The sequence below is a fragment of the Neopsephotus bourkii genome, unplaced genomic scaffold, assembly GCF_033783945.1.
Source record: "Neopsephotus bourkii isolate Nb327-2 ecotype Australia unplaced genomic scaffold, CSIRO-AGI_Nbou_v1 NB_53, whole genome shotgun sequence".
NCBI lineage: Eukaryota > Metazoa > Chordata > Aves > Psittaciformes > Psittacidae > Neopsephotus > Neopsephotus bourkii.
Window position 1 is genome coordinate 9839795 of NW_026900570.1, and position 141918 is coordinate 9981712.

Sequence of the window (141918 nt, forward strand, 5' to 3'; positions counted from 1 at the left end):
TGCCCTGCAGTGCCACATTTCCAACGAGCCCTTCCCTGTTGGTAAGCACAAGGTCAAGCATGGCACCTCTCCTTGTTGGTTCCTCTATTACTTGCAGAAGAAAGTTGTCTTCCACACACTCGAGGAACCTCCTGGATTGCTTGTGCTGGGCCGTAACGTCATTCCAACAGATGTCAGGGTGGTTGAAGTCACCCATGAGAATGAGGGCCTGTGAGCGTGAGGCTTTTCCTATCTGCCTATAGAGTGCTTCATCCACGGATTCCTCTTGATCAGGGGGTCTGTAACAGATCCCCACAGTAATGTCCCCCATCGCTGTTTTCCCTTTAACCCTGACCCATAAACTCTCTGTTAACTGCTCACCTGTCCCCAGACAGAGTTCCATACTCTCCAGCCTATCCCTAACGTAAATAGCAACTCCCCGTCTCTGCCTGCCAGGCCTGTCTTTTCTAAAGAGTCTGTAACCTTCCATTCCAACACTCCAGGTATAGGAGCCATCCCACCATGTTTCTGTGATGCCTGTTATATCATACCCCAGTAGATGAGCACACATCTCTAATTCCTCTTATTTGTTCACCATGCTACAGGCATTTGCATAGAGGCATCTGAGCTGAGCTCCAAATGAAGCCAACTCATTGCCTGGAGCAGTGGGAATATCTCTGCATTGCTCCGAGCATTTATTATAGGTGCTGGCAACTGACTGGGAGTGTTGGGATGGAATGATGCCCCCCTCCCCCAACACATCTAGTTTAAAGCCTCCTTGACCAGTCTGGCAAGCCTCCAACAGAACTGCATCAGTTCCACCAGCCCCCGCTAGACCTGGCCTACAAACTTGGGTCCCATGTTCAAGACACCCAAACCCCTGACTGTCACACCACCCTTTTAACCATTTATTAACCTGGCCAATCCTCCTAGGCTTTTCTTAGGTCCTCCCCTGTATCCTGAAGAATAGACGAAAAGACTGTCTGAGCTCCAGAGCCTTTAACCACCTCTCCCAGGGCTCTGTAGTCCTTCTTTATGTTCCCCAGGCTACTACTATCTATATCACTAGCAGCCACATGTATCACCATAGTAATAGTCCGTGGGGCTTACCAGAGCAGGCAGCCTCTCTGCCACATCCCTGATGCATGCCCCTGGTAGGCAACACACCTCCCTTGAGACCGGGTCAGGCCGACAGACGAGTGCTCCTGTCCCTTTCAAAGGAGAATCCCCTACCACTACGACCCGCCGCTTTTTCCTGGCAGCACCAGTAGAAATTTTCTTTACTAGCACATCAGCCGGCTGTTTCTGGCGTGAGTGCGTTTCCTCATGAGCCCCCTGCAGGACAGCAAAGCGGTTCTGCGTGGGGGCAACAGGTTCAGGAGGAAGTCCCTTACTTGTAATTGTCATTTTCCTCCTTTTTTTTTTTTTTTTTTTTTTTTGTCACCAGTTCCCAGCTTCGAGAGTTAACAACCTCCTTCTTTCTTCCATGAGCTACAGGGGAAGCTTGAGGACTCTGCACAGTTTGGGCCGGGAGCAAGCAGTCCTGCTTCCTCTCAGCTTCCCTGACATCTTGTAGCCTATTAATAGCTTCCCGCAGCTCAGCCACCAGCTGCAGGAGGACCTCCACCAGGGAACACCCAGTGCAGCACTGCCCATTGTGTACCTTTCCCTCACCAGACCAGTGCAGGCACTCTCTACACCCCGGTCTGCACTGCAGCCTCCCCTCTCATCGGCTCTGTCTGAGTGCCTACTGTGGCCACCGCCGGTGCAGCCAGAGCAGAGCTCCCAGACCGGGCCCTTGTCATATGGCGAGTGCTCACCATCCCGCTCGCCTGCCCGCACAAACTGCCTCAGCCCACTCTGCTTGCCCTCGCTCCTGACCGCTCGGGCTCCCTGGGGCAGGTTTTTAACCACTCAGGGCTGGTGCCGCTCCTCCTGGCTCCGCCCCCTGTGAGTCAGCTGATCACGTCAGCTGAGCTGCCGGATCCTGGGCAGGTCCTGTCGAGGACTCGAGGTTCCCTCGGCGGCTCTTGTCGCTCTGAGTTGAGGCTCCTGGACACTGATGTCCCCCCACTCTGGTGTTCAAGGCGTCCTCTCTCGAGCTACTCACCTCAGCAGTTTTCCCATTCTACACTTTACAATAGCAAGAGCAAGTTATGGTCAGACACAGGACTTTCCTGATCTTAATTAAACCAAACAGAAAATTCTCATTAACTGCAGTGGAGTCAACCAGAAGTCATTAAATATAATGAATCACCTGAGGCAACCCATTCCCCCCTCCTAGGGGCTCAGCCACCTGTGGTCAAGGACAACTCTGGTATGATGCAGCTTGGTAATCCAGGGAGAAGACTGCTGTGGAAAGAGCTATGTGAGAGTAAGTTGTGAGAAGAGGGTTTCTTCTCTCTGGCTGGGGAGCTGTGTGAACTTGCAGGCCCTTGACTGAGCTGTGTTGTAAGCATGCCCTTTCCTGGCCATGTCCTCACTGATCTGAACCTGCTGACTTGGATATCCTGGCTTGACTTTCGACTTGCCTTCTCATTATAGATTTGCCTTACAATCACTGAAAGGCTGGCTGAACCTGCTTGCTGTCACCAGCCCTGATTCTGACCCTAACATGCTGACTTGACTTCAGATTATCTCTCATTTTGTACTTACCTTGTCATCTGAACTGTTAGGTGATCCTAGCTACCATAACCAGACCAACTCTGCTTGCCTTGCCCAGCTGCTGCATGATGGTGCCCTTGGAAGATACTATCTTGCTGTCATCATCATCTCTCAGATAGTCTTCCCTTGTGGAGCAGCCTTCTCTTGCTGCTCCCTGTCATACATAATCTCACTGTCCTTCATTTCCCATCTCTCTTTTCTTTCTCTTCTGCCTTCTTCCTATTTTTGATGCCATCTATCATTTATGCCTTCTTGGCATTTTACACCCTTTAGGCTTGAAGATAATTTATTTTTCCTCCATTTCTTTTCAAGAATGTTCTTTCAGTTCATCTTTTCATGAACCTTTTTACGAGCCTTTTTTACTCTTTTCTCACTCTCTCATTATTCCCCAGGGCTGTGCCTATAGCCTTTTGCTCATCTCACATTATGTTCTCTCTCCAAGCAATTTCATCAGCTGACACATCTTCAGTTATCATCTCCATGCTGATGACTAACAAATCAAGATCAGAATCAATTGTTCTTCTAGTAATATTTTCCATCTGTCCTCTCAAATTATGTCATTTCAAGTTTTTATCAGTTTTAACTAAACTTGTAAAAAATGGCTACTATCTTTCTGTTCAAAAACTTGCCATATCTTTACTTTCCAAAACTTTCTGGATGCTCAGGTGTGTAATCTCAGGATACTTTCAAAGTTTACCCTCCCATTGGTCTTAATAAAAAAAAAAAAAAAAACACAACAAAACCCACATGCCATTTTGGGGTCCTGCTCTACTCAATACCCTCTTTCTCCATTTTTCCAAACAGAAGTGGCCTGTTTTTATTCCTTATAAAATTTTATGAAAACCCTTATAAAAAAACATCTCAATTTGTTCATGTAACACCCTTACCTCAGCACTGTCACATCTGAATTCTTCCACTATCTCCCTGGTTCTCTTTGACATCAAATTTCCATTTTTCAGTCTTGCTTTTAAATCTCCATGTCACGTATAAATCTACATCTTAATTGATTAATTAATCCCTGTATTAGGTAAACCCTACCTAATTAACAAGTTGAAATATCCGAGCTAGTTTTAAATCAGCTGGGTATTGATAGAAGTCAGTTAGCACTAGTGAAATACCAGCAACGGCGGTACTGATCCTCTTGGCAGGATATATTAGCTCATGCATAACTTTATGCATTTGTGGATAAATATTCTTCCTGTTCTTCTGTATAGCTCTGAGGTTCCCTCACAACATTTCAGTAAGCTTTATGCTTATTTATACTTCTTACATTCTGCCAGTATTCCCAGTCTTGCTTAATATGTTTGACAGTCCGTCATCTATATATCAAATAATGTAAAGTCTTTTAGCCTATTTGCATTTAAATTCCTCTTAAAATAATTGTACTTTCCATGATGTCTCCAGTACCTTTCACTAATGTCTGCTTCCTTACCTTGAGAATGGAAGTTGCTAGAGCAGTAGCACTTCTTTAATAAGCGCATATGAGGTGTTAAGAGTAAATTAAACAGGGACCTCAATAACAGAATACAGTTCTCTCCATTTAGTCTGCATTTACCAGTACTTCTATTTTACTAGATTCAAAAGCTTCATCTTTCACATCTTCTGTATCTGACGACAGTTTAGCACACATACTTTGCAAAAGCTCAACTGTTTTCTTCATAAAGATAAAAGCTATTCAGAAAGATGTTCAATAGAGAAAACATCTAAACAGTGTCTAATGTTTTTCCTCCAGAAACTGACACACAGTGTTTTCTAATTAGAATGAGGTAAACTTTTTGTAACTCTTAAGAATTAGTCTTTATTGCATTTTCGGCTGCAGGCATGTGCATTCCATGCAGTTTCACTCAATGAAGATAACATGGTATGTACCAGTCCAGACACAGGCATCTTGGCCTACCTTGGAAAGCACATACATAGCACAGATGTAGGTCGCTTCGTCCCCACATGAAGATTTTAGGTTTTGCTGCAAAATATCTTTACCCCATCCTTTATTATGTCAACTTTATTAGCCATTTTATAGAGATAGATGAGGAACTGGCACAAACTTAAGATTTTATGGAGTTGCTTAACTTTTGGAGACAGTTGGGGGAAAAAAACAACAAACAAGATAGATAAAAGAGGAAAAAAAGCACTTCACTGAGGGCAAACTATCAACATTTTTGGAAATGTTTAATGTTATCTTACCAGCTCCCTACACAATTAGATTTCCCACTTACCAGTTTTCAGACCAGTTTCTGCTGATGAAGGTCTTGATGCTCATTGCATTTTACTCACTTGACTTATTAATGAAAGTTTTTTGCCATTTAATAGAAGTTTTACCTCATTGGGAATATGACAAAAGCAAAACATTATTTTAGGAAAATACATAGGCCTTAATCTAGGATGCTGAAACAAAGTAACATATTTTACTTTATAACTATGGTCTATTATGCTCTATATTTAATACTATGATCTTTTTGGAGTATAATATCTTATATATAAGTAGATAATATATTACAGCCTTGTGTCATTTATATTAAAGCCACTGCACACTCTCCTGCTAATGTAATGAAGCTTTAAAATAGCTTGTATAAAACACATTCAGCTTTTCGTTTATTGTTAATCTAAAGATCAAAAAAGGATTAATACTTATCATATAACTGTTGTTATGCATTTATCTAAACCCAAGCTTTTAAGTTTTATTATCACTTGGTAGCAAATTTACTTGCAAGATGAGAATATATATCCAACCACGCAAAGGTATCATGAAGACATGAGAATCATTATCTCTTTCTACAGAAGCAAAACCAGAAGGCTCAGGGGACAGGGATGAAAAAGTTTACCAAAGGTTAAGAAGTAAATTAATTACCAATATGGAAATACCAGCACAGCATCTGAACAAGGTTTTTTTCTGTCTAGAAGACTGCAAACACCCATGGACAAGCTCCAGTTCTCCTGGCTAAATATCAAACAAGATTATTTCATTAATTTGTAGAGTTCAAAAATATGCTTATGTTGACATGCTTGGGAGCACATAAGCAACAAGCATGTTAAGACTGACAGTTGTTTCAGGAATTGTATTAGAAACCTTAGCAGGGCCAGGTATGTCTTACTTCTCATGACAGTCCAGCAAATTCCAGTATTTAGCAGTTAAGGAGACATGAACTAGTCATTCAAGAAACACTGCCACAGAAAATGTGGTTCTGGCAGCTGACAGTTTAAAAAAAAAATATTCTTCAACATTTGTAAAACTACAAGATACTTATTATCTTTGTGGGGGGTCTTAGAAGGCATGTATTTTGAATTGCTGAACTATGGGAAGAGTGCTGCACAAAGAAGAAATCTCTCACACAATAGTGCTAGTGCTGGAGAGACTGCATCATATTCCAATGTACAAAGAAAACCAGGTGCTACGGGTTTGCTGCAGGTTGATGGTGCTTCCATAAAACCATTTAGAATCATTCATCATTTCTACATGGCTAGCAACAATTAAAGTATTTTATTTCAAAATATGTTATTGACCATATTTTAACACTTTTATGGTATATTTTATATATTCCAATGTCTGTGTTAGGTTTTTACCTCCTTACTTCATTAAATTGTTGTAGACTGCTCCCAAATTAAATACTGTAATGTAAACATAACACTCAAAAATATATTCCACTACAATCTGTGCTACTGTCATGTAGAAGAAATGATGAAGTCCAAGATAGAAAATCTTTCTATACAAAAGTCCCCAAAAGTCAAACATGCTGTGTCCACCTGATGTACATTAATTTATGAAAGGCTTATCTGCTTTGCTACAGTTTAAGGAAGAAAAACTCATTAATATACCCAAACACAGGAACTAAGAGTAGCCAAGAGCCAGCAAATTATTTTGGCAATAGAGGAAGCATTCTGTTTCACCTTTTTATCTTGGCTCAGTTCCTTTATGTTTATATTTTCATCCTCAAAACAATGAGAAATATTAAAGTGAAACACTTTACAATGCTGGTGATCTCACAAAACTGAAAAAAGAATAGGGCAGGTAAGAAAAGTAAAGAATCCCTTCTTCCACAATCAACTTCTCCAGGTTTAAACAGCTGCAGTTCGGGTTACCATACAGTTTTCTCACTGAATGAAGCCATGCTGTCAATTGCTAACAGATACAGAACACTGACAAAGCAATACTGTAGTAATAAATAGTTATTAAATTCACCTATCCAGTGTATAAAAGAATTGAGTAACTCTGTCCCTCATTTGCATCTGCTTGTTCTGAAATATTTTACTGCTATATTAGGTTCACAAAAGATTGGAATGGACAAAACGAGATATAAATTTGCAGTTACTATGGTGATCAACAAATAAGTACTTCAAAAATTAAACATTTCTTCTAAACATCATCTATTTTTATTTGGACTGTGGTTCACTGGTGTATTTTATTGGGTATCAAAATTTATTTTCAGAGTTTCTAGCATACCACATTCCTGGGCAGTATTCCCTCCAGCAAACCACAGCCCACTGCCTTCTCAGCTGCACTACTGCAACAATTTATGTGGCTGCAGTCTGAAATTACCTATATTTTTTTAAAAGTGCTGGTTCTTCTTTTTAGTACTGCACTGAACTCTGACTAGTCTCCAAGGCATGCTGAAAACCCCTGGCTTCTAGCGCCTTCAGTTTAATAAACAACAGCAATATACATCTATCTTGAAGTAGCTGGACTCAGCTAAGTAATTTGATCAGGTTTTTCTCTACTGAGTTTCTATTTGCTGAAAACCAAAGGCACTTATTATGGTTGACTCTTAAGAGTCTTAGAAATGCATGACTTTTCTTTGGAAAATGGCAAGCACAAAGCATCCCATCCCATTCCATCCCATCCTCCTTCAAAAGCACTTTTTCAAGAATATGATGGAAACCTCTTTGAAGGCTGGGCAGATTTAGAGTCTACATGACTGAAATACAAGGCTTTCTATTCAGACTGAGAAGACAGAAATAAAACACTGAATGCTGACATATCTCAGAACAACCATTAGAGGTGCTGTAAATTATACTGACATAACGTACTTTTGTAGCAGAACCTAAAGTACCACCTACGAGTTCCTGGCAAAATCACTACCTCTTTGTAACCACAGATTCTATCTGCAGCAAGTGGATAATAATGTTATCCATCTTTATAACTAATTTTGATAACTTGATATTAAAATTATTGTATGAATCAGTCCTGTGAAAGCCAAAGAACTGGAGTGCAGATGCAGCAATTTTCTCTTGTTTTTCTGAATTTAGTTGGGATGAACCTTTTTGTTATTTAACAACTTGGGTAATAATTGTTCTTGATGTTTTAAGGAGAAATGTGATAAAGAGAAACAATCAGATCTACTCTCAGTACAATTTTTTTCTAGCATTATGGAACAGTTTGGAAAGAAATAGTATTTTTAAACTATTGTCCAAAATGAAGCTTTGCTGCTAATTAAAAAGCCAATAAGATCATGGCCATAATAATTTATAGTATCTTGGTACTTACTTTATCATTCACATGAAGGAACAAACTGTGGTCCCTGGTCCAACTGAGACAAATCCACTTAAGCCTAGAATCCTTCAGAGCACACTGGCTGTCTTCATGCTTCCTATGAAAGGTCCTCACACACATGCACCACATTCATCGTTCATTTGCCTCATGTGCAATACATGAATGTGCCAGTAACCTTAATGCAAACAGTTTGTGATTGACTGTTGCTCACTTTTGAGTACATGCTAGTTCATCACGAGATTAGTGGGCCAGATAAGTCCTCCAGAAAGGGCTGTCTAAGCCATTACTACACGGACAATTAAAGACAACCTGGAAGAAGGGCATCCCTGGAAAAACTAGTACTACTAAACCTGCAGGAATAGGAAGAGATACTTATTTATCAGTGGCATGTTCCAGCACTTTGAGTTTCTGGCATCAGGCTGACTCAGGAATGCTATGCTAAGCTTCCTTCTCTTCAGAAAAGGTTTTGAGTCTCCAAAGAATAGTACCTCCTTGCCAGCATTATAGTATGCTATATCTAAAATGACTCAGCAGCAAGTGTAATCTGGATAGAGAGAATACTTGCACACAGAGACGGAAAACCCCATGGAGCCTTCAGAGTCCTTAACTTAAATCAGCAGGCAGCTTTCTGGGGCTAGCTGATGATTCTCAGTCCAGCACAACGTCCAAATCTGTTTTCACTAGCAACACCAGTTAGGTTGCATGGGCCACTTCTCAGTGTGTCAAATGCAGAGACAGCCAGACTCAGACCTCCCTAGTCTGATTCACGCTTCCCACTGAGAAGCATGCTCACAGTTCACTTGGACCCTGAATTTCCTCAGGGTCAGGATTAAGGTGGAATTTAATTAACTGACAGGCAAGTAGAAAGATCGTCAAGGATAAACAGGTAAACAGGATGCAAGTGTGGAACACTTCAGTCTGCCTCACCTCATGCAGGAGAACGTGAGCTAACTTTCAGAGTTGGTCTCCTGTGCTCCTCCTCCAGTTCAGGATTAGTTCTGCCCAACAAACAACAGACAGGTCTCCAAGGATAATGAATATGCTTAAAACTAATATTGCAATTTTTAATTATCATTCTTAAAAAATAAGTCTTAACTGTAAATGGAATTGGATTTTCCATCAATTTATCCTGCTTTAATAAACAAACCAACCAACCAATGAACAAAAAGATGAACAAAAAACCCACAAACAAACACGTAAACAAAAAGGAACACACAAAACCTCCAATTCTCTGTTTGCTCACTGCTGTTGGCCTTTGCTGGGTTTTACCAGATAACAATGGTGCTGGCTCCTCATCAATACGTGTAGAAGAATACTGTTTGTTTGCATGCTCAGGATAAATGTCAAGTTTCGGAGTCTTTTCAATGATAAGAACCGATTCCTTAGGTTTATCCAACTTCCCTTACTCCTGAATGCGATCTTTTTCTTTTAACTTCCTAGCTGAAGCCCCATGATTGTTGTACTTCCTTCTCTCTGTAATCCTTTTTTTTTTCATAGTTTAGCATCCTTTTTTTGAGATGCTGCTGCAACTTCTTCGGTTTCTTCCATTTCTGCAGGACTTTTCCTTTTGCGTATTGCTTGAGCCCTTTGATTCACTACTGTCAATTTCTGTATTCAGTAATGGACCTGGACTGTACAGTCTTCTTGCACTGCACAGTCTTCTCTGGTGCCTTCACTTTGAGGTTATTTTTTGGCTTTTCTTAGCTATCTTATCTTCAGCAGTGTCAGACACACCAGTATGACCCTCTCCTGCATTTTTGTAACTGATGTGTGTATCCTGAACAACTTGTTTCTTGAATATGAATAGATTTTGCAAGTTTCTAAGTTGCTTATTAACATTTGCAGCTTCTTATTACAACATCTATTGTTAACATATTTGCATTAAAACGATGGTGCTATTTGGGTTCACTTCAATATATTTAAATACTTCCTTAAGCTGCTTTCAACTGAGGCATGTTCTCAAATAATTTGAATTTTAAAACCCCTTTAAGTTTCAAGTCAAATATACATTTAAATATATGTAGCACAGATATTTAGCAAAGCACATTTAAATATGAAAGTAACATATAACAAGTGGCTAACCCATTATTTAAATATTTTCAAATATGAACTGAAGATACAAGAGTTTAATTAAGCTTTCATAAGAAATTACTGGGAAATTTCCCCAAGAGTTTCAAGTTCTCCATATTTTAATTCAAAACTTGTTTAATACATTGAAATGTAACACTTTCCCTAAAAGAATTACACAGGTTACAAAATGGGAGTTTAAAAGAAAAGCAAGGAAATAAAATATTGCAGTAGATATATAATTTTGCCATTGTTTTTAAATGTGTATGTTGTTAAATTTGTAAATTTGTTAAATTTAAACTTGGTACAGAGGACACAACCTGGTCAAACTTTCATTTCCTGATTTTTTTAAGCTGCTATATTTTAGCATACCATCAATATTTTCAAAATACAGAACGTATGTTTCAATGTTCTAGTCAGCCTCCCCTAGAAAACATGCCCATATTCACAAATATGAGTTAACTTTCAAGTCTTCCTATAAAATCCATGGAAAGATATGTCTAATACATATCCTTACAGTTAGCTGGCACATTTTTAGTCCAAATTTTAAGGGATTTGTGCTGGAAACAGTGTTGATAATTATGGGATGTTTTCATTACTGCTGAGCAAGGCTTACACAGCGTCAAGACCTTTTCCACTCCTCACCCCACCAGCAAAGAGGCTGAGGGTGCATAAGAAGCTGGAAGGGGACACAGCCAGGACAGCTGACCCCAACTGACTAAAGAGATATCCCATCCATATGGCATCATGCTCAGCATGTGAAGATGGATGAAGAAAAAGGAAGGGGGGGCGGAGGGGGGGATGTTCAGAGTGATGGCATTTGTATTCCCAAGTAACCATTATGTGTGATGGAGCCCTGCTCTCCTGGAGATGGCCGAGCATGTGCCTGCCCATGGAAAGTGGTGAATGAATTCCTTGTTTCTCTTTGCTTGTGCATGCAGCTTCTGCTTTCCCTATTAAACTGTCTTTATCTCAGTCCATGAATGTTCCTACTTCTAAGCTTCTGACTCCCTGCCCATCCCACTAGTGGGGAGTGAGCAAGCAGAGCAGTATGGTGCTTAGTTGCCAGCTGGGGTTAAATCATGGTAACTCCAATTCTTTTAATATGTGATAATAATACAACCAGAAGTCAGTAAAAACAATACTGATGCCCCCTTCACTTGGAAAGGGCTGGGAAAGATAAAAAGCAGCTATTTTCTGTTTTTTCACAAAGCACATTCCTCATCCAAGACCCAACTTAGAATCATAGAATAGTTAGGGTTGGAAAGGACCTGAAGATCATCCAGTTCCAGCATCCTGCCATGGGCAGGGACACCTCACACTCAACAGTCTCATCCAGAGCTCTGCCCAGCCTGGCCTTAAACACTGCCAGAAAGGGAGCATTCACAACTTCCCTTGGCACCCCATTCCAGTGCCTCACCACCTTACAGTAAAGAACTTCTTCCTTATATCCAAGCTAAACTTCCCCTGTTTAAGCGTGAACACATTACCCCTTGTCCTGTTGCTACAATCCCTGATGAAGAGTCCCTTTCCAGCATCCTTACAGGCTCCTTAAGATACTGGAAAGCTGCTATGAGGTCTCCATGCAGCCTTCTCTTCTCCAGGCTGAACAGCCCCAAATTTCTCAGCCTATCTTCATACGGGAGGTGCTCCAGTCCCCTGATCATCCTCGTGGCCCTCCTCTGGACTTGTTCCAACAGTTCCATGTCCTTCTTATGTTGAGGACACCAGAACTGTACATAATACTCCAAGTGAGGTCTCACGAGAGCAGAGGGGCAGGATCACCTCCTTCAATCTGGTGGTCACGCTTTTGATGCAGTCCAAGATACGGTTGGCTTTCTGAGCTGTGAGAGCACACTGAAGCCGGCTCACGTTCATTTTCTCATCAACCACCACCCCCAAGTCCTTCTCCGCAGGGCTGTTCTGAATCTCTTCTCTGCCCAACCTGTAGCTGTGCCTGGGATTGCTCTGACCCAGGTGTAGGACCTTGCACTTGTCATGGTTAAACTTCATAAGGTTGGCATCAACCCCCCTTACAAGCGTGTCAAGGTCCCTCTGGATGGCATTCCTTCCCTCCAGCGTATCAACTGAACCATGCAGCTTGGTGTCATCAGCAAACTTGCTGAGGGAGCACTCAATCCCACTGTCCATGTCACCGACAAAGATCATGGACAAGATTGGCCCCAAGACCCATCCCTGAGGAAACCACTTGTTACTGGTCTCCAATTTGGCACTGAGGTGTTGACCACAAAACTTTGGTTGCAGCCACACAGCCAATTCTTTATCCACTGAGTGGTCAGTCCATCAAATTGATGTCACTTCAGTTTAGAGAGAAAGATGTCCTGTGGGAGGTCAACTTTTGGAACAAAACCCTTGCATTTAATTGTCCTCCTAATCCTATTTTCTACTTTGTAAATTTTTATTTTTTTTCTTACTACATCTCAGCTTCCTGGATTACTGCTCTCCTCAATTTCGGTATGTGCTAAGGGGAACGATAGTGGACACTAAACAGCTTGGGCCTTGAGAAAGCAGTCCAGCTCCTCTCATCTTCCCTGACACCTTTCATCTACTGACAGTGTCCCACAGCTCACCCCCTATTGCAGGAGGACCTCTACCAGGGCACACCTAAGGCAGCTCTGCCTATTGTGCAATCTCGCCTCAAGAGGTCAGAGCAGGCACTTTCTACACCAGGAGCTCTGCGCTGCAGGCTGTCCTCTCGTCGGCTGTCTATTACAGACACTGTACGCTCAGATGATACCCAGCTGAGGTTTTTAAAACTCTTCTACACAACGGAGTCAGGGACTTGTTCTTCCTGAGTGTTGCAGGGATAAACTGCTCAGTCCACGTGGTTTCAATAGAATTGGAGTCAAAACACTTTATTGAGCTATGCAGAGCATGGAATGAGGCAGCGGTCAGTGAAGTGTTGTGTTCAAGTAGATAATACAAAAGATAAACCCCCAAACCAGAAGTGAATGATAATGAACACAAGCAAATATCTAAACGTCCCTTTGTAACAAACGCAGAAGAGATTTCTTAAATTCTCCTTCCTTCCAAGAAGAGGATCTCACCATAAAGAGCGCGGCAGCAAATGCCACTTGATGTATTGATAAGGAATGGTGAGGAAATCCTGTATGCCCTCTACGTTTCTGCAAAGTTCATGCAGAGGGAACCAAAACCCCTTTCTTTCACATCTGGGATCGCCACAGTCAAACGACTGTACATGCTACGAAAGCCTTTATTGATACAGTCTGGACATAGGGATTAATTTACAGGGACACCCCACAGCGGTGCGCAGCGTGCAGCACTCATGGGCAGGGACATCCCCTCGGCCTGCTGGGCGCAGGCACTGCCTGAAGGCCAGCAGCCCGAAGAACTTACTCCAAGGCATGCTGGGCAGAGGCACAACAGCAGCAGCATGGCTGCGGTGGGCAGGGCTGCAAAGGCCCTGTCACCGCCGTCCCACCACCTGGCAACGGACCATCGCAATGCTCTGGGGCAGTATAAAGCCCCGTGCCCTCTGCCAGTGTTTTGGAGCTCCAGTTCCAGGCACAGGAAGGCTGCTTGCTCCCAGGGTAGATTAGGCCAGCGGCATTTTGCTGTTCCTGGGAGCCACTGAGATGGCTCCAGGTGGAGGCAGAAAAGGCAGATCCAGTGTCCCCTTAGAGGCATAACCAGCCGGTGGACCAGGAGGAGGTCTTGCTGCCGTGCTCAGGAAGTAGCCGATCCTCAGGGCAGATTGGCACCAGTCCCCGGGGGTTTTTTCCCTTCCTCTGAGCACAGAGCACGACCACTTGTCAGGGCTCCTGTGGTCCTGGTGCAGGGACGTCCCCCTGGGTGTCCTGGGCACAGTCACTTTCTCAAGGCCAGACCCCAAAGATGTTTCTCCAAGGCACGCTGGGCAAAGGGGCAGCAGCAGCAGCAGGGCTGCGGTGGGCAGGGCTGGGGGGGCCCCGCCACCCGCGCGTCATAGTGCCAGCACGCGCCAACACAGCATCACAATGCCCTGGGACAGTAGAAGGCCAGTGCCCTCCACCAGTGCTTTGGAGCTGCAGTGCCAGGCACTGGAAGGGTTCTTGCTCCCAAGGTACATGAGCCCAGCGGCATTTTGCTCTTGTGGGAAGCCTCTGAGACGGCTGCAGGTGGAGGCAGAAAAGGCAGGTCCAGTGTCCCCTTGGAGGCATAACCGGCCCGTGGAGCAGGAGCAGGTCTTGCTGCCGTGCTCAGGGAGTAGCCGATCGCCAGCGCTGGGGTCAGGAAGGAATTTTCCCCCGGGGCAGATTGGCACCGGTCCCCGGGGGTTTTTTGCCTTCCTCTGAGCACTGAGCACGACCACTTGTCAGGGCTCCTCAGTCCATTCCGGCTGCGTTATCGCCTGGTGCTCATGCACCACGAAGGTGGCCCCTCGTGTCCTGCAGCTGGGGGAGGAAGGGCTTTTTTGCCCCCAGGCTGCACTAGCAAGTGTCCCCGGGGTTTTTTGCCTCCTCCGCAGCCGAGCACGGGGCTCCTTTGGGTCATTCTGGTCCAAAGGCAGCGGCTCGTGCTCCACGCAGCTGGCCCCCGTGCCCCGCATCCGGGGGGAGGCAGCCTTCAGCACTCCCAGGCTGGCCCCAGCGTGGCCCCGGGACTTGCTGCTGTCCTCTGTGGCACTGAGCACCACCCCGAGTCAGGTCTTCCCTGGCCCTTTCTGGCTGGGTTCTTTCTTGCACTGCTCTCGCCCCACCACGGCGCCACTTCTGCCCCGGCTTTCCTTTGACAGGGTGCAAGGCATGTTTTTTCAAGCTAGAGTTCAGGATGCGTCAGTGCGCTGCTGTCTACGCAGGTGCGTCGGGTTAAGGCAGCTCTGCAAGATCTAAAAAACGGAACCTGAACTAAACTAGACTAAAATTAACTAAGATAAATAACGTATAAATAAATAAATACTCTTTCCACCCGTAACCTGATTTGTCTGATTTGTGTCTTTGAAAGCGGTTTTGGTGCTGAAAACCCCTTGGCATTTCAGGTAAATAATGTCACATTATCATGCAACTCATCGTGACTGGAAAACAACAGCTATGTTATGCACGTAGTTCTGCATGACAAGCTCTGACCTATGTCGGAGGGGCCATGTAGAGGGCAAGTGCCAAGGGCGGCCGGTCCCCGACACTGAGGCTTATTGAACACCCTCTGGCCGCTGAGGCGGGACGTCCCTCTTGCTGTGGGCGGGACGAGAGGCGGATGAGCTAGGCTTTCCCGTCGCAGCGGCCGCTAGCCTTTTGAATCGGTGCTCGCCGCTGCCATTCCTCAACGGCCGCAGCCTGAGGCGGGAGCCTTGGCCCGCCCTTTAGCCCAGTCTTGTCAGTGGCATGCAACGGCGAGAGGGACAGTGTCACTGCAGAAACCAGAATGCTGAAGTTTTAGTTAAATTAGGGCCTGCAAGTGAACCTGAAAAAGGAGTTTCCTTTCCAGAGGATGTGCCATTTTTTTTAGTACAACGCAACAGCCTTTAATAAAGCAGAGCTGAAATAATGACATCTGATGTGTGTTTTGCTCTGTGTTCGGTTTGTGTGGTGTCACAAAATACAGGACACCCCGGCGTTATGGTGTAGTATTCATCAGGCATTTAGCAGCATGTGTGTATTAACACTGCAGCAGGACTCTGTGTGCATTAGATAGTCGCAGCCGGGGCCACACAATTAAGAAATTGTAGGGTAATGTGGGATGTCAAAATGTTACTAAGCAATTGAAAGTTTTTACTGGAGCTTCAGGATTAAATTAGATTTATCAGTGATCAAAGTGCAACTGCATGTTGCTTCTAACGTAAATACTATCAGTTTTCATACAGGCAACAGGTGGTGTCTTAATATTTCATATGAATAAGAAGTGGCCCTCTCAGGCAGGGCACTGGTGTGTATCTTTCTCACCCTGTGAGAAAAACAAGTGTTTTTTTTAGTACATGGAACTTAATAAATACATAAAACTGAAGAGGAAGCCCCATCCCTGTCATAAGGTCCTTAACAAAATAAAGTAACATTTACATAATCCATTGGATAAAACAAGAGCAAACAAGAATAGCTAATGATCTTAAAATACAAAAATATGTAACCTATGTAACTGCATGTTTGTTTTAACCATTCTCTTTTCATTATTCTGTATCTTTACTAAGACACAAACCATGCAACTGGGCAAATACATGAATGTGATGACTCACTTTAAAAAATGTAGTTGATGAATAGCTTGTAAATACACATGGACTAGATACTTGTATTTCGTAATTAATACAATGAGGAACATAATAATGAGCAGATTACTAGACTAGAATATGATGCAAGTATTGAACCTGCATATAAACTGTACTTCAGTAATTACTGTTGCATGATCAAGTACTTGCAGGTTAGGAAATGCCCTAGCTAGTTTGTACATACAACTTTAATTCCTGTTTCTTTCTGCTTTACATATCTTCAGGTGTAATGGAAGAAATGATACTTTATCATGTACCTGAAACATCTTCGCTTTACATGATGGGAAATCCTAAACTAGTAGCTATTGATAATTTCATTCAGATTGTTGATATACATTACACAGTTTACAAATCATGCTTTGGAAATGTATTATTTCCTTATGGCTTTTTCCTCTTTCTTTACAACACAAGTCACTGCTGTGAGTACTTTACATACATTATTAATTCATGCATTTTCAGAGACACTTTGTATGATGGATGAGGCGAGGGTGGAATTTTATACATGAATCTAATGAGAGCAAAGCCTGTAGTGTCAACCTATGTTGAAAGTCCAAGGTGAGCCAGTTTTAGCGCTTTATGTGTTCTGATCAGGGTTCAAACTGGCTTCACCTACACATATGAGTCACAAGTTCCACTGCGCATGATGACATTTCCAAATTGTATCTTTCACTACTTTTCCAGATTTTATTGGAGTAACTAGGCCAAGATCATACAGGAAGACAGAAATTCAAATACCAGGGGGTTATGCAGCTGCCTGAATCCTTTCTTCACCTCATTCACTTCACATATTCTGAAAACAAAGGAACTGAAATGTCAGAGACAACTTCATTCCCGGAGGATCATGTTTCATGCACTGAAGGCACTGGAGGAAGCAGGGATCTTGCAGAAGTACTAAGTGACCATCTAATTAAGGCCCTTCCTCCATCATACTTGCAAAAGTGACAAATGTGGCACACACAACACTTTTTTGCAACATTGGCATGCCTTTAAAATTGGGCCTTGTGTGTTTTTTCTTCTGCTTTAATATAACTTTTAAAACTTGAAATAAAAAAAAAAAAAAAAAGAAAGAAAGGCAAACATACATGTGCTCTCTATCCCCTGTCTCTCCTGAAATTCCATTGTGTGGAAATACATTTACCCCACACAGGGTCTGAGCAATACTGAATCATTCAGATTGACAGCAAAGACTTCCTGGTAACTTGTTGCTTCTTTCTATACAGAGAGATCAGAAGAAAGGTTACATACCTTTGCATTGTTTCCAAAGCTGTTTGATGATGGCAGATGCACACATTGACTTATGGATTAATTCCAGGCTCTAAGAGGAGTTTCTCCTTTTTTCCCTTAGCCATTCTATTCTTTTGAGTTCTCCTGGTAATCAAGTTTGCTTTGTCTTCTTTAACATGAAGCTGCCTAGGAGACTGGTACTCCAGTCAGACTGCATGTGCAAATTCTCCATGTTAGTGGTTGAACAAGGAAAACTTCAGACATTACCCACAGTTTTAGTTTTAGCACCACAGTAGCTTTGAGTACCATAACCGAAATGTTAGATGTTTTGCTGAGCTCCAGTTCTCAAGCTAAGCTACTTCTTTGTTAGCCAGCAGGGGGACAGAACTGCAGCTGTAAGGATCTGATGATTGCACTACCTACCAGATGCAGCATAGGTGTCGAATTAATACATAACAGCTGTGTGACAGTGGAGATCTCTACATACAGATACAATATTTCTAAAAAATCATAAACCATACACTATTTTCATGTAGAAGTGAAAACAATAAAAATGGATAGTTTATAGGTAAGAGAACTCTATTAGTATTTACTGAACAGATGGGAATTGTTTTGCTGGGGCTTATTTGGCCAAAGTTTGATGGCAGTCATAAAAATAGCAAATTCACATCACTAGTATCAGAGAGGTTCTGCTGCCAAATTCAAAGTCCCTGCTCCAAAATGTGGCAATATTAGACCTGACTGTTCTAATATCTTAGTACTAGGGAAATTAAATGGGATAAACATGATCCTTTCATAAGGGCTCCCAAGATGAGACTGGGAACTTCTAAGCCACTAAGACTGTCCTCCATACTGGAGAAACTACTGGTAGAAGCTATTGGTGGAAACTAGTACAAATATAAAACTGAAAGACATATATAAATCTGGTATACCTGGGAGGAGTCACCATCACTTCTGTAAGTGTGAAATAATGCACACTAGGAAAATAAAATGCAATAGCGTATATTAAAAAAAGGATTCTAAGTTGCTATTAATTCCTCCTCCCTCTCCTGAAAAAAATGAGGTTATTGTTGTTAGTTCTCCAAGGAGAACTAACATTTAGTGCTAAGTAAATAATGTTAAAAACTGTTGGAATACGAATGTAAAAACAAGCAGAAGGTTGTAAGCAAAGAAAAGTTAAAAATCAGAAGAAAACATCATTGGCCTGTTGTATGCATGGATGGTATGCCCACATCTTGATTACTACATCTACCTAGGACAATCCTACCTCAGAAAGAATAAAAATTAGAGAAGGTGCAGAGAAAAGTGACAAAGATAACAAGAGGCATTGAACTGTGTAATTTAGGTCAAGAACCTGGTTTTAGTTTTCAGCAGAACAGCAGAATCCTTGTTATCCAACAGATACAGTAAAGGTATAGAATTAGGAGTGACTGGAGAATGAGTTGGAAATTATTATTTGTCATTTATAAAATGAAAGAAAGAGGGCGGTACATTAGAAAATCAATCCGCCAATTACAAATTAAGTCAAACTAGAAATCATTTCTATTACAGGAACTAGAAACATAAATGACTTTTAAAAATACTGCATAAATTCATGGAGTGTATGTCCACTGGTAGCTAATGAGCACTGTGAACCAGATGCAGAAACAAGCTTCAGAAACCCCTTCATCACCTCTCAGAAGCTAAGTGTGTCTACCAATGCAAGGATTACTCTGTACTTGACCTGTTTCCTATATTCCTCCCTAGGTATCTGCTGTTGTTAGCAGCAGCAGCCTGACATTTCATTCCACTCACTGGCTGTTCTCACTTTCTTACATTACTAAGTGATATTAGCACAGCAAGCCTATGCCAAATAAACAAGCAAAAGCATTCACTGATCTGCATGTGCCCTAGATTCCTGTGCTTTTTTCAGTTTTCACTAATTGTGTATTTGCCGTGTTGCACCCTGAAGAAAATATTTCACTAATGCCATGAGAAGTTTTCTTTACCCAAACACCCAGACTACTGATTTATGGATGTGTTTTATTCTCCAACATGTGTTTAAATTCTAATTTATTGTTCTATGTTATGTAACATTAGATTTAGCTGCATTTAAAGGAGTGCAGCTGGGCTTCTCACATATTTTTCCAATTCCATGAATGGGGTGAAGTGCATATGGGAAAGCATCCATTTTATTCAAACCCTTTGGTAGGTCAGGAAATGGTCCTAAGTTGGTGTGATGATGGAGCTAGAAAAAACATATTGCTCCAAAATGGATGGCACTTTCTTAAAATTAAAAAAAAAAAAAAGAAAAAGTAATAAACCCTTAAAATTCTGATTGTATTGAATGACAAAAGCCGAGTCTCCACCATAGAACTTATCTGTGCATTTACTTCTTTTTTAACATTTTCTTCAGTGGGGTTAATATGATGCCTCTCTGTTTTACTGGATTAGCAAGAGCTAGATATATTTACAAGCACGCATATCACTCTAGGAGCTTACAAAACTCTGACTCTGGTTAGATATTCAGATTATGTGTGCAAAAGCAGAATGACATAAACACAATTTCTTCCTCTGTTAAATATAAATGAAACACGTTTAAAAATTATTAGAGACACACTGCATACATAAGTGTAAAAAAATAATTTCCTCATGAAACCTGCTACAAAGCCCAGTGAGAACTTTAAAGGGAGAGCTGTAGGGAGGGAAAGGAATTATGGACCTGACTATAATGGAGATGAGCTGAAGTGAAGGTAATAAAGAGGCTATAATGAGTAAATGTTCCTAAGTTTTCCAGTCCTTTGACTAGAAATACTTCATTTAAGAAAGCAAACTCTGTACTCACAGGCTTTTAAAATCACGTGATTCTTCTTCTGGCTTTTATTTAACTCCAGGAGCATTCTTGCTACAAAACATGCATATGTTCCTTCATTTCTTCCTTTCTTTCCTAGATGCTAAGCTATTAATACTGTAGTAATAAAGTCCATTTGATTTTACATTGGCTCAGTAGCTTCCAGAGTCTATTTGGTGTGTTGTTTGATAAATGAGGAAATTCAGTGAAGTGTGAGTAGGTTAACTAGTGATTGATTGGATGATATCCACTAAGTAATGAGAAAAATGTGTTAACAGTGGGGAAAATTTTTGGTTCAGAAAAGTAAATGAGACTTAAGCAAGTAAACCCAGGTAAGCTGCTTTTTTTTAATTGTGACAGAAACATCTATAACTATCCTTTCTGACAAATGTTTTAAGCCTACCTGAAATAAAGGTCTGTGGTAAAGCTTTATAAAAAGCAGACGAGAAGAGCGTGTGGGAACTCGGCTCTGTCTTGTGTAAAATAATTGAGCTCAACTCAGTTGCGAGTCCATAGTGCTTGCAAGTACTTTGCATAAAGGTATTACCAGTCTTTATAAAGTACTTCCAAGCAATATAAACTACCTTAGTTCATAGTTCACTTTAATACCTTACAGCAAGTATGAAGAGATATAAATAACAGTGAAGCAACCTAATATTTTTGTGCACAGCTTCATAGTCATTATTTCTTCACATCTAAACAAAAACTGTTGCATCTCGACTTGCATCAATTTAAGTAACTTGGTTGGGTAACAGCAGACACTAAAGCCATACTGCTATTCTCACAGTTCTTGTAACCAGAGAGAAGTTATCACTCTGTCCGTAAGTGTTCTGCCATTAGTTCTAGATACCCCATGTGGAAAATACACAGAAGGTACTTCACTGGTTTTTAACATTTTGTTTTCAAATCAAGTAACCATAGTATACACCTGGGTACCATCATCCACTTCCACACAGCTACAAGGCTCTATATGGAAGTTTTCTTTATCATTCCCATTTGAAATAGTGCTAGTATGTGCTGCTAAGTACCAGAGAGTGGCCATCAGAGCTCACATTAGAGTCTGAGAGAATGGGAAAGCTCCGGTCCAGTTACAACTCAGTGCAGTGATTAAAGCAACCACAGTGGAAACAGGGATGGGAAACAGAAGCTTCAAAGCTGTTACCCATAATCAGTATGTGTGGTTCACACAGCATCATAGAGTCATAGAATGGTTAAGACTGGAAAGGACCTTAAGATCATCCAGTTCCAACCCCCCTGCCATGGACAGGGAAGCCTCACACTAGACCATGTCACCCAAGGCTCTGTCCAACCTCGCCTTAAACACTGCCAGGGATGGAGCATTTACCGCGTCTTTGGGCAATCTGTTCCAGTGCCTCACCACCCTCACAGTAAAGAACTTCTTCTGTATCTAACTGGAACTTCCCCAGTTTTAGTTTAAACCCATTCCCTCTTGTCCTGTTGCAATAATCCTTGAAGAAGAGTCCCTCTGCAGCATCTTTGTAGGCCCCCTTCAAATACTGGAAGGCTGCTATGAGGTCTCCATGCAGCCTTCCCTTCTCCAGGCTGAACAGCCCTAGTTTTCTCAGCCTGACTTCATATGGGAGGTGCTCAAGACTCCTAATCATCCTTGTGACCCTCCTCTGGACTTGTTCCTCCTTCTTATATTGAGGACACCAGAACAGGTATAAAAAAGACTTCATACCAGATACTACTCCACTATCTAGAACCACTGCTTGACAATTTGAAATCACATGTAAAACTGGATAATGTCTAATAAAGCTATTAGGCAACAAAATAGTCTAAAACCCATGTAATGCCTTACTTATCATTTAAAAAGAATCATTGGGTTAAATGCAAAGGTTACTGAGATATGATTCCGCAAAAATCTAATTAGGTCTTAGATTAAATCTTTTTAGATTCTTGAGATTGTTTTGTACATTTGTAAATGCCTATGCACATGGAAGAATTTTTAGCTGATTTTTCCCAGGGCTATTGATTTAAAGAATATGTAGCAGAATGAACAGAAATATAGTGTGGTATCAATCTCCAGGGCTATGTTTCAATCTGACCAAGACTTACTCAAAGACTTCTTAAAACAAAATAGAACACAAAAACCGGTGTTGCAAAATGCCTTTTATTTTGATTTTTGTCTTAATGTTTTGGAAGCTGCTGTTCCTGGACCCTTCCTTAGATTGCCAGCACTGTTCCTCAGCTCTTTGATTTGAGTTGAACAAAAGTTTTATAAGGCTTATTTTGGTGTTTGTTTTTTCTTTCCATTAAAGCTAGTAGTTACAAAGAAAATTTTGTCCCTTAGAAAAAAAATAATTTTTGTTTGAGTTTTGGTGCAGCTCTGAAAATAACAGCACTTAAAGGAGTTATAAGACTTGGCCTTTTAAAAAATGAACTTAGAGGAAATCTACAGCATGTAAAATAATAGAAGTTCCAAACTAAATTAAAATTAAGTTCTTTCTGAACTGCTCTCATAGCAAGACTCAAGTTGAAGGGGGATGTAACTGCTAAGGCCCAATTCAGACAAAAAACTAAGTTAAAGTAGCTTCAGGGCTGCTCTAGCTGTCTGATGAAGGTTGCTATTATGTTGTTGTGCCATTTATGGATCATGGGAATGCAATACCCAGGGGCATGCTCCAACAAATTCAGGACCTGGAAAACCATGGTTCTGTTTTGTATGAGCCCCAGCTACTTTTACTTCAAGGATTACTCTAGACAGCAGTCATATCTGCTTTTCTTCCTCCTACTCTTGCTTTACACAAAGAAGGAGATGGGCCCAAGACTGGCCTAAAAATGTGTTGACAATTTAGGCCATTATTCATTAGTTACTGTTTGGAAGCTTCAATCCCTGTACTGAAGAACAAATGGGAATCATTCAGAGTTAGACTGAAATAGGACACTATTTATTTCTCCCTTCATAATTTAAGTTCTGAACAAAACATTATCCTGTGCTTTAGGTCTGTTGATCTGCCAAATACAGGTTTAAAATTCTAGTAGGCTGTGAGTCTTTTCAACAGAAGAAAAAGACAAAAAGGTAGAGGCATAGTATTGCAAATGGTAAGAAACAGGAGGCTCTTGTGAGCAAAGAATAGAAGACACAGAGTGCCTGCGGAATGTGGACAAAAAGAGCAATGAAGGTCATGACAAGAAAAGTAGAGTCATGCAGAAGACTAAAATAATGTCAAAACTTCATACAAGAGCATGCAGGACACACAGAAGCCCTGAGAAGGACTAAGAACACAAAAGAGAACCTGGCTCGACAGAAGGATGTTAGGCACTGTTGGAGAGATAGGAGACATCTGCATCATCTGATGGATAAAAAATGGAGGAATAAGTACCAAAGAGCATGAGTACATTTGGCACAGGAAAACATCTGGAAGATTCCTGACATAAATAAATATGGAATAAATAAATATGGAACTCAGCTGAGTGAGGACTGGAGAGATAAAATCAGTTCTCTAAATGCGGACTGAGCACACTGAGGGAGGCCATCTTAAAGTAACTTTGCCAGGCTAGGGTCAAGAATTGAGAGAATCACAGTGAAGGTAATCCAAGATTAAAAACCAGTGGATGAACTGGTCTAAGGAGCAAGATAAGAATGTAGTCTGTGGCAAGACCAAGAGTCAGGAAGGAAAGGAGTCCCTAGTGTAAAGAGCAGCAGTGAGGCATGTCATAAAATCATGGAATAGTCCAAGTTGGATGGGACATCAGAAAGTCATCTGGTCCAGCCTCTCATGGAAAAGGGAACCTAGATGAGATTATCTAGCACCCTGTCCAGTCACATCTTGACAGCCTCCGGAGATGGGGATTCTACGCTGGAATTGTTCCATATTGTTCTCACTGAAAAAAAAAATTCCTTCTTATATCAGGATGAAGCCTCTCGTGGTGCAGCTTGTACCCATTTCCCCTTATCTTCTCCACTTCTGAAGTGAGAGCTTCTGTCTCCTTTGTAGCTGTCCTTTAAATACTGGAATACAGTGATGAGGTTCCCCTTCTCCAGGTAGAAAATACTGAACTCCTCTTTCCTCACAGGACAGGTTTTCCAACCCTTTGACCATCTTCATGGCTGTCCTTTGGAATCTCTGCAGTCGTATATGTGTTTCTTGACTCGTGGCCACCAGTCTGTATATGTGTTTCTTGAATGGTGGCCACCAGAGGTGAATACAGTACTCCTAGTGCAGCCTGACAAGCACTGAGTAGAGTGGGATGGTGACACCTCTGCCAGTAATGTCCCTGGAGATGCAGCCCAGGATCCAATTTGCCTTTCTTGCTGCAGTGGTGTACTGCTGACTTAGGTCAGGGTAGCCAGACCTGTCATGGAGCAGAAAAAATTAATTAGAAGTGTATCATAGCCTAGAAGTACACTGAACAGTGAAGGACCGCTATTGCCTAATGCTAACTTGGGGAAAATGTTAAGTCACTTGCCAGTTCCTTGTTGATGGGACACACTGAGCCCTCAATCACTGAAGAGACAGACTGCAGGTAGGCTCTTGCAGGTTTGCCTGGCCAAAATAGAAGAAGTCAACTGCATGACCTTCTCACGGTATATATTTCAATGTATGCTCACGTCTCATGTATAAAAGAGTGAGGACCTACTTACGTTTTATGTTTCAATATTTTTAGTTCAAGAGTTGAATGACAAAAGTAGGAATGTTTTCAATACAAGGACCTTCAGTTCTTAATTAACATGTACTAGAATAGAAATCTTGGCTGACAGGCAATATCTTGTCATTTGCTCCCCTTAGAAAATCTAAACATAAAGCAGCAAATACAGCTGCAAATCACTTTTAAACTATAAATTATTGAGACCAATACAAGATTTTTCAAACTGAACTACTAGCTCTTCCAGGTTTCAGTGGTATTCAATCACAACTAATTAGCCTCTGTTTTCAGAAAGTATGTATTCTTAAAAAAAATACACATTTTTGTTCTCAAAAATTTATTGATTGTAAACTGATTGTAAATAGATTGCAAATAATTTTAGGGAAAGTTGCATCAAGAGAAATGCTAGTGGCAATTTGTAAGGTAAAACTAAAATTCTATCATCACGAAAGAAATTCCATGCTAGTTTTAAAAATTAAGAGGAATCTGAGATTAAATAAGACAGTATGAAAATAAACAATATATTCATAAACTGTTAAGCTCCCTTTTCTTGTATCTGTGGAGTGATAAGATGCATATGTTAACCTGGCCTATACAGGTAAGGCAAAACTAAAGCCTTTTTTCTGCCTTATACCAGACTGTGAAGCACATGATAAGGTTTAATAATCAGTGTTAGAAGTGTAGCTCATCACTTGCAGATGTACGGTTCACAAATCACTGTGGAACATTTGCACTAAGATTTTTGTGTAACAGCCTTATCCTTGGATGCTGTGCATATTGTCCATCATGGCTCAGACCAAAGTGGCTCTGGCAAAGCTGCTTGAAAATTTACTGCATAAGTAAAGGTGCTGTTATCCAGCTGGCAATATATGTACTGATTCTAGCCTGTAAGATGTTTCCTTTTGATCTGATATTTTTTATTTGTGGAAACAACAGATCATTTTCTTTTCACAGAAGAGAAAGACTCTTCTTGCTCCCCGCTAAGAGATGCTGCAACCATTAGGTCCTTATGAGTGTAAACAGCAGGGCTAAGACCGCATTTCTTACTGTACATGAGCAGTGTGGGAATGAATGTTACTATCAATTCTGCACCACAGGGAGGGCAAAACTGGGACCAATGTAATATAAGATGCACAAAATGTTACATGAAAAGGCTCCACCCCTGTCACATGGTATCTCTACTAATTGTTTGTATTTATAATGAGCAAGCTAATTAAGTTTGGTCAGCTTAGTCTTCAGAGCTTTTTCTAAATTAAGAAAAAGATTAATAGCGATAACATTGTTTCAACTTAAAAATAGGGAAACTGCCAATTAATATATACTATAAGTCAGAATCCCTAGAAAATTGACAAGGATGTAAAAAAAGCAAAGAAGATTTCATCAGCAAAATTAGGGAAACAAGAAGGAATTTAAGCAAAATTAGGTAAAAAGAAGGTCATAAGTATTGTATTTCTCCTTGAATGGGTTGAAATATTACAGCTGATAATATTAATGCAGAAGAGCAGATATATCAAATATGCAATTTCATATCTGAGAATATGATGGATGATGTAATAATACCAGATGATGTATATGAGCTACTTTGTTTTCCAACAGCAATCAATAATGGTATGAAAAAGCAGCCACTGTATTATGATATCTTACGATAATTAATGCCTTATCATGTGCATCCTGGAATTTCAGATGAGCTGACCAATTAACACATTGAGCTTGCTGACCAGAGTTTCTGCTGCCTGACTCTAGTTACTCAGTGAAAGGCACCCAAACTGAAATAGTGTTATCTATAAAAAAGCTAAACTTAATAAGAAACAAGAAGAAACAAAAGCTTTTATCCCTGCAGTTTATAGTCTTGCTGAATCTGGAATTGTAAAGGACTTCGGTTCAATCACCTCAGACCTGCATATCCTCAAAGCTGTATGCAACTGTAGGCTTTTCTTAAATTCCCCTTGCTATACTCTTCCTATGCTCATCAAGCTTTTAATGACTAAACTGGCTTCCATTCAGTATGTCACCAGCATCAGATTGTTTCAAAAAAGAAAAGTCAATTGTGACAGCATTGCTTTGCCGTACAGATGGCGCATTTGTTTGCAGCAACAGTAAATAAACGTGAACACCATGAGTGACTCTGAAGAGTTCTGAGATGTTTTCAACAGTGGCCCTTTATTCAGAATGACAAACGTGAGTTCAGAAAAGAACAGATGAAATCAGATGAACACATAAACCAGTCAACAGGCAAGTCAGTGGAACACAGATGGGCTACAGCCATTATTCACCTTATCTGAATCCATGGCATTTCTGCTGAAATTTCCTACATATAATAAATCCTATGGGAAAATGGTCTCCAATAGTAGCTTGTCTAATAAAATCTGTAAGGGAGCCCCTTAATTGTCAGAAGTTTGTAGGCCAGGTCTAGTGGGGGCTGGTGGAGCTGGTCAAGCAGTTTTGGTAGAAGGCTTGCCAGGCTGGTCAAGGAGGCTTTAAACTAGATGTGTTGGGGGAGGAGGGCATTATTACATCCCAACACTCCCAGTCAGCTGCCAGCACCTATAATAAATGCTCGGAGCAATGCAGAGATATTCCAATCAACGAGCCAGCTTCATCTGGGGCTCAGCTCAGATGCCTCTATACAAATGCCTGTAGCATGGGGAACAAACAAGAGGAATTAGAGATGTGTGCTCATCTACAGCGGTATTATATAATAGGCATCACAGAAACATGGTGGGATGGCTCCTATGACTGGAGTGTTGGAATGGAAGGTTACAGAATCTTTAGAAAAGACAGGCCCGGCAGGCGGGGAGGGGGTGTTGCCCTTTATGTTAGGGATAGGCTGGAGAGTATGGAACTCTGTCTGGGGACAGGTGAGCAGTTGACAGAGAGTTTGTGGGTCAGGATTAAAGGGAAAACAGCTATAGGAGACATTACTGTGGGGATCTGTTACAGACCACCTGATCAAGGAGAACCTGCAGATGAAGCACTCTATAGACAGATAGGAAAAGCCTCATGCTTGCAGGCCCTCGTTCTCATGGGTGACTTCAACCACCCTGACATCTGTTGGAATGACGGTACGGCCTGGCACAAGCAATCCAGGAGGTTCCTCGATTGTGTGGAAGACAATTTCCTTTTGCAATTAATAGAGGAACCAACAAGGAGAGGTGCCATGCTTGACCTCATGCTCACCAACAGGGAAGGGCTAGTTGGAAATGTGATACTCCAGGGCAGCCTTCGATGCAGCAAACACTTGATGGTCAAATTTGAGATCCTCAGGACAGTGAGAAGAGTGTGCAGCAAGCTCACTGCCCTAGACTTCAAGAGAACATAATGTCCTCTTCAGGAACCTACTTAGTAAGATTCCATGGGATATAGCCCTAGAGGGCAGGGGGGCCCAAGACTCTTGGTTGATATTCAAGAATCACCTGCTACTAGCTCAGCAGTGTTGCATCACAACCAGAAGGAAGTGCAGCAGGAGGGGCAGGAGACCTCCTTGGATGGATAAGGAGCTGCTGAGGAAAATTCAAATGAAAAAAGAGGCTTATAAAAGGTGGAAGCAAGGACAGGCTGCCTGGGAAGAATACAGGGATGTTGTCTGGGAAGCTAGGGACCAGGTTAGGAAAGCTAAGGTCCAGTTAGAATTAAACTTGGCTAGGGATATTAAGGAAAACAGGAAGGGATTCTATAGGTACATAGCAAATAAAAAGCAGACTAGGGATAATATAGGCCCCCTCAGGAAGCTCTAGGGTGAATTAGCTACACAGGATTTGGAGAAGGCTGAGGTTCTGAATGACTTCTTTACCTTGGTCTTCACTGGCAAAGGCTCTGACCGCACAACTCAAGTCTTGGAAGGCAAATGCAGGGACTGTGAGAATGAAGACCTTGAGCCCGCTGTAGGAAAGGAACTGGTTTGAGACCATCTTAAAAATCTGAACGTGCACAAGTCCATGGGACTTGATGAAATCCATCCGCGGGTCCTGAAGGAGCTGGCAAATGAAATTCCTAAGCCGCTGGCCATCATATTTGAAAAATCATGGCAGTCAGGTGAAGTTCCCGACAACCGAAAAAAGGGAAATATAACCCCCATTTTCAAGAAGGGGAAAATGGATGACCCGGGGAATTACAGACCAGTCAGTCTCACCTCTGTGCCTGGCAAAATCTTGGAGCAGATTCTCCTGGAAGGCATGCTAAGGCACATGAAAAACAACAAGGTGCTTGGTGACAGCCAGCATGGCTTCACTAAGGGGAAATCCTGCCTGAACAATTTAGTGGCCTTCTATGATGGGGCTACTGAAATGAGGGACAGGGGTACAGCAGTTGACGTCATCTACCTGGACTTGTGTAAAGTGTTCGACACTGTCCCACCTGACACCCTTGTCTCTAAATTGGAGAGACATCAGTTTGATAGGTGGACCACATGGTGATAAAGAACTGGCTGGATGGCTGCACACAAGGGTTGTGGTCAATGGCTCAATGTCCAGCTGGAGACCAGTAACGAGTGGTGTCCCTCAGGGATTGGTTTTGAGAACGGACTTGTTTAACATCTTTGTTGGTGACATGGACAGTGGGATTGAGTGCTCCCTCAGCAAGTTTGCCGATGACACCAAGCTGTGTGGTTCAGTTGATATGCTGGAAGGAAGGAAGGAATGCCATCAAGAGGGACCTTGACACGCTTGTGAGGTAGACTGATGCCAACCTTATGAAGTTTAACTATGTCAAGTGCAAGGTCCTACACCTGAGTTGGAGCAATCCCAGGCACAGCTACAGGCTAGGCGAAGAATAGGTTCAGAACAGCCCTGTGGAGAAGGACTTTGAGGTGCTGGTTGATGAGAAAATGAACATGAGCCAGCAATGTGCGCTTGCAGCCCAGAAAGCCAACCGTACCCTGGGCTGCATCAAAAGCAGCATGACCACCAGGTCGAAGGAGGTGATCCTGCCCCTCTACTCTGCTCTCGTGAGACCTCACTTGGAGTATTGTGTGCAGTTCTGGTGTCCTCAACATAAAAAGGACATGGAACTGTTGCAACAAGTCCAGAGAAGGGCCACAAGGATGATCAAGGGACTGGAGCACCTCCCATATGAAGACAGGCTGAGAAAGTTGGGGTTGTTCAGCCTGGGGAAGAGAAGGCTGTGTGGAGACCTCATAGCAGCCTAACAGTATCTGAAGGGGGCCTATAGGGATGCTGGGGAGGGACTCTTCATTAGGGACTGTAGTGACAGGACAAGGGGTAATGGGTTAAATCTTAAACAGGGGAAGTTCAGATTGGATATAAGGAGGAAATTCTTTCCTGTTAGGGTGGTGAGGCACTGGAATAGGTTGCCCAGGGAGGTTGTGAATGCTCCATTCCTGGCAGTGTTCAAGACCAGTTTGGATGAAGCCTTGGGCGATATGGTTTAGTGTGAGGTGTCCCTGCCCATGGCGGGGGGGTTTGGAATTTGATGATCTTAAGGTCCTTTCCAAACCTAACTTCTATAATTCTGTGATTCTATGAAGATGAAAATCAGAGAAAACAGCAGAATGTATTTAATGAAGCAGAATCATCAATTGCATGTTCCCTTGTTTTGGCACATGAAACTGCAAATAATTCCACAGCAGTGGCAACAGGTGTATCTTACAGTCTGGGAACAAAGCTCTCACAGTAACAGCTGTAGACATAGGAGAGGAATGCAAGCAAGTGAAAAAGGTGCTTTAACAGTTACTTCTGCTCACAAACATCCCAGTGAATATTTCTTCAGCATCAATTTTAATACAAGGATGAGGATCCAGGGCTTGAATTCAAAAGCACCTAATAGCATCCCACCTGAAATTCCAAGACCTGGACCAAAGCTGATGTAATTCTGTTTCAAGTATCAGCAGGTAATAGGAAAGTATGCAGAACGATTCCAATCAAACAATTGCCAAAGTTAAAAGAAAGGTTTCACAGTGAGCTTGCTTTTTTTTTTTTCTTCAGATTTTTTTTCCTGCCTTTGCTCTGGAATCACAGCCAGTATTTCAGAACCAGTTTCAACCAATTAAATATAGACAACTGAAAGACCAGATTTGTTAAAAGACATCTGTTTCAACATGGCATGGCTACAGTGTACACCACCATGTAAGATTTTTCATAGAATCATAGAACAGTTAGAGTTGGAAAGGACCTTAAGATCATCTAGTTCCAACCCCCCTGCCATGGGAAGGGACACGTCACACTAAACCAGGTCACCCAAGGCTCTGTCCAACCTGGCCTTGAACACTGCCAGAAAGAGAGCATTCACAACTTCCCTGGGCACCCCATTCCAGTGCCTCACCACCCTTACAGTAAAGAACTTTTTCCTTATATCCAATCTAAACTTCCCCTGTTTAAGCTTGAATACATTACCCCTTGTCCTGTTGCTGCAATCCTCGATGTAGAGTCTCTTTCCAGCATGTTTATAGGCTTCTTAAGATACTGGAAAGCTGCTATGAGGTCTCCACGCAGCCTTCTTTTCTCAGGCCTTTTCAGGCTGAAGAGTCACAACTTTCTCAGCCTATCTTCATATGGGAGCTGCTCCAGTTCCCTGATCATCCTTGTGGCCCTCCTCTGGACTTGTTCCAACAGTTCCATGTCCTTTTTTTCATATGGACATAGATTTAATTTGAAAAGGCAGGCACATTTTGATTCCTACCACAGCTCAACAGAAGATACTTTCCAAAACTCTTGAAGATTATTAATGCACAAAAAGGTGTAGGTTGTGACCTGACCAATCTCTACAGTAGATCCGAGAAGATACTTCCAGATCATCATAGGATACAACAGAAAGAATGGGGGAAAAGTTATACTCAGAGATGTGTGGTGTACCATGGTGACAAACAGCAACAGATGTTTTGGAGGTTTATTTGTGTTTCCCATTTTCAAAAGACTCCTATGCATTTTTGTAATTAATTGGTTCTCCACCTATATCAACTTGGCTCTTTTTCCACACTTTCTGCCACTGAACATCATCCTAAACCATTTGAACTGTCACTGGCAGGACTTCTGATGTGAAAAGGATGAATGACGTATCAGCTTGTGACAACACTGTAATTTAAACCTACTTGGTCTAATCATAGAGTATTTGAATATGAAGTCCCAGCACAAGGAAGGAAAAGCAGCAGTGCAACTTCAGTGTCTGCAACAAAAAAAAAAAACAATGCTTGAAGATTAATGAGAAAAGAAATCCTTGCTGAAGCTCACAGTACTGCAGAGTTTAAATAAGAGGAAAATAGTAGTGAATGGGTTACTGGTAAAAGGCAACTTAGATCAGCTTATTAAGGTGGGCACAAGTACAGCAGTGTGTTTGTCTGTGTGTAGGTGAAAGCAAATTTCCGAGAGCAATGTTAAGTCCTATTTACAGAAGAAGCGAGAAGGTATGAACCGAAAAGGAGTAACTGCAAAGGATATAAATTAATGAAAAAGGGAACCTGCAATGCTAATGGAGCAAGAAAGCAGATGAAATCTTGGGATATGGAGAAAAAATATCAGGAATTACCTTACTTCAATATGTGGCAAGTAGTGTGTTGTTGGCATATTGCACCTCTTTCTGATGTCCATGGTATGTGAAGCATGGAGATTGGTGATAAATTGGAGAAACACTACAGTCACATAACACCCATAACAAAGAGTAACATTCTGTGAGTCTTACATGCTCAAACAAAACCAGAACCTAGAAAGAGAGAGAGAAAGAGAAGGCTTAATAAGTTACAAAGCCTGTGATTTAAAATTAAATTTCAAGTGAGTCAAGTAATTAATGTAACAATTCAATGAAGATTATGGTGAATTTTTTTCATCATTATACATTTTCAGTCAAGACTAGATGCTTTTTATAAATATCTGACCTGGGTCAAACAAGAATTAAGCTAGGGAAGACTATGTCCTCCTTTATAATGCAGTCAGACATCAATGATCCATTCTTATGCTGCAATTTATGATCTTTCGAAATTACAGTAAATCAGGTTTTTAGATTCTTCCAGAGCAATTATGCAGGTATGTGAACATTATCTATTGAATAAAAATGTAAAATATTTACACATTTGTTGATCTTTCAACTGAAAAACATTCAGTGCCATTTGTATGAAAAGAAAACAAATGATCAGTTACATACCACTTACTTGCAAAAGCACTTTAATATCCTTCAGATATTGCTATGTACCTAATGATTTACTGACTAAACAAGACTGGTAATCCACTTCCCAGAGACATCAAGAAAAGATTGTCAAAAGAGGATCAATGTGGTATGTTTATTACAAGTATAGAGATGGAGACCTACTTCGAAAAATATGGCATTAGAGTTAAACCTTTATGGGCAAGATAAAAATTAATGAAAATGAAAGATAAGAATAATAAAAGCAGTTATACTGCAAGCAGAATGTAAAAAGTGTTTTCAGTAAGTTGAGTGAGAAGACATCATTTCAATTCTGTCAGGTTTTAGCCACTTCTTTGTGCTACACTAAATCCTAAAATATAGTTTGTTTCTTTGCTCCCATACAGATATTCTATTTCCCTATTTTTGAGTAAAATCTCAAGATGAACATTCACACCAAGCACTGGATGAAGCTTTGAAAATGGATGGTGGTACTCTTTAGAGTTATTCTGCACAATAAGAAATTTGGTGAAGTTTGACATCAAGACAAGTGAGGGTTGTTCCCAAAGCACGAGAACATACTGTTCAGCCTTTCTTGGAACATTTACTCAAAAAAACCCACACTCTTCATGTCTATCGCTATCTCAGTTCTCAACTTTTAGCACTCGATACACACTATTTTCAGTTAAAACTGATGATGAGATCAAACATGATAGAGAATGACCCTGGCTTAAACAGTCACCACATATCAGCTCATCTACAGAACTAGTTAGCTTTCAATCAGAAGGAAATTTATAATAGTTCAGTTTCATTTAGCCTGCAACAAAAGAATCCAGACAAATTCTTTCACATGTGTCACATGTAATATTTCTGCAAACATTCACCAAGGCCTAGCTCATTTAAAGTTATTTACTTTGGTGTATTTAGCCCCAAGTTATATCATGACCTGCCAACATACTTCAGAGCTTGTCACATTGTTGCTGTATTAAAAACAATCTTATCTAAGGTATTTCATGCAAAATAATTATAAAGAATTTATAAATATTCTCCTGTTACTACTGTAATGCCAGTACTAAATGTGGGAAAGAAAGACAAAAAGTTTAAACACCCGCAGCAACGTAACATAACAGGGAATGTACTAAGAGAGGCATGAGCCTACAGACCATATCTCTCCTCCAGAGTATGGTTTGCACTCCCGGACAAAGCTATTCCCTAAACAAGAGTGCATGGCCCTTTCTGCTCCTTTAACCATTCAGATGAGGCCCTTGTCAGACCTGTGCTAGCTTAAGGCAGTTAGTGATGAGCATTTAGTCTATGGAGCACTGAAAGGAGATGAAGGCTTCTCAAAAAATGGGTGTCAGGAGGAGAAACCTTCCCAGTGTGCATGGTCATTTTGGTCCCAACCCTCCTGTGTGTTTATCTGCTTGTATTAAGTTTCAGGCGACCCTTTCATAAGCAGATGTTTAGATAATAAACACTACCACTCAGAGCAGTGCTTATGAATTCACTACATACAAGTTAGGGGAGGGAGATTCAGATAATCAACACATAGTCCTCATATTAATGGTTAAGAACACCTTCATTGCTACAAATAGCATGTTACATCTCTTCAGGTCCATATAATTTGAACCACTGTGTATCTTTTTTTTCTAGGGCTTGTTAATTGCTAGCAGGCCTGGTTTGTGATTTTTGCATGTCACCATGCCTTTTGGATCCTTTCATTGCTTCTCCTGTATCAAACATAAGCTTTGCACATGTATTTTCAATGCTCATGTAGCCTACCTCACCCCTTGTCTATTTTCATAGAATTATGGAATCATTTAGGTTGGAAAAGACCCTTAAGATCATTGAGTCCAACTATTAACTGAGCACTGCCAAGTCCACCATGAAGCCATGTCCCTATTTTCTGTCATTATAAAAAAACAATGCCAATTTGGTTAGACTTTTGTAATTCATCTGCTGCTTTTCCAAACAAACATCCTTGTGGCTGTTGAAAGAAAACTTCTCTAGAAAGAAGGACAGCATGAAAGAAAGCACAAAGATAATTAATTTTCTTCACCAGATCTCACTTGTGTCTTCTTCTACGCCATGATGTGTACACAGAAACAAGAGCTAGGCTGATGCTGCGTTGCAAACTGTGCCTTCCCAGCTGATCAATACAGTCTCATTGTTTCCCTCATCTGTCTGTAGCCATCTGCTGTCTTTTGTCTTATACTTTTGAGCTCTTCAGGGCAGGAATTATCTTTTTGCCCTATATTCCTGTACAGTACATCATCATATTCATAGTCCAGGATTAAGGCTGCTAGATAGTGTGATGATACAAACAAATGACAGTAATGACAAAATTTGCTCCAAGTTCTTTGCAGATATTTTTTGAAATCTAAGATGGAGAGAGATGAGGTGATTCAGAAAAAAACATCACTAATTTCACTGCTTTTTCAGTGCCTCTGAAAAAGGGTTTAGAATAGCAGTGGATGGGAATATTAATGCAAGTCTTTTAATACAGTGCTGGATCAGGCTCAGCGGGTCTGACAGCCTGTCTCCATTGTAACTCCTCCTACAGGCAGTAAAAGGACTCTCACGGGGAATGAATCAGGCCCTAAGGAGCCCATGAGGCTGTGTGCAAGTGGAGCTGTACTATTGCTGGGTGAGACTGGGGGCCCAGACAGAGGGCCATATATTGGCGTTTTTATGATCATCTCTAATTTAAATACGCCATCTTTTCCTACTTATTTTCATTTTAATATGAATGGCGAGAAAGTTAAAGGGCTGCAACACTATACAGGATCATAATAACAGAAAATCTAAGGTTATTTCTGCAGAAATCATATGAGGCAGACCCCTGTGAACCACAAATGCGAAAATACAAGTATTATAAAAGGTATATTTATGTGCAGGAGGCCTAAATTCCAGTTACCACTGAGGTTCCTCATTACAGTGTCCTCTCTGCGCCTACACACTCCCTTACGAGCCTGTAGGATGGGGGTGTGTGGGAAGGGGGGGGAGTGTGTGTGTGTGTGTGTGTGTGTGTGTGTGTGTGTGTGTGTGTGTGTGTGTGTGTGTGTGTTTAACTCGCACTGAGCACGGGCAGCGTTAGAATTTGCCCGTCTTTTCCCAGCACAGCTCCAGCAGGGACTACCTGACTCAGCTCACAAACTACAGCCACAGCATCGAATTTCCCAACCCACTTAATTTGAAAGCCTGCCAAGATAGGTGAAAGACCTTATAAATATGTAAAGCAGGAAGTTCAAATTACAGAGTGATGTAAATTCCCAGTGATTGATGCCCTTTTAAAAACAATAAAAATCCTCGAGAAAAGACAAGGTTGGTGAACGTGCCCCTCTCCCCGTGCTGTCTGGTGGAGTTTGGACGATGCGTTGTACTTTTCGTGCGGATTTTATTTTGGATTTCTACCACTTCCTGGAGGCCAGGGGGAGGCACAGTGGGAGGAACCAAAAAACTCGGTGCCACAGCCATTTTGTTTGTGGGCAGCATGGTAGAATTCTGTCAGTCAGTATAAGGAGGGGTTTTTAAAACGGTATTTATAGAAAAACTATTCCTGCCGTAGCGGATGTATCTGTTGAATTTAGTGTTAATTTAGTTCTTTCATAAGGTAGGTATTTATATTTGTAAGTAAATAGGGTATTTGTTGGGATTCAAGCCTCTCCACTTTCCAGGAATCGTGGATTTTGTTTCAGGCATGACTGGCTTTTTCAGATTCTGCGAGGTTGCCGAACTACGGCAGGGCCGGGGCGCTCCAACGCCACGGGAAAGGCCGAGGGATGCGCTGACCGGCAGAAACTTGCTTCGGGGTTGGGAGGTGGACTGGGGCGGGGGAAGGGACGGAGGAAGAGAAGGGACAGAGGGAAAACGGCAAAGTCTCGGAATTGTGTTTTCCGGCTGGCTTTCTGTATGAATTCGGTATTAATTCAGGCGGCTGCTCGCACCGGAGGGAGGGATGAGGCAGGGGGACTGCGTGGAGTGAGCCGTAGTTTTGCAGTGTCACCGAAAACCAGAGCTAGACTTTGGTCCTGTGCGTTTCAAAGGCGGTGTAAAATGGCACACTGCATTTTTCCAGGCGGCGGCAGCGGCGGGGGGGGGGCAGCGCAGGAGGTGGGGAAGGGGGGAGTGGGGCGGGGGCAACGGGGCCGCTGCCCGCCGAGCCCATCGAGCGGCTGCCGGCCCCCGCAAAGTTGTGACCCCGGCGGCCTCGGTCTCCAGCCCCGGCATCGCTCGCAGAGCCGCGGGGAAGGCGCCTCCTTCCCCACCCGGCGATTCGGGCGGGCGGGGGGCGGGGAGAGAAATAGAAAAGGGGAGGTGGGGGGGTGTGAAGAAAAGTCTCACTTTTCGCATTTGCGAAATATTTTAAGGATGTTCGGGGAGCCCTTTGCAGCATGGAGGTGGCTGGTGGCAGGAGAGCGCGTACGTGGTCCATATTGTTACAGCCGTTTTGCCAGGACTGCCCTCTCCGAAGGTAAGTTTGTGGTTTTAAGCGAAAATATTCGGTTTTGAGTGTTTTTTTTTTCTGTTTTGGTTTTGGTGGTGGTTTTTTTTTTTGTTGTTTGCTTATTTTTCTGGGTTTTGTTGGGGTTTTTTTTTGCGTGTTGTGGTGCCGTGGAGGGGGTTTGGTTGTGGGGATGAACAAAACGCAGCCCGGTATTTTTCTTAGCTTTGAGCCCGTGTTTCCCACCCAACGGTGTCTCCTTAATACCCACAATTACCGAAGTCAGTTTTGTTTCCTCTTTAAAATTTTATACACGCGAAGCTTAAGAGCAATTTAAGTGCCATTTCAGAGTGTAAGAACTCGGATATTTTCCAGATGGACTTGGGTTTGGGGTTTGTTTTTTTTAGGTTCTAGCTTTTTGTTTTTGGGGGGTTTCTCTACCGACTAATAAGGACTCTTCAGGACCAAATATGTGACTGTCTTAATAAATATAATGCGCCTCTAATATGTAAAGAATCGGTTTATGTTGATGTTTTATGGTCTGGTCGTGGCTAAAAGAGTTTACAATGCCATTTGTGATGGCTCTTGATGGATTACTTTAGTCTAAAGTACGGGGGGGGGAAACTGCCTGCCCTTGGTATGGTGAAGGTGGAGATTGACAGAACGGGGTTTATATTAAGTTATGGTTCTTGTTAAACAGTGACCTTCGTATTTACAAATTAGCGCTCTTGTGGCAATTAGCTTAAAGCATTAGTTATATAAAGGTTTTTATTTCGCCTCACTTCATTTAGATGTCTTGGGAGGGGAGTGTTGGGGGGGAGGGAATGAATGGTTCGTTTGTTTGTTCTCTTTCCTGCAGGAAGGCACATTTGGGAGACATTTTGCAATTTTTGGCATTTTTCTTGGCTTTTTTTTTTTTTTTCCATTTTTTTCAGACGGTGGGAGATCTTTTTTTTTGTTTTGCATCGGGCTGCGCTGGTGGCGCTGTGGCGCCCGCGCCAGCCTCTGGCCCTGGCTCGGGAAAGGGGGAGCTGGGGAGGGGGGAAGGTGGGGCACGGTTTGATCTATTGTATCTTTTCCTTTTATCTGGATCAAAAGTAAGCGCAGATTAGTTGGAAAGACGATAAAATTGTAGTGAGTGCTGCGTGAACTAGGGGCTGGAACAGGCATGACCTCACCCTCTCGCTGGTTTGTGTAATGAAGCAGATTGCTAATTTATCCTCCCCCCCCCCCCCCCCAGTCCTGTACCTAGAGACCAGTTTTCTTCAGTAATGAGATTTTTCGGCCCCACCCCCAAACTGATTTTTTTACAGTGGCTGCAAAATGAAAGGTTTTAAAATGATTTTTGCATACAATATGGAAGGCTTTGGTACTCATTTCTTGTGCAACTAGTCCATTGTTTGCTATTTGGGAACTTAGGGGTTATATTCACCCCTGGCTGTTAAACCTTCAGGTCCCTCTTGCTTGTGTGGTTGCATATGCAGATTTCTTGTTGAGGTCTGTAAGAGTTTGGATTGTGTGTGAAGGTGGGGTTGTAAAGAAGAGAAAACCTAATGTAATCCTTTGGATTCTAACAGGATTCACCTGAGGTGGGTGGGCTTTTTCTTTCCTGTTGCTAAGTGGAGCATGCATTTTGCATATATTTATAAATAGATACGTATTAATGTGTGCCTTTTTCTTTTGTTACAACCTACAGATCACCTCGGTTCTGAGTGCAATGTTTTAGAAGGCTTTCTGCTAACAACCATATTGGGCGTTTAAGAAAACAGGAGTGATTAATGTTCTAAGAAGATGGGTGGGAAGACATGCTCTGATCATAGGCTTGCCTATATTAGAAAACTCAACAGGTTGAGGAATACATTTAACATTAGGTTTCATATATTTTTAAGGAATCAATGTTCCTATTATCATGAGTTATATGAAGCTGACAATTTTGAGACCTTTGTATCTATTTTATGTTTCAATGTCATCATTTTCAAAGAACAAATTTGACAAACACTTGATGGTTTGAGACAGTCTCTAAACTTCTCATGAGCATTTACATCTTCAAAAATGCATTTAGATTTTGTTTTTGAAAGAAGCTTGCTCATCAGATTATTTAGTTTTATGGAAACCAGTTCGCAACTTCAAGTAGATCTCTGCAATGGTAGCTTTTGGGTTTTTTTCTTAGGAAGGTAAAATTTACTTCTATATATATCATGTAACCTTCATCCAGTAAGAAACATTTATATCCAGGAGAGCAGTCAGTCTTTATCATCTCTCCTCTCTGCATCTATGAAGTCTTGGATGGAGCAGAGTCCTGTTGGCCTAGGACAGTGCAGTATGACCATCACATCTTCAGTGTCCTGGTACAGCTCCTAGGTCTTGAGGACAAGTATCAAGATATGGACCCTCTTAGAAAGTGTGGATTTTGGACATCTTCCATTTCCAAGATCTGATCGCTAGGTCACAAGCATTTTGGGTTATGGCAATGGAAGTAGGGTCAATTGCTGCTGAATTTATTACAATGATAATAAGTCTTAGAGAATCGCTGGATTATTTAAATCAAAGTAATTCTGATGCAACTTCCATTTTCTCCTTTACATTGTATAGCCCACTGTTAGGTTTGCTCATCCACAGGCAGAAGTACTGAGCAAATGATAAATACTGAAAGTAATTCCATGCTTCTGCTCCTCTTGTCATCCTGGCCTATGAAAGTGATGATTTCTAGTGATGCAGCCTGTGCACACAGGCCATGGATGAACTGATTGCTGGTGATCTTGCTGCTCAGAGTCAGCTTCTACCTCAGTGAAGTCAGCAAGAACATGAATGCTGAATAGAAGCTTGCATCACACTTGCTCTTCTTTTTCCCATTCAGTTGGGGCTACTTTTTAACATTAGTTAAGGTTTTGCAGCTTTGATGCTGCATTTGATGAAAGTATGCGTTCTCACTCCTACCCAGAAGTCATAAGGTGAGAGAAGTGCTGAGGATTAGCAATTCAGTAGTTTCCTCATTTCTTTCCTCCTTCCTTTCTGACTTACTGTTGAACAAGAAATAGTTCCCATCAGATGTGTTGCTAATAAGGAACAACAATTTATTAGAGTTAGCACCCTCTCAGAGCTAAATAGCAACTAATTTACCTCCTGCACCTTCTGCAGAAATGCCTGGAAGAGTCATTACTAGGGGTAGCTCTGCCTTGATGGTGTTTTCTCCACCCTGCTCCTTCTGAAATACCTGTCCTGTGGAATAACAGGACCTAAAACAGAAGAGGTTTTGTTTTGCTTTTTTTTCTTTTCTTTTTCCTTTATTGGTTTCTTAATTTTGTCTCCTGTATATCCCTCTCTTTCTAAGATGGCAAAGCTAATAATAATTTTCTCCCAGTACAGTTTCCCTTTTACCTAGAAACTATATAGGCTCCATACTCCTTTCAAAGATATTTGTCTCTACTGGTTTAAAACTATTTGAAGTATAGCATCCTACTGTAAACCAAATAATCTCTCCCAAGATTTTAACTTATCCTGAGTGACAAAATGTTCTGTGTGCCTTCATGAGATTCCTCTTACCAATATTACTAGTATTATATATTCAAGTAAGAGGCACAGGACAAAGATGTTTTTCTGTCTAAAATTCTCATGGAAGTGCAGATGTGTAGATCCCAGGCAGATTTAATTGGTTTCCGAAGTGAGACAATACTAAGGTGAAGACAGTTGCCCAGATGTGTGCTAGTGGTATAAAAGAACATCACTGGGGACTCAGTTGAAATAAAAGCTGTAACTCCTACTTCATTCATGCATGTTTTCTTATTGTGATAACATCCTTTGGTGTCTGGGACTCCTAGCTGTTCTCTTTTGAGGATTCTGAACTATTCATTGTTTTCTTGATTGAATACTCGGCAAGATTTCAGAGGGGGGAAGGTATCATTATGTTCTAAACCTTGTGACATATAGTCTTACTTCTCACCTTTCTTATTCCATGACTTTGCTGCCTGTAGTACTCCACATCATACATGTCAGTATCAAGTTACAGCAAGGAATAATTTTTCAAAAATCTGCTTCAAGGGTCACTCATTTCCCAGCTGTGAACAAAGGATGATCTATTTCTTGCTTGCTTCAGACTCGCATCTTCTAGAAAGCTTCGTCCCTCCACACTGCTTCCAGACAGGCACTTGCATGGCTTTCCAGTGTTATGAAATAATCTGCTCCACTTTTATATGCCAGAGGAAACTAGCCATAGCCTAGGGGTCTTCCACCTTTTAGCATTCTTCATGTATTTCCTCTTTCATCAAACAGCACAAGAAGTTAATTTATGTTTTACTAAAGAGGTCCAAATCCTTGAGACAATTCTAGGTTTTTAAAGGCCTTTAGTAAATGATGTGGAGAGAATAGCAGTGCTTTGAAACATAATTTTTCTGGCTTGCTGTTGTGAGAAACAGCATATGCCTTGGACATTGCTCCCACGGACTTCATGAGACTCTTAATGAAGTAATGTTTCTATTATATCATGTTACCTACCACTGGACTGTCCTTTGGCCTCAGCAGCAAGGCAATACCAATACTACAAATTTCCTTAATAAGTAGCTTTGTTCATAAATTCCATACTGATAGTACTAGAGCCTAAAATTGGTGATCAGCATCTGACCCTTAAAGTAGGTGTTGCAGTGCTTAAAAAGTAAGTACATTGGCTAAGAATTATTCTTTCTGCTTATCTCCCTGTGTAAACAACAGAAAGATGGGATTTGTCAACCTGTGACTACTAGTCTTCACTAGTTGTGCAAGGAGTTGAAATGCTGTTATGGAGTTCTCGTATGGTAACTGTATTGTATGCTTAAAGGGATACAATACCATACAATAGAAAACAGTTGTTGTGGATAACAATGTCTATTGGTTTGAACACCAGTAAAAACAGCAGGAGCTCTAAATGCTAGGCTTTCTGCAGTCTGTGGGCATTCAAACCTGGAGCAAATGGGTTCAGATGCTGACTCCCCACCTTCTATTGTTGAAGACAATCTGGATCACTTGCTAGAGAAAGGGGAAAAGGAGGAGTTAGATTTTACAATGGGAACACTGGGATCCTCAGAGGAAGAGGAGAAAAAGGTGGGATGGATCTTGTTCCTGGTCCCAGCATTGCTTCATGGATTTTACTCAGTAATGTTTAAACATCAAATGTAGGAAGTGTCAGAAATGGTGAGCAAAACCAAGGACTTGTTCCTCCCAGAAAAGTCATCTTTCTGACAGGTTCCATTTTGTTTTTCCTCTGGGACCTGTGCTTACAAATACATAGTTAGATACCTAGGTAACAAGTCTGTAAGGTGATGTTAACTCATGCTTCAATGGATTGTCAACTGTATTTCCAGGTAAATTGGAATCACTGTACCCTAAGCACTTAATGCAGAACTTACTTCACCTGACTTTAGATGGGTATGTTAAATATGTAATCCTAGTCATTAAAAAGAAACAGGTCAAATAGATATAAACCTCAAAATTTTGGATTTCTGCTGCAATATAAACCGTATTTGGAACTTTATAGTACCCTGATCAGATCTCCTTCTGCCTAGTATGACCAGCTCAGATGTGAATGTCCTCACCCAGATAAATCCTACACCCCAATGTTTGCTTATATTGACTTGTGCATGGTTTAGGTAATGAAAAGTTAGCTATTAACCCTCTCTCCTGTCCAGAGCTTTAAGGAACTTGCTAAATGGAAGGAAGACCTCCCTGACCTCACAAGTGTGTACATCTTTAATATTCATTAACACAAATAAGAGAGAGTTTTCCATGTTTGCTTAAACAGGCTAAAAAACCAAGCTACTTGGATCTGGCCTTTCAGCATTACAGGCATCCCTTAGGTCCTTTATCTGTTTACTAGGAAGCTTGCTGCTGTCATAATCTGATGCCTAAAAAGATAATTTCTTTAAAGGGTCCTTTTACCTAACAGTTTTTCAACTGTAATGCCAGGCATAGACAGCTCATGTTACCTGGTTGAACAGTTTCAGAGAATTTTTTCTTAAGAAAACCTTATATTAAAATTTAATTTCATGTTGTAATGCAGAGCAGCTATATTATTTCTGATAGTCTTAAAGGTAACCACACAAGACAGGATACCTTGATGCCTTTAGGCAATGTGATTGTTTATTCACAGCTCAAAAAAGTGCCACAATCAGCATAATTTAAGGAAAAGTCATGCTGTGTAACAAAGGGGGGAAAACCCTAACATGTGATGACTCCACATACACACATTCTGTTTGGCCCATATCCACTTATAATCATGGAACAAGTTAAGATTCTGTAAGGAAGTATTTTGGTTTATTTATTTTCACCTCTGAGTCAATTTCCAAATTAAAATTGGGTATTATAGGAATCTGTGGGACTTGGAAGCTTCAGTCAGGCAGACTTTCAGATGAGCTGCTTTAATGCGAGAAACTATATTCCTTCTCATCTTCTAGGTTCTCCCCAATTTATTTATTATTTTTTTAATTAGGTCATGTCCTTTTGAGCTAACACATTTCTTGAGGTCCTTATAAATCTGATCAACTTCAGCAGACTTTGCACTGTGACCAGCACCTCGCTTGTGCATAGGCCCTTATGTTGATGACAGTGGTCTGTTGGCTTCCCTTTGACAGGTCAACAGAATGCCAAACAACTGTAAAACTAACACATTATTTGATAAGAGAATGAGACTAAAGTATCTGTATTGGAGAGGGGTGATGGCATGAAATCCTTAATTGTTTGTACTCTATTGCCTCTATACAAACGCCCGTAGCATGGGTAACAAACAAGAGGAATTAGAGATGAGTGCACGTCTACGGGGGTATGATATAATAGGCATCGCAGAAACATGGTGGGATGGCTCTGGAATGTTGGAATGGAAGGTTACAGACTCTTTAGAAAAGACAGGCCTGGCAGGCTCAGAGGGGGAGTTGCCCTTTATGTTAGGGATAGGCTGGAGAGTATGGAACTCTGTCTGGGGACAGGTGAGCAGTTAACAGAGTTTGTGGGTCAGGGTTAAAGGGAAAACAGCGATGGGAGACATTACTGTGGGGATATGTTACAGACTGCCTGATCAAGAGGAATCTGCAGATGAAGCACTCTATAGGTAGATAGGAAAAGCCTCACACTCACAAGTCCTCATTCTCATGGGTGATTTTAACCACCCTGACATCTGTTGGAATGACGTTACGGCCCAGCAAAAGCAATCCAGGAGGTTCCACGATTGTGTGGAAGACAATTCTCTTCTGCAAGTAATAGAGGAGCTGACAAGGAGAGGTGCCATGCTTGACCTTGTGCTCACCAACAGGGAAGGGCTTGTTGGAAATGTGGCGTTCCAGGGCAGCCTTGGATGCAGCAACCACTTGATGGTCAAATTTGAGATCCTCAGGACAGTGAGAAGAGCGTGCAGCAAGCTCACTGCCCTGGACTTCAAGAGAACATAATGTCCTCTTCAGGAACCTGCTTAGTAAGGTTCCATGGGATATAGCCCTAGAGGGCAGGGGGGCCCAAGACTCTTGGTTGATATTCAAGGATCACCTGCTACTAGCTCAGGAGTGTTGCTTCCCAACTAGAAGGAAGTGCAGCAGGAGGGCCAGGAGACCTCCTTGGATGGATAAGGAGCTGCTGAGGAAAATTCAAATGAAAAAAGAGGCTTGTAAAAGATGGAAGCAAGGACAGGCAGCCTGGGAAGAGTACAGGGATGTTTGGGAAGCTAGGGACCAGGTTAGGAAAGCTGAGGCCCAGTTAGAATTAAACTTGGCTAGGGATATTAAGGAAAACAGGAAGGGATTCTACAGGTACATAGCAAATAAAAAGCAGACTAGGGATAACATAGGCCCCCTCAGGAAGCTTTCGGGTGAATTAGATACACAGGATTTGGAGAAGGCTGAGGTTCTGAATGACTTCTTTACCTCGGTCTTCACTGGCAACAGGCTCTGACCGCACCACCCAAGTCTTGGAAGGCAGATGCAGGGACTGTGAGAATGAAGACCTTGGGTCCACTGTAGGAGAGGAACTGGTTCGAGACCATCTTAAAACTCTGAACGTGCACAAGTCCATGGGTCCTGATAAAATCCATCCGCGGGTCCTGAAGGAGCTGGCAAATGAAGTTGCTAAGTCACTGGCCATCATATTTGAAAAATCATGGCAGTTATGTGAAGTTCCCGACAACCAAAAAAAAGGAAATATAACCCCCATTTTCAAGAAGGGGAAAATGGATGACCCGGGGAATTACAGACCAGTCAGTCTCATCTCTGTGCCTGGCAAAATCTTGGAGGAGATTTTCCTGGAAGGCATGAAAAACAACAAGGTGCTTGGTGACAGCCAGCATGGCTTCACTAAGGGGAAATCCTGCCTGACCAATTTGGTGGCCTTTTATGATGGGGCTACGGAACTGATGGACAGAGGTAGAGCAGTTGATGTCATCTACCTGGATTTGTGCAAAGCGTTCAACACTGTCCCACATTACATCCTTGTCTCTAAATTGGAGAGACATCAATTTGATGAATGGACCACTCGGTGGATAAAGAACTGGCTGGATGGCCGCATACAAAGAGTTGTGGTCAATGGCTCAATGTCCAGCTGGAGATCAGTAATGAGTGGTGTCCCTCAGGGATCAGTGTTGGGACCGGTCTTGTTTGACATCTTCATTGCTGACATGGACAGTGGGATTGAGTGCGCCTTCAGCAAGTTTGCTGATGACACCAAGCTGTGTGGTTCAGTTGATACGCTGGAGGGAAGGAGTGCCATCCAGAGGGACCTTGACATTCTTGTGAGGTGGGCTGTTGCCAACCTTATGAAGTTTAACCATGCCAAGTGCAAGGTCCTACACCTGGGTTGGAGCAATCCCAGGCACAGCTACAGGCTGGGCAGAGAAGAGATTCAGAGCAGCCCTGAGGACTTGGGGGTGCTGGTCGATGAGAAAATGAACATGAGCCGTCAGTGTGCGCTTGCAGCCCAGAAAGCCAACCGTATCCTGGGCTGCATCAAAAGGAGTGTGAACAGCAGGTAGAAGGAGGTGAACCTGCCCCTTTGTTCTGCTCTGTGAGACCTCCCCTGGAGTATTGTGTGCAGTTCTGGTGTCCTCAACATAAAAAGGACATGGAACTGTTGGAATAAGTCCAGAGAAGGGCCACGAGGACGATCAAGGGACTGGAGCACCTCCCATATGAAGATCAGCTGAGAAAGTTGGGACTTTTCAGCCTGGAGAAGAGAAAGCTGCGTGGAGACCTCATAGCAGCCTTCCAGTATCTGAAGGGGGCCTATAGGGATGCTGGGGAGGGACTCTTCATTAGGAACTGTAGTCATAGGACAAGGGATAATGGGTTCAAACTTAAACAGGGGAAGTTTAGATTGGATATAAGGAGGAAATTCTTTCCTGTTAGGGTGGTGAGGCACTGGAATAGGTTGCCCAGGGAGGTTGTGAATGCTCCATTACTGGCAGTGTTCAAGGCCAGGTTGGATGAGGCCTTGGGCGATATGGTTTAGAGCAAGGTGTCCCTGCTCATGGCAGGGGGTTTGGAACTTGATGATCTTAAGGTCCTTTCCAACCCTAACTGTTCTATGATTCTATGATTCTGAATGATTTGAGAAAACTACTTCTCACTTGGTTGTGTTTCTCAGTTCGCCCTCACAGCAGACTTGGGAAGAAAATGCCAGTGATATAGTACTAGCTTGGGTTTTCTGAGCCAACCTGCAGTAGCAACATGGAGGAAAAAACCCTAATATGATTTTTCTGTCTTTCTTCTCAAGGCAACTTCATATTTCCATCTAAACCAAAACATTTCCCCTCTCAACATCTGCCCAGCTCCCACAAGTTTTTTGTATTCTCTGAATGTTGAAAAGCTTCTGAAAATGTGTTTTCCTTGGGGTAAGCCTATCAGAGTTTTCCATTTGTATGCCTTTCCTATAATTTAAAATATATATATATACATATATCAAACCACTCTTATCAGATCAGTTTTGTATTCAGATCTGGCTTCCTATGCTGGATACACATATTCAACATTAATTCATTAGCTTTTTTTCACTACTACAGCACTACTGAGTTCCCTGAAGTGTCTAGATAACTATTAAGTTATAAATATGAGTATGATTAATTTGTGTCCCAGAAGACAAACAATATAATATTCACTCATGTTTAATTTAGAAGTATAAATTAAACTAGAATGTGTAAAGAAATACACATCAAGGGTTGAAAGAATTTTTGTGTTCTTGCAGATTAATAACATCAGACTTTTGAAATCCAAAAGCTGAGCTGTATTTGTTTTTTACCTTTCTGTGAAGAAATGCATTTATCTTAAGTAAAAATGGCATGGCTTGTATTAGGTAATTAATAACACAATCCTATTAATTTGCCCTGGAATTCATGAGAGTTTCATCATAGTGTGTGTAGCTAGTAGCTCCCACTAAGCACCTCCACTCCAATCTAAACATATGCATTAGGAAATTCCTCTTCATTCCAAGATGCAGGTATACTTCCCTGCACCGAAGGACTTCTGATGCCTTCTGTTTCCTATCTAGGTATAAATCATTGTTTTCCTGAAATGTCTGAGGCATGCAGTTATACTCTTTTCATTCTGATTAATGAACTGCAATTTTAAGTATTTGACATTATATAGTAGATATCAGACTATTAACTGCACATTATTTAATGTAATTCTGAAGTTCTGCAAGTATTTGATTATACTAACCAGAAGCTCTGAAGCACATGAAACAGTTTTCATAGATTGACTTGTTAAGATAGAAATCCTGTCTTGGGAGTGAGTGTAAGGTATTTAAGTAAATTATTTGATTTAAAATGGTAAAGCATATGTGTTTACCTGGATTGAATTTACTATATATTTGTGCATACATAGAGCCATGCAATTACGGTTGTAGTAGTGCACTTTAGAAAAGGAATGAATGTAGCTTGTCCTCAAATATACTCTTTCATTCTGGGTTAGTGTTTGAACACTGTGGCAGCCTAAATTATATATTGATGTGGGTGTGTTGGTTTGTTTTTAACTTAATGGTCAGTTGAAGGATTCAGGACAGTGTGTATTGCTGTGTCAGACCTAGGTACAACCTTAATTCATAATTTCTCTACTTCTACTTTATGTTTTAGTCTTTCACTTTATCCTATGCAGAATGTTAAAGTCATCTATGCTTAGGTCTGATTAACAAATTAGCAGTCATGTTGGCAAGAGAAGGTTGGGCTTTTTTATTCAGTTTTGGGGGTTATGATTGGTAGGTTTGTTGTTTATTTCTTTGGCTTTTTTTCTGTTGGTTGTTTTTGCCCAATCCTTTGCATTTCCAGCAAGAAGATAAAATTTTTGCCTTTCTGCTGCCTCTTCTACTGTAAATACATAATCATATGATTAACTTCACTTAAAGGCTCGGCAGTTATTCATGTGTTATAAACCAATGTTTGCAGAAGTCCAGGCCTAAGTAAGAGGTGGTTAGCTTGCCTGCACAGCTAAGATTTTATTTACTATAATGTTTTAGATTAATTGTCATAAAATAATAAAAAATTGTTATTATAATATTAATTTGTATTTTAGAATACAAAATGCTTTGGATAAAAGTGGGGGTTCTTAGTTTTGTTTTGGGGGTGTTCATTTCTTTGGGTTTTGCTTATATTTTTTCTTTTTAATGAACAAAAAACTACATGCAAAAAAATCCCAACCCAAAACAACAAAACAGAGCATAAAGTCAGACATTTATTTATTTATTTTAACTTCGCAAAAAGGCTGTAATTTAAAACTTTGTTTTATTGTTTAATCCTAAGAGATTGTCTTGTGAAGTGAGTTGCTAGAGAAGATGAGTAAAGCAAGAATTCAAGGTGTGTTTAGCATAATATCTTTGGGGAATACGAATTATGGAATGAAAGAGTAAGGGAGAAACTCATAAATCACTTATCACTTAACCCATACAGTTCTTGTGACTGTATCAAAACTTAAACAGGAAAAGCTATCTTTCAATACAGAAGAGCCTTAACATAATCTTTGGCTTGTTTTGTCCGCTGTATCTAACAGAACAACTGCTTCTACTGTTACGTGTTTTCCTTATACATGTAAAAATTTAAGTCACCTGAGTAAGTCATATAGAGGAACCCAGTTCCTTTCTGACTGTTCTAAAGAACTCCCACAACCCATTTGCACTTTCAGATACATTTTAGGCAAGAGATGGGAAAATGGGTTCGATCTGCATAAGTGATATTGGGACAAATGTTGAGTCTGTACAATAATAATCCTGAGTCATTAATTCCTCTTGCAGTCATTTTGTTCCTTCTGTAGAAGCAATTGCATCCACTATCTTTAAGAGCTCAGCTATAGCTGCAAACATAGAAATGTGGTAATAGCTTTTACTGCTTCTCTCTTAGCTTTGTTTCTTCTCAGTAAGGGAATAGCTGGCTAGCAACTTTTCTTCTTCCTTTGGCTATAGCTCAGTGGCATAATACTTTTCAAGTTCAGCTTAAGTTCCCCTGCAGATGCTGGACCTCAGGGTAGTTTTGAAAAGTAGTTTTGAATTTGTATGGCAGACAACACATTCCCCAAATAAGATTACACCATTAAATTGGCATCTAACTCCTTTCACTCCTGGAAAAATGTTGCCTGTTTCCCAGGGAAGTGAAGGAATCACTATCCCTCGAAATGTTCAGAAACTGTGTAGATGTTCTTAGTGACATGGTTAATGTCACTAAGTTAGTGCTGTCACTAAGTTAATTAATGCCACATGGTTAGTGGTGATCTTGGCAGTGCTGGGCTAAAGCTTGGACTTGATGATCTTCAGGTCTTTTCCAACCTGATTGATTCTGATTCCATATGTACTTGAAACTGTAGAACTCCACCCATGCACAGTGAAATGTCATCAGCATGAAAGAAAATAAGAAACCCTCCATTTATAGACTAGTACAGACACTGGTCTTGTAGGAAAAGGTTTTCAAATATAGCATATGTCAGTGTATTGCTGTTTTGAGTGCATGTTAAATTGCATATATAGTTTTATCATTTTAAAATCATTTATGCACAAGGTTTGTCATTCCAGGCTTGTATTCTGTAGCCTTCATAAACTGGATCATGTGAAGGAAGAGGGCAGTGATCGCAAACTGCAGCTAGTGGGGGAATGTAACTTTTAATATGGATCTTTTCAAGTGGCTTCTCTTCTAACTTACATAGCTGGGGGAGTTTTTGATAAGTTGTTAGAGTATCTGATCATATTCCTAGTTGATACTCAGTTCAGCTTCATAAGCAAAGGTGCTGATGCAGATGAAGGAGCAGTGCAGATGCAGAGGAGGATGAACAGCAGAGCAGGACAGCAGTATCTTAAACCAGTGTTGTTAACAAAGCAACACATTACAAAGTGATAGTCTCACTTGGACAGCCTGAGAAATGACAAAACTATTGTTCATTACAGCCTATCTTGTTAGCGTTACTTGATGCACAACAATGTTGTCTTGCCATCTCCTTCCTGCATGTGGTTTTAAAATGTAACCACCCATTCATCACATGGTAATAACTTATCCAGGTTAAGTATGGCAACAAAGCGTTAAAACTTCAGATTTTGTTACAGGAAAGCCAACTTCTGTTACTGTTCTGAATGTTGTGGACACAACTAGTTTTGTAATGCTGCTTTCCTAGTCATTCCTAGTAAAAACACTGCTCGTGACACTAGCAATCATTGGTTTTTATAGTGGAAAAATCACATGCTCATGTTTAATATTTCCAAGCTTTTCATACTACCAGGCTGCTATGTCTTTTTGTAGGCAATTTTGGAATCTAAAGGGTAATGTCTACTTACATTCTGTTGAATGTCAACAGAAATAGGAAATTAAATGCAGTGTTATCCCACCTCATCTCTATTTGATATTCTGAAGTGTAAATGGGAAGTGCTTACAAGAAGTAAAAGGTAACTAAAAACTTTAGCCATGCAGTACGTGTACTCACCTGTTCGCTAAAGAAACAAAAATTCAGATACATATGTAGACATAAAGATAAATTACTTTCCCCTCATTGAGACAAAAGAATTAAGGAAAGACTTACTTGGTCCCTACTTCAAATTATGATTTTAAAAACTTCAAACAAGCTTTGTACCTATTGCAACTCAACCATGAACACTGAAAATAACTGAGTATTTCATACCATTCTTTGAGATGCCAAAGCTATGAAACACTAAACTAGGGTTGTTTTTTGTTATTTTTTCCTAAAAAAAAAAAAGGGGGGGGGGGGCAAAAGCTGAAGGTATCACGAAGACATTCTAAACCTGTTTTGTAGTATGGTGTCTGGTGTCTGATCTCCCCATATGTTTGACAGTTCCATTATCTCTTTTAAAACAGACAACTGACACCAGCAAATAAGGTTAAATTATTTTAATTGATGGTTGAAATCTTCATGCTGTTAAGATGATTTCTATATGCATCTACTTACTACTGTAATGTGACATTTTATAAAATAATGAAGAACCTCTAGTGTCATATTTGCCTACATTTATCTCATTTTAATCCAAATTCCAGGTAGCTCACTGAGATGATTTAAAAGAATATAGCTGTCTGTAATGTTATAAAACATAAAAGAAGATAGCTGAGGAGCAAATTTGAACAGAAGCATCACTAGCAAATGTAAAACAGGAATAAACATACACAATCCATAATAGCTTACTACTGAACATAACAGCTACACGCATCTTTCCAAATACAATTGTAGAATGGTTTGGGCTGGAAGGTATCTTCAAGTTCCAACTCAAAAGATCACTGAGTTCCAATCACTCTGACACAGGCAGGGATAGCTTCCACTAGGCCAGGTTGCTCAAAGCCCCATCCAACCTGGCCTTGAACACTGCCAGGGATGAGGCAGCCACAGCTTCTCTGGGCAACCTGTGCCATTGTCTCACCATCCTCACAGGGAAAAACTTGCTAGTATCTACCCTCTTCCAGTTTAAAGCCATTAACCCCTACGTGCTATCCCTACAGCCCTTGTAAAAAGGGAAAAAATGCCCCTAAGAGTCCTTGGGAAAAGAAACCCAAGTACGGTAATGTCATATTATGTCATTTCTTAATGTTTGACTATTGAAAGGGGGCAGGGGGTGGGGGGAGAGGAATACCAGTGATACTTTTTTAGTTCAAAGTAGTCAGCACTTACGGAGATAAAAGGCAAAAAACCTGAGGTCAAGAAAATCACTATATAAATTAATGATGAGTTAGTGAGCTTTACAGTAATAGGGGCAGGGTGTAAAGTAGTCCCAGAGTGATAAAAAAAGAAGAATTTCAAATATTTATGGATATGCAAGTTACCATATAGTTTAGCGTACTCAGCATATTCCTTAGTTTATCCAAATACTGTATTATCTTCTGTAAGAACTATTTTTAAATGGTTGGCAAATGAGAAACTTGTTTTACCTTTAATACGTTCTACTTTTAATTGTTGTCTCCTGCAGTTTTAGGTAGGTACAAGAAAAGTATTAAAGAAAATAAACGTATGTAAGGAGTCAAATACACTTGACTTCTAATACCAGTTTGACTGTGGATGTCAGTGTATCATTATTTTGGGAGGCAGGGGAAAGAAGGAAGTTAGTTTAGAAAAAATAAATCAAACCAAACCACCCCTGCACCTCTTCCAATGAGGCTGAAGAGTGGAATGACATCAGATGTTCACTGTTAATACTGTTTATTGCTGTGGATATTTATTTTCTCAAATAAACAGTCTTTCCTTAGAAAGAGAACAACAGAAAACTCATATTTGCAATATCAGCCTATATTGTACTTTATTTCAACCAGTAAAACCACCATTCCTAGAATTTTATATCTTTAAAAGTTGCATTATTCCAGAAAGTGCCAAAACTGGCAATTTAACTTATATGCCCTTTATGCATACATATTTTGTGATTAGGATTTTTATTAGAATAGGAGACTATTAAATCCATGATTAGAAGACTCCAAGTCTTGCCTAAAGAAACTACTGAAAGTCTGTCTTTAACTCAGATAAGTTTTAAGCCACAAAATTAAATAAATACTAAAATGTGTAAAAACTTGTCAAATGGTACATAGAGCTTGCAAACCAAAGCAGCAAGTTAAGTCTTGGGGTTTCACAAACCTGAGTTAGATATTACAAGAGACCCCTTTCTAGATCTGTATGGATAAAGTTGTTGGATCGCCACCCTTAATGCTTGGTCTGAATTTAGTCCTTTCGAATGTATATGGAAATGGTTATATCTACCATCTACATAGCTGATGTACAAAGTTTTTTCATTTTGGTAAAGCTTGTTCTTTTAATTAAACACTTTGAAATCATAAAAAGACGGAGCATTAAATAAATGCCTCCAATGCTAAAGGTCTGTTTTCAGTGGTTTGTACAAAAAAAAACACCTAGCAGTTCAAAATGCCATATTCACTCTATTTCAGCTACCTTACAGTTCATTAAATTTCCGTTTTTAAGATGGACACCTAGCACTTCGGTACAACAAATGAGTTTACACTTACGGATCCTTTACTGAAAGCTGGCAAAGAATATTTTGGTCATTATGCAAAACATAGCAGTTTCAAATTAATTGCTGTCACAGTGCAGCACCGATGTCCAAAAATGTGAAGTCAGCATTTTGGTAAATGCTACAAAATGGCAAAACTGAAAATAGAGCTGCATATCCTAAGTGAAAGTGAAATAGAAACATCAGTCTGTTTATGTTCTATACTTTCTCCTGTTATCACCTTTACAGAACAGAAGTTAGGGCTGATGTCACATTGTTTTCAGGTATCACACTTCATCTTACTAGCAAATTAATTTAGGTAATTTTGAGGACTAATCAGCTCCTGATACAAAATAATTACATGCAATTTATTTCATTGGCAAAGCATTAAAGGCTATTGAGTCCAATAGTTTCAGGCCAAAACTCTTCTTAATGCACACTGTCCTGTTCATATCCAAATCTTATTGCCCATTCTCCTTGCTCTGTGCTTTTATCAAGCCTGTGATAGGGTTAGAAAGGCAAAGGTCAATTAAGGATAAGCTTAAACTCGAATATTCTTTCTTAATACTTCAGGTTATTTTCTGTACTTTGCTTTTCATTCTGTGTTTTCTTTCATTACTGGAAGTGGAGAATGGTATTTAATGGCCTTATTTTTTGCTTAGCTGCCAGGTATTTCATTTTCATTTCATGTTTTAGGTCAAAGCCGATCTATGATAGCATTTTTTGCTATCACCTTATCTGTCTACTAAGTGGATAAATTAAAATGTCCAGTATTTGTGGAAAACTCTGTAGATGTTTCATGTGCAATATATTTTAGGATTACTGTTTCTAAGTAGTGTGTGCTTTAAGCTTTAAAATTAGTGTAAAAAGCATTTTTTAAAACATTTAGTTCTGATGTAACTACGGAAATACAAATGCATATAATGATACTAAGCTCATGCTACCCTCCTTTAGAGAGGAAAATATGAACAAAGCCCAACCCCAAACTAACGAAACACCAGCCTTTGCTCAAAAAAGGGAAAGGTTTCATTCCCCCTAGCAGCTGTCTTCTGTCGCATTACCCATATGCAATATGGACAGAACTTTCTTTCCTGAAGAGGTTGTGAAGCTGAATGATTTGAAACAGTGAAACAGTTTGGGAGACCTATGGGGAAGTCAGACATGCAAATAGTTGGCTTGCTATAGAAACTGCTGTAACTACATATAGCAGTTATAGAATAGCTACATGCTATTCTATATAGAGTATTATATATTCTATACTCTCTATATATTCTATATTCTAATAGAAACTGCTGTTAACTGCGTGTAGCAATATTTCATCCAGGGGCTCAGTGTTGTTTGAAATCAAGGATGGTGGTATTATTATTAAAGAGGTGATTAAAATTGGCTTTTGCTCCTATTATATCCCAGATACCAGATTTTCAAAATTACTAAGCAATTTCTAAAATTACTAAACAAACCAACGCTTTTCTGATGATTTTGTTTCATGTCCTATTTCTAAAAGTTCTATTTCTGAGGATTAATATGTTCTAGAGAATAAGTTTTGTCTATTGATTCTTCTGTAACAGCACAAAATTAGCGTTTTTTGCTTTGTAAGTGGAGGGATACTTAAATTCCAGCAAAACAGTTGTCACACTTTTTAATGAAAATAAATGTAATTTCAAGGTGGATTTATTTAGGATTTAACCACGGAATTAGAATTACATTCTGACTTACTGCAAGAACACAACATATATAAGAACATTAAGCATTCCACTCTAGTGATGGTCTAGGAGAAAGAAACAGGTTTTGACATCTTTATGGATGTGCTGGGGTGGCATGTAGACATTACTGAGAGAAGTGAGACCCTGAATTTCCCATCCATCGCTTATAGTAGAACACTGTGTCAATTTGATCAAATCATTTGAGATATAAACGAGCTTACCTTGATGAGGTTAAGGTTCAGATTAAGTTCTGACCTCTGCCTGTAATGAGCTCGCCCGAACGGGTAACAACTTAAATCCAAGCAAGGGTTAAACTAGTTCACGCATCTTCACTTCGCTAGCGGACCAACTTCCGGGAAGCCTCCGAGAAATAGGCTGGAAGTGCTGTTCTACAGGTGACCGGTTGTTAGAGTGCTTCGGTTTTTCGGGGAGGTGCCCGTGTTTCTTCATTTAGCACGAAGGCGACAGCGGTTCCGCGATGCAAGGAAGGATCGAGCCGGCGGGCAAGTGCAGCTGAGGGGCAGAGGGTGCCGCCCCACTCCCGGAGGCGCTGCGGGCAGACCCAAACAAGGGCCGGTGCCGGTGCCACCCGCAGCTGGGCTCGGGCCGGGCCCCGAGGCGAGGAACAGTTTCCTCTCCCCGGGCGGCCCCGCAGCCGCCACGCGGCCGTTCGCCGCTCGCCGCTCCAGCCGAATCTCGGGCAGCGCCCTTCGCGCTCGAAGGAACCGGGCGGCTCCGACGGCTCTCGGCCGATTCCGGGCAAGTTCAGCCCTCGGAGGAGGCTGCCTTTCGGCCCGCTGCCGAGCCATCGGAAAGCTTGGGGCCGGCTTTTCCCGCTTCTCTTCCCTAGCCTTCCCGTGCCCAGGAGGCTGTCAGTAAGAGGCACTGCCGCTTTTACCTCAGGGAGGCTCACCGCCGGCGGTCGGGGACTCCGGGCCAGCTGAACTCGCGTACCGTAGCGGGAGCTGAGCACGCCCGCACTTTGAGGAAAAGCTTCCCTCGCCCTCTTCCCTGTTCCCGTCCCGTCCTTTAAGCGAGACGGGGTCCCGCGGGGAGCAACTGTGCCCGCGTCCCCGCCACGCGGCGGGTAGCGTCCGGGACTCGCCGCCCGAGCCGCTACGAGCTCTGCCGCGCTCCCGAGCCCGCGCTCCCGTGCCCGCGCTGCGCGCGCTCTCCCCCGGGCGGCGCTGTGCCCGCGCCCCTGCGCGATGCAGTGTGGGAATGGCTGTGGCGCTGGGGTTGGCTGAAAGAGGCGGCCAGTCGAGGTTTAATGTCCGCCATGTTGGCCGTGGCGTATTGAGCGGAGCCGGAGCGGCGGAGGAGAGAAGCCAGCGCCCAGCCCAGCCGCGCCAGCCGGCGCCGCCGGGCCCCGTGTCGGAGTGCGCCCCGCCCTGCCGGGGGAGCCCCGGTCCCTCCATGAGAGCGCTCGGCGGGGTCCGGCTCTCAGCTCGGAGCGCTTTTGCTGTCGCCCCCCCCTCCCCAGCCGGAGCCGCCATCGCCGCCTAACATGAGCAAACTGTCGTTCCGGGCCCGGGCGCTGGACGCGTCCAAGCCGCTGCCCGTCTTCCGCTGCGAGGACCTCCCCGACTTGGCCGAATATGCTTCCATTAATCGGGCCGTGCCGCAGATGCCCACGGGCATGGAGAAGGAAGAAGAGTCGGTACGTGAGACCCCCCCCCCCCTCGGCCGGGTCCCTCCATCCCCCCCGCACCCGGGGCCCCCACCTTCGCCTCTGCGCAAGCACAAAATGGCCGCCATCTTCTCCCTGCTCTCCCCGCCCGCCGGGAGGGGGGGGAACGACCTGGAGATGGAAGGCGGCAAACTCAGCGCCCCTTACCGCCCCTTCCCCTTGCGCTCTTCAGCGGCCCCCGCTCCCCCCCCCCCCCCCATCCCGCCCCCCGTGGTAGCTGTCGGCCCTTTCCGCAGGTCCCGAAAGGCACAAAGGGAGTCACGTGATGCCGCCGGCGTCCGCCATTTTGTGTCCCTGTTTCTTGGGCCAGGCCTGTGCGGCAGCGCGGGGAGACTGGGCCTCGGCGGCGCTGTGCCCGCTCTGCCCCACCGGGTGGCGCTGCTGAGCCGGCCGCAGCCGCAGGGGGCGCTCGACGGCGAGTGGCGCAAGGAAGTTGTGGCGGCTGCCGCGGGAGCGCGCGACCGCCTGCTCAGCCCGGGTCGCCCGCATCGGGGGAGCGAAAGGGGACGGGCTGGAAGCGGGTCCCAGGGCGTGAGGGACTGAGCGGTGTTGAGCTGCAGGCGGCGGCTGCTGCAGTGTTGTTGTGGTGGGCTTTGCCCGCGTCCCCGCTCACGTGTTGTGGCGGCATGCCTTCTCCTGGCGGGCTGCTCCGTTCCGGCGGGAGCTGCTGGCCTAGTAGCCTTTGTTTGGTATGTTTTTGCCTATGGTCATAGGAAGTGGAAGAGTTTCTGTTTACATTTACTTGAAACTTTAGAAGCGCCTAGACAGGCATGGTGTGAGTAAAGCTGTACTGTTCGCTACGTGGAAATACGAAAGCCAGTACTGAAATGCTGCTTAAAGTAACAAAATAGAATTTTGGAGGCCAAAATCTATCATTTCACTGATCTATCATTTCACTGTCAGTTTTGTTGTCTCGGTGGAGAACGAAACTTAAACTGTTTTGAACTTCAGGATCATTTAATCGTTCACTCAGTACTTTCCAAGCTGGGTATAACATTCAGTAGCTGTTACTGCTGAAGTGGGTTATTTTCAGTCTTTGCAGATCTTTATTTCCTTAGTATGATAAGTTTTTCCCATTTCTGCATTGAGCCCAGCCGATAGAGCTGTAGAAGTACGGTTATGTAAAGAGATTCTGAAACTTCCTGATAAGAACAAGCGTGACAATTTCATAGCGTTGAGTTTTTCTAGCTGTCAGGCTGCCATTGTCTTCCGAAGGTGACAGGCTGTAAAGTTCCTGTTTGTATTTCTACATTTAGCAAACTTTGAGTTACTTTTCTAAAAGTTACAATACGCATACCTTCTTTGAATGTACTTTTCGTGGCACTGTTGCTTTAAGAAGTTAACCGATTCTGTAAATTTTTGAGTGATTTCTAGAGTAGTCCTCTTTGCATGTTGTAGTCTCCATTCAGTAACTACTCTCTGAGACTTTCCTAGTGTAACTTGTAACTGCCTACCGTTTTAACAGAACTCAGTATTTCCAAGTCGTGTGCAAGTTGTAAGTTGCTTCGAAAGTCCACTAAAATACATACTGTGAAGTGTGTGATTTTTTAAATTTTTTTTTTTAATGATTTTGATTTGGTGATGGTCATTTTTGTGAAGGTGCTCAAAACTGTCATCCATTTAGCAGTAGTACTTAAGCAGTATTATGTAACTATGCTTGAATGTGTTTCTTTTGATGCAGTATATTCTGAATTGATACCTGTAGATTCTGAATAGGAGCGAGAGCAGCCCTAATTTCCATTTGTACCAGAATGTAAAATGTTGTGTTTGCTATTCTGCTTGCTTGCCGAGTTTATTTGTCAAAGTGAGCAAGTGTGCATGCATGAATGCATTTATTTATGTAAAAATGCAGGTTGCTATCTTTCTCTTTTACTGTTTGCCTGGCAGTTACAAGTTTTCAGGCTAGAAAATTACATGGGGTAACTATAACCTCCTTAAACCCAGAGATACATGTCCTAGCTAAGGAAAAGTAGACATTGACAGTGGAGAAACTTTAAGTGTTAATTATAAGACTTGTTTCTGTGGTTAATGTGATGCTTTTGTTACCTAGCTTTGAGGGTTAAACTTCAGAGCTGTGGGTGTAAATAGACACTTTACACAGTTAAAGTTTGCTCATGCCTTTGTTTTAAATATGTGTGTACACACCACTCCCAAGAAATTTGTTTGCCATTAGTAACCACGGCGTTTTCCTAAATACCTTTTGGATCTTCTTACATAAAATAGATGATGTTAAACTCTTTCCCCTTCTTGTTTTTGCAAACTTGCTGAACTTCCTTCCTTTCCTCTTGTTGCCCCAAAAAGTTTTCAGTTTTATACTGGTGTTGACACTAGAGGCTCATGGTCATGGTAATTGACTAAAGCTACATCAGACCTCATAGATTTAATACCCTGTTATGCTCTGTTTCCCAAACTTCATGCCATGCACGATTTCAGAAAGTTTGGAGTTTGTGTTAAATAGCAGTTGAAGACTGGAGGATTTTTCTGTAATACAAAAATATTTATTATTTTCCTAAATATTATCCATTTCTTTACAAACAGTTGGCAAACTGTCCATAAGAACCTGCTGTGAAGGGCAGCTTCAACTAGTGTGAACAGACATCTGTAACTACTTTATAAATAGAATTCTAATATTGCCTTGAATTTTACATAAATGTAATTTTAAATGAACACACATTTGGAGTTAAGAGCTCTCCTCTTGACTAAATAACTTTCCCTAGGGAAAAATGCAATCAAAAGGGATTTAATATTCAAGCATCGAGTCAAGATTTTTAAATGACTAATTAATGTTTTGATGCACAAAAAGGAATCTACTTTGTTTCCCTTTCATCTTATCTTTCTCCCAGTCCTGTTTTTTACAAAGAGTAAGTATGGAAAGCAGTATATCTTCATTATTACAGCTGGAATTGAAGTTGAGCAGTAATTTTCTGTAAGAGTCTTCTAAAGGAAAGCCTTACTGAGTTGATCTGAGTTTTAAAATATGTAGTTGGTAAGAGCGGTATACTAAGTCTAAAAAGAGGCAGCAACAAAGGGCCTTAAAGTAATGCTAATTCTGCAAACAAGTAAGAGTGTATCTTTCTACTTAGCAAGTCATAACTTCAGCTAGTGATTTCTTTTAGAGGTAGAAGACTACAGTATAAAGCTCTTTAGCACACAGACAGTGGTACTTGAAGTTAGCAGCTGATGCTGTGTTCTGACAGTTGATTTAGCTCCTGAGTTTCCAGGGTAAACACATGGTGGCTGTTGCCAAGTCTGTTGCTAAATCTAAGAAACTAAAAACTATCAAGAGACATATGCATCTCTAAAAAGAGAAAAATAAAAAGGCTTTCAAAATGTAATGACACTTCTTATGCAACACAAAACATTCCCTGTATTATCTCAAAATCCTGAGTTTAAGCAAAATGCATCCTTAGTACTGTAATTTTGAGAACCAAACAGACCTGTTAATAATATACTAATGCAGATTTGACTAACAAGTCCATTTAAATATATATCTACCTGGATAAAGAAGTAGATGGATTGGATTTGTTTATCTTTTGTGGAGTTTCTGGATTTGTTTGGTTTGGTTTGGTTTTTTTATAGGTAATAATTTGTGTGGCCTGTTCTGTGTTCTTTGAGAGAGATGTTGCTTTAACTCAGAAGTTCAGATCCTGGAAAAGCAGAACATAGGTAACTTAGTTCTTTGAGGTAAAAGGCTTTACTGAAAAAAATAAAAGGCAGATTGAAGCTTTTTGGCCATTTTCTGTAAGTTATGCTTCAGAAAGAAAGCATGGATGGTTTTACAGGCATCCTAAATTTGATGGCTTCCGATCAAACCAAGAAAAACTACACTTCTTTTTCCTGTGTTTTTCTGAAAGACAGCACATACACCATATCTGCGACCTCTAGATTCTCTTACATAAATAGAAATGTAGGTGCTTCTTAGACTGTGTAGATGAAATAAATATCTTTGTGGAAAACCGTTGAGTATAGTTGTTTTGGTTTGTTGTTGGGTTTTGTGTTGGTTTGGTTTTTTGTGTTTTGTTGTTGTTTTGGTTTTTAGAGAGAAAAAAAAAACCCAAAACACAGAAAACCTTCCTCACCCCCTCACCTCTATCTTCTCCTTCTCCCCCCCCCCCCCAAAAAAGACAAAAACCCAACAAAAAAAACCCAAACAAACCAAGCCAAAAAGTGAAGCCATATATTTGGAGCACCTCTTAACAACATTTATAAGGCATATTTAAAATGTCAGGAAGTGTGAACTTCTTAGCTGAAGCAGTTCCTCAGGAGAGATTAATGTGTGAGTAGATATGATACTTTTCATTAAGTACCCTGGTATACATCAGATAAATTAATTATCAAAATATGAAAATATGGCTATGTTGATGACATTTCTGGAGTTAACAGTCCTGTGGATATGGGAATTATCATGAGCTTGGGGGGGGGGTGTGTTCGTTTTCTTTTTCTTTTCCTTGAATGAGTGTGTTATCCTGATATTACAGTCATCCTAAGGTTTTGGTTGTTACATTTCTGTTTAGCCTTGTGCATGTTTGAGTTTGTATAGGTTAGATGCACATTTTTCAGCAGGTAAACTTTTGTGAATCCTGGTGTCCCTGTCCTTTGTGTTGAGGCAGGGCAGAGAGTATCAACCAGTATCCTGTTTCTTTATTATATTACTCTTTACTACCTCTTCTGACTAAGATCATGGTCCCGTGGTTTATCTTTGCCCTTATGTTAACTCTGGAGTAGCAGTTTTTCTGTCCTGCCAGACTGGTGCACTGTGTGTGGAGTTCTGTTCCAAAGGTTCAGAGCTTAACATTTGAGCTTGCTTTCTAATTTAAGGTAGTGTTGCTAGTAGCAGATAGAAGAATTAAACAGTCTGAAATTATAAGATGTATGGCTGTTCTTCAGTTCCTACTGTTTGCACACATGTTATGATGTAACTGATAGGTTGCACAGAAGGTGGAATTCAGTCTGTGCAGTTGTCATCTGTAAATATTGTCACACTGTGTTACCTGATGTTTGCGCAAACTCTTGAGGTAGTTTAAAATGTGATTTTGATCTCTTTAATTTCATAATTTTAATTACATTCGGTGCCCTGACTTTGGGGATCCTTAAGAAGAGTTTATTTTCCCTACTGGGTGAGGGGGGGGGCGGGGAGGGGGGTGGAACTAGATGGTCTTAAGGTCCTTTCCAACCCTGACTGCTGTGATTCTGTGGTGCTGTGATTCTGTGGTGCTGTGATTCTGTGGTGCTGTGATTCTGTTACAATTACATTGTTAGATGTGGCTTTGGTTGTGGGATTCTCTCCCCCAATATCTGCATGACCTGTTAGTATTTAGTAAATTCTATAGAAGACCTGATGAAGATAGCCTGATGTTCATTCAAATGCTTTGGAACACTTCAAACCTATTCTTGATAGGATGTGTCTTATTTTAGCAAAGCACTACTTGGTTAATTTCCCATTACCCAGGTTGTGTAGGCTCAAGGATTGCATCGCCTCCATAAAAATGTCTTTGAGCACAGCTACCATAGGTAGATTTGAAATACATGCACAGAAAATAAGACCTTTTCCTCACAAATCTATCTTGGAGGCATTGGGAGGCTACCATACCCAGATTCTCTTGCTGCTGAAACAGCTGGTTTTACTGTATCAAGTTAAAAAGCTGCTAAGGAGTGTACAAATAGGGACCCCTATGGTGCCATCTAGGATGAGTTGAATTTAAAAATGTGTGAGGTAAGTATGTAGCTGAGGTGTAGTGAGTCAATGTGTGAATGGTCTTGAATTACAGATGTAAGTTTCACTATAGTCTTTTTGAGAAAATTGAGACATTTTATATGCCATTTCACTACAGACAGGGCCAGATTTCAACTCTAAGAAAATTCCCATACCATTTCAAAATACTCAGGCAGTGAAAAGTGATTGTTTTCCCTTTGTTTCTTTCTGCCCAGCTTCTGACTATTCAGTAATAGTGGCAGCTTACTGGATATTTCACCTTCAGTTATACCACAGCTTTCTGTTCCATTGTGCTTAAATGTTGGCAAATAATCAGTGTACCTGAGCATTCGCACGAGTTAGGAACTCCTGATGGTGAGCAGTAGCAGTAATGTTGAAAATACTTAATGTTTTGGAAAACAGTAATAAGAATTGGTTGGTTATCAGTGCTTTATGCAGGTCTGAGACTTATCCTGGAGGTCCAAGCTCTGTTTTGAAATGATGGAGGATATGAATTAGCAAACTCTCTTTGAAAAAATTCCAAGTCAGGACATTGCTGTTCTAGGTGGAGCATGTTCTTTTTCTAGTTTGTTTGTCTATACAGGTTCTGCATAGAAAAGCATTTACTCTCTCCTTAAAAAGTTGGTCCTAAAAAGCTAAGTGTAGAGCAGTCTTAAGGAATTAGTTTGATGCATGCATAGTCAAATTATTTTTAACCTTTTACTGACTTTCCTGTAAATGCACAGTGAGAAGGCATCTAACAGCAATGGCTTTATACATAGCAGAAGTAACTACAGTGAAACATATTGTTCATGTTCAGACTTAAGAAAAAAAAGTTAGATTTGCTTAGTACTCATTTCTTTATAATGAGGATGGTTATCCATTGGAAGAAATGAAAAATCTCCCTCAAATTACTTACATTAACATTGGGGGGTGGGGAGGAACCCCAAAAGATAACTTCATTAGCAGTATTCTTAATAGCACAAGAAATAATACAACTGATTGGAGATAAAGGAGAGGAGCTTATGTCAGGGTAAACTCTTAAATCATTTTAAGACCAGGCTTGTATGAAAAGGCTTTACTTCCTGGGAGTTTTCACAGCCTGTCTTAAGGAGGAGCCCTATAAAGTTATCTTCCTGTTTTTCAGATATGATCTATCATATAATGGATTTCAGCAAAGGATTGGGTATTAATTGTATGCAGTGAAATATCAATAATGGGAAGGGGCAGTAGTTCAGTAACCAAATGTTTGAGAAGCAGAGTGATATGGCTTTATTTTTTGTTTCATCTCAGTAGCTAACATCCTGTATTTTATTCCAGTAGAGCATAAGTTGTCTATACATAAACCTGCCTAATATTAATTTATTTCAGGTAGAAGTGCAATGTGGCAAGCCCTTAAATCAACTAGTGTTTTCTTTGACTAGTTCACTTTTCTTGTAGCTGTCTTAATAGTTGTGACATAATTACATTATCATATTCATCATAAATGTGCAGTTATTTCAATATCAATTTGAAGAGAGTATTCAATGTGAGTTTTTAATACCTGTAAGTTAATACATTACTTCTTCAAGTTTTTGTTTTAAAGGAATGCTTGTCTGTCTTTAGGAGTCTTCTCTGCTAGAACAGGTTACTCTAATTTGCTGGCCTTAGGGAGCTGTAATAAGTTACTTGGTCTTTTTCCACTTCATTTTTGTAAGAGGAAAAACTAGTGCTAATATTGAAGAATGTATCAAATGACTAATGCATCAGAGTGAAAATGCTGGCTGCTGCTTTTGAGTCTGTATATATCCTCATCCTGTTTAGTGAGCCTTTAGGTACGCTCTGCTCTCCCTTCTACCAGTGTATTGTGTATTTCTGTGTATTCAGCTGTATGTACATTCAAGGACTAACCCTGTTCTAGGAGGATCTTTTTTGGTTAAACAAATATGTGAAGGTGAACTGTATGAATGATGCAAAGCAGGGAGTAAAAAGTTGAAAACTTCCTGGTCTGTCAGTCTGTTCAAGCACAGGTAGTTCAAGTGAGAGAAGAAGCTATCCTCTTAAGTACCACTCTTAAAGAGCTGTTTTCTTTATATTTAATCACGAGTTAAGAAATTAATGCTGCTTTTTTTTTTTTTTTTAATTGGAAACTTTCAGTAGAGTGTATTTTTTAAAGGATTGGTGTTTTCTGTTACAATTTGAAGAGCTGTAGTCTTCAGGTTCTTCACTGATCAGATGTCCAAAGCATTGCTACTAGAAAGGCACTAGTGTCAAAACTTGAATTTTGCATGGACTTCACTTTCCAGATTTTTTTTTTTTTTTTGAGGATTTTGTGCAAGGCTGTGTTGTGGAAGCATAAAGATTTTGCATTACAGACACAGAACTTGTTTTGTAAAGGGAAGAGGGGTGCAAGTTGCTTTGCAAAGTTCCATTGATTTGTAGTGAATTTCACACAGAATGCGTTTCTTGGTGTAGGTTTGGAAACAGTTTAACTTAAATTATTTTTTTTCTTTACTCTTCTGTCTGTGCCATTATTATTGCCCATGTTAGTCTGCATACATAGTGTACCACCTTCTCTTCCAGATATTTCCCAATATTTAATTATTTGAAATGTCTCATTTGCTTGTGTTTCTAAATTCCGTAGTTTTGTTCTCCTTTGACCTCTTTACTAGCAATAAGTTGGTTGGAGAGAAGAGAGTCTCCCATCCCAGACTGTTTTGCGCTGTGGTTGGGAGTATATGTACAGTTTAAATCTGTGTTTATACTGGATGTTTGTCTTGGTTTTGTGGTTTATTCCCACCATTAGCAGGGAGAATGAGTGTGCATGTATGAGTTAGGCTGTGGTGTAATTTCCTTTTCATATGGTCATAGAGCTAAATGCTAGCAGAGGTGTTAAACTTTGTGTTGTTTTACCATTTTGCTCTTTCACACTTTACCTGAAAATGTTAGATCGTACTGCTGAGGATTTGAAGGAAGTAGACCACCACTTTTAGCAGTGTGTGTGCAGATGGAGTTGGAATTCGAGGTCCTAAGCCAGCTTTTGGCAGCAGTATCATTTTCAGAGATGGCGAGAACATCGTCTTACTTTGGTTTACAGTTGCTGAACTGACTTTACTAGGTCAAATCTTTGTCATAACACAGAGTAGATGGAGGAAGTAGGAATATATTGTCTTGTGGATATCTAACAGTATTTCATGGAGTAGTTCCCTTTAACTTAGCAGGTCAGAAATTGATAAAACACCTGTGTAAGGAAAAAGCCCTACAATATGATGCATTTGAGACCTGCAAGTACATAGTTATCAGAGCAAGTGTGCTGTCAGAAATACCCAAAGATAAAAAAAAAAAGTAAAAAAAATTTTGAAAAACCCTTTGAATGTCTTCAAGCTGTTATAAGAAGCTTTGAAGTATTAGCTTTGAAGACTTTCTTTCTGTGTACTTCATTGATGTCGTGTTGATAAACCTAAAGGAAATTACTGGGAAATTAATGTTGCCTGCTCACAACATTGGGGTTTAAGTATGGTACAAAGTACAATGGACAGTTTGTGATAGCAAACTGTGGCAGGTACCTTATCTCTGTTAGAATTTCTTGTTAGCAACATGTTTTACATTTAGCCCTCTTTTTTCTCATCTCGCATTATAATGTTGATTTTCCTTTCCTACGGATTAGTTACTATTTGTTCCTTTGTTTTCAGCATGGGGGAAAATGCAGGAATTGTATAGAATGATTAAACCATTTAACGTAGTAAGCAATATGAAATTGAATCTATAATTGGTAATTTTAAAGCATAACGTTGGGCAGCTCTGAAATCTGTTCTCTAAGAATGTATGCGGTGTCAGGTTGATGGTTTTCAGGATACAGTGTGCTAAATCTTTTTATAAATTAGTGTATTTTTATAAATACACTGATGCCCTTTAGTAGTATACATGGCACTAGGTAGTGACAGGAAGAGGTAGGATATCTAGTGTAAGAGTGTCTTTTTTCTGAAGTCCTGTAAGTGGGTTTCTGTGCTGATACGTGGGCTATATTCTTGGATTTAGTATTTGAGAAGGGCACAAAGCAGTCTCTAAAATGTCTATTATTACACATCAGTATATTAAAATATACATCCACTTTAAAGTGTGGATATTCATACCACTGTATACCCGTGTAGCTGGGGACTGTCTGTTAGGATTCAGTATTAGTCTGCAGCTGCACACATGGTAGAGAAACATAGAGCTCTGTGTTATGACCAGTATAATCGGGTTCGAACGTTCTGCTGAGAGGTGGAAGAAATAACAAGTCTGTGTTCCTTGAGAGATCAAGTATAATTAATTTGTGTTGCGGTTAGAGGCTTTTACTAATGCAGTAGACAAAAAAAGAGTGAAGGCCTAAGGAATGATGGAAGGTGTGGAAGGTTTGTGTTGTGTTTGGTGGTGGTTGGTTTTGTGGTACTTTTTTTTTTTGTTTGGTAGGTTTTGGTTTTGGTGGGTTGTTTTGCCTTTTTTTTTTCTTGTTTGTTTTTAATAAATGAAGAGTATAAAGTGGCTTAAATGCTGAGTGAGTGAAAGGTGTTAAAATGCTACTTCATTTGCGGAGAGGGTGGGAACATGGGACATGACACATTAAAACCAACCAACCAACCAACCAAGCAAAAGAAAACCCAGCAGAAAGTTATTTGGGCTAAAGTTGACAGTGGCCTGAAGTAACTGACGCTGTCTCCTTGTAGATCACATTCAGTAGGCTTATTTGTCCTAGTCATACACTTAAACTCACTGCATGCATAGAGAGAATAACAATGGCACTTATAATGCATTGAGGAAATGCTAGTCCTTACAGTAAACCTTTCCTATTCACCTTTCTTCCTCCTCCTTTCATCCCCTTCTCTGCATGACTTCACTGTTTTTTCACTTCTCTTGTGCAGTGTTTATGCAAGCCTTAAAACTAAGTTTGATCATAATTGCACATAAAAGGTCATGAATCTTAAATGCTAGTTTGTCTTATGGGTTTAAAGGCAATCTAAATAAACTTGGGGATTACAGGATGCCAAGAATAGCTGACCTGTAAAGAATAATGATTCGGCACCTGACTTGCAGTCAGTGTAGACTTTGTCATCCAAAACCTGTTTTTACTGATCAGGAAACTTTTAAGTTGGTATTTTGTCAAAGCCTTTCAGCCTAATACAGGCCTCTAGGTAGCGTCTTTATGCATTCAAATGTACCAGTGTTCACTTTAAGTCCAGAAAAGTTTCTAAACGTTTAGATTTGCAAACTGAAGACTGACAGCAGGAAATACATAGATAAACTCATCACAGTGGTGTAGTCTTTGGAAAAATCTATTTTAAGTTATTCGGTGTTGCACTTGTCACCATCACTACTGAAGTACATTTTCCACCTTTGTGATATTAGACCTGAAATTCTGATCTGGTGTGTGTTGTAAATACAGCAGCTAAAAGGTAAATAAAGTGTTTGTAGGTTTTCATTAATGTATTTCAACAAAACATATTTAACGAGGTCAATTCTATACCAATAACTAGGCACCAATTCTGTACCATTTACTAGATGCCTTATGCAGTATAACTCTTGAGTACATGTCTTCTAGTATTTGTACTTGGGGGTGGGGGTGTACTTCAGCTGTCTTAAATGTCTTAGCAGCTCTCCTGATACCTTGCTGTCTTGGTACATGATGTGGGTTCCCTTCCTAAGAGTTACAAACTGCAATGCAGGCTTTTTCCTCTTACTGAAAGCTGTAATTTGAAGGAACATGAGGTGTGACTTTGCTACCATTGACACAGTTACTGGAGATCGAGGTTAGGCATACACTTTGCCAGCCTGTGCATATTTGTGCACCTCAGGTGTCTGCTTGTTACTGTATTAGACAGTTTATTCCTCTGTATAACACATGATGGAAATAAAGTATTTAAAATACAGATACTGTGGAGTCTACAAAAGTGTGCTTGTTTAACAGCTTTTAGTCATTACTATGTGCTTTTTCTACAGACTTTATTCCCCATAGCACTGAAGTGGATAATACTGGAAAGGTTTTTTGTTTATTTTTGAAATAGGAAATAAGCTTAATTTAAGGCGATACTCTGGAAGCTTCTTTTTGCTTGTCTCATGTAAGATGTTGAGCCTTAACTTGTGAATGAACAGGTTTAAACATATATTGATACTTGTTTTTCTGATAATGTTTTGACGGTTTTCTGTCTCAACATAACTTGAATACTGTATGATGTTCAGTATAAGTATCAGTCAAATTCTGTTGCCGTTTAAATGTCAATGACTGCTTGAGATAATGAAACTGTACTTTACAGAAGATGTAGCTAACCCTGACAGGAATACTGTAAGCAATCTTATGGGAAGGTACAGCTCTTGTAGTTTTGTGTGTTACAGAACCTGTGTAAACCCCATGGTTCACTCACTGATTTATCCTTTTTATTTTTTTTTGTTGTTCATTTGCCTTTTTCCCCCCAACAAAAAATAAAGTTGCATGTGTTGGGTGTCTCTCAAGCCTCTTATTAACAACAGAATTGTATAGTTCACACTGGCCTAAGAAGTTCAGAGAAGCAAAAATTACCAGACAACTGAACGAAAAGACTAAAATAAATTTAACTTGCATTCGCAGCTTCTGATACCCTGTGGCTCTGAGAGAGAACTGCTGTGGGTTTTGTGCCATTCTTCCTGTTCACTGTAGGAATACTCATTTGCTCCTTTTCGAGACGTGTTAGGCAAAATGGCACTCTGGCAAAACTCACACTTGTGATGCAGTTAGCTTCCTTAACTGTTCTGTGCTCTGTGAAGAGTTTGGTTGCTAGTAATGCCTAGCATTTATGTTAGTTCAGTCAACCAGTTTTGGATGTTTGTTTGTTTATTGGGTAGTTGGGTGGTTTTGGTATTTAGAGTTCTGAACTTTAAAGTCCAGTTAATACTGAGTTTTGGAGTCTTATTGCAGATTCTGAGAGGAAAAAATAGCTCTAGTAGTGTTCTTGAGATCTGTTTTTAATGATTTTTAATAAAAGAATCCAAATCCTGTTCTTATTTAGCCTTGTTTTTTCTCCAGAATCTCTGAGCATATGTAGATCTGGGAAGCTGTCAGTCACTGCAGTTTGTGCAGCCTGGTCTGTGGAAGGTAATGTTTTTAAGCCTTCAGCAGACTGATACTCGGGAAATAGAGGTGCTCCTCATACTGTATGTTCTGGCTTTATTCCCTTCATGTTGCTTTTCTGTGCCTTGCCTGTCTTGATTCTGTACTGTTCCTGAGTTGATTGGTGCATCCAGATTGAGATATGCCTTAACTGCAGATGGAAAAGGGTTCGTTTAATGAGGATCATTTGAAACCCTGGTCTGAGGAACAGCTCCTCTGGAAGGAGTCATATATTTTTTTTCCATAGCTGACATAGAAAACTTTGAGAAAAGTGTAGTATAAAATTTCATCCAGCGCAGCTGACTTTTTTTTAAGTCATGTTACGTTTCTAAATGCAGATTTATAACTTACCTTTAACTTCACCCAGTGCTGTGTATGATATTCTACTGTGGAATACTTGAGGCACCCTATCTGTGGTGTAAACACACAGCCCTATGCACACCTGCATATTAGTATTGTTCAGAAAAGTAATGAAACAAGTTTTATTTGCTGAAACTTGTTTGCTGTGGAGTTGGGTTTACATATTACTTGTTATTCAAATGACACTTTTTTTTTTTTTTTTATAAATCAGTGCTCAGTGGTGTTACCAGTACTATTGAGTCCTGGTAACTAATGAAAATGCTGGAATCAAAGCATGCAGCTCTTGCCATCCAAAACTGACTTGTTATGCAGTATTGCTGACACACAGTAATGTTTAAGCAGCAGCAGTATGTTGCTGCATCTGTCTTTTAACTTGGGAATTTGATACAATTTTATTATGAGTCAACTGATGAAGTGATCTTACAGTTCTGCTTCCATTTTTTCTATACAAGGGAAAAATAAATTTGCTGTGAAGATTTCTTCAGGCTCTCCTAAATGGCTTCATAGCTGAAACCTTTGATGAGGACAGGTTAAATTTTGAGGCTAGTTCTCATTCTGTTGTAGACTGTATCCTGAAAGCTGTATTCTTGTAAACTGTATCATATCTTGGTTAATTTCGTGTTACAGTCTGATTTCAGTGTGGATGTCATGCCTTGATCTACTTAAGGAATACATTAAAAGCATCTTAATGTTCTTTAGAATCCTTTATTTAGGGATAATATACTGTATTATGTATTTACTGTACTACAGTATAATTTGTGTTATATTGTATTATATTATGATTTAATCTGTATTATGTTCAGTATAGATCACTGAAATAGTTTTGATGTGTTACAGTCCCAATTTACAACAATACAGCTGGAACAGCAGGGCTGTGGTAAAGAAGGGGGACTTAGGTTTGCAGCTAAGTCTGGAATCTGTGCTGCAGTCACACAAGATGGACTGATGTGGTTTAACTGTTAATACTGAAAAGATGCAGTTGCACTGTTTCCTTAGAGCTTGCCATGGTCTTTACATTACCTGTCTGTGAACTGATTTAGCTTACAGCAGGCAACTTGCCTAACTACCCTTCCCTCTGGATTACAGGGCTACGTAGGCTTAGGAGTTCCATGAGTCAAAGCGATCACAGAGGAAAAGATGGGAAATTTTTATGGCTGTTACCAGCACTGAGGAGATGGGATAGCTCCTTCTGCTGGTATTAAGCTGTTAGCAGTTCTTAAAAAATTATTTTAAACTGATGCTGAGTCCTGCGGTTCTGAATGCATGTACTGCACTATTGATTTGGCAAGCAGCCGAGTTACTTTAGTCAGGCTGGTTTTAGATAGTTAGAACAGGACCTGTGCCTGGAAAGACTGAGGTGTTAAATTCCACTTTTGAACTGTATTGTGGTTTAATGTATGTGTTGAATACAGGAGTTTTCCTGATTTCCAGGGTTCCTAGGTTGTGTACTTTACCCCCTCTAGCACGTCTTAAGCCTCTCTCATGAATTTCTTCATCTCTGCCTATCTCTTTTCCATAGTAATTTAAAATGTGAAGCTAATAATTCTTTTCAGACTTTGGTAACAGGACAACAAATCATTCTCTGTGTCTTTTAGAGTTGCGATCTGTAGTATAATGTTGTTAGACTTCTGAGTCAAATGCCCTCTGTGTCCTCCACCTCACGACCACCATTCCCTGAACAAGCATAGCAGGTGAAAATTTCTTAAAGTTGTAAGTAATTTGTTGATGGAAGCAAGATTTTCCCAAGAAAAGGGCAGATTTCTTGCATGCTCCTTTAAGCATCTGATTTGAACATGGGGAAAAGCAGTCAACTAGGATGCTCAAGATGATGTGGGTGACCTCATTTCTAAGCAGTGTTCCAGACAGACTAATAATTAGGAAGGTTTCTTGATAGTCTGTTAATTACAAAGCCCACATATTTTAAAAAGTAACTTAGGTCACGTTTTCACTGAGTAATTGCTGTTTAATCCTATGCAGCTGTTTTAAATTGGCATTTGTTGCTGAGATATAATTATTACAGTAATTGCAGTGGAATCCTTCCTAATTGACTACTCATGAGACCGACTTCAGTTGATTAACAAAGTGACCACCATAGTTTTTCTCCAGATTTGGAATATGAAAGGGCAGTTATAGACTCTGTTAACAAGAAAACAGCTTTCTCCACTGCATAGAATTATTCAGGACATTGAGAGATCTTGGCAGCTTCAGAAGGGAAGATTACAGCCATGTGTTTTGGATGAATCTTCCAGCAGCTTAAATTTATGTGAGAGGGTGTTTACTCTGTGTGCATATATACGAGTGGTCATAATAGAAAGATGGTTTACAATTGCTGTGGGAGATGGAAGTGATCTGCTGTCTTCTTACAAGACCCGTCACAGGGGAGAGCAAGGAGTGACAGCCAGTAACTCAGAGCCACGCAGCTGCTCACTCAATCCTCTCCACCCCCTTCTTCCTCCGCCCGGCTCCCAGAAGGATAGGGAGGAGAATCGAAAGAATACAACTCCCATGTGTTGAAATAAGAACAGTCCTGTAACTAATGTATAGCACAAACCACTACTGCTACCGCCAATGATAATAATGATAAGGGAAATAACAAGGGAAGAGAATACAGCCACTCACCACCTACTGACCGATACCCAGCCAGACCCGAGCACTGATCTAGGCCTTCCAGGTAACTGCCCTCAGTTCTACATTCTGGGTGTGACGTGCTGTTGTATGGAATAAGTCTTTGGCAAGTTTGGGTCAGGTGTCCTGTCTCTGCTTCCTCCGGGCTTCCCCTCCTCCCTGGCAGAGCGTGAGACTTAGAAAGTCCTTGGTTAGAGTAAACATTACCTACCAACAGCTAAAAACACCAATGTTATCAGCATTGTTCCCAGGATGAAAGTTGAAAACAGCACTGCACCAGCTACTAAGAAGGAGAAAAATGACTGCTGCTGCTGAACCCAGGACAGTGACATAATGCTGCTTTGTTGACCCACCATTCTGTGTGCTTGTTGTGACCAAATTTAAAGTATTGCTAACACATTACATGATATTCATGTACTTGAGGTCAAGAGGGTATGCTTGGCAACACGACTGTTGCCTTGCCATTATCAAAGGTCAACTCTATAAGCTGGTATTCAGGAGTTGGGATTTGCTGTCTCGGAGTCAAGAATCAGTGTAATTCAGGGACTGATCTTGTGCCAGAATATCTGTTGAAGACTTCTCTGCTCTTCAGGGCAGCATCAGATTGCCCTCAGCAGTACAACTTCAATCAGGATTGGACTCTTCACCAGCAGTTGTTTGTTACAGTTGCTGTAACAAACTTGTCAGAATGTCTTTGCTCTTCTACTTGTAGTTATGTGTGACTGGATATAGGTAATAAAAGGAAAAGTGTGTGTTATGTTTCTGAAATAAGTGCTTCTCTAATAAGCTGTGAAGCCTGTTATTCAGGAAGAACTGAGCATTTTTGCTTCCTGTCCTACTAGAAACCACCAGAGCTACTTGGTGCCCTAAAGATAAGAAAAATACAAAAGAAATCTGGAGTGTCTGAATAGTTTACATCATCTAGGATAGTTACTGTGTTCTTGGCTGTGTGCTCTGTATCTCTGCAGCCTTCCTGGTGTCTGCCTGTCCCTGGGTAAGCATTTTCTTTTGCAGTGGCAGATAACTAAGCCCCAGAGAGTCCCGCAGAAGCATGCTTCTGATTCCTGAACTGGTTCTGGGAATGGGAGGGGAATAATGCGAGTGAGGAATAAGGGGTGGCATAAGAAAAATAAAAAACTGCATGTAGCTCTCCAAGATCAGTCTTTGTGATCCTTCTAATTGTGGATTTAAAATATATCTGAATAGTAAGTTACAGGATAACTAAGGTCTGGTAACAGGAGGAGGTGGTGAAGAGAATGAGCCAGTTTGCTCTTTTTATTCCTTTCTGTGCACAGATTTAATGGATTTAATCTGTGGACAAATTTAATTTACAGTGGATCGACTTTCACTCTTGCAAAAGAGGCCACCTTCTCTGATTATGCAGATTACTGAAATCTCTCATATGGCTGAGAGACAGGATATGTACCCCAGAGCTCACTGAGCCAAGTACAGTGGGGAGGTTGGGGAGTGGTTTGCAGCCAGTAGGTCATAGAAGCACTTCAGTAGTCCCTACCATATGTTACATGATGAGTCAGTCTGAATGGGCTTAGTGTGCAGTGGGGTCTCATGGCAACTTTGCTGTGTTGTCTTCCAGTACCTTTCCACCAGTAACTGCTGCTGATGTGAGAGAGCCTACTTATAGGAACAGTACCGTTGCTGTGAATTTAGCAGCCAAAAATCTTTACCTTATAGCCTGGAATCAGGTTGTGCTTGCAGCAGTTCATCACCTCTGACTGATGTATTAACAACTTCTGGTTGGTCTGGTTTTGGTTTTTGTTTGAGTTGTTTGTTTTTTTGTTGTTTGTGTGTGTGTTTTTATGGTTTTTTGTTTGTTTATTTGTTTGTTTATTTGTTTTGTTTGGGTTTTTGTTTGGTTTTATTTTTCCAGTTTCTATTGGGTTTTTTGTTAATTTGAGCTTACCTACAGAGTAATGTGTTTGTGCTTAAGATCAACTGCAATTTTGTTGAATTTGTCGTGTGTTTAGGTGTTTTTCCAAGAGAGATCTGGATCACCAAGTTGCCAGAAGGTAGAACGAGTATAAAAAAGACAGGTCTGCGAGTCTGTATGCTTGTGTGTCAATTCTGTGTCAGTTGTGATCTGTTTTGGTGTAACTATTGTGAACCTAATGCTTCTTAAGGACACCAGTTTCAACAGGTGGTTGCTTTCAGTTCTGATATGTTAAGCATTGTAGGATGAGCTGTGAGATTATAACTTTGGAAAGCACTTCTGTCAAGCAAGGGGCAGGTGGGAGAAGATTCTCCTCAGTCATGCTGATGTAAATCAGCAGGTCTGTGGAGATCAGCTGGGCAGTGGCTGGCTGTGGTGCTAATGACAGAATTGACTGTGGTGTCTTTTTTTTATAGTTCCTGGATTTTGGAGGCAAAGATGTGATAATGATGTGCACAGGCTTGTGAATTTGGAGGATTTCTGCTCTAATCTACATAGTGGATTTAAGAATTGGCTGTTTTGGTCATGTCTGTAAGCAGGTGTGCCTTAAATGATTATTTCTTTTAAGAGCTCTGGAATAATTTGGGTAAATTATTTGACAAAACACACAGCCAAACTGCAAAACAGTAGATTGCTTCTTTCACTCATTACTACTGCACTGATTTATATTTTTTTTTCCCCAATTGACTTTCTAAAACAGTAACATGCATTCAGTCATTCTGGTTTGTTCAGCTGTTAATGACAGGGTCATGTCACTTTGTCTTAATGCATTGCGTTGTAATTATATTGCTTTGAATTTCATCTCTAAGGTGTGCTGCAGAGTAAATGCTTCATCGAAGGAACCTTTGTTGCTCTGGCAGTGTCAGTTTTCTTTGAGAAACGGTGGGAACCTAACAGTCATATTGCCAAAAACAACTTACCAAGAATTACCAAAACATGAAAGAAGGCAAATGCTGCTAGCTTCCAGTTGCTATGCTTCTGCTTGTCTGTTCTTGCAGCCAAGACTGCCTGCTTGTTGTTGGGTTGAACCACAATTACAGTATCCTTTCTTTATGCTCTAATTATTGTCATTCAGATTTTTTAAATGTAATGCGCTAGAAAAGCATCAAGTACTCAAGTAGTAAAGTTGAAGAATTACACTCATGTCCTTGCATTATAATGCTGTTTCCGCCCCCAGAGCAGAACTGAACAAAAGTTCCAGCTCCTTCAGGCTGCAGTGAGAGCTGCTCTGCTGTGTTCCTGCTTTCCCTAAATGTCTGTTACTGCCAGCTTGCCATAGATTACCTTTTTGCTCTTTGGTGTTTTGAAGCATGCATGGCAATACTGATGCAGTGAGTGAATACAAGGGGCAAAATTGGTAACTTCAAGAGAAATGAAGTGTCATGGTTTAACCCCAACCAGACAACTTGTTCACCCACTCCCCCCCCCTTCTTGAACTCCCCCTACTCCTGGAGGGACAGAGAGGAGAATCAGAAAGAATGCAACTCCCACGGGTTGAGATAAGAACAGTTTAGTAACTAAGGTATAACACAGATCACTACTGCTGCCACCAATAATAGTAATGATAAAGGAAATAACAAGGGAAGAGAATAGAATACCTCATCACCAGCCGACCGATAACTCACCCCCCCAGCCCAACCAAGCACTGACCGATACCTCCTCCAACCCTGCAGTCCACCCTAGCCCCTTCCGGGTCACTCCCAGTTACATCCTGGGCATGATGTGCTGTGGTATGGAATACCTCTTTGGTCAGTTTGGGCCAGGTGTCCTGTCTCTGCTTCCTCCCAGCTTCCCTCCTCCCTGGCAGAGCATGAGGCCCACAAAGTCCTTGGCCAAACCAAAACATCATTTTTTTCAGCCCTGTTCCCAGCCCAAAAGTCAAAACACAGCACTGCACCAGCTACCAAGAAAGAGAAAAATGACTGCTACTGCTAAACCCAGGACAGGAAGACTGCAGGACAAAGAATGGTGTCTATATGTAATTTTGCTTAGATCTAAGTACATCCTGCCTTGCTACATTCTGGGTACTCAGAAGGGTTGCTTTTCTGGTTGGCTTTTCATGTAGACTGTCTAAAGAAAATTTCTAAAGGAGGACAGTGGTTGTTGAGCTTTTGCTTGTTTAACCAACTGGCAGGGTAAATGATAAGTGTTGGAATTCTAACTGTCCAGATATTTTTGTGGGCAGGAATATAGTGGGATGAATCGATGCTGTTTTGTGTTACTGGCTGTGTTAACGAAGCTGCTTTTTCCCTCAGGCATTGTCTCTGGACTGAGCGGTCCTGTTGCATCCCTTCGGCTCTGGGATTGCCTGACCACATAATGAGTCAGTGTGGGAAGCTAACCTGGTGGAAAATTAACTGAGTGGAGGAAGAGCAAGCAGGGTTTTAGGTTTTGAATGAAGTTTCTGAGTAGCTTTAAATAAATTTAGTGCAGGATAAGGTAAGAATATTCTGTAAGTGTTTGTAGTAAGAGGAAACCTTGATTGTATTTGATACTGAAATAGTTGAAATGTTTAGCTGCCATAGCTTTTCTTCCGTCTTCATACTTCTATTTATTTTTTTTCTTGGCATTCATTTTTAAATAATTTTGGGTTTAATTTAGTCATGCAGCTTAAGCTAGTTAAATGGCTACAAAAGGGAATCATCTTTGTCTCTTCCTTTCCCCACTGCCCCCCCTGCACCTGCTCCAGCAGGGAGCTAATTTGTCAGAAGATTAGTTGTTTCTAATTGTTTTCAGGGAGAGCAGGAGAGAGATGGCTTTCTGTAGGTTTGGTTCCCTGAGCTGTTATCACAGGTTCAGTCTGGCAAGAGGCAGTGGTAACGTGGTGCACAAGACTGCACCTTGTAGTGGTAGCTGTTAGATGAGTTTCCTTCTGACAAATTACAGCCTTTGAACTTGACTAACCCACCTAAAATTCATGCTAGGAATATAAAGACACAGTGAAATAATTTCACAGCTATTTGAGAATTTCTAAGGGGCAGATGATGTTCCAGAAAATGGGAAAAGGCACTGCAACTGTGATGCTGAAAAAAACCCCACATAAACACCACCCCTCCCCCAGCCCCCCCCCCAAAAAAAGAAACACCCAAAACAAACAACAAACCCACAAAAAACTGAATCCCAGCCCAACCCCCCATGACAACCTGTGGAAAAGGTAGGAGCCAAAGGGTTACAAATAAACTATCTTAATGGAGTTTCTGGAGGAATATGGATAATTAAATTATTCAACCCCAGTAAGCACCTGGAAGATACTAATATTTTGTGAGCAACTAATAGGAGTTTTTCAAGAAGAAATCCTGGTTACTCCCCTGTAGCAGGGACTAAGTGCATAGCTTCATGTTGACCTTTAAAAAATGCTTTTTGATACTGCTGTGATATGCAGTGAATGAAAACAGTATTATAGAAACTCTTGTATAGTGGAGCTATATCTGATTAAAGAAACTCTGGAAATTGATGAACAGTCAAAGTTAAAAGATTTGTTAATTTTCTGAGAGGTCTCTCTTTGAATGGGTGTTGGTGTTCAGGAGTGAATGAGGTTTTGCGTTTGGGAGGGAGTGATCAGCTGTGCAATCGCAGTGAAGGACGACTGCAGGATAGAAACTGTAACCTGTAGTAGGTTAGTTAATAGTAGATACTCAACGTGCTTTCAGATTAAAAGTGAATGCTTCCAGAGCTACCAGTCAGACCTCATTATATATGTATTATCAGGAAAGAGAGATGTGCAGAGCTACCAGCTGAGATGTTGACTTTGGGGGAAAAGTTGCTGATGATGATTTATCCAAATAAGTGAGAACATGATGCATGGGGTTGTAAAGGGGAGGTGACCTTGTCTGCTGATTTTTGTTTATTTAGAATCATAGAATCATAAAATAGTTAGGGTTGGAAAGGACCTTAAGATCACCTAGTTCCAGTCCCCCTTGCCATGGGCAGGGACACCTCACACTAAACCATGTCACCCAAGGCTCTGTCCACTTTGGCTTTGAGCACTGCCAGGGATGGAGTGTTCACAACTTCCCTGGGAAACCCGTTCCAGTGCCTCACAACCCTTACAGTAAAGAACTTCCTTATATCCAATCTGAACTTCCTCCATTTAGGTTTTAACCCATTACCCCTTGTCCTGTCACTACAGTCCCTAATGAAGAGTCCTTACAAGCATCCTTTTAAGCCGCCTTCAGATACTGGAAGGCTGCTATGAGGTCTCCACGCAGCCGTCTCTTCTCCAGGCTGAACAGCCCCAACTTTCTCAGCCTATCTTCCTATGGAAGATGCTCCAGTCCCCAGATCATCCTTGTGGCCCTCCTCTGGACTTGTTCCAACAGTTCCATGTCTTTTTTAAGTTGGGGACACCACAACTGTAAACAGACTCCAAGTGAGGTCTCACAAGAGCAGAGCAGAGGGGCAGGATGACCTCCTTCGACCTGCTGGTCACGCTCCTTTTGATGCAGCCCAGGATGCGGTTGGCTTTCTGGGCTGCAAGCGCACACTGCCAGCTCATGTGAAGTTTCTCATTGACCAACACCCTGAAGTCCTTCTCCGCAGGGCTGCTCTGAATCTCTTCTTTGCCCAACATGTAGCTGTGCCTGGGATTGCTCCAACCCAGGTGTAGGACCTTGCACTTGACATAGTTAAACTTCGTAAGGTTGGCATCAGCCCACCTCACAAGCGTGTCAGGGTCCCTCTCGATGGCATTCCTTCCTTCCTTCCAGCGTATCAACCGAACCACACAGCTTGGTGTCATCAGAAAGCTTGCTGAGGGCACACTCAATCCCACTGTCCATGTCACCAACAAAGATGTTGAACGAGTCCGTTCCCAACACTGATCCCTGAGGGACACCACTCGTTACTGATCTCCAGCTGGACATTGAGCCTTTGACCACAACTCTTTGGGTGCAGCCATCCAGCCAGTTCTTTATCCACCGAGTGGTCCATCCATCAAATTGATATCTCTCCAATTTAGAGACAGGGATGTTGTTTGTGACAGTGTCGAATGCTTTGCACAAGTCCAGGTAAATGACGTCAACTGCTCTGCCCCTGTCCATCAGTTCCTTAGCCCCATCGTGGAAGGCCATTGAAGTGGTCAGGCAGGATTTCCCCTTAATGAAGCTATGCTGGCTGTCACCGAGCACCTTGTTGTTTTTCACGTGCCTTAGCATGCCTTCCAGGAGAATCTGCTCCAAGACTTTGCCAGGCACAGAGGTGAGACTGACTGGTCTGTAATTCCCTGGGTCATCCATTTTCCCCTTCCTGAAAATGAGGATTATACTACCCTTTTCCCAGTCATCGGGAACTTCACCTTACTGCCATGATTTTTCAAATATGATGGCCAGCGGCTTAGCTATTTCATTCACCAGCTCCTTCAGGACCCACGGATGGATTTCATCAGGTCCCATGGAATTGTGCACGTTCAGGTTTTTAAGATGGTCTCAAACCAGATCCTCTCCTACGGTGGGCCTAAGCTCTTCATTCTCACAGTCTCTGCCTCTGCCTTCCAAGACTTGGGCGGTGCGGTCAGAGCCTTTGCCAGTGAAGACTGAGGCAAAGAAGTCATTAAGAACCTCAGCCTTCTCCAAATCCAGGGTAGTCAGTTCTCCTGATACCTTCCGGAGAGGGCCCACATTGTCCCCAGGCTGTCTTTTATTTGCAATATAGCTGTAGAATCCCTTCCTATTACCTTTCACATCCCTAGCCAAGTTTAATTCTAACTGGGCCTTAAATTTCCTAACCTCGTCCCTAGCTTCCCAGACAACACCCCTGTATTCTTCCCAGGCCGCCTGTCCTTGCTTCCGCCTTTTATAAGCCTCTTTTTTTCCCTCAAAGTTTCCTCAGCAGCTCCTTACCCATCCAAGGGGGTCTCCTGGCCCTCCTGCTGCACTTCCTTCTAGTTGGGATGCAACACTGCTGAGCTTGTAGCAGGTGATCCTTGAATATCAACCAAGAGTCTTGGGCCCCCCTGCCCTCTAGGGCTATATCCCATGGAACCCTACTAAGCAGGTTTCTGAAGAGGCCAAAGTCTGCTCTCTTGAAGTCCAGGGCAGTGAGCTTGCTGCACGCTCTTCTCACTGTCCTGAGGATCTCGAACTCGACGTGAAAAGTCATTTCATTTGTCATTTTTCAGCTTGAAAAGATACGCCATTTAGTGGCATGTCTTTTGTGATGAATTGAGACAGGAACATCAGATTAGTTTAGCTGTTTCAGTGGATGAACTTTTAGCCAGTTGCTTTCATGGTATGTGGTATTGGAATCATAGAATGGTTAGGGTTGGAAGGGACCTTAAGATCATCTGGTTCCAACCACCTGCCACGAGCAGGGGTGCCTCGCACTAGACCAGGTTATTGAACACTGCCAGGGATGTGGCATTCACAGCTTCCTTGGGCAGCTTGTTCCAGTGCCTCAACCCTCACAGTACAGCACTTCTTACTTGTATCTAACCTGAATCTCCCCTGTTTAAAACTTGACTACTAAAACTCTCAGCTCAAGTAGTGAGTATTTTTGTAATTGGGATGAGAGTCAGGTAAAACTGATTTCTGCTTCTGTTTCCACAGCATTGTGGAGATTTCTCTAAATACGTGTTACTGAAGCCTGTTAGGAAGACAATATAGAGTACTGGTACTAAATAGCAGTGAACATTCCTGTATCAGAGGTGGATCAGGGACATTGAAATCTTAATTTAGTGTCTAACCCTGTTCCCTGAAACAAAACATTTATTTGTATTTCAGAACACAAGTTGGGATAAACGTGCCAGGAATCCTTCATATTATTATAAAAATAATAAGCCTTTGCTGTTATTCAAAAGCCGTTGGTTATTACCATGTATTTAACATAGAATCCTACAACGCTATATGAAAATTAAGCTTAATTCCTGGTTCCGCAACAGTTGGAGCTGTTGTGACAAAATCCTGAAAATTTATGACTGTTCATACAAATTCAAGGTGTCTGGCAGCAGTGCTTCATTAAAAGGCAGACATTATTTTGTATCATACCTAAGAGAGAATTCCTAGGTGACAGATGTGTCTGCACTTAACAAATGCTAGAGGATCAAAATCAGGCCAGTGATTATTACTTGTGACTGTGTGATATGTCGTGTTCTCAGTAGTCTCATGAGGAAACTTAATGGGACACGTGAAAAAAAATATCTACAGCTTGTTTGAAGGTAAAGACAGAGTAGAATCCTGTGAATCCTTGCAGCAGTTACACCTTGGAACAGATTTTAGTTTGAGGCTTCATTAGCTTTGCTGTTTAAAACAAAGCCTATTTTGTGGTTATTTTAAGTTGAGACAGAAGATGTTAATTGCCTTTATTGTACTGAAGAGGGGATAGATTGATGTCAGACAAAGATACCATAAGATGATACAGATGAATGCTGATACCTTTTACTTCAGTATTAAAATGGATTACCCTGCCACTCTTTTGCTGTTGTTCCTGGTTTGAGTATTTCAGTAATGTGGTTTATAGCAGATCTCTGGTAGCTGTATTGGTACAACTGATGCAGCACTGCTTTACTGGGCACCGAGAAAGGAACAGTTTAGATACTTAGGAAACCAGCTTTAGTAATAGGGAAAAAGTACTGTTACATTGTCAGTAAACCATTTACATACATGCGTGCATCCTGCTGTATTGAGTTTTTGTTGGTAACTCTGCTGATACTACTTACTGTCATGACAGCACCACAGGGATGCATTTGAATATTGGCATTAGAAAATTACTAGAATTCATAATGTGATTGATCTTTACTCAGGTTGTAGTAACATATAAATGGAATTTACTTTTGAGTTTGAAAAACAATTGCAGATTTCTGAAAGTTATTTTCACCCTCATGACTTATAGTTTAATAATAAATTGACAGATTAGGAGTGAGAAAAGGAGGATAATGGAAAGCATTGCAATAAATGAGAATGTCTTTAGAAATCATTCTCTGGGTAAAAATAGTTGTTTCTTTTCTAAATAGATGATAGCAGGCCTCCTTTCCGTTTTTTTTATGTCACTGGCTGTGAAATGGCTGTAGAAAATACAGACTGATACCAGAGTAAATATCTGTCTGCAGCTACTTGTTATAATCTGTGTATGTAATCAATCATAAGTGTCTCTCCGGAAATATGTAAAGATGGATTTATGTGAGCCAAGAACATACAACTTGACTTACTAAGTTTAGTAACTGAAGTGTCGTGTATGTTTGTATAGGGGGGAGAGCTCCACCTACTGGAAAAACCTTCCAGTTTATGGAGTGTATTTTGGGTCAAGATCGATTGCAGTATCGATTTCTTAGGTCTGGTCTCAGGGATTTGGAATGTGAGCACTTGCAAGTAAATAGACTTCCTTCAGCTTTAAGAAGCCTGTGCCCTGAAAATATTTTCTCGTATTTTCATCTTGATTTCTTTTGTTTATAGGAGCATCATCTCCAGCGGGCCATCTCAGCACAACAAGTATATGGAGAGAAGAGGGATAACATGGTTATACCAGTTCCAGAAGCAGAAAGTAATATTGCATACTATGAATCTATATATCCTGGAGAATTTAAAATGCCAAAGCAGCTGATTCACATACAGCGTAAGTGAATTAATTTATTCATTGAAATCTACATCCAGAACTTTATCTTGCTAGCAGTATTTCAAGAGGTGAGTCTTAAACGTCTGTTGAGCTCACATCAACTCACTTCTGAGAAGTTATTTTTCCCAGCATGTAAAGGAACAACATACTTGTTGAAAAGGTACATTTAGTTCTTGATCAAGAGATAAACAGATACACTTCTTGATTCTTTATGTTAATACTTCACAATTCACAATCTCAAAGGCCTGTTTCTGCCCTCTGTAATAGTACTTAGTAGTTACAGCTTGCAGAGAAATTTAGGCTAGTTAGCAAGGGCAGACAAAAATCTGCTTGAAGAGGAGAACATATAATACATAGTTAAGAAACAGAGGACTTGTTCCCTGAAGCTTAACCCGGATATAATGACAATAAAGTGGATTGGGAAGCCAAGCAGAAATGGCAGCAGTAGTAGCATTTGCCTCTGCCTGGATGGAAGTATTCTACATCTAAAAGTAGGTGGGTTTTGATACCACTGATGACTTGCAGATGTGCCTGGGTTTTGTTTTTGTTGGGAGATACCAGCTATTCTGTATGGATGAGACCCTGAATGTGAGCACCGCGTTACTTCACATACCTTTTGAAAACATTTAAAAATGTAATCTGTTGCAGAATTCTGTTTTGCAGTGTAATTTGTAGAATTTAAAATATAGTATCTGTCATTTAAACAGACCTCATGCCTTATTAACTTTGGTTAAAGGTTAGACTTCTATATCAGTCTGAGCATCAGTGATAGCTTAAAGTATTAGAATTGTGAAAAAGTTTGGGTTGAAAGGGACCTTTAAAGGTCATCTGGTCTGACCCCCCTGCAGTGAGCAGGGGTACCTTCCACCATATCAGGTAGATTAGAGCATGTTGCTGTGCTCTGAAGAAAATGAAGAGACTAATATTAGTAGTCTTCCGTGCTGATGTTAAGGTTACAGATTTTCATTCTTTTTTGTGTCTAGTGGTCTAGCAGCTGAAATGGTGATTTTATTTTTTTTTTCAGCTGCACTGTATCTACAGCGTATTTATTGTACCTTTGAAGTGTGTTTGGGCTGAAGTCTTAAGTTTTGATAATACTGTGTAAACACAGCATTGAAAATACTGAGACCAATCTAAAAGTTTCTTACTGAAAGCAATGAGGTTTGACCAGTAGTAAGCTTTCGTTAGTTAACATTATATAGTCAAAAAGCCTTTACTCCTGATTTTTAATGGTGTGCATTTTTTTATTTTATTTTTTTTTTTTTGAGAAAAAACTAGGTATAGCTTCAAAGTAGCATTACGACAACATTCAAATAATTGTGGGCTTGTCTTCAGAATAATCTGGTGTATACTTTGATATTGCTATTAGGACAAAACATTTCTATAGTAAAACTAACTTTCACTGTGGTGTTTAGCTTTTAGTTTGGATGCTGAGCAGCCGGATTATGACTTGGATTCAGAAGATGAGATCTTTGTGAACAAGTTGAAGAAAAGAATGGACATCTCTGCTTTGCAGTTTGAGGAGATGATAGACAGACTAGAAAAGGGCAGTGGTCAGCAGGTACAGTGGTACTTTGAATATGAAGAATTTTAAATATGCACTCTGTATATTGCTATATGAAAGTGACATGCTGGGCTTTACATTTAGCCAGTCAGCCTGCAAGAGGCCAAACTGTTACTGAAAGAAGATGATGAATTGATCAGAGAAGTCTATGAATACTGGATTAAAAAGAGGAAGAATTGTCGAGGTCCCTCTCTTATACCAGCAGTGAAACAAGAGAAGCGTGATGGTTCCAGCACAAATGACCCTTATGTTGCTTTTAGAAGACGAACAGAAAAGATGCAGACACGAAAAGTAAGTAAATCTGTTCCTCTTTCTGCTTGCTTTCTCCTCCTTTCCTCTCTCTCAGAAAGTTGCTTATATAAAAAAACAATCCTGCTATGTAGTATAAAGCAGTAAAAGTTGGGATGTTCTTTTGTTTTAATTTGCAAGTGTAAAAGCGTAAAAGAAATTATTTTAGGACAGCTGTTGAACGAAAGTTTATACGCATTTTTTCACTAGATCTGCTAAATCTACTTTCAGCATTGGTAGGCTGTAGCTCATTGATAATGGGCACATGCTTTTTTTTTATGTGGGGTTTTAAATATATAAATATTTAGAACTTTAATTGTTATATCATTTAAATGATGTGGAAACGTATACACTATGTATTTACAGAATCGAAAAAATGATGAAGCGTCTTATGAGAAGATGCTTAAGCTGCGTCGAGATCTGAGTCGTGCAGTAACCATCCTGGAGATGATAAAGAGGAGGGAAAAAAGCAAGAGAGAGTTGCTGCATTTGACACTAGAAATCATGGAAAAAAGGTAATCTTGTTGAAAATTTGCTGCAGAAAGCTTCAAGAACTACTTTGTATTTTGATTCCCACAAATGCTTATAACAGTGAGGGGTTTTTAGAAGTATTTAGGCTCTTTCACATTTACAGGAAAAGCATATTTTCATATATGGTAGGGGGGAACCAAACATTAGGAAGGTGCTTATTATGGCAAAGTAACCCAACATACACATCTGCATTGTTTCGTTACATGTGTACATGTATTCATAGGGTGGTGAGGCACTGGAATAGGTTGCCCAAGGAGGCTGTGAATGCTCCATCCCTGGCAGTGTTCAAGGCCAGGTTGGACGAGGCCTTGGGTGATACGGTTTAGAGCGAGGTGTCCTTGCCCACGGCAGGGGCGTTGGAACTTGATGATCTTAAGGTCCTTTCCAACCCTAACTATTCTGTGATTTTATATAGCCTGTTATACAGGAAGAGAGATCTTTATTTCAGGTAAATTCTTTGCAAGTTTGTGTTAAATAAGTAGATTAAGGAAATCCCAGCGAATTTTAAGGTTGTTTCCAGTCATTAACCATTCTTCTGTTTCTTCCTTATCCCCATTCTTTTTTAGTATAGCTTGATTTAATACCCTCTTGAAGAAAACAAATATACAGTTCAGTAGAGTATAAAATGTTGTTCTGTGACTCATCTCCAGCTAGTGCTTCTCTTGACATCTTGTTTGTCAGCTGTGCTGAAGACCAAATGCTCTGTCAGTTGTCACTTTCCTGGTCAAGTGGGGATCACATTTGCAATGTATAGTTGTTCTTCAGGTTGATACTTAGAATCTGAATAGACTTCTGTGGCTGAAGTATCCATGTTTGAAAACAAATGTTTTGAGTCAGTATCTTAAAGTTCTAAAACTCATTTAGACTGTCTTCTGAAGGAGACAAGTTGAATGCCTCTGTGGGGCAATTTCTTCAAGCAGTGACTATTTTTATTAGAAATAGGGGAGAATCTCAAAGATTTTCCAATAGCTTTTTCAAGAACAGAAGCTGTTGAATAGAGGAAAGACTCTTATGCCCCCCTCAGAATGGAAAACTGCACTTCAACTCAGCACTTTCGCAGGACTTGAAACGCAGTATGCTTCATGGGTCTGCTTGTTGTGAAAATATTCCATAATACAAAAGAGAGAGGACTCACAAATAAGGCACTCTGCGTCACTGTATAAAACCTTCTGGGTGATAAATGTATGTTTTGAATGGTACTGTCCCCAAGTTAAGGGGATTTGGAAACCCTTTCCTGTTCTTTTGGGTTTCTGCTTCTCTCCTTTACAGCATTGTATTTTAGTGGTGTTTTACAGGCTTTACAGGGAGTTACCGGTTTTATTTATTTGTCAGCATAGTTATTGCAGTGAAGTTTCCATGTTAGTAGTCCTGTTTTCTGCAGTAATACTTAGTACTTACTGTTGTCTTGGATGTCCCTTTACCCCAGGCTGCAAGTATTAGTCTGTATTCTCTGTTGTGCACTTCTTTAGCAGACATATATTGTAAATATTCCAACAAATAAAAAATATTTCTAATTTCAGGTATAATTTGGGTGACTACAGTGGAGAGATCATGTCTGAGGTCATGGCACAGCGGCAGGTGATCAAACCTACCTATGCTATTCCCATCATTCCTGTGACTAACAGCAGTCCTTTTAAACACCAAGAAGCTATGGAACTGAAAGAATATAAAGTTAAAGTGAGTAATGTCAGTAACCAAGTTTCTAGTTTGTACTGTTACCACACAACATACAACATTTTTAGGACAGGAGGAGGGGAAAGATTCTTGAGATTGGAAATAGATTAGCAAAGCTGCAATCAGAATAAAATGCTTTGTTCTGTTGGAGTTACGAGGATAATGTACAAACTACAGGCAGAATTAAAGGAAGTATAGACCAACTACAAACAAAAGGGTACATGCAATTGTATTCTTATTCTGGGTGATAGGAGTGTTTAATGCTGTCCATAAAGTTAGGCTATCCTGAATAGAACCGTATGTATTACCCAAATACTGGGCAAAGATAGGACTAGTAAGATAAAACGCGTATCTTGTCCTAAATTATGCAGTTACTTTAATCTAGAGGGTTATATTGTGGAAGTTTTCTGGTTGGTTGGTTTGTTGTGATCCACTGATATTCCCAGTGTGCTGTATTTCTTTTGTTTGGTTTTCTATTTAAGTAAAGAATCAAATAATCCTACGTAATTTAGATAGCTGACCAGCACTTTTTTTTCCTGCAGGCTTTAATTTTGTGTCATACAAAGCATAGCTACAGTGCCAACAGCTGAGCATATTAAATAGGTCAGGTAACACTGGAGAAATGCTGAGGTATAAGAAGTCTTTGTTTAAAAATCAAACTGTAACTGGAGAATGTCCAAAAGCTGTTCTGTATCTGACATGGTGGCTTGAATCAGTGAATACTTACATTGATACCAGAGCATTGTGACTGAGGTGGCTGGAGCGTACTTGTCTGTTAGTGATGTTGGGTCAATGCAGTGTCTTGCATATTGAAAGAAATCTGTTTTGTGGAAACTTGGGAAATGCACTTAAACTTGACTTTGCATAGTATGGGGAAAGAGAAGTCTAACTTCTATTTTTTGTCTTTAAAGCATTGTTTGATAGTTAGTGATTCCTTGACACTGCAGAAATACCTAGTAATTTAAAACGTTAGAGAATAAAAATGGTGCCTCATGGAGATCATTATATATATTTTCATATACTTCAAAGTAGTACTGTTATCTTAACAGTTAGTGTTTTATCTAACATGGATTGAGCACACAGTTCTTGATTTCACCTTGTCAAACATTTCAATTACTGGGAACAAAATACAAATACTCATGAAACGTCTGAGTTTCGTGATGATTACGTGTTGAGACACTGGCCTGTGTTGGCTGGAGAAGTTGTGGGTGCCCCATCCCTGGCAGTGTTTAAGGCCAGGCCGGACGGGGCTTTGAGCAAACCTGGTCTAGTGGGAGGTGTCCCTCCCCATGGCAGGGGGGTTGGAGCTAGTTTTATCTTTAAGGTACCTTCCAACCCAAAACATTCTGTGATTCTGTAACTTGCATGTTTTGCTATCAAAATGATGGGAGATATGCATTCACTTTTTAGCCTGCATACATAGTTTTCTAAAACTCCTGTTTTAATCTTATTTGCTTGTGTGTGTAACTTTATGCCTTTTTTTTTCTTGCAGCAAGATAAAACTGATGTTATTAGACCCAAAAGAAAGTATGAGAAGAAGCCAAAAGTCTTACCTTCATCTGCTGCTGCTACTCCTCAACAGACAAGTCCTGCACTGCCAGTCTTTAATGCTAAAGATTTGAATCAATATGATTTTCCTAGCTCAGATGAAGAACCTCTCTCCCAGGTAGGACCTCTAGAATTCTGTGCTATTCTTAAGGTCAGAATAGGAGTAAAAGTTATCAGTTTACTAGTATACATACACACTCCATCCTCTCTTTAAAGGTTTTGTCTGGTTCTTCGGAGGCTGAGGAAGAAAATGATCCTGATGGTCCTTTCGCATTCCGTCGGAAAGCAGGCTGTCAGTACTATGCTGTAAGTAGAAATTCCTTATGTATCATAAGACAAAGCATCATTGTGGGGAAAATACCTTGTGTTTAATTGGTTCAAATTATTTTAAGCCTCATTTAGACCAACCTGGCAACTGGCCGTGGAGTAGCCCTAAAGAGGGAAGATTAGGAGATGTGCGTTACAGATACTGCTTAACCGCCCTCACTGTACCCCAGAGGTGTATTGGGTTTGCACGAAGACGGGTCGGCCGTGGTGGAAGGTAAGTGCTACATTATTGCTGCTTAAAAAAAATATATATAAAAATCAGACATAAAGAGCAAAGTTTAAAAAAAAAATCTCTCAAGAAAGGAGACATCAGAGAAATCAACTTTTTAAATGCTACCATTTGATACAAGATTCCTTAGCTTGATCATGTCTCCATTTTTATTTTGTGGTAGTGGAAACTGCTTTAATCCTGTTTAATTAAATGGTTCTAGGGTTTTTAATTGCTAGCGCTCCTCAAGTTTTGAAGTGAAAATACATGTATATTTTCAGTTTTGATTGGCACTTTGTATTTAAATTATTTGCATAGTTGTCTTCAAATAGTAGTGTTTAAAAATAGAAAACCTCACATTTTTCTAAAATTGACTTTTGACCTTATTTGACAATTTGATAGCTGTAGAGGAGAATTTTGGGAGGAATACTTAAAAGTGACAATAACTGTCAAATTTCAAATATTGTCAAAAATACCAAAGAATTAAGGACTTCCTTCAGATATTTTGCTTCTGGGCATCATCACTGAAAATAGTTTATAAATTGTTCAGTGTATAAGTACCATTTCTTAAATATTGTATGATGTTTTTAAAAAAATGGTACATTTATATTAAATTTTAATATTTTTTTTTTTAAAGGATGCAGTTTGGCTTTCAGATTAATGTTTAGCAGTTCTTCACATATTAGCAAGTCTGGCATGTCAGCAAAATCAGAATGGGACCTGGAAGTCCTTAATAGGGTTTTACAGGGGGATTTGGAAACTAAATGTATGACAACCCCACTGCGCTGGGATGGTTGTAGGTATATTTGGTGTATGTGGGAGTAAGGCTTTTGAACTGAAATTACTTAAACAGTTTATCGTTTATTCTGGTTTTTGTTTTTCTCTTTGCATTGTGGAACTCTTATCTTCCCGCCTGACTTTTTTTAAGAACATATGTGTTCTTGCAGTGTCTCAATATATACATGATAATGTACATCAGCTGCTCAGACAGTAAAAGCTATAATATACGTGTGAAGAGAAACCTAAACGTTCTACTAACTGTAAAATAATACATTGTCATGCATTGTGTCTGGTTGGGGTACTTGTTCTGAAACAGTTTTCTGTAGTTTCTTCTATTGTTTGTCATCTGCAAGTACACATGGCAAAGTGGTGACTTGCTTTGTATTTTCTTGCCACTGTATAATTCTGCATTGTTTTCCTGGTTTTAGGGTGCTGCTAGACAGAGCGCATTCGGACTATGATAATACATTTCATCAGCTGGATTTGGAAATGTTTTCCTCATCACAACACTCTTCAATCAGTCAATTTGCCAATACCTCAGAAACAAATACCTCGGACAAATCTTTCTCAAAAGACCTCAGTCAAATACTAGTCAATATCAAATCATGTAGATGGCGGCATTTTAGGCCTCGGACACCATCCCTACATGACAGTGACAATGATGAACTCTCCTGTAAGAAATCATACAGGGGTATAAATCGAACAGGCACAGCACAACCCGGGACCCAGACATGCAGTACCTCTATACAAAGTAAAAGTAGCAGTGGTTCAGCACATTTTGGTATGTTCGTTTTGACAAACTTGCTTCTAGAAATTTTAAACTTGGCTCAGAAAATGCAGAGTCCCATTAGGTCACCCATTCTCTACATTGCGCTCTGTTTTGATGATAACAGCCCATCTTCACTTTTATCTCTTTATTTGCTACATAGAATGTTTATTTGTGTTTACTGCTAGCAGTAGTGTACTGCATTTCAGATTTATGCACATGCTAGCTTTGTGTGTAATTATTATTTTAGAAATATGAAGGTTTGGAAACCAGTATTGTGTGTAGGTTTTAAGTTGACTTTGAAGATCTGAATTTTTAACATTAAAAATACATTGATTTAAACGTTGATGTAAATAGTACGTTCCAAATTTTTTTATAGTACAAGGTGTGGTGGTGGTGTGAAATATTTATTTAAAATGTTTGCATTTAAAGTCCCATCATGTTACGAATTTTTATTTGAATTTACCTGGAATTAAATGCCATTTCCCATCGGAAAAATACCCAGCCCACACCCACTGATGCATCTACCCATGCTTGACAAAACAGGCTAATCACGTCTACATCTTGTCAGCAAATATCAGATTACATTTTGTAGAACCTGAGCTACACAGTTGAGGACCTGACTATTGAGTAAACTCGATGTGGTCTTAATTGTTTTTTAATTGGAATACTAGTGGATAGCGTCGCTCTTATATTGGATTATTCACACTGGAAGACTGGTATTTACATAGCTAGATGTAAATTTAAATATTCTGAATTTGATCAGATGATACACTGAATGCTATCTTTTCTATAGAAAGTAAAATTACTTTCTTACAAAGAAATAACTTGAAAAGTTTGACGCCACTTTGTAAGGACTCTATAGAATCATGTTTTGCCTGCCATTTTGAATTGTGGCTTTGAAAACCTAGGTAATGTTGGAGTGGGGGTGGGTGTTTCGGAGATTTGCTCAACCAAAGAGTGTTACTCTGGTATCAAATGACTTCAGTCCTGTTTTCCAGTATATCTTGCACCTTCTCTCCCTGCACCACCTGCTGGGATCTTTGCATTTTTAGACTTAGTGGGCAGGTTTGTTCTGCTGCTTTATTTCATGCTTTCTCTCCATGCTGTCTTACAATAGGTCCTTATCCTCATCCCCAATTCTTTTCTCTTCTATGGCTCTTGCTGGAAATGTATTAGGGCTAAAACTGAAGGTTATTCTAGTTTCTGATCTAAGTACAGCATTTAAATTTTGCCCCTCTGGTGTTTCAGATTGGTAAACCAAGCTCAGAACTGAGTGAGGGTAGCCTCTGTCAAGTGACCAGTCTGAACTGTGGTAGATGGTAGAGTAATGTTACTACTCTGAAAACAAAACTAATGAGATGAGTAGATTACATATGCACTATAAAGTATTAATGAGCAATACCTGATACCTGAAAATCACAGACTTGAAAAATTGGCTGATGTCTTTGTGTGTAAACAAACACACACATCCCCTATAGAGTCTTTTTTCCTAAAATAGGTGATTAAGATATTTATCTTCCTCACACAATTATTATTTATGGTGATGAGTTCTGTGCAGGGTTTTAACTGTGTGATTGTATTTTGAAGCCTGTGGCAAGGGTAATACATAGGTGTAATTACCTAGCATATTACATTCGCTTGTGCTTGGAATTCTATGCAGATGGTTTATTTAAATTAGTATTCCAAGCTTTTTCAGATTTAAATATCATGCAGTTTAGTTTCATATATAGGTGCAAATATGTCTGAATACATAGATTTCAAATTAGTTACCACTAATTACCATTTGTTGTTGACATAACCAGGTAGATTGTACCTGCATAATTATATGTAATCTTAATTGGGATTCTTGTGGCATTGGAGGTGTGTATAAGTATGTGTATATGAGTATGTATATATATGGTGTAATGATGATTGTCTGTTTAGGTGTTTGAAAGGAGCATCTTGGTGCTGTTTTGTTTTCTAGTGTTCTTTCAGTTTCTTAAAGGATTCTGTAAGATACATTGTCGACACAGATTGTAAGTGTGTTTGTTTCATACGTATTGAGTTTGATTTCTTCAAAAGTGCATGTGTTTGGAGCTGCAGCAGCTGAGTAATGTCATCTTGCTGTTTGTAGCAAATACTGTAAAGAACATCAGGTGTCTAACATGTACTGAGGTTTTTCTGATAGTCACTACTGCAGATTTACAGCCCTACAGAGTGTCCCTGTTCCTTTTTCTTAGTTGTCTTTAAAGGAGTTTGTAGGTGTGGATTTTTAGGTTAGCTTCTCTTTGCCCTTTAGGGTTTTGAAGTAGCAGTAGGTCTTTTTACCAGAAAGTAGTTATTAACACATCTCCCTTTTTAAAAAATGCTTTTATCTTCTCACTGCTTCTGTGAGTTGTGGTCAAATCATGTTGCTTACATTTAAAATGAAGCTCATACTGAGATTCTGTAGCAGCCAGCAGAGGTGGTCATGTTGCTGTGTTTATTTTGCATCATCACATGATGATAAGTTTTGTCTCTTTCCATATTAAGTCTATAGAAGTCTTGAGCTTTTTCAATCTTGAATGATGCAGACAACATGCTGCTGTGACATGCAAAAAGTGCTGTGGAAAACCTTGCTTTTCAAGTCTATTATGCATGGCCAGTACAGGCATGAAGTTCCTTTCTGCTGGAGACTTGATGTTAGATGCATTACATCCATATTTTTGGATACTTGCATTTAGTAATCAAAAGTTTGAGGCATATAAAACTGCACAGCATGTATAATTCTGTTGCAGCCTTGTGTTTAGGAGGCTCTCCAGAGATGCTAGTCAAGTGAAGGATTTGAGCACTGGTTCCCAGGCTCCACAGTAAGACCAAGCAACTGTCTTGCATTCTCTTCTTTTCTGCCTTCAGCCAGAAGCCAGGTCACTTGAAACTCTGCAAACTGTCAAGATTGAAGACACTAGCTGTTAACTACATTCTGCTTACTAAATTTGTTATTCTTTCCTTGAGAAGAAGCTTAAGTATTATAGCAGAAGACTTACGGAAAAATCTTGAAGATATTTGTGATTGTACACCTTACTGTACATAATACCCTGTGGGCATCCAGAATATAATTAAAGAATACGGAGTAGCTTACTTTGCATTTTCTTGTAAACTGGAAATGTAGATGATGTACTCTTAAGTTGTATTTTGCTATTCAGCAACTTTTTCAATGGGGAATAAGATGGGAATAGCATTTTTCCAAGTAAACTTGGATGGTTTTTTTGCATCTCTTAATCTGCTTTTAAAAAAGTAAGTTTGCACACTTGGGGGTCTGTCAGGCTGGTGAACTATGCTTCCTTTTTGCAAATGTACGTTTAGCATTTCCATCTCCAAATTTGCAATGTTCGTTGCTGGACCTGTATTGGGGTTTTTTTGAGCTGTCATTAAGAATACCTGACACCGGTCCTCAGGCATCCCTTCCTGGAAAGAAGCAGGAGAAAGCTCCTCACTCTTTGTGGCAGTGTTAGATCTTTTTATTCAACCCTTGTATCTGTAATAGTCTCAACACTGCTGTCTGTTTTACTGTATTCCCTTTTCCAAATGCTGGTTTTTACATTGCAGGATAAACTTGGTCATGAAAATTACTGACATTTGTAGTGACCATCTTCAGTTATCATTGGAACTTAACATTCTTGGCCCATCTGTGGCTGAGATGTTGAGATCCTAGTTGAAGAAGCAGCGGCCTTGGGAGTAACAGATGTTGATAGCCTACCCTAGGTTTAGTTGAAGGAGGACATTTTAAAAGGAAACGCTTCTTTTGTCTGGGAAATGTGACTGGGCTGAGGGTGGTGGAAGAGTCAACGCTTACTTGGCTTTGAGATTTCACAGTTTTATACTAGATTTTCTTACTCGACTTCAACCCAGTTGGGGTAATACTTTGCTCCACAGTTCTGGATCCTTGGGCTTGTGTAAACTGTTACACTTTGCATCCCATGGAAGGATGGTCATATTTATAACTGTGGAGTAAACTGCGTACCCCAACTGGCCTGTGACATCTTTGTGGAAACCTGCACTAAGAATGATGAGCAGACAAATATAAATACATAGCAAGTATTTCTAGCTTTCATTCAATGGGTAGTAAAATTCCTCAGTAATTATTTTTGTCTGGTTATCTTCTACTACCAAGTAGGGAGTACATATATAGATCTTACATCTAGTTTCTAATTTCTGAGTCTAGTGTTCCCATGTTAGGAATTTCACACTTAAGTTCTGTCAGACTGAAATATAAGGCTATTTTAGTAATAATCAGGGGTGTGATGATTCATGTTCTCATAGTGTCTAATAATGCCATGTTTAAGTAAAATCAATCTTGAACTTCTTTTCAGAAAGTGAAACATCTTTGGGCCTGGTGCATCAAATACTAAATCACACTGATGGCTCTAAGTCTCTCCAATCTTCTGAATTCACTGGTGAGAACTTGATATGTAGTAGAAAATCTCTAACCAGGCAGTGTAAGCCAGATAACATCTTTCATAAGATAGAGATAAGAAATATGATGTTCTGGGTTACTTAGTATTGTGAATGATGTTTGGTTTGCATGCAATTTGGCATTAGTAACTACTAATTGTTCTCTTAAACACCAGGGATATGATGTTTTCATGTATTTCCGTTAAGGAAACATTGTAACATGATATATCATCTTTCTACACACTTCAGTAATTCTGTAGTTTATGGGAGTTCTCAATTGCAAGCTTTAGTTACATGATCTTTCTTCTGTTACCTGACTGAAACTGACTTTTTAATGGCCATCGCCTCAGCTGTGAAGGCTCAAGGAATTCCCAGCTCTGGACCTAACGTTTCTGCTCATGAAAACATACTTCACTTGATGTTATGAAGAAACTGCTTTTTATTTCTTAAAGTTACTCTAATTAAATGTTTAGTTCTGTAGATGTTTGACAGAACTGAAGCATTTCTTGAAAAGTTTAATTAAGCTGTATGAGTCTCTAGTATTAAAAATATTTTTAATCTTTTTTAAAAAGTAAGCTTACCTCAATAGGTCATTGTGTTTAATCCACAAAGCTTGTTCAGTTTCCCTAGCAGGTCTAGGGAGCATCTTCTATTCAGGAAATGAATTCTAGTAGAGGGACCAGGCATGTATGCATGCTTTTTCTGCTCTCCAGGATATGCCTTGTAGTTTTTAGGAAATTGGTTCTTGTGGTCAGTTTTTGTAAAGTCTGTGCCTTCCTACTTAAGGGAAGCAGAGTAACAGCTAGTGAGTCACCTCACAGTAAAACCTGAAGCAGTAGTTGGGACGGGAGGCTGTGGCTGCTTAGCATGCAAAGACTGATCTCTTCATACAAATTGCACAGCTGGCCTCCCTCCTCACTGGTTTGGCCACTTCTGGGAAGGACTTGCATTCAGAGAAGCTAAATGTAAGCTACAGCATTGTAAGGTTAGTGCATATTAAATGCTGTGGTAAAATTAGTTAGCACTGTAAAAATAGTTTTATATTGCAGTATAAAACTGCTGAGAGCTATGAATCTCTGAGAAGTCCAGTGACAGCATCACTCAATCTGTGCTTCAGGAAAAGCCACCTGTTGCTGTAAGCATCCCACAGAATTCGGTAGATACGCAAACAGAATTGAAAGACATCGTTCAATGACTTAATTTGAGTGAAAAAGGGGTATGTAATTGTCCCAGGGGTTACAAGTATTTTGCTTATAGTCATGGAAATGATTGAAGGAAAATATAATGAAGTATGTAATAACTCAGTTTTTTAACAACACAAAATGGGTGGCTGTTGCTAAGGAGATACTAAGCAGTCATTTATCCTGTCAGTCATTCTCAGTAATGTACAGTGGTTCTTTCCTTGTGTTCATAGCTGCAAACTCCTGAAGATTTTTCTTCTACCTTCCATTCCTTTTTGTGGTCTGTAAGCCACAAAACATTTCCCTTACTTGCCGCCAAAGATAGCACTCATACAGCTGCAGAATAGATGCATGCATCTCCCAAGCTACTAAATATGATAACAGCATAACTCAATGTACTGACTTAAAATCCTGGAGATTGTCTTGCCTGAAATGTTAAACTTGATTCAGAATTCTACTAGAAACAACTCAGAAGCATACTGGCTTTTAATTGTTCCAATTCAAAACAGTATGCTGCAAAAAAGCAAGAAAGAAGCATTTACATAGCTCTTCCAGACTCTTCACTGAGAGACTCTTCCAGAGTCTCTCAGTGAAATTTGAGCTATTGATCTTTTGACAGCCATCTTGAGAGCTGGATAACTCCAGGTTTGGTTGTGTCTTGAAGATTCCTAATGCTTCAGGTCAGGAAGGGAGTTGGGTTAGGTTAACTTAAGGAGTCAGGTGACTTGTATACATTTTAAAAAGTGTCTTGGAAAGCATGTAAATGTTTTGGGGGATGGTGCAGTTGTTAGCTATGAAAGGCAGTTGAGATATTCTGAAATTATAATGTTCTTACAGTGTATCAGTAGTGGTGGTTGAGGTATTCCCACTTCCACTCCTCACTGGATTCTGTGTAGTGAATGAAACTGGATGTTTTGTCACGGTCCAACTCAGTAAATTCTGTAGTCTTAAATAGTCATTACTGTATGATGGAGCTGTGACTGCTGTGGCCCTAGTACACTGTTTGAGAAGAGTCTGAACACTGCACTCCTGTCTAGGACTGCTGAAGTGAGAATCTGTTTTAAAATCTCATGTGTCATCTTTAACCATTGCATGTTTTGTGTTTGTTTTTGTTTGGTTTGGTTTTGTTTTTTTTACTTGAAGCTGTTGTCCAGTTGTCTGTCGGTTTACTAATTTTTTTCAAGCCTTGGAGGTCTACAGTAGTGTCAGGAACATGTAACTTTATGTAGCAATGCTCTTCTGAGTTACTATAAATGTGGTTGCTGATTGGAGGATATAGAAAAGGTCTGGGTTTGCTTCTTGCCTGCTCTTTTTGTTTTTCCAGGCAGATAAAGACCAGTGTATGACACATAAGAAAATTACATTAATTTTGCTACATTTCTGCATTTACCATTTTTCTCTGACACAGGTGAAATATTTTCAGCTGCAGCCTTTCTCTTTAGAATAAAAATGAGAAGAGGTAGCAAAACTTCTGGAAGAAAGTCCCTTCGGGACTTTCTGTTACTGTTCTTCTAGAGAAAACTGTTACTGTTTATTCTAGAGAGAATGGTGTTAATAAGATGGTAAGTTTGGCACCTGTGCAATTGCATCCATGATAGCTTTGTAGGCAAGAAAAATTCTCTGCAAGCCGTATGAATTAACCTATTAAAAGTGGCTACATTTTATGGTCTGCAGTGCATTCTACTTCAATTGCTTTAAAAAAAAACATAGTTGAACTTAGTCTAGGTCTTTGAGGAATTTCAGGCTGTGACTGCAAATGTAGAGGCACAGGCAGGCAGTACACCTGTGACTTCACTGTGCTGAGCATGTGTGTGATTTCTGTGAAACGCTCTCCCCAATTCCAGTCACAGCTGTGTGCCACAGAAAATGAATATCTGAAGTTAAATAGGTGGAATACTCTCACGTAGAGTACATACAAACATTTTTTTTAATGCATGGGAAGGATTGTTTTCAGAAGCAACATACAGGCTTATTTTTTCAACAGAAATGTAATACAGAATCGTAGAGTGGTTTGAGTTGAAAGTGACGTTAAAGGTCATTCAGTTCCAACCCCCTGCCACAGACAGGGACACCTTCCACTAAACCACGTTGCTCAAAGTTCTGTCCATCCGGGCCTTGGAACACTTGCAGGGATGGGGCAGCCACAGCTTCTCGGGGCAGCCTGTGCCAGTGTCTCACCACCCTTACAGTGAATAATTTTTTCCTAATATCTGATCTAAATCTACCCTCTGTCAGCTTAAAACCATTCCCCCTTGTCCTGTCACTATATGCCCTTGTAAAAAGTCCCTCTTCAGTTTTCTTATAGGCCCCCTTTTTAGGTACTGAAAAGTGCTGTAACGTCTCCCCTAACCCTTCTCTGCAGGCTGAACAAGCTCTCAGCCAACTCTTCCAACTCTCAGCCTGTCTTTGTAGGAGAGGTGCTCCACCCCTCATGTCATCTTGGTACAGACTGTACTCTGAGAGCAGTGTTAGTGAGCAGAATACATGGTGGCTTTTAATGGAAGAGGAATAAAGTATGCTGTGTCCTAATTTGCAGGTCTTCAGAAGAAATAATAATTGATCAGTAGTAATGCATTCAGTAAAGCCTTCAATGTAGTGCTGTTTCAGCATGGAGAAGGAAGAGCTATTTTACATAATTATGATCTATCTTCTGGTGTGTAAGCATCTGGATATGCTGTGAAATGGAAAAGGAGTATTAGATTATTTTAGGAGACTAGCTTGCAGCAGTCCTTTAATGGGCATGTTGTGTGTCTGAACTGGATGAAACTGATTAATTCAGAATCTCGCAGTAAATCTCTGATAGTGTTTTAAACAGTATTTTGAAATATCTAGTAGGCTTTTACCTGTAACAAGGTAAACAGCAAAAACATTGCAGAATGTTTTAACCTAAATTGGAAAACCTGAAATAAATTGTTCTTGAGTGTATTTTCAGACATGATGGGTAAATGGCCATTTCCATATTTACTTTTGTAAGTGTATTTGGATATTTGAGCAGCAGTTTGAGAAGAGAGGCAGTTTGAATATAGATGAGGGTGGTGGTCATGTAAGGGATCTTTTTGTCACTTGTTTACTTTGAGAGCTGTATAACTCTTCTCATAGCGGGGGGGAACTTAGAGCTGTAAGGGTCACAGAGTACTTAAACATACTGATACACAGTTTGAAAAATACAGTTAGTCCTAATGCCCCAGAAAGAAGGGGGAGCACTTAAAGGCTGTCCTAAGTAATGGCTATTGTAAAAAACATAGCTTGTCTCAAGAAACTTCCTATCTCCTGTTTTTCCAAAAGAAAACATTTTGGAGATGGTTAAACCAATGCAGGTGACTGTGCTTACAGCTTTTTTTTTTCATAGCGAAAATCTGACATACGCTTAAGGCTTGAAAACTGAAAACATCTGTTAATAAATTTACTTAATCAAATGGACAAAAGTGAGATGGTTATGATGATGGAAATTTTAATTCAGTCAAAGATGGTGGTATAACATATCCTTTTTTGCCCATTTCCCTCTTTCAGTCTGTAAGTTATCTTTATTTATGTCACTTATGGAACCTGTTCCTAAGCAGTATAGAATCATAGAAAGGTTTGGGTTGAAAAGAACCTTAAGATCATCTAGTTTCAACCCCCTGCCATGGGCAGGAATGTCTCACACTAGACCAGGTTGCCCAACGCTCTCCAACCTGGCCTTGAACGTGTTGTTCCAGGGATGGAGAATTTACCGTGTCTATTATCATACATAATTGTGTCATACGGTAGAATACAATACCTAACTAATAATACATGAAACTTTCTATGCCATTGGCACTCTGTTGGCTAAATCATTCCACTTCTAAATTTTAGGGGTTTTAAAAAACAATAGATCACTACTAGCTAATCAGTATAAAGGAAACATCTATCAGTAGCAGAAATGTACATGCATTTTTCTCCCTTTATTACATACTATTCAGCTTTCTGCATGTTTGTCTCTATGTGCTGAAGCTTTCTTGCTCTAACTAATGTGTTTGGTGACAGTTAGAAAAACAAAATCAAAAAGGCTTTTAGTTTATATAAAGTAGAATTAAAATTTAAACATCCACATCCTGAATATTTGGTTTTAAAATTACAGTTTTAGGTTGGGGGGGGGTTATTAATGAAGGCATTTGTGAATGGTGTTACTACCAAGCTATTCCCCTAGGAATAACTTTACAACATTGAAGAAGTAAAGCAAGTAGAAATGAGATTTAATGAGCATTGGGAAATAATTTGCCACTTAAAGCAACATAGATAAGTGCTACATCCGTACTTGCTGATGTATATTATTTACAGAAATTTAGTAACAAGTTCCTGTGTGATGTACTCTAGGTTACCCTGCTCTTGCAGGGGGGTTGGACCAGATGATCTCTTGAGGTCCCTTCCAACCCTTGGGATTCTGTGATTCTGTGAACTTGAATGTAACAGATGAATAAAACTTTATAACTTCAAGTGCTCAGATAGCAAAGTGCTGGTAATAATTCAGTGCTATTTCCAGTACAGGCTAGAAGGATTTGGAGCAGTGTTTAAAAATAAATAAAGCCAGATATCACAAATACACTGGAAAAATACATGCTCAGCAGTGTTTGCTTTGTTTGTTTACAGACACTAATTCTTTCTTTGGTTAGCCAATTGTATTGACTTGTTATTCCGTTTTAAACATAAGGTGCAATTGCTCTTCAGAATCCGGAGTCTTCTTGTGCCTAGAAGCAGGAGATGATCATAGCTTTGATAGAAACAGATTTTCTTGAGGCAGACAAGCCTGAAGAGGTAAATTAAGCAAAATAAATTTTGAAAATTGCAGTTTGTGAACAGGATTCAAGTGATTTGCTGCCAAACAGTAGCAAACTTCCCGAAAAGTGCAGTTTCCACTGCAGTCTATGAATCCTGTTTACAGAACTTACTTAAGAGCATTTTATCTGAAGATCAAATTGAAGGAAAAACAGAAAGGTGTATCCTAGCCAGAATTTGCAAGGGGATTCACATTTCAGCCTTGGTTCAGTTTTAAATTGAAAACCTACTTCCTTTCTTTTTGGATAAAACATTTTACGAAGTTAATCAATGAATTAATGACTCCCCACCACTGGGCATCCCGTGGTGAATCTGTACGATTAATGCTGGCTTTATCAGTTTTACAATTGTGGGCAAGCTGGATAGAATTCTCATTGATTTTTGATGCACTGACTATTGGGTCACCTTTCAAAGATTTAAGAGATAAGGATACAGTTCTGTCAAATTCTATGTTGGAGTTGCTTGTACACATGTGATTAAAACCAAAAAAACGCTGCACTGTCATAGCCTGCACAGTTGGAGACATGCCCAATTTAATGTTTCTGACTAAACTTAAATCTTAATTTTAGGTATTTGCTACCATCAGAACACTGTCTGTGAGGGCTGAAAGCTTGCAATGGCCAAGCTTTGCACATTAGCCTACTTTAGTAATAATGCAGATACTGTCTCATTTCACAAAGTGAAAACAGTAATGCCATTTCTACCTGCAGTTTCTTTTTAGTCAGTCATTATAGAGTTCTGGTGGTTTTGATTGGTTTTGGTTCCCTCCTCCCCCTCCCTTTTTTGTATCTTGTGCTGAAAGCAGCAGAGCATTTACAGCTTAAAAAGGGAAGACTTGAACAAAAATTTCCAGGAGGATGATAGCCTTTTTGTCATAAAGGTGCATTAAGGCTCTTAGGTTCTTGCTGTGGTGTATTATTATTTTATTAATATTATTTAGTGTTAAAAAATAGATGTGTTTATATACACAGCATCTACATATTTTGATATAGTATTTTCTCATTTTATATTTTGTTCAGCATTTACAGCCGAACAATACCAGCAACATCAGCAGCAACTGGCACTAATGCAGAAACAGCAGCTTGCACAAATTCATCAACAGCAAGCAAATAGTAATTCTTCTGCCAACACATCACAGGTGAGGGATTTGTCTGTGCTATGATTTATCCCTCATTGTTTCCCACCAGGGTTCATCTCTAATTGTCAACTGTTGCCATAGAACCTTGAAACTAACCAACAGGAAAGTGGCTTTCGCCTGAATCTACATCATAGCCATTCTGTAAAGTGTTTAGAAGGGACACTGCAGGTGAGTGTAGCAGGCATTGCCTCTGCTCCCTCTTAAACAAACAAAAAAGATGGGTCAGGTCAACTAACAACCTTTTCAAAGCAATATGAATTGCAGAGATCTCCAGCCATGTCATTATCCTCTTGATAGTGGGGGATTTCTAGAGAAGGGTTTTTAGTTAATAACTAAAGCTAACTCCTAAATATGTTCTCTGTACAGCTCTGGAAGTGTCTAATATTCATAAATGTATAGTGATTAAGGTGGTGATGGACCAGATACAAGGGTTCAGAATTTGTTTGCAATCTGAGCCTCTGAGTCTCTGAATATGGTTTAGAATTTCATGAAACCAAGTTGACCTGTGAAACAGTGTTCCATAGAACTTTGGAAATAAGTCTGTATTTTAAATAGTTGGGGATTTTGTTCTCTGTTGTTATAATGGACCTAAAAGTGCATGATTACAAAAATGACAGTTCAGATTTTAGTTAGTTTTACCAAATGCTGACAGTTTGGTCTGAGAGAATGACTGGGCCACATTTCTGACTTTACTAGTTTGTGTGTAGCTTTAAAATGGGGAGAGTACTGACTCTTGGAAGCCTCAATCACATGTATTTGCTACCATTGTTCTTTTTAGGGTTTTGTTTCCAAGACACTGGATTCTGTTAGTGCTCAATTTGCTGCTTCAGCTTTGGTTACATCAGAACAACTGATGGGATTCAAAATGAAGGATGACGTGGTGCTTGGAATTGGGGTGAATGGCATTCTTCAAGCCTCAGGTATGCAGCTATTCAGTGAAATTTGATTGTATTCTGATGTTTACAGTGGAGTTATGTCTGTCTGGAGTTGAGTATTTTCTGAAAAAAAAGAGCTTAATCTGTTCTGTTCCTCTTTTGCAGGAGTGTACAAGGGCTTAAACCTCAGTAGTGCTACACCTACAGCACTTGTCCATACAAGTTCTTCATCAACAGCAGGTTCAGCCTTGTTACAGCCTTCAAATATAACGCAGACTTCAAGTTCCCACAGTGCACTGAGTCACCAAGTAACTGCTGCCAATTCTGCAACAACTCAGGTTCTGATTGGGAACAACATTCGATTAACTGTACCCTCATCAGTTGCCACTGTAAACTCTATTACCACACTCAATGCACGACATATACCTAGGACTTTAAGTGCTGTTCCATCATCTGCCTTAAAGCTGGCTGCAGCAACGAATTGTCAGGTGCCCAAGGTTCCAGCTTCCTCCTCTGTGGATGCCGTACCAAGGTAGGGTTTTTTAAATATCTGGTCTTTATTTTGCTTGATAAATGTATTTATAATAAATACAAGTTGTATTAGATGAGGCTGGCTTAAATTAGCACTGTGTATGACAGTGGTCAAAAGGGTTACTTTGGAGGAATACAAGAACAGACAGACTTCTACACTGACAGTTTTCAAGGATGTTCTGCTAGCCACCAGATCAAAATGTAAGCATTAACTCAAAAGTGAAACTGATGATCTGCTAATACTATACCGTATAAAAATTCTCCATTGTTGAGTACAGTTTTTGGCTCTTAACTCCTGCTTGAAGGCTGAACTTTCCCAAAATTAAATCTCTGTCTGCCCTTAAAAGTAAGTCTGCCAGGAATGAATGTAGGGTGGAGTTGGTCTGGCTGCATTCAGAGACATTTCTGTAATTTGAACACTGCAGAAGACTAAGAGGACATGTTGTATTTTGTGAGAAAACACATCACATTCTTTAGGTAAAATAATAATTTTCATTTCAAAATTACCACTACTCATTTGTCATCCTCATTACTTTAAGATGTTTGGCTAGAAGATGAATTAAAACAGATTCAACAGGAAGTCAGTTCAGTGTTCCTTTGGATAATTCCAGATTTTGTAGCTGGTGACTTCATCAGCAGCTCTTTATTACATGTTTTTTAATTACCTCATCACAAACTTTGATGCTTAGAACACCTTTTTGGGGGTTTGGGTTTTTTGGGGTTTTGTTGTTGTTGTTCAGAGTAGTCATTGCTGGGAGTTAAGGACACAGTAAATCTGAAAGTATAAGATGAGTGTATTTCATGGTCTCTTTGCTTTTCAGTTTAAAGCTTTTGCTGCATTTTAGCAGCTCTCCAGTAGTGACAAGCAGTTGTCTGAGGAGTAGTTTTTGCTGTCTTCTCCCAGTCTTTTTAATTTATTTATTTCATATTCTCTCAACAGGGAAAACCATGAAACGGAGAAGCCAGCACTGAACAATATAGCGGACAATACAGTAGCAATGGAGGTGACGTAGTTTCCATAGGAGTGAAACTACGGCCTTGGGAACTTGTTTAGGTGCTATGCATCAGTAGCATTATGAATGCAAGGGGTGATGGAATGCCGCACATTGCGTTTCCATGGCAGCTGTGGGGACTTGACAGCAATGCACATCTCTCATGCTTTGGTTTTTCTTTTCTTACTGTTAATAGGAAAGAATCAACATCTGTAAATTAACAATACAGCAATTATCTGTACAGTACTGCATATTTGTAATACCCTTGTATATATGTTACTTGAATACAGAACTGTTCATTTGTGATGCTTTGCACTTGGGGAGGGGGGAGGGTGGGAAACAAACTGCAACAAAGTAAGAGTGTGAGATGTGAGATTGTATAGAGATGAAAAAGTGTCATCACATCATGTGCATGGTGCGGAACCTGCTGTTTTATCTATTTATTGTGCCGTGTTTACAGTTTTTTGTACACTGTACCTTCATTGGTTCCTGTGCTGTAGTAAATGTGTTAGGTAGCTGTGGACTCCTTGGTATTTTGTAAATGGTATAACATAACTTGGTTCCCCTCTGGGTCCCTGAGTTTTCTGTGTATCATGTGAAAAATGGTGACATACATACAGAATTTTTTAAAAAGGCATCAGTTGAAGAATGGGGAATGTACTGTTTAATGGGGATCTTCCTGTTTGAGTATCGCAAGACAAGTAACAAGCTAATAATGAAGTCTCAATTCTCCCATCCTAGCTTGTCCGCAGGCATGTGGGCAGTTTCTGGTACTTAAAGCACTAAGGTTATGTTGCTGCTCCCCTCGTTAGTCCCATTTCCTTGCACACCAAAAAGTGTTAGTATGCAAATGGAGTCCTTACAACTGGAGTTTTTATGTTGTCTTGCCCTTTTTGAAGACATTGTATTTTTTTATTGTATTACTGTTTTTAAGACTTCATTCTTTACTTGTTCTTAAGAAAAAGGATATAAGGGAGAAGAATGCAGTAATTGCTGTACGTGTATCATCATTCCAGTTTCTAAAACAGCCAGCTTTTTTCCTTTTAAGATTCTCCAGAAGGCTGCAAGGCCAGAACCACAACTATCGGGTGCCTTCCTTTGGAAATATTTGCCCTCTCTTCTGTGAAGAGAATGGTACTTAACAGACTACTATTAGTGCTTTGTCAGTACCGAAGTCTGAATGCCCACTCCAATGGCATACATTATCCTTAAGGTTTTTAATCCCACCTGGAAAAATTGTGACAGAACTCTCACAAAATAAACCCAGGGCATTACATGTTGACAAAAAAGTGTGGTTGTGTTTTCTTAATTCGAAGTTCTTTAATAATTCTTGTTTTTATACAAAGGATTTGATCTTTTGAGGTAGCCATCCTTACAGTTTAGAGAGGAAGAGTAATGACTGTGTGATGGCAGCTGTCAAGAATTTTACCAATGATAACACTAAAGACAGTTTCTTGATACTTTTGTGGAAAACTGAGTTACTAGAAGGGTATTACACAAAAGTGGTAATGCAGTCACTGGGAAGACTTTCAGAGTTGCCTGTTGAGAATTGCAAAAGGAAATGTGACTTCCACAGGGCAAGGAAAAGCCATTTTTATATGTGTGTGTCCTGCCTGCCCCAGAAAAGTGGAGTTTTTCTGATAAAGAGCACCTCATTTTCTGATTCACCTTACATATCCTAAGATAAAATTGTTCTATCATAGTGCTGTTATGTCATAATAGCTGTTTTATAAGTTTAGTATCAATTATCAAACAGTAAGGAACAATGTTGAATATTTAAGTCATTATCCTGCCTTATCTCTAAGACCTTAGACCAGAAAGACTAAAGTAATTTTTTGCTACACAGCATTCAGCCAGAGGGTAAGCAAAAGCACACATTTGCTGTGACTCTTTTGCAAGAGGGCTGTTAGTCTGCTGTGTCTTTAACTGATATGGAACAGTCCAAGTAAGTGCCTCATCTTCTACAGAAGACTTGAACATACAGCAGAAAAGAATGACAGATAAATTTCATGTGTGCCATCTTGGTTTCAAGCAAAAAACCTATTCCCCAGTGATAATCATGCTAATGCTTGATCAAAAATGCATGTGGGAGTAGGTTATTAGTCCTAGGCCAACACTACTACTTACCTTTCTCTGGATAAAGGCACAAATTAAGACCTAAAACTGAAGTCTTGCCCTAAGAACTGATTACCTGCAGTTCCTTTAATCTCTTTACAGCCCCTTTGTTGCACTAGAACATTAGATTCATCTTTGCCTCGTGCATTCTCCTCATTTGAAAACAGAAGGAATAGTTGCTGCTGTTTTGTAGTGTGACCACACAGCTTGAGGAAGGGAAGTTACACTGGAGAGGACCTTTTCTGGAAGGAAGTATGAGGTGAAGGGCAGTGCCACTTAGTTCCAGATGGCTAGTCTTACCCTGTCATTAGTTGCTGTTGTCTTTTGAAAATTAAGGATGTGGCTGCCATCTGGGTGGTTTGTAACTGCATTGCTGAGAAAGCAAAAATACCTGTTGAAGTTTCTGAATGCGGGAAAACTGGATTGCCATATAGCAAAAACTCTATGTCTGTGCAAAAAATGAGCTAATAAATAATGCTGGCTGAAATGTGGAATGTGCATGAAAAGGTAATGACTCCTAGGTTTCGGGAGTTTTCTTGAAGGCTCTGCCCACGAGGAACCACTAGATGCAGGTAAACAAATGGCAGAATGAACAGCTGGAGCAGTGGATTCCAGAAGTGCTGGTTGTCCATAGGGTATGGCTTGATAGCCAGACAGAAAAGACCCACAGTGTTACCAACAGGTGATGAAAGATCGCTGCTTCAGGAAGAGCAGCGGTGGAAGCAGGCTGTGTAAGCTCTCGGATAGCTAAAACTGCAAATGTCCTCTGCTTAAGGGACAGCGGGAGTCCATACTGATGAAAACAGTGCAGATCAAAATGGCATGCTCTGCAATATCACTGCTTGTCTTTCAGTGAGTATTTCATATCAGTGTTTTCTATTTGTGTATGAAAGCTCACTGTGAGGGGGCGGCCAGACATGAAAAACATTGTTTTCTATGAGTGTGTCTTGGGGAGTGAGTGTGCCTGGCATATTGGCATTTCAGAAGGATTAATAAATCTATTGCTTCTTGAGTTAAGAGAGGGTAATCAAATCAAGTGTACTGAGAAGGCTCTGCGGAGGCAGTATTGTGGCCTTTCAAGTACTTAAAAAGGGGCCTATAAGAATGATGGCAGGACAAGGAGTAATCATTTTAAAGTAAAAGAGAGGAGATTGAGGCTGGATATGAGGAAAAAACATTTACAGTGAAGGTGGTGAAGCACTGGCATAGGTTGCTCAGAGAGGTGGTGGGTGTGCCAGCCCTGGAGACATTCAAGGACAGGCTGGATGTGATTCTGGGCAACCGGATACGGTTGAAGATGTCCCTGCTCATTGCAGGGGATTTGGACTAGATAGCCTTTAAGGTTCCTTCCAACCCAAACTATATTGTATGATTTTGTAGTTTGGTTGGTTGGTTGGTGTTTTTTGGTTTTGGTTTTGGTTTTGGTTGGTTGGTTGGTTTTTGTTGTGGGGTTTTTGTTTCTTGTGGCGGCAAAGGTTTCCCAAGAAGTAAGTAAATGTCCCAAGGGAAGAAAGGGAAAATCGAGAGTATGTCTATTCGAGAAGTGATTTATAGGAAATAACTTCTTCATGAGGAATGGGAGAAAGCCAGGACTGAGTGAAGGAGTACTGACTGTTGATCCACATCAGGAGGAAGAGGGAAGGAACAAACAAACCTGCTGTTGGTTGGTTCTGTTCAGATTGCTCTCTGAACTGTGGGTAAAGCCAGTAGTTCAAGTAAGTAGTAAGCTTCAGTAATCTACAAGAATGAGGCTGTAGGATAAAAACGTCCTAAGCAATTAGTGAGGCAGGCCTGTCACTGCTGATCCAGGTCATGCAGTTCAGTTCTGTAAAACAAGTGAAATTAAAAATAGCCCCAGTGCCGGCGATGCAGCAGCAGAGCAGCTGGATGCATGGGCCTGTTTGTGCCATGGAGCTGGAGTGTGAGTTGTTCAGAGGAATGGTTTGTTTCTGGCGGAAACCTGTGGCTCTGATGCAGGTCTTGGGTAATTTGAACACGGTTACTGTGAGTCACCAGGTAGGGAGCAGCTATGAAGGGAGGGCAGCAATTGGCTACCCTGAGTAACGCCCATGTTCCTCAGCGTTAGGTGGCAGTGTACAACAACAGAGTAAACGCTATTCAGGGTTTGGGAACAGGGCTAGAAACTGAGCTACAATTCTTCAGTGTAAATGGAGCTATTTTTTTTCAGTGAAGATTGGTGAAAGGATGTATTTTATGGTTTCTCATCCTGTTTTAACCCGCCTGCTGAAGACATTAAAAGAAGGAGGTATGTGCCTTCCCAATGTAGAGAGCTCCTCTGTCAGAGCTGGAATTACTACCACAGGGACATCAGGAGCAATTCCCATTCCAGTTTATAAATGGTGCGTTAACCTGTATCTAGGTTTTGTCTAGAACTGGCATTTAGCAAGTGCTAGTGATGGGCTGGTTGGGAAGAAGCTAAAAATCAGTGGGGTTTTGATGAAGCTACTGAGGTGCTACATCGCCGGTTTAAAACTAGTTTTATAAGGGTTTCTTCTGTTTCACAGTGTAAACATTTCCAAATGTTTGCATACTGAAGTCATCCATCCTGGCTGTAAACTACTGATCTGTGACTTGGGGCTCACGGTGACGGGAGCAGCCTCCAGGCTTGATGGAGGCTGATTATATCCCTTTATTTTATAAGTCCTTCTCAAATCTAGAGTAAGTGTAATTTATGATGATTTTGTTTCCCATACCTTTTGGAGATGTGGTTGCATAGGTACTTGTGGGATGTAATTGCTGACCTTGCCATGCTGAGCCTGTGCTATCAGTAGCCAAGGAGTACTGTTAACATTGCAGAGCTTATATGCTGTTTACTGATTTTTCCAGTAGTGGGGTGCAATGACTTAACAGTGGTAAAAATACAGTCTTTTTCTCTAGGTTCCATTGTGATTTCCACTTTCCCAATGTCTATTCAAGTGCTTAAGCAATTCAGCCCTGTTTGGTGCTAGCAGACCTCCACTGATCATAGTACTGGACAGTAACATGAGCAAAGTGTTTCAATACCATTCAGCCAGAGGTGATGCTTAGTGTGTTAGGTGTTCCTTTCAAATCCTGTCTCGCTTTGTTACACCCCTGCTGTAAAAGTAGCTGTGGGCATAGATTGATTGGCTGGTTTTATGTGGCAGAGCTGTCAGTGCCATAACCAGCATTTTTCTGATTCAGTAGAAGACAGGTTTGATGAGAGATGGGAGACCTTTACACCAGTCCTCTCTCATGAGAACTGTATCTCAGGCCTTCAGGGATTATAAACCAGTGGCACTGATACAGATAAAATACTTTTACTGAAGTCTCCAGAATTACATCCTTTCATTTGTGGTTTTCAGTGCACTGCCAGTGTAAACCAGTCTGTAGCTGCCAGTAATAGTTGCTTAGCTGATGTTTCTGTTCTTGAAAGATTGGTTCATGAAGCAGAATTGTAGAGAAGCAGCCAAACCAGTTAATAGGGGCAGGTCATCTATCTGCTAGTTCTCTGGCACAAAGCTGCTCTTGACTTGTCTTGCTTCTGGGAGATGGTACTTCCAGGGGTGTCCCAATAAGGGGTTTATTCTAGAGATACTTGGTTTTTAATAAGCTTTAATTTTCTATATAGTGCTTTTGTTGGAAAGATACTTAAGAAAAACCCCTATTAATACAAAATCTATTAAAGTATCATAACCCCATAAATCCTTTTTGAAGTGCAAGACCCAAACCTAAAAAGGCAGCAGCTCACAGTAAAGAAAGCAGATTAAAACCCTGCAGCTAACAAAAGAAAAACAGAGAGTTTGCAGAGATACTTTACAGGTCAGGTACCATTGTACAGAAAATCAGCAATATACCAAGCATTTGGTGTCCCTTACAGGAGTGACCTGTCACTAACTTGACACTTCACCACTGTTCCCATGGGTACTTTCTGTGGGTACCTGCTCAACAACCATAGCCATCCTTGAGATGCTTCCTTGAGACAATAGTCACCTTCAGCACTGGAGGTACGGTGAAGGGGCAGCAGATAATAATACAAAAGTAACTTCCAGTGACTCAAGCCTTAGATAATGTGAATGCTCCATCCCTGGCAGTGTTCAAGGCCAGGTTGGACGAGGCCTTGGGTGATATGGTTTAGAGCGAGGTGTCCCTGCCCATGGCAGGGGCGTTGGAACTCGATGATCTTAAGGTCCTTTCCAACCCTAACTATTCTATGATTCTGTAATGTTCCCATTTTCATAATGCTTCCCAGAGAGATACAGACCGATCCTGCTTCAGCTATTTGTCCTCTGCCCAATCTCACTGCCAGGCCAGCAGGCAGACTGCCTTCAGGTTTCTCTGAAAATCCCACAGCACATTCGGTATCCTAGCTGGCAACTAAGCACCATGCAGCTGCTCACGCACTGCCCCCATCGGGGTGGGGGAGAGAACTGGAAACGTAAAAGTGGGAGAACTCACAAGTTGAGATACAGTTCAATTGGTAAAGCAAAAGCTGCATGCACAAGCAAAGCAAAACTAGGAATCCATTCACCACTTCCCATGGGCAGGCAGGTGCTCAGCCATCTCTAGGAGAGCAGGGCTCCATCACATGTAACAGTTACTTGGGAAGACAAATGCCATCCCTCCAAACATCCCCCCCTTCCTTCTTCCAGCTTTACATGCTGAGCATGATGCTGTATAGGACAGGATATCCCTTGGGGTCAGCTGTCCTGGCTACGTACCCTCACAACTTCTTGTACATTCCCAGCCTCCTGGCTGGTGGCGTGACTTCAGGGGCAGAAAAGGTCTTGAGGCTGAGTAAAGCACTGCTCAACAGTAATGGAAACCTTTCTCTGTTATGAACACTTCCCAGCACAAATCCAGAACATAGCCCCGTGCAAGCTACTATGGAGAAAATTAACTCTATCCCAGCCAATACGAGCACACCGAGACTCTCTGAAAGTTTTCCAGTGTGCCCTTAAGTAATCCATTTGTTGTTCTCTGTAATAACATGCATAGCATGTATCAGTTTACTCATGATAAGTTTTAAGATAATTGCTTAGAATTGTAAGCTTGAAAAATGGAATGAAGTTACAACCACAGAAAGCAACAGCATGCACCATTAGAAGTCTTATTTACAGCTTCTCAGGTGCTGCTTGTATCTTGGCTGAGTTGGCATCATGAGCCAGCCCCTCAGAAACTATCCCCAGCACAGATCTGGCCTTAAACCTTAACCTTCCATCTCTCCCAGCTCTACTTCTCAGCTGACTGCTGGTTTTCTTCAGAGCTGCCACTCCAGCCGGCCAGGCCTTCTCCCTTCCTCCCTGCCAACCCTTGTGCTGAGATACCACCAAGTAAATCACCGTGTGCTTTCCCTCCTGCCTCTTGTTTTTCTGATCAATACATGTTACTTCTTAAAGAGATCATGCTTTTGACTTCCGCTTAGTTTGCAATCGGAGCAGCTTATTTACAGCTCTACAGCTTGGGCAGCTGAAATAAAGGAGGCAAGAAGAGACAAGATGTAACAGGAAAGCTAAAATCATTCCTCTGTATGGGTGTCAGGAAAGAGTTGGGATCTCATGGTTCACAAGCCAACCTTCAGAAATAATTCATTCCATACAGACCAAGCACACCACCAAGGGCTCCTGCCAAACCATGGGAGCAGATAAGCACGTCAGGAGCAGCAGCAGTGTGTCTGACAGTGCAAAATGTCCTGCCTGGCTTGCAGTTAGTGATGGGGCAGGCGGCGTTGTAATGAAGATCTGCACTCGTTCCCTGTGAGTTTATTCATGGGAGTAAAAGCTTTAATGTGCTTCTTTTCACAGGTAGCGGTAGGGGCTCTGTGACAGGGTTTGGCACAGGTTCAGTTGCTGCCAGAGCCCTGCAGCCACCATTCACAGGGAGCAGTGCTGCACTGAAGGATGCAGAGGGAAGCTGTGGGAGTATCCAAAATTCTATAGACACTTGACAGTGAGAGCCACAGAGCCTAGCTTGTTACATTCAGTGTGCTATGGATAGCTAAGCACAGTCTCCAAGTGCCTACACAGAGACTAGTGGCAGGACAATAGAAGGCCCTTTAAGCTACCAGAAAATGTATAATTTATCACGTATGATCATTTATGTTTACAACTACCAAGGGTTTGGTGGACTGCAGTTCCTAGTAGTGTTTAAATTAGGACTCTGTTCTTTAAAAGGAAACGTGGATTAGGTTAGAGATTTGAGGGCAGTCCAGTGGTATGCACAATGCAGCAGATCCTGGTACCCAGTGAGCACATCAGAGGCAGTTCTCACAGACTGAAACACGGGAGTTTCCCTCTGGACATCAGGAAACACTTTTTCACTGTGAGGATAACTAAGCACTAGCACAGGGCTGCCCAGGGGGGCAGTGGAGTCTCTGTCTTTGGAGACCTATGTGGTCCTAGGCAACCTACCCTAGGGCTTGGGCTAGATAACTCCCAGAGGTCTCTTACAACAACACTCGTTGTGTGATCTTTCCTGGCTTCAAAATCTATTGACAGAACTCAGAGCATGTCATTAATCCCTACTCAGTTTCTTCTTTATTTTCATGAAATCTGCAGCAGTATAGTACAGATTCCCATAACACAAATGTGTAACAGACAGCAGGAATTCAGTTTCAGTAAGTTCCGGTCCCGCTGCTGATTACCTTCCAAAAATCACTATTCTGCTCTCATGCTGCTCTTGGTTAAGACTTGAACACATTTAAATAATTGTTGGTGAATCCAGAGCGTTTTGTGGATGAGTTAATAAGATAAAATTACTATTATCCCTCATAAACCTGGTGCCCAACTTTAGCAATCAAAAGTATGATTTCAGTATCTGTAAGCATTCCTTATATAATCTATGTAGTATGAGATTATTTTGAGCCACAAAAAAAATGTGTAAGCTGTGCTAGAAGAACAGAAGGAAATTATACCAGGGTGTTGCTTCTATTGACATCACACATGGATTTTGTTTGCTATATATGACCAATTTCTTTGAAAATTACTCTATATGGCTGCAAAATAAACTATGCTTTACACTGAGTAAAGAGTAAGGTTAAAAATTAATTACTTGGAAAACAACATTATCAAAACTAGCTTCTTTATCATGTATTTACTCAGAAATCAGAGGTATTAAGATCTTTTTATGGGTTCCCGTTGTGTTTGTAAGGTTGGTCTTGGCTACAAACCCTTTCATAATGAACTTGGTTAAAAGTTAAATATGGTTTGGGTCCAGCACAGAATATAAATATAGATTATATATAGTCCTACTTCTGTCTCATTTCAGAAAGTTCTTTACAGCTTAAGGATTCCCCATGTTTAAAATGCGATCTTGCTTAACTCTGGGGGAGGAAAGTGGTCCTGGTACAAGGTCAGCAGGAGCAGAGCTGTGAGAAGGCAGAGGGAGCAGCTATTTGTCAAAGGAATAACCTGTGTCCCTCGGGAATGGATTTTACTGTGTTTGAATTCGCTAAGAACTGAAGCCAAGAGCAGCTTTCAGAAGCAAGAGCCAATCTGTGCAAGGACCAGAGATCCCTGGCCTTCACCTAGGAGCTCTGGCTGCTCATGGATGCAAGGTACAACTTCTAAGGAGGGACAAACCTTGCTAGGTTTCAGCTCCCTGTTAACTCCAGAGCTCACCCTTCAAATCAGTTAAATCAAATAGCATCAAGTTGCAATACATCTGCTTACAGAGACCAAAGAGGCACAGCTATCTTCCCAGAGTGTGCACTGGCTTCCAGGGTTTCTTCTGAATGCACCTCTCTTGCAGCCTCTGTCCTTTCCTGGGAGCCATGGAGGTTGCTACATCCAGCTGTGTTGGTCATAAACGAGCAACTGTCGCCCGGTCTCCGCTTTTTAGTATTGTGACCGATCTATGCAGAACATATTGTGTAAAATAAAGTACTGAAGTAAATGGGAGCTATGAATGTGAGCCAGGACCTTCTGAGCTTCAGCTGAAGGCATCACAAGATTTCCCTTTATAGTGCTGGATTAGTGCCTCACCTCTGCGACATTTCCTCTTTCAGTGAATTCATTTTCAGTGAAATGAATGCAGTGCTATTGCTCACATGAGAAAAATAACTGTTGTTTAAACCTGGAAACTGGTGTTAACTTAAAAAGTGCTTCAGGTTTCAAGCACTAAAGAAAGATTTTCCTGATTTCACTGTGTAGGCACACTGCAATGAAGTCAGTTGTGCTTGCAAGAGTAAACTATACTGTACAAGTAGCATAGCAGTGACAGAAAAGACTTCAGCTAGAGCCACCCTCCCAAGAAAATCAAGCCCTTGGCTGGCCTTGGCAGCTGTCATCCTTGTGTCTCAGTGTACAGACACTACATAAGCAATGGAGAAACCTCATAGTTTTGAACTTCAAGATAAAAGCAATCCTTATTTACAGTTACACCCAGTGACTGCTGTGCACAGGAAGAGCATGATTATAAAAATACAGTTAGGACAAGTCTTCCAAGCCTTCCCTACCTGACTGTAGCAGGATATGTGCTGCCTTCACTGGATTAGATAAAATGCAGCCATGCCCCTGCAGCAACACAGAACAGACCATACCTTCATTCAGTTTGTGCAGATTCAAGCCATCACTTCTAGGGGCAGAGTCAGGGTCTGGGGAGCTCTGATGGGCCACCCCAGGTTCCTGTAGGACCTGCAGTCTCAGAGAATTCCCTGCTCAGGGAATTCCCAATAGAACACAACAACTGTTTCCACACCAGGTAGTTTTGATAGACAATCTCTTACAGGATGAAAAAAAGCTGTTATTGGTTAGTAATCATCATTCTTTGAGCCATAGGGCTTGGTTTGCTCAGTTGAACAGTGTATCTTGTCCCATGTGACACTGGGGTATTCCCAACATAACCCACACCAAGCTGACAGATGTGATATGACCTACAGGAGACCTGTGCTGTTCTGGAGTGGCAGCTGGAGGCCAGTCTGACTGCCTTAAGACATATGCATTTAGGCATTTGAATCCCTTCTGTGGTGCTTGAACATCTGAATAGAACACATAGGTGAACAGAGGCAGTCCAGCAGCCACCCTCCTCCACTCACTGAGCTGTGGGTTCTGGCTGAAGCAGCTGGTGGCAGAGGCTTCACTCCACCCTGAATGGGCATGAGGAGGGCAGGGTCTGAACATGCCAGAGCTGCTGGTAAGTCATATTCCTTTGCTCCACTGATCAGAGGAGCCTGTCTCTGCAGTAACAAGCTATTGCACCAAATTCAACCCCCTCAGCTGTGAAGCCTTGAGGCTGCATTGCAGCAGGCAGCTGTAAATCCAGAGCAGGAAGCACTGCTTTTGTATAAAACATAGCCACGGTCAGCAAAAGGACAGTTCCAGATAAGATGAAAGTAGATCCAACTTGGAAGGCAGGTCAGTATTTAATCATCAGAACTACAGCAGAAGACATAAACTCAAGAGTTTTTCAATCAATCAGAGACACACATTAAAGGAAATGGCTGCAACGAATCCCCCCATTTCTGACCAACACTTTTACAATGCATTTGGAGTTTTCTAGTCCCTTCTCCCAAAGGCAACATATAGGCTTGCAATATTTTAAAGTAACATCAAGGACGTAATGTTCCAGTTCCACATCCCCGCTGTATCAATTAACTTGAGTGACTTGGAAAGCTTACCTTGAGCTTGTGCACAGAATGTTGACATTAAAACAGAAAACGCTGCCAGCATTTATTGAAGTGCCAAAATGAAAGTGCTTTGTTGAGGCTCACCCCAGCCACCTCATTGTTCCCATTCTATCTGACAGGAAGATCAGAAAGTGTCTGGGTGATTCTCCACCCTTTCCTCATTTTCCCCACAGGGAAGCATGAGATCAGCAGCTTTCTCCTTTTGTCCATTTTTGTCCCCTGCATGGCTGCCGTTTGTTTTGATTTATTAGAATTCATTTTCTTAAATAGGAAAAGATTTATTGGCTATAATGCAGGGACACCTGCAGGCTGAGGCAGATGTCTCTTGAAACCCCCTTACACCAGGTCTACTCTACACAATCATTTAGAGCATCTCTGAATTGTGTTATAGACATTTTCTCCTGACTGTAGAGGCAGCACAGGGAGCTTAACCTGGCTGGGTTAAAGAAAACCTTTGTGAATACCACTGCAGTGACTAGCAGCTTTATGGTTGCTGAGTTGTTATTCAGAAATTAACGATGTCTCTGAAAGTAGGCAGTGTTAGTGGTATAGAAACATTTACATATAGCTCCCAGCTAGCTTGTAAACATTCAAAGACCCAAGTCCATTAGTGCCAGGAAATAAATTTCCTGCTTATAACATATATTTATAGGAAACACAAATAGCAACCAGAAGCCAGAATTGGGTTCTCTGCCAGATTTAAAAGATATTTTAACACAATAGGAAGCACAGTTTGGGTAACTACACCATCAGTTACTGTAACTAGTGGGGCTGTTACCTGTTTTAGAGAGTTTGGTCACCATTCCAAGTCAACTTCTTTTAATCCATAAAGTTTTGGTAATGTCAAATGACAAACCATGTATATTTATTTCCTCATGTAAAATTATATGGAATTATATGTTTACCTATCAAGCCCACAAGTACCAGCCATTAAAAAACCCTTGTGGTGCAGAATTGCTTTTGATAAATCTTCCTGTGCTTTACTCATGCTAATTCTGATGCCTCAGTTATGAGTCCCTTGCTTTCCCAGCAGTACAGCAAATGGGCTAATGACATAAACTAAATGGGGTAAGAGCTTCTGGCCATGAGCTAATTCACACTGTTCAAGGCAAGAGAAGCCAACAAGAGAAGTGCTGGAGCCAAGGTGGCCACTGCTGTGGCAGTACAATGTGTACTTTTGCAGAATAACAGAATTAAAGAACTTGAGGTCAAATCAATCCCCAGCCGTAAATACCAGGCATTGACTTTAACAATGCTTATTTGGTGCGTCTAACTTCAGAATGAAATAAAGGGTGATATTTCCATTATGATTCATCTTTTCAGCCTCAGGGGTACCTGTCACTGCTACCCCATATTGCTTGTTTCATAGATTCGCTTTATTTTTTATCTTATTTCCAACTTTTTAATCTTATTTCCAACTTTTATCTTATTTCCAGTGACTGGAGAGTCATTTTTGCTATTCTCTCAAACATGCTAAGGAATAAAGCCTGCATATGCAGAGTAATCTGAAGAGATTAGCAAAAAATGGCAAATTTCCAACTGCTAAACTTTTCTCTGTTCATGTGTACTTGATTCTACTGTAACGGCTGGCTTCCATCCTCACCATTTTATAGTCCTTCCTTCCCTCCCTGGTAGATAGCCACCCTGCACATGGGGATCTAAGCAGAAAGAGGCAAACTTTCCACTCTCTGGTTGTACCAGCAGTTCCTGTGATGAGCAGGGAAGTTGTGTTCTCCACAGCAGTGCCTACAACTCTCTCTGTGGGTTTAGTGGATTTCAGGTGCATGCCATTAGGGATTGCCCTAATCTTCAGGTACATGAAGCAGAGAGAATTCACCTTGTAATCCATATATAGCAAAAGCCTTTCAACACACCTCTGTAGCACAACTGAATATGTTTAGCATTTTAATACCAAATACTGAAGTTTAGAGACCAGGCATTACGTATGTTACTGCCCTAAACTGGGAATGGGTTACAGAGAGGAGTTGTAAGCAAAAAGGTCAAGTAATAAGGAACAAAATAGTGCCTCCTCATAAAAGCTAGTTTAGTCTACGATGACTGCATCAAAACAGTCAAACCAGAAAAGAGTAAGAGACAACTGCTTCTGTGAAACTTCTCCCCATCATATACCTGAAGGAGCCAGGATAACACAGTAAAGAACAGGAACAGTTGGTATTCCCCAGAAATAAAGCTCTGAAACCCTTCTGGTCAATATTTCCTCATTGGATTATTTTCTCACATGAATGTTCAATGTTGCTAGAGCGTGTTAAGATTTAGAGAACATCCCTCAAACGCAGAATACCCAATTGGATTTGCATAAATTAGCAATTACATCAAATTAGCGCCATATTTTCAAATTCTAGCTCCAGTTTACACGTGGTTATCTAGCAAAGCAAATTAGGTTTTATATGTCTAAGCATCTATGTGCAATCAAATATGTAAATGCTCATGGTCTCAAATGCATTTCCTTTCCCATTATGATATATAGGAGAATGAATTGTTCCTGGTTGAAAGTTTCACCCTTCATTTTGGTCATATAAACATATCGAGGGCAGATGTAGCAGATGTGATACAGCAGCTTGATATTAACTTGTATTTTAACATTACCCAGCACTTCCAAAGACGGGATCTCTGTTCAGTTCCCTGAAACTTCAGCTATTCAGAGTGATGTTTCTCACAGTAACTACTGACAATATCATTTCTTGGCTATTTTAACAAGTATGCTTTACTTGGATCAAGACTATCTCTATTACAGGCATCTGACAGTGCAACATGCAAAAGAAATATTGACCTCACTGCAGGGTTGATTTTCATTTAAGGGGAACCTGAGTCTTCAGTGGGTGACCATAAAGCACACTGAAAAACTCAGGTTCTCTTCTTTCCTCCCTTCAATCCCTTAGAACATAAACACACTGTCTTAGGAAATGACACATCCAGTGCGTCTCAGTAGACAACTACCACTTGAGAAGGGAAAAGATGTTGTACCGCCAGAAAAGGGAGGATTAACTCAGCGGCATGGAAGGACCCAGAGCGGTGGTCCAGGCTGCAGCAGATGCGGAAAAGTCAAAAGCTTCTTGGAGGCAAAAGAGAGGATTTCTCGCTCACTGGATCAAAACCACTCTGGTCACTGTCACTGAAGCTAATGTCCCGTGCTGCTTCCACATTGTGTGGTTTTTACTGGAACTTCAGATGTGAGTGCTAGCACCCATCTGAGAAGCAGATCTTTGAAAACACTGATTGTAGATAATTTTGGTAAGATTTTAAAGCTATTTTCACTGTATATATTATCTACAGCATGTGCAGGACATGAGCACAAGGTTCAGGGGTCAGACCAAAACTTCGTGCCCAAGAAAGCAGTAAGTCTCCACAAAAGTCTGAGATGATGAAATGGCATATACACAAATGGACCACGATCATGGCTTTTTCATGGCAATAGAGCACATCAGTGCACTAGGTTACCACTTTCTGCAGACATCAACAATCACACTGCCAAATCCCAGCTCTGCAACATAAGGTATCACGGTCCAGTTCTTGAGAGTGTGTAAGAAATCACACTTGCTAAATTGGCCTTCTATTTTACCAAGTTTCTGGGATAAACTATCTTTTATCATCAAAGAATTCAAGTTGAAAAAATGTGTTTGATTGTATAATTAAGGCTATAGATAAAATGTTATCAAATCGACTAAACAAAGGCACTTCCATGTCCAATAGTATTTTCTAAGCATAAAGATGACATCATCTTAGAAGTAATCTTAGTTCTAGAGGTATGTATTTCATAAGGCTTGGAAGTTTGTGTTCTATTTATAATTGTGCATCTCAGTGTCATAAACCTGTCTCTTAAAGTATGCTTGTACACAGATGAAGTAAACCAGCCACATCCAAAATCAGAATAGAGCACAGATAATACAGCACAGATAAATCTGAAGTTTGTCGTCTCTTGTGAGTTCAAAGCTTGTTTTATTCTTTACAGTATTTAGTTTGTGGTCCATCGATGTTAGCAGTAGAGCAAACATAACTTTCCATTTCAAGAAATGCCCAATTTAAAGCTCAAAACATTTGGCTCATTACTGTGGGAATAACTGTTGCTTTAGCATAGGAAATTGCAATAGAGAGTTAGAATCAGTGGTCTGGTTTAGTATTTTGTTGGCAATATGGTCAAAATGAATTTCACAAGAAAAACTTAGAATCATAGAATCATAGAATAGTTTGGGTTGGAAAGGACCTTAAGATCATCAAGTTCCAACCCCCCTGCCATGGGCAGGGACACCTCGCTCTAAACCATATCACCCAAGGCCTCATTTAGCCTGGCCTTGAACACTGCCAGGGATGGAGCATTCACAACCTCCCTGGGCAACCTATTCCAGTGCCTCACCACCCTAACAGGAAAGAATTCCCTCCTTATATCCAATCTAAACTTCCCCTGTTTAAGTTTTAACCCATTACCCCTTGTCCTACCACTACAGTCCCTAATGAAGAGTCCATCCCCAGCATCCCTATAGGCCCCCTTCAGATACTGGAAGGCTGCTATGAGGTCTCCACGCAGCCTTCTCTTCTCCAGGCTGAACTGTCCCAACTTTCTCAGCCTATCTTCCTATGGGAGGTGCTTCCCAGGTATTGTTTGATTTAATATTTTCCTCTAGAGAAAATTAGTATCATTTGTACCTTGGAAAATAAAGCTTAAGCTAAGGCTTAGGAAGCGTATTAAAGTTTGCCCATCAAGAAATCATATGTCCCATTCTTCATTTCCCTAAACAGCCTCTTTATTTGTAGGAGCTGGCAGGAAGGGACTAATGCACCGGCAAATGCTCCTGCATGTTTGTAAGCACTAAGGTAGCCTTGATGGCCACAATAACCACTGTCCCCCAAGGTCATGCTGGCAAATGAAAGAGTGCAGAGTCCTTTCTGCAGAAGGCTTGTGTCATTGTGTGTGGTTTGGGGAGGAGCAGTAGGAGGAGGAGATTGCCCCAGAATGAGAAGATGGATGTGGGTAAACACTGAACAATCCTTGAGAATGGAAATTAACAGCCTCTGTTGCAGTTTCCCTGGCGCCGATGGTATTCCTGCTGGAGCACAGCCTTTGGCAAGCCACTGGGGTAAACAGTTTGTCAGACTGCTAGTCCTGGTGCTTTGGAGAAATGCCTGACTGTGGCTGGTGACAGCAATCAGATGCCATCAGCCAAACCCACTTTCAGGCATTCTTTATATCTAGTACATCAAACTGTCCTTGTTTCTATCATGGATCAGTCCTTCCAAGCTACTCACCAATCACTGACTCTTTATTTTTCCTGCTGTTTGTCTATATTCATCCACTGGTCCAGGTTGCTTATTGTCCTTCTGTTTTTTTGTTGTTGTTTCTCTTGACATGGAGAGAGATAAGCAAAATTGATAATGTGTCTGGTTTAAAGACTTCTGAAAGCTCAGAAGCACTGCAGTGCCATACAGAGACTTGCCTTGGGGGTATATTTGTCTGCTTTGCAACACAGGCCAAAGCTTTGTAACAAAGGACGTCTTTCAGCACAAAAGCACATAGTTGGTCTCAAGCCAGGTTCTGACAGACATGGATCATCATTATCATAAAACCAATCACCACAACGGTAATTAACTCGGACCTGTGTAAGCAGACACAAGGGGTTTGGTCAGTGAGACAATCTCAGACTTCGGGAAAAAAGAAGTGCTTCAGTGCTCTGCATTGAAGATGAGGTTTCTAACAGAGACAACGCAGGATGTGATAACCCCCTTTCAATGGGAATCTGCATTTTCATTTTCCACCTCAAATTCAGTGGTACTAAAGCAATCCTGCATCTTTGCAGCTATAGGAAAAAAAAGTTTTGCATAAGCAAAGGCACCAAAAAATGGGTTGATACGCTAAATCCAGTTATATAATCACCTCCTTGCTGATGGTCTCGAAACCAGCTTCCCACAGAGTAAGTCAAGTGGTGACAAACATGATTTCTCAGGGGCATAACACCTTTCATTTCTTGTAAATCAGAGTGACAAGCAAATTCTCCATAGAGTAGAAGTGGGCTCAGCAGAGATCCACAGAAAGAGACAAGCAACAAGACAAGGAAAATAACATGCACAAAACCTCTACCTAATACTGAAGTACCAGAAAACAACATTATTTAGTTGGTATTAGGACCCACTTTGCATACCACACTCCATGCTGAATTTGTAATGAGAATGGGAGAAATCTTGCTAACCCTTGGGCACTTTACAATGCTACCAGTGATGATCCTGGTGCAGACTGGAAGAACTTGCATGCCTGTGTCATGTCTCAGCAGCAAGAACAATTTGGCTGGAGCTGCTGAATGTCTTCAGGTCCTGTGGATACTTGAGGAATGTTACCTTTTGGTTATGCTTGGTCTAATAGACATTATGATGAAACTATTTGACTAGGATTAGGTGCAGAAGATAACCCAGCTGGTAACTTTCCATCTTCTCAGGAACATTAAGCTCATTCCCTGAAATAAATTGCTTGTTCAGTCTCACACATCCCTGGGGCTAAACACCCTTTTACAGTAAGATGGAAAAAGACAGATTCATCAGCAACCACAGAGACCAGGCCCAAAATAATTCAGCAGAGATTAGGCCTTAAATTGGCACAGTGCCTGGGAGTGAATTATATCCATGCCACTAGACTTAGTGGCCTTCCTCATATGGCACTTACTATATATTCCTGCTGTGACTTAGTATCTGGCTCCATTTATTTACTTATTTTCCTTAAATATTTTCAAAATACCAGTACTGTAGCTATTAGAAAATGTGTAGTGATGACATGTTTGGCAGCCAGAAGCCTCATCTCTCTAATGTCGTTTTGGTTTTATGCCTCCCTCCGCTAGTCATTTTAGATCATTTTGCTGTTCTCATTCTTCCCACTCTTATTTCCCGGTACAAATTTCTATCATTTCAATGTGAACGCGGTTGGCCAAATCTCAGGCTTGAGAAGACTCCAGTGAAAGTTCAGGAGAGGGAAATGTGCTCGGAAAAGCAGACCAGGGATCTTTAAATCTGCTTCCTGCTTTTGTTAACTTGCAATTAGCACCTTGTATTTGAAGAATAGATCTTGCCATGTGCTTCTACTGGTCCAGTCCTTAGGCTGAATTCAAGCAATCAAAACAATCAAGACAGGCTGAAAACAAGTAAAACTCTCACAGACTGTGTGCCCTCTTGCTCTGAGCCAGGGAAGTGTACACTTCACAGTTTTTCAAACACTGAGGCATGCTTCTTAGCAAGAAGATCCCTAAAAGTGAAAATTCCCACATAACTGTAAGATTCCAAGAATCTGTTAGAGAGAAAAACCCAGTGTTGCAAATCTTACTGTGAACTGGGGGCAGCTGCTGACATTCAGATTGCAGGAACCCAGAACCTTGCTGAGCCTGGAATGTTTTGCTTATTTGTGCTATGTGCAAAGACCACTACAGGCAATGTCTAGCCCATCTCCATCCATTCAAATATAACATGACTGCTGCTACAAGTCAGTAATAGTGGATTTCTGTCAGTTTATAGATAGGTCTCTTGAAGGACAGCTGGTTTTGGCTTTTGGTCTACAGCCAGCACTCACTTAAAGCCCTACATGATCAGTTTTTAGTAAAATGGCTGAGGAGGTTGCCCATCCTGTTCTCAGTGCACATGATTTTTACCACCGAATGCATGACCACATTGGCAGTATAAGCAAGTTCCAGCAGAGAAAGACTGAAAGACTATGGACACCCAATTCACATCCCACACTTGGAAATTATTTCTGCCTAACAAAGCTGGACATAAAAGTTGTGAAGCGCACCGATGAAGAGGGCTGCACAGCTGCTACCTATATTCAACATTTCAGTAGAGGAAACCTCACTCTATAGAAGTCACTCATGTCCTGAGCAGCTTTCTCAATGGGGATCTCTCACAGAAATTCGTGGAGAGATAGAAACAGCCTTGGTTAAGGCAAGGGATAGATGCTTATTAGAAGTAACCCTAGATCCACTGGAATCACTTGCAAATTTTCACTGATTTCCATAGGATGGGCTCTTGGCCACTTTTAGAATCATAGGATCATAGAATAGTTAGGGTTGGAAAGGACCTTAAGATCATCAAGTTCCAACCCCCCTGCCATGGGTAGGGACACCTTGCTCTAAACCATATTATCCAAGGCCTCGTCCAACCTAGCCTTGAACACTGCCAGGGATGAAGCATTCACAACCTCCTTGGGCAGGGATGAAGCATTCACAAACTCCTTTTTGATGGAAAAGAGATGAGTTCCATAGGATGGCAAGTCACTTTATTTTTCAGATGGTTTAGTGCAGGAATTTGAAGAAGGCCATCCTTCCTAACATGCATATAGTGAAGCTTAGTCACTGTTCTACTGATCCCAGGCTCTTTATAGCTTATAAATCAGGCAGAAATCTCAGCTGCTATCTGATCTCACATGTTATCTTTGATGGCCAATTCGTATTACATGACTGAAGAATTCAAACTCATTAATAATTAAAAGTGAATTAACACAGATACATAAAACAATTGGGATATATGTCAGACTACAAACATCTTTATATTAAGTTTCAGAAATCCCAAACGACTGTCCACAGTAATACATCTGGAAAGCCCAGCTTTTGCTCTCACCAGTGACAACTAGAAGAGCTTTACCCTGATCCTAGGCCTGGTTACTCTGCCTCTGCAGGTATCCTCATGTACACCATGTCTTTCTGAAGTCAACAGGCCTCCACGTGTATCAACAACTGTCTTCCTAGCCTCAACTGCAGAACTGAGTCGAAAGGAAGAAAGAAGGAAAGAGAGAAGAAAGAGAACAGTTCGTTTCTGATCAACCAAATAGTCTAATCAAATATAGTGAAGAAAGGCACTGCAGAAATGTATTTATAACACACAGGATGTTAAAACAAACAAGTCAGTGATAGAGGGAGAATGACTCAAGCGAGATAAGCGTCCAAATAATGCATCAGGCTTTGAGTTGGCAAGGACAGTACAGAACCAGATGTAGGCTGTGAATCAGCAGCTTTGGAATGCCAGCACAGAAAGAATGGCAATAATGATCCAAGGGGACACAAGAGGCATGCAGAAAGAGTTCCAAGACCATTTTAGCAAAACCACATGTTTCTAATATATATACATATATTTGTGTGATGCTAATGTCTCAAACACTTTCTAGCTTTGTTCCCCAAAGCACTAATTGAGGTCCAAGAATGTTTCTGAGGTCCTGAACAGACAAAATCTTCTGCTAACCAGACACTAAGGCAAAATTTAGAATAAAACCCCTCATGCTTTAGACAAACCTATTTGCTGGAGGTTGAAGGCAAAATGCTGAATTACTGCTGTTTAGTACCCAAAATCTGAATTTCATGGGCTGACTTCTGCCCTGGCTGGAACTACAATGGGCTGAAGACCAAGAAGAGGGGAGCAATCCCATGCTCCTGGGACCATGGCGCTAAGCATAGGATTCCTTTCAGCGGGTGGGGACAAGAGACATGCTGTGGGCAAGAGCAGCATTTGTCCCCAGCTAACTTTGGCTCTTTGCTAAACAGTCTCAGGATAGATGCGGTCCAGCGGGAGGGCTTGGCATGTATCCCTACCCTCACCCTGCTGATTGCGCTCTCTCCTTGGCGATGGCAGATGCAGGATTATTGCAGCACTCAGACTTCACTAAAGATCTTTGGGACTCTGTGAAAAGACACTCAGATACAGATCAGTGAAAGTCCTTATACCCTTTTCTTTTTGGCAGTATCACTCATTTCTTCTCTCCTATAGGGATACCAAAACACCATTTGGCATCCTTGGTCCATCTGAATGCATAGGCCCTGTGCCCTCCTACAGGAAAATTCTGATTGTGTTCAGCAAAGAAAGCAAATGAAGTTTCTGTTTCTGGAAATAAGAATAGCACATAATGCTGCTGGAAGAATTACCTTTTGTTTCATGAGATAAGCCAGACTTCAGGAAATTTTGCAAGGGTTAGAATATATCTACATAACTTTAAATGGCACTTACTGATTTGATGATTAATTTTCATTTTCTTTCCTTTTTCATGTTGGCCATAAAACCCCCACCCTTTTATTTATAAAAGCCTAAAAATCACCTTTCCGTCAACTTTCAGCCTAGAAAAGAAACCTTTATAAGAATTAGTTACCCCTATCAGCTGACTGACTGAGAGTAGTTGACTGACTGGGCTGCTCTGCCCAGCATACAAAGAGGCCATTGTCAGTATTCAGAAAACACCTCAACACTTCAAACATAAATCACATGAAAGGACCTTCATGGTGACCAGATGGGTCAGTTGGCAAGAGGACTGACAGCAATGAGAAGCCTACCCTCTCTGTGTTTATAATTACCACACAGGCTGCTCAAGATATTTTTACTTCTTTCTTCCTGTGGCTCTGCTGTGAGCAAAGTCAAACATCTTTATGGCTTCCATAGTCTACCTGAAGATGCATTTTCCTTGAAATCCATTTCAGCATTATGAGGGAGGAATAATCCTGTCACCAAGGAAGCAGTACTTGGTTTTTTATTTCAATTAGAAATTAGTTCTAGCTTTGGCTAGATCCCCACATTACTTTGGTCTAGTTCAGAATAATAATATCTTTTTTCAGAGAGCAGGATAGCAACTCTTGTCTTGTCTATGCTACTGAAATCTCTGGATGTAGCTTGGATGAAGACAGGAGAGGAAAAAAAAATGAAATACGATGAGAATTTCTAGTGTTCCATTATGCTCCTCAGCTGAAAAATCCCATCCAAGATGGTAATACATTTCACTGTGGCTTGTAGTCAGTGGGAGAACATTGTTTTCAGAGAACAATTACACAGCACTGTTAGTGAGGCTGGCACTGTACTGTGTTCTGAGGCATACAGTTAAATTACAGTCTTTTCAGTCCCACTACGCCCAAACTAAGACGTAAGGGAATCTTCTTAAAAGCCTGTGTGGGCCTTCTGCACTCATTGCAATTACAGCTGCAGGTGTGTGACTGAAGGGAGCAGCAGCAGCAGTTTTCTCCAACTGCACATATATCTCAGTCCTAACTTGAAAAAACCATGGGTAGGATGAGCAACTTATGTCACTGCTCTGTTCACCCATTGGTCACTGCTGCCCAGATTGCTTACATGCATGCCAAAATGGTAGTTTGGGCACTGAGGACAGACAACTCTGTGCTGGGAACCGGCCTATTGCTCCTTGCAGAACACTAAGCAAATACCTGGCAGTCACACTGCGGATGATGGCAGAGTTGACCTGAGCTGTTTGTTAGAAGCATAAGGTTATGCCTTCCATTGCAAAGCACCTGGGCATTTTAGAGATTTGGAATGTTGGTTTTTTTTTGTAATGTTAAAGCATGTAAGGCAACTGCTCAAAGCTCTGCGTATTTTTGTTCCAGTGACTGAACGGGGAGCCTAATCTTGGCTTTATATAAAAACAAAATCTGGTTCCCATTCAACACCTTTCCTCCGTTAAAAGAAAAAAATACTTGAAATAATATAAATCAAAATAAATAAGTCAGAACAAAGAACTGCCAATTGTATTTCACATGCAGCTGACCCTGCTATGCCCTCTAAATACATACAGTGTGTGATCTTCTTTCATTTCATCACTTGTTTAGGTAATAAAGATGTTTTGTTCTCCAAAGTAAAAGGCAGAAAAAAGCAAAGTAAAAACGTAATAAAACGCCAACAAACTCTATGCCTAATAGATAGTATTTGCAGGCCAAATAAAGCAGAACTCTTTGCAACTGTTTCTGGAAAGTTTATGGGTTTGGATATTATCTCACTGAGTGGAAAATGACCAGGAGATGGAAACATGAAGAAATATTTGATCTGTGAAAGTATGAGACTTCAATAAATGGGTTAAAATAAGATGATCTTGAACTAGAGATCAGGGGTATCCCTCTGTGTTTGATTATTTGCCAGTTGTGCCACTGGGACTTTGTCTTTGCACTTGTAACCCTGGCAGAGAAATGGCATGCAAGGAGAAAAGTGTCAGAAAGGCTCATTAAATGCCTATGTAAATAGCAGCTTTTGCCTTGTATGGGCACTGGGAAAGGTTCAGTGAATGCCCCAGCAACCTCAACACTGAAGGACACTATATTGGTTTGCAAACATTATACAGACATACAAGATAAGATTAAAATGCATCTGCAAAATAGCTCAGACTGTTCTGCAGGTAGAATTACCCAATTAATTAACATTTTGATATTGAAAGTTTTTTTTCACATGCACCCCAAGCTAACCGCTAGTGGTAAAAAGCCAATACTTGGAGTCTGATTGTACAAAAGACAGCGGATGCAGAGCAAACATAGTGATTATGAGTTTGGCTGAGTCTGCATGTTCTTTCCACAATTTCATCTGGTTGCATTCCCAAGCTGAATTGCAAGATCATGGATGACAATGATAATTTCAAATTGAGAAGCAAAAATACATCCCTTAAGAAAATAAATCAGTTTTTACTTTCCAAAATGAATGAAAAAGGTTTCTGCAGAGACTAACAGTAGCTTGTGCAGAATTGCTCATGGTAGATTGTCAGACAGGCAATCAGCATATTGTGAACCTGATGTCTCTGATTTAAATGATGTAGCTTGCTAGGGCAAATATTTCGAGTTTTGTCAATAATATATTTGTTCCTCTGACAAAATAATGAAGCATTCTGTTGAAAAGGGCATTTTATTGTGGCAACCTCAGAAATAACAAAACAGTTATGATAGACATCCATTGTATTCATTTGCACAGTTGAAAGGCAAATCATCTGTCATCTGATTGATTATCTCCATGACAGCCCTGAAGCTCCATTAACAGTATCTGAAAATATAACCAAGTGTAATGCAGTCAAACATCTTGATTGTTGGCAGTGTGGCATCATATGCATGGCATGTTAAGAGATTATACTTATTCTTCAGTTATCAATTCAACTCATCTAAAAGCACAACATGGCAAAGCAGGAAAAAACTCAAAAGGAAATTCAGTCAATCTAAATAACTCTTCCGTATTTTGATTTCAGCAAATAGAACTTCCATAGTCATCTTCATCAACTTCCTCCAATCTTTCAGGAAATCCTAACAGGGTTACAATTGGACAAAAAAATCATAGAGATTGTTTGAATGAAGACTATTTCATATTGATCAATCAGTTTATGAGAACTTGCTTTTGGAGTTTAGTATCAGAATTCTAAACCATTTCCTGTCTTCAAATCCTACACCTTGAATGATGTAGAATTCATTATTTTCACTTATAACTCAATTGCAACAGTGAAAACATTCTCTTTCTTGGAAAAATTAACTTGAAAAGATTGTAGAAATTTTCAAAATATTGATATTAATTTTTTGCTTGCACATGCTTAGAGTTTTATGATTTGATTCTACATTACTGAAATACTGTAAATGATAAGGACCATTTCATAGGCTTTCATAAGCTGGAGCTTATAAAAATGAACTGGGCATTTAGATCCAAAAAAGAAAACAGCAAAAATATCCCTATCATAACATACAGCAGCTTATTTTTTCATGTGATTGTCTTCATTGTCCCTTTTAAAAGACGATCACTGATACCCACATAAAATAACATACAAATTAAAAGGAAAATTGTATGATGTTCTCTGCAAGTGGAATGTCTGATTTCAATCACTGCAGTGTCAAATAAAATACATAGAACACACCAGTAGGTAAAATTTTTTAACCCTCTGTGGGTAGGTAACTTCACTACACAATTCTCTACTTAGGGTTTGTTTTTATTCTATTTGAGATGAATTCATTGATAATGATGTTTCTGTTCTCGCCTGGTGGGAAAAGCACATAGAAGCCCATTACTGACAGGCTGTTTAGTCAATCTGTAAAGGATTCCATCTTGAAGCTGCTTTTTCTTCAAATAGAGGCATTTACTCAATTTGTCTCTTTGATGTAAAAGTACAAAATGCTTTTTTAAAAGCTTTAAGAAGCCAGTTTCATTTGGTTTTCTGTTTTCTGGTTTGTTTTTTGTTGTTGTTTGTTTGGGTTTTGGTTTTTGGTGTTTGTTTTTTTTTAATAGAGAAAGTGCAATATTAGGGTGGACAGAACAATTGAGAAGTCACGGCACAGGGGGAGGCAGGGAGGATGTGGCACATGTGTGCCAGAAGTGCTGTCATCACAGAATCCCATAGTAGCTGAGGCTGGATGCAAGCTCTGGAGATCATCTAGTCACATCCCTTGCTAATGTCCTACTCCTTTCACTATGTACACAAATACCATTTGGTAGCTTCTATATGCTCATAATTCATGTCAGAGTCTCATCAGCCATTTCAGAGGGCTAACGACAGAGGTTTTATAGAGAGCACTTCAGCGTGAAGTTTGAATTGATAGCATTTTAATGGATTCCATTTGATCTTTGCGAGATACAGAGAACCAATCTGATTCTACATCATCTGACCACTTTTCTTCAAATGAATGCCAAACAGCCTCTGCTTTGGAAAAGCTGTTCTAAAAAGCGTACTAAATATGTGCAGGAGATCTAAGGATATCATGTAACTAAAAAGGATGTTCTGAGACTGATATATTGCTGCTGTAGGTGGCTTTGTGGAAATGTCCTTAAGGTAAACTCAAATCTACATTTAAGAGCTCCATGAGTAAATTTAAGCATCTGAATAAAATTCTTCCACTTAGGAGCCCAACTCAGTATTCATCCTACCTTGGCATCTAGGATTTGACTATGCAAAGTTAAGTTAGTTTCCCTGGGCTCTTGTAGAGTCAACAGGAAGTAGATCTCCAAAGGACAATTTATCTGACCTGCCTTACATTGACATAGATTGCCTATTGGGTATTTAAATCTGTCTATATACAATAAGAAGAGAAGACTGGACTAGAAGCTAGATTAGATTGTAGATGCTTATGAGAGGTTAGCTAAAATCTGCTCTAGGTTGTAACTACTGTGGTTGTTTAACACTCTAAGAAGCCTATTGCCCAAGGCAAGGTCCAAAAAAGAAATGTCTTTTGATATTTCCCAAATCCAGAAAAAGTTATTAGCAGAAGAGCAGTATTACCAGAGACAAAAGCTGACTATATTGGCTGTTTTTTCTTTGTGAGTGCAAAGTAATCTGGAAAAAAATATTCATGAATTAACCAGTTGACAGCAGATTTAAAGTCTTATATATATGATTTTGTTTATTTTCATGTTGAACCTTGAGGAGACATCAGAGACATGAGCACCAGTAATCTCATAGGAAGGGTGTCTGAAGCAGACCAAACCTTTACCCCTTTTTCAGTGTTCTCATGAAGTTACATAAATATACTTGCTAGCAATGCAGTGAATTCTGTTGACCATGTATAGAAAGGAATAGAATTCAGTTTATTACCCAGTCCATTATTTCCATGTCTAACTGGAGTAAAAAGCAGAGCAAAATTATTTTTGACACTTGCATATACAGATAAAATCCTTACAGACAAAGAAATGGATTTACTAAGTAATAATCTGTTGTGTTCCCAATTTTTTCCTCAAGACAGAAATGCTATTTGAAGCAACAAACATCTATGCTTCAGAGCACACCAGTGTGAAGACTCTCCTGTACCTGCATCAGCGCATGTAAGGTTTTCTGAAAGGGTTTCCTCTACAATCTTATATATTTCATAAAGCCTTCGATGATCTTAATAAAGATTTATCCCTGGATTTTATATGGATTTTATAGTTAATTCTGAAGTGATGCAACCAGCATGCTAAAACTTGTCTTTTTTAAAGACCAAGTCATGCTGTTGAGCTGTGAGGTACAAGACAGAAAGGGAATGCCAGCCTCCCAGGAAAAGAGCTGTGCCACTTCTCACATTTACATGCAAAACCAGAAATGTACTTCGGACTGGTATTGCTCTGTTGTATTCAACATCCACAACATGCTCAGTTCAGATTTCTCAAAAAATCTTTTATTTGGACAGGAAAGAAGAGTCTGAAGCAGTTCAAATGGCCAGCCTTCTAATCTTACAGGCACTGCTTCTCACTCTCTGCATTCAGATCTTATCACAGTCTAGAACAGAGCAAGAGGACTCAAAGAGGCTACTTGGGTCACTGAATAATGTCCCAGGCAATCCAAGAACTGCCACAACAGATAGTTCATCCTAAAAGAGCCATAGAACTATTATAAGAACACATCCCAGGTGCCTGTAGACCTGAAACACAAAGGACAAAAGCTGTACCTCTGATGTACCATAAGAAGAAAGCAAGAGTGATCATTTCCCAACATCTTTACAGTAGTAAGAATTGGAAGTAAATTGACCAAAAGTTTCTAAGATGTTCCAAGACGTTCTCACACCAGAAGCAACAGCTGTGTATCTTGACAGGCTCTAAGCTGACCACCCTCTGCCCGACTCCCATAGCTAAGCGACAGAAGTCCTGTAATGGAAGGCTAAAACATTGCAAATACACAGAATCTCCTCTCTAACATGCATTTGCGTACCAGCCCTACTAATAAATTGGATACAAAAGAATAGTTATTTCAGGTTTGAATTCTAACTTCAGGGTCATTCTTATCTGGTTTTGTAATCCCCATCCATAAATTTATCAACATCCATCTTAAAAACATTTTGAGATTCTTATAACAATGTACCATTGTTGTCTACCTTTTCCCAAGGAAATCTAGCTGTGGGGAATACAACAGGAATGTAATGCGTTTTTTTTTCTATTAAAACAACATTAATTTGTGTGTTAACCCTTACATTATTCTGTTAAAATTAGACATTTAAAATAATAGACTGGTCCTGTAGACCAGGCTGTACCTTCCAGCAATGGAAGCAGGACTGATGTATTTGTAATCAGTGTAATCTATAATCCTTGCACAGAAAGGACAGCTGGTCCAGACAGTCTCCCGTAAAAGACTAATACAATTAACCTTGTAAATCCTAGATTAAATGCAAAACACATATATGCATAATTATTTTTCAGAGCATATTAGGTCTGGTTCTCACCTGTGCTACTGAAAACCATGAGATGCTGTTGATCTTAGAGAGGGAAAATTTCCAGAAATTGTGAGGGATTAAAGAAGTATTCTTTCCTCTCCCATTTTTAAATTATTTACTTTTGAATAATGACAAAGGTACATGACAACAGAATTACTTCAGCATATTGTTAATGCTGTTGATGATGTCTCTCCCATATAGGAGGATTAACCTGTTGAAAATGGAAAACACTGGTATTATTGACTTGGAAGTCAAAAGGAAGATTATGTTGATGAAGCTTAGAATGAATAGGTAAACAAGATGGAATTTTATAACCAAAACATAGAAGGGTCTGTTCAAGGGAAAAAACCTGATAAAGCACTGTGATATCCATACAGACACAAGTTTGCTCACTCTGGCCAGCATTAAGAACAATGTAAACTGGGCCTACAGTGTACATGGGCTGTTGATGTCTCATACTAGAAGTCTGACATTAACTTAATCAATTTCAAATACATCTTCACTTTTAAAAATATTCCAAAGAACTTTAAAGTCCATCTGTAGAACTATACTACAAGTTATTCTAAAAGTATTTCCCTGATTAGAGTGAGTGAAAATATATCCCATCAGAGTTTAAGCTCTTTTCCAAACCTAAATTTATCTATATCAAGACACTTTTCCACCCCTTTGGGAGCCAATATCAACACAAGACATCAGTACTTAAAGGAAAAAAAAATCATTTCTTATGGAAATGAAAATCTCACTGTAAGACTTTAATTTCTGAACAGGCTACAAACCCAATGTTCATGTGTGCTGTGCTGCATATTTTGCGTATGCATGTATATACATCTCAAGTTTGTGAGGAGCAACTAACTTGGATAACCCCAGCGACTGCAGTGTGACAGTGCAAGCTCCATGCAGACTAATTATCCTGCTAAGCCACAGCCAGGTAGAGGTCTAGTGGATAACAGAAACTAAAGGTCACACAAGGCTTCAAATCTACAGTGGCTTTAATAACCTTTTACAAGCTGATCTGCAAGGTTGCAATGGCCAATGAACCATGTACTTCAGCTTCCTCGCTCTCAGCTCTCAACCTGCTTCCTCTATCCTAACCTTCACATACTCTTCAGGGTAAGGTAAACTTTTAATCCCACATCACTTAACTGTATGCAGCGGAATGAAGAGAACTTTCAGCCACGTGTGCTGTCTGTTAAATGCTTGGCCAGCACAAAGGGCATATAGATAATACTGATTTTGCTCACATTATGGTATGTAAATTTCAGCTACTGCAAGGGGCATTGTTTCCCATTTAAAGGACATAAAACTTAGTGAAAACTTTATGTTTCCTTCCCTTATAGTTGGTGGGAACCAACTTATATTTGGTGGCAAGCCTAATGTTTTGGGGGATTCCAAAAATGGAGGCTATACCAACTGAGGAATCCATTTCCTTATTTTTCCATCTAAGTATAAGCCCTGTCTTCATAGCTGTAACCAAGGAAGGAAGCATTCTCTGCCAGGAATGATGATACTATTGTTTCTAGAAGAAGTGTATGTGGACAATCAGAATACAATTATTTAAGAGGCATGGGAATCACAAAGGCAATTTCAGTTCCACTGTTTCATTTTTTCTCTTTATATCTGGCAATGTTTTATAATGTTCTCCAAAAAAAATTACGAAAACAACAAGGTTATTGATGTCTAGTGCAGAAAAACAACTTAGAAGCACTGTGGGCAAAAGGATGAACAGCTTTGAAGATTAATCTTTGTCTTAATAACAGAAATAAAAACGGTTTCAGAAATTGTTCTCACAGGTCTTTTGTCTTTGCCCATATTATTCACCATTTTGGTAGGCATCATGACCGGAATATTTCTTCCAGATAATTTGACAGCTGGAGTGACGAAGTAGAAAGTATTGTGGCAACTCTGGAAAAAAAACTGTATCATGTCATCAGTACCAGAGAAGAGAGGACATAAGAGACATTAAGTATTGGCCAGGAGAGGAGAGACAAACAAACAGCGGCAAGGTCATACAAACCACAGAATGCAAACCAAATGATCTTTAATGCTGTGAAGGTACTTAAGGAAGGATAATTAAATATAATTAGAGCAACGAGCAAGAAAGGTTATATGAGGGTTATATGAGTAGTTAGACTTTTTTTGAATTGCTTGAGATGCCTGGTGGACCTTGGGAAAGCAACCAATACACCAGGGAAAACCATTAGAGTGCTGGATAGACAGGGCAGGGCTATATAGAAGCTGAAAACTGAGCACCTGCATGATTGGAAATATGGATGTGATGGAAGTATACTTAGGATCACAAAAGTTCTTTAGATGCTGCCAGAAAGTGATTAGCACCTGTCTCATCCCTTACCTGATTTTCTTTTCTTTATTCAGCTACTCCTTAGTGTGCTAAATCAGCACTTTAGCACCAAAGCTTCTGAATAACCAAGAACTGCTGGTTTCACGCATAGTAACTCTATGTCGTAAGATCTGGCAAACATCCAGATTAAAAAAGAAGACAGACTTTTACTAAACATCTTGAAGAGCTGATGAAACCTCTGTACTGTACCCAGCACGGTAAACGAGCTTGAGACAATATGACTCTGAGGCAACAGAGAAAACAGTATGAATTGCACTATGACAAATACATGTGTATGCACGCACACACACCCCCACTCCACTCCCTTCACTTAGGGCAACTCTCCAGCTAAAGAGGACTCTTAAGTTTTCTGCATGCAAGGCACATCCATTTATGGGAAGAGCAGAAGTCAGGATGGTGAGTCTGTGTGAGGTCAGCAGGAACTTAATATAAGAGGTTGATTTTGAAGCACAGTTGTCCCACCCTCTCACCCCCCATGAATGGTTTGTTTACCATTTCCAGAGAAATTTCTTCCCTGTACAACAGGACAAAGCAATTTCAAACTGGGTTCTGAAGGTCAGCTCCATTCTGCATATCTCATGTGCTGTCACCACCAATAAATGTCATATTCTAGATAACTTTGTTGATAAAAGAACTAGAAAATGGTTTGAATTCCTCTCCTTCAGCATTATTTCTGCAGGGCTTACAGAGATTCATGAAATATATTTTGCCAATAGATTTCAGACATAATTTTGAGTATAAGCATGTTTCAAATTCGCTGAGTGAAAAGCTGTGTATGGTCATCTTTCTAAACAGAATGACATTTATAAAATAAATGTGAACTTTACAATCACTCTGTGTGTGTGTGGTGACTTAAAAGCACCATTTCCTTCAACAGCCATAGACCTTGATGTTTTCTGATGTGTGAACTAGACAAAAAGATGTAGCCAGGTATAATTTTTTGAAACTGTATCAGTAGAAGGCAAACCGCACACATCTGCAGCTGATTCTGACTTTACTTTTCATTGCCTAATAAAAGTGTGACAACCTTGGCCAATTAGCCACAAGAATTAATAAACACAAAGGAAGGCAAGATGCTAGATCTGCTGAAGCCAGCTTTTAAGGTCCTTCCCTAGGAAGAAAAAGTGAAAGCAACTCTAAAACGGGGACAAAGGAAAACATTACATTCTGAATCACTGGTGTTACATAGTTAAGGCTGACTTCTATTCTGTTCTTCAGGTCTCTGCTTCCTATGAAATACTAGTTGCACCACCAGCTAAGTATGTGGCAGAATGATCATCTCAGAGGGATTTCTTGTCATTTCTGGAGACAATCTGAGATGCAAAGTAATGATGTTCGTAGGCATTGGTGGTTTGAAATCAGGCTATTGTGAGACCACCTCTCCTGTCAAAACCATATCTTTATGGCTGGATCAGACAAGAACAATTTTGTGTCCTTTTCAAATATTTGGATGTTAATTTTTGCAAAGCTTGCCCAGTGCAGAATTTCTTCATCTTGAGAAAAAACAACCAACAAATGCAAAACCTGGAAATTTCTCTGTATTACAGTATCCTGTTACCAATTTTGCTCTGCAGCACCTGAGTGACTCTTTTCTGGAGTATCCCATTTACCACACAGACAACCTACCATGATTGTCCTCTAGGTCCATTGTCCCTACCCCTTTCCCTAACAAAGCATATGGTAGCTGTAGGGTGGTATTTCTGTGTGTGTGCAAAGCTCCACCTGCTTTGCTGAAGGTTTCCACATCTGTTTGCTGACAGTGGAATGTGAGATCTTAGATCCCATTCTTGATGCTGAAGGAGGTCCCGCAGCAACTGCAGACTTCTACCTGATTCTTATGTTCTCAAATTTGGCTCTTCCACTTTGTCTCTTCTATTGCCATCACTTTCTCTTGATTCCTTCTGTGAATAAAGCATCTTCCTTCTTGAATTCAAGAAAGTCATGCTCCCTGCCTTCAGCTCCAGCTCCCAGATCAGTCAGAATGCAAGAGGAAAGCTTGCTAAGCCCCTGTTGCCTAGACATGGAGCAAGTTCATTTGTTCAGTGATTCATACATATACATTAGTCACAGGAAGTAGCTGTGATGGGATGGAGCAAGTCTAAAAGAAAATGCTCATATGAGGGTTTTTTTTCCCCCAGGGTCAGTCTTGAGTAGTTTTAGATAATCCAAATCAGAGCCCTGATTCCCAGGGTTTCCCCAGCCAATTTTGATCCTTAGATTCTCTACTATAACTCCCACATGAAACAGTTTCAAGAGTTTTCCTTTAGCAACAACGGCAAACACTGCATGTCTCGTCTCACTCTTCGAGAGACCTAAACTATTTTTGCCACAACTATTAGAAAATTGGTTCAGCTGGCACCCAGGAAGCTAAGATACAATCCAGTGATGAATTTACTATGGGTTATAAACAACGAAAAACAATTGAGAACAGGGATTTATGATGAATGTTTCAGACAACAAATGCCAGATGGTTTTAATCGTTGAAAATATAAACAAGGTCCAAAAGTGCATTCCTTCTTCAAAGAATTCAGAGTCAATGCTTCAGGCAGTCAGCTGACAAAATCTTTGCATGAATTTTCACAAATGACCCAAAATAAACACCTAAAATGTGATAATATTCCCAGAGCTTTCTTTTGCTTTTAATAAGTCTAACACTATTAGAAATAATGTGATCTTGGTGATTAGGAAGAAACAAGGTTTTTCTGTGTTTATTCATTTCCAGTTAAAAAGTAAGAATAATACTGATTTTTAGAATTATTCATAATTTTTGTCAAGAAGAAGTTAACATGTATCAACAGAGGCATCCTCAAAGGATGTTTTCATCCTTCTACTTCATATAAAACCCTGAACTTGATTGGACAGGAGGTACATTCCACATCAGACTGTTCGCCAGACTGAAAACATGCGTTAGAATTTTGTAACTGAATAGGAGATTCAGACAATCTAGTTGGACGCCAGTTATGTCTTAGGCCACTAGACTCCATCCACCAAACTGCTAATCTCAATCGTTTACTTACTTATTGAGTTCCTCAAGCTGAGTTGACCAGATGCAGTCTGTTCATAAAAAGACTTTAAAATGTAGTTGAATAAACTGTCTGAACATAAAATTTTGTTACTTTTAATTATGCTTTCCCAGTGTCAGGCTATGATGCTAGACTTCATAAATCATCTCAATAGCTTTTACTTACAGAGTAGGTTACAAGCCATGAAGAGTTTTGTTTGAGGTACTGTACAATATATCTGGCAGATTAATCACTCTTTTGTCCTAGAAATCGACTTGCAAATTTGGAATAAATTTGACCCACAATGCGCCTTAAATTCTCAGAAGCCATCTGCTATATTTTCCCAGCATACTGCAAATTAAAATGCGAAGAGCACTTGTGTTTGCATTAGGAACACCAAATGTCAACAAGTACTGTCAACTGATGAATTTCAAAATTTAATTCTGTAAAGGGCAGCAGGAAGCAGCTTTAATTTGCTTCTCCACAAACACCTGTTTTAAAGATCTATTCAAATATGGAATATTCTTTCAAGACCAAATCAAGATCGCTTTAACTCTGCTGGAACAATTCTGATGGTTAATTACATCATTATCTAGATATAGCTTCAAAGGAAGGCTCAGGTTTGCCAGTTTCCTTTGCTAAACGTGCTTTTATTGCTGGGAAAGACTGGAGATCTAAAGGAGCTGTAATTCATAAAAGAATTTCGGGAGTTTTATTGCACAGATCACAAATGGGAAGAAACATGGTTAGCGAACTAACAAACACAAATTTGGTAGATAAATCACTTCTAGTAAAACATATGGGTCTTTACTGAGAAACTTCAGCAAACTTATTTGTCTGATAAAGAAAATGTATTTGATTTATACAGTCATACTGAGCTCAAACACCAAACAGAAACATTCACTTTTTAACACAACCAATTTAGCATTTTTTCTCACTACAATAGATTACTTTTAAACAGTCTTTTACCCTAAATTACAAAAAAAAAAAAAAAGCATGCTACAGACATTACATAGCAATACATAAGACAGTAAATATATTCCCAGTTGGCAAACAGTATTCTTTAACTGCAATGAAATGGGAAACTTACCAGGATGCTTGGTCTCCATGCAGATTTCCAGGTGACACCACATCCTCAAGAGTGCCATTTTGATATATGTTAGTGCCAGCACAGATAACATATTCTTTGAACACACTGCATTGTTGTGTCAGACTTTAAGCAGGTCATGTGAAAGAACGCCTGCTATTTTGAACACCAGATCAAAGAGAAACTTCATGACAGAACCCCTGAAACGGATATGAGAGCATGTATGTTCAGTTCAGCAGAGCTCATTTAGCATGGCCTCCCCCAGCCAGTACGAGAGATACCATCAGACAGTCTCCTATAAGTTCACACAGAGCTGAGTGTTTTGAAGGGTGCAGTTTCTTCTACATAGCTCACACATGCTGACGTTTTTTGTTTCAACATAGTTAAAATGAGTAATTACCTACTCATGTGTCTGTGTTGTCTTCGTGGAGTGCCTGACATTTGGAACATTGAACAGGTAAGCAAGCCCAAGCATCTTTTTTCTTGAGAATCACATCATTATGTTTATTCCTCTACTGAGATGTCCTTACATTACTTACTGTATGTCAGCAAATGTAGCTAATGATACACCCCCTTCGCTTTATCAGAACCAGGAGCTTCTTAAATACATTGGGTAAAGGATGTCTCAGCACCTGAAACGTGTACTTCTGTCAGTAATAATCACGAAGTTGTTCATTTTATACCAAACATTTCTTTTTCCTCACGTATAAAAGCAAATTAATTGTCAAAGTAGGAAATAATTTACACATCTTTCATAAAACTAATAACCTCCTATCAGAGGAAATATGTGAGGATCCAGATCCAGCAGCTGTATATGAACAACCCTAGCCATCAGCTTGCTAATAATCCCAGAAATAGTTGTTAGATGCATTAATGTCTCTTGCTGACTGCAATACAAAGTAATAATTTCTAAACCAGCAAATGACAAAAATATGCTTTTAGACACTTAAAGGCTAATAACAATTATGTTTAAAACATTTTATTGAAAATACTGACAAGCAAAGCTGTAAACAGGTATTTATGTATATGATATCCTAGACATAGTGGAGCAGCACTACACCTTCTGCAGACCAAGTATGATTCTTGGCTTTACTAGACAGCTATTTCCACATGTACTGATAGGTGGGGAGGTGTAACTGGTGCTGCCCTGGATAAGACAGCACAGCCCTGCTGAATTTTTAATCACAGCAGAAAAATAAACATGCTACAACATGAACCCAATTGAGAACACTTAGCTTACCTCCTAAGATACATGAAGCACTAAAATATTTTTCCTACTACTGTGTAAAAAGAAGATGCAGACGAAACTAGATTAGGTCATATTCAGTCGTGGAATAGTCTGAAGCAGTCTTCACCTCACACACCTACCCAAAGTGAAAACACACCACTGAAATCCCTAAACTGAGAGGGTCTGGAAGGTGCAAGAAAGCCTGATTTGAGATGGTCCCTGTTAAAATTCACCATCTTTTCCCACTTTTTTAATGAAAAAGAGAGTATTTTTAAGGGAAGGGCATTGCTATTCTGAGTTATTCTGGCCTACTAAAATCTACTCATTGAAAGATCCCTCTTTTTATTTTTTTACTTCAAGGCTATTTGAAATTTTTC

General features: G+C 40.4%; 1 protein-coding gene and 1 long non-coding RNA gene across 14 annotated transcripts; one reads left to right on the forward strand and one right to left on the reverse strand.

Annotated features, from left to right (window-relative positions):
* Window positions 1-22581: 22581 nt before the first annotated feature.
* On the reverse strand, window positions 22582-56351 carry LOC133210778 (uncharacterized). The gene is made up of 3 exons (XR_009725019.1): window positions 55917-56351; window positions 32554-32727; window positions 22582-24786 (listed from the first exon to the last, which is right to left on the reverse strand). It is a non-coding gene; the product is annotated as an uncharacterized LOC133210778 (long non-coding RNA).
* EPC1 (enhancer of polycomb homolog 1) lies at window positions 36530-106555 on the forward strand. 13 transcript variants are annotated; one of them, XM_061350440.1, is made up of 17 exons: window positions 36530-36757; window positions 37515-37618; window positions 83494-83653; window positions 85069-85214; window positions 85302-85508; window positions 85872-86020; window positions 87557-87713; window positions 89203-89376; window positions 89475-89564; window positions 89651-89799; window positions 91002-91354; window positions 95674-95799; window positions 102750-102868; window positions 102950-103036; window positions 103647-103788; window positions 103909-104275; window positions 105215-106555. In XM_061350440.1, the coding sequence occupies exons 3-17, from the start codon at window positions 83554-83556 to the stop codon at window positions 105285-105287; spliced, it is 2439 nt and encodes an 812-aa protein (XP_061206424.1). In that variant the 5' UTR covers window positions 36530-36757; window positions 37515-37618; window positions 83494-83553; the 3' UTR covers window positions 105288-106555. The 13 variants fall into 13 exon arrangements, 10 of the variants coding, with proteins under 10 accessions (XP_061206424.1, XP_061206433.1, XP_061206427.1 ...); XM_061350449.1 differs by lacking the exon at window positions 36530-36757 and adding an exon at window positions 36934-36948 and having other exon boundaries at window positions 37514-37618; XM_061350443.1 differs by lacking the exon at window positions 36530-36757 and adding an exon at window positions 37021-37177.
* Window positions 106556-141918: the final 35363 nt, after the last annotated feature.

Excerpts from the sequence above, each read along its gene's own strand:
- EPC1 (XM_061350393.1), top strand. The coding sequence starts at position 57,203 with ATGAGCAAACTGTCGTTCCGGGCCCGGGCGCTGGACGCGTCCAAGCCG. Across the intron at positions 83,654-85,068 it reads GCAGCTGATTCACATACAGC|CTTTTAGTTTGGATGCTGAG; the intron begins GTAAGTGAATTA and ends TGTGGTGTTTAG. Across the intron at positions 89,377-89,474 it reads ATGAAGAACCTCTCTCCCAG|GTTTTGTCTGGTTCTTCGGA; the intron begins GTAGGACCTCTA and ends CTCTCTTTAAAG.